Raw genomic sequence first — 129,926 nt, forward strand, 5'->3', positions numbered from 1 at the left:
CAATGTGTCTCTTTTATGACTCAAGAAATCTCTTGCTTACAGGGGTATCAACTCTGTAGAGTCAGTTCACACCACACACACGCAGGGCTCCCTAGGTCCTACTTGTCCTTTCATACTTCATGTCTTGTCTCACATTTTAAGAATTTGAATCTTCTCTCTGGGTGACGCAGGTCAAGGGTTTGTCAGACTTCATCCTTTCAAATCACCAGATCTTGGTTTCTTTCGTCTTTGATTCAAACTCTAAGGAACCACTTATTTCATCTCTAATATTTCTTATGCTTTCTCATAACTGCTTTGGGGTTTGGGTTGGCATTTATTTTCTTTTTAACCTCTGACACAAATATGTATCATAAGGAGGTTTGAGATAGCTAATTTTTTTTTGATGATTTTCATGATGTAGACATTGAGAGCCACAAACTTCTTTTCTAGACCTGGTTTTGTCTTTTACCTTCTAGATTCTTGTGGTGGTCCCATCCCCCACCTGTCAGGGTGGGGGCCATGGAGGAGAAAACAGAAAACCTGTGGCATAAGAGCTGGCCAGGTTTTTCGGCCCCACAGATTTATTCTGAGGAGATGGAGAGTATTTCATCATATGAAACTGTCCTTGACAGTGATTCCGAGGACTATTTCTCCTGCATAGAGGATTTAGATATGGAGGATGACAGCGGAGAGGCTGAGATCCAGGAGAAGGGCAACATCACCATCCAGTCAGGACTCCATCTACTGTGTGCCCTGAGCCCAAGCCAAAGCACAGGCTTTGAATACACCATTGGTGCTCCCGTCAGCCAGAAGACAGTCCCTGATGTCAGCACGGGCACTGGCCCCGGTAGGGATACTGAGTCCACCATAGGCCATGGCCCAGGCCACGACATAGAAATTGATAAAACCTATCATGCTCCCGAGAGCCAGAATAAAGTCGCTGAGGTCAGCACGGGCACTGGCCCCAGCAGGGATACTGAGTCCACCATAGGCCATGGCCCAGGCCACGACATAGAAATTGATGAAGCCTATTGTGCTCCCGAGAGCCAGAATACAGTCGCTGATGTCAGCACGGGCACTGGCCCCAGCAGGAATACTGAGTCCACCATAGGCCATGGCCCAGACCACAACATAGAAATTGATGAAGCCTCCTGTGCTCCCGAGAACCAGAATACGGTCGCTGAGGTCAGCACGGGCACTGGCCCCAGCAGGGATACTGAGTCCACCATAGGCCATGGCCCAGGCCACGACATAGAAATTGATGAAGCCTCCTGTGCTCCCGAGAGCCAGAATAAAGTCTCTGAGGTCAGCACGGGCACTGGCCCCAGCAGGGATACTGAGTCCACCATAGGCCATGGCCCAGGCCACGACATAGAAATTGATGGAGCCTCCTGTGCTCCCGAGAGCCAGAATACGGTCGCTGATGTCAGCACGGGCACTGGCCCCAGCAGGAATACTGAGTCCACCATAAGCCATGGCCCAGGCCACGACATAGAAATTGATGAAGCCTATTGTGCTCCCGAGAGCCAGAATACAGTCGCTGATGTCAGCACGGGCACTGGCCCCAGCAGGAATACTGAGTCCACCATAAGCCATGGCCCAGACCACGACATAGAAATTGATGAAGCCTCCTGTGCTCCCGAGAACCAGAATACGGTCGCTGAGGTCAGCACGGGCACTGGCCCCAGCAGGGATACTGAGTCCACCATAGGCCATGGCCCAGGCCACGACATAGAAATTGATGAAGCCTCCTGTGCTCCCGAGAGCCAGAATAAAGTCTCTGAGGTCAGCACGGGCACTGGCCCCAGCAGGGATACTGAGTCCACCATAGGCCATGGCCCAGGCCACGACATAGAAATTGATAAAACCTATCGTGCTCCCGAGAGCCAGAATACAGTCGCTGATGTCAGCACGGGCACTGGCCCCAGCAGGGATACTGAGTCCACCATAGGCCATGGCCCAGGCCACGACATAGAAATTGATAAAACCTATCGTGCTCCCGAGAGCCAGAATACGATCGCTGATGTCAGCACGGGCACTGGCCCCAGCAGGGATACTGAGTCCACCATAGGCCATGGCCCAGGCCACAACATAGAAATTGATGAAGCCTCCTGTGCTCCCGAGAGCCAGAATAAAGTCTCTGAGGTCAGCACGGGCACTGGCCCCAGCAGGGATACTGAGTCCACCATAGGCCATGGCCCAGGCCACAACATAGAAATTGATAAAACCTATCGTGCTCCCGAGAGCCAGAATACAGTCCCTGATGTTAGCACGGGCACTGGCCTCAGCAGGGAGAGTGACGGCACCATAGGCCATGGACCAGGCCACAACATAGAAATTGATGAACCCTCTTGTGCTTCCGAGAGCCAGAATACAGTCGCTGATGTCAGCACGGGCACTGGCCCCAGCAGGGAGAGTGAGGGCACCAGAGGTGATGGCCCAAGCCAGGACACAGAATGTGATGTAAGCTTTGGTGGTCCTGTGCCTCCTTGTCTGTACCCTGAAGTCATGATTATCCCTGGCCCCCCCTGGGAGAGTGAGGAGTCCCTGAACGTTCTCCCAAGCTGGAGGGAAGAACGTGAAGAATCCGAGGGCGTTCTGCCCCGCCCAAATGAAGACAACTTGCATACTGAGAATAACCAGAACCCTGACAGGAGGAAGAAGAGATGGCGCCTTAAAGGGCTGAGGAGGCAAATCCATCGTCTCTGCTGCTGTTTCCTCTGTTGCCTCCTCCCCCCAATGGAAGAAGCCCCAACCCCCAGGTGAGGGACAGGGAGAGGTGGGAAATGGAGTCCCAGTGAGACCGGGTAGACAAGCCCAGTGACTTCTTATGAATTTCATATTTGCTTTTGCCATGGATACGCGGCACCATTTAGAGGACACGAACCCTAATGTCTGTAACCCTAGAAGGGGCTTTCCCATTCTGCCCCTTTATATGGATTCTGGGAAAGTTGAGCCTGAAGCAGACAAGAAGAGGATGCAATCAGGGGCAGTGGAGGAAAGGAGAGGGGTTTGGGCTTGGGGAAGGGAGATCAGGTTAGGCAAGAGGAATCACGTAGAGCGCTGTGGGACAACAGGCTAGCCCAGTAGTGAGTCCTGCCTATGTCAGAGTCACTAACAGAGTCCTTTGCTTGTGTCTCCTTTCAAGGTCTGAAGAACAGGCCTGGGGCCATGGTTATTAAACCATGGGTCTCGTTCGGCCTGGTGTGGCCTACCAGCCACAAGAGGGGGCCAGGCCAGAACATTTTAGAGCTATGTACCTGAAATCATCACGCCCTGTGACATGCTGTGACACATGAGGACAAGCTCTGTACCCCTCCTCTCCCTGCAGTGGGAGCTATTAGCTCCCGCAAGGTAAGCTGATACTTGTCCCAGCACTATGGCTGGACAGAAAAGTCGGACACACGGCCACCCCATTTTAAAAAGCCAGCCTTCCAACTTCTGCAATCCATGTTATGCAACTTCATGTTCTACACAACATGGGGTCTTCACCAAGTCGTCCCCTAATTTTTGAAGAAACATACAGTCAGGAGGATTTTTATTTATTTATTTATTTATTTATTTATTTATTTATTTATTTATTAAAGATTTCTGTCTCCTCCCCGCCACAGCCTCCCATTTCCCTCCCCCTCCCCCAACCAAGTCCCCCTCCCTCATCAGCCTGAAGAGCAGTCAGGGTTCCCTGCCCTGTGGGAAGTCCAAGGACCACCCACCTAGTCAGGAGGAATCTTAAGAGTGAACAAGAGAAGCCATTCCAGTTAGTACCAAAGACCAACAGAGTGAAGGACTGTAACCTTCTTTCGGTAAACTTCATAAAGACCATAATAAAATCCTTCAATGACCAAAGAAGGTTTTGTCATTACTAACACCAGCATATAAAGAATTGACCATCTTAGTGAAGGCCTGTTGGTGACAGTAAAGGTCATACTGACAAAAACCTGTGGGCCATGGGAAGAGAAAATAAAACAGGACCTGGCTGAATACTATTAAATATGATTTAATAGATATTTATTTAATATATTAAATTTATTTATTTAATATATATAATATATATGAAGGATTTTGGAGAAATTCTACAATATTTTACTTGAAATTTGTAAGCTTTGTGCTTAAGAAAATGGGAACTCGGTTTTCATTCCAATATGTACCTTCAATTATCTCAATAAGTCCTTGATTTTGCTCAGAAGTCCAGAGACAAGAGACCACTCTGGATGTTGAAGTTGGGAAACCAGGTCTGAGGGACTCCCAGCTGACAATCATAGATAAGAGTCCAGCGCCAAGTGGGGCAGCGAAGATGAACAGAGCCAGTCATTCTGGTGTTTCTCCCATAATATAACCTGGATTACCAGCCTATTGTCGGCCCTGTACTTCAAAGCTGAAAGTGTTAAATATGGCGTTATCTCCTAGGAAACACATGAGTAATGTTTAAGGACCCTTGGCGGTGTTCCCAGCAAACAGAACTCTCCAAGCTGGCTACTGGAGAACACGGCATCCTTTCTCAACACAGATCAAGACTGAACTTAAAGGATTTCTCTAAATCTTGACTGTAAGGTGATTCCCTTCAAACTAGAGTTCACGTCCTCCCGTCTCCACTTCACTGAGAACCACTAGAAGCGTTAGGGCATAAGCGCTCCTGGCACGCAAGCATATGCTGTCACATCACGGCCCTCCAGCTGTCTGTGAGGATGGAGGGACGGGCAGCACTGAATCTCCTCTCTTTCCTCGTTTTCTTTTCACTCACTTCCACCCACTGTTATCACGTGACAGATGATTACACGCAAAGAAGAAAGAAGAATGGTAGTGAGGGCCTCTGAATCTCGTATTTCCAGCTTTGATGATCACCTCAGAAAAAACGGTTCATGTATGGAAAATACACCAAGCAGGATAAATAATCTCCATTCTCTTGGCATTCTAGAAGTTATTAAATAGAAGGTGTCGTGTATTCCTTTCATCTGCAGCTTTTTTCCTTAAAGGAAACAGTCAGATAAACAGAGTCCAGGTCTGCTCAAAGCCAGGTCCACTTGTGTCTTACTTTCACATGGTTTGTTTGGGGGCAGATTCCTGTTTGTTTGTTTGTTTGTTTGTTTGTTTGTGTGTTAGCTCTCTCAGTGTTTTCTACTCCTGACAATCCCATTAGTCACTGGAGCCTTGCAGCACACAACCATTCTACCTGAAAACCTGCAGGAAACTGGCAGGTGTGTGATGCCATTGAGCCTGGAAAAAATACAACAGAAGCTCCAGGAGGTGGAAAAATATCTCTCAAATGGCAGAGGGGAGTATCCTATGCTGATGCCCCTACTAGTTTTAAAGACAGTTCCCTATTTGTTCCCTTTGCAAATAAAGATCCCACATGAACGAGCAGGTTTTTAATCTCAACAAGAAACTTGAAGGATTGTCAAGTAGAGACTGCTACTCCTAGATCCCAAGAGGAGGAGAAAAAAAATCATTAAACCATAGCGTTAATAAGCTGACCCTAACCCTGAAGGACTCTGAGCTTGTAAATGAAATATATTGTTTCCTTTATTTTGAACGTCTCCTTTCATGAGAAAAACTCTAAAATACACAGAAAGAGCTCTTGGTGGCTTGAGGCGCTGATACGGCTAATGGTTTTTGACAGTGTGTTACATCTTGTTTAACCCAATTGAATTTGATTATTCATGTCACTAACAAGATAAACAGGTTGACAGAGGGAATTTTTTTCCAGCCACTGGTTCATATTAATGTCTGGAAATTCAGTTGTCCAGAAAAGGAAAATAGGTGGGAGGGAAGCCAGGGAGATGGCATTGTGAGCAGACTATTCTTGTGACTGGAATCTGACCGTGGAGACAGGATTGGTTGTAAGACTATTAACATTGCTCATCCACAAAGCAGGATAAACGTTTTTGGTAAATGGTTTACTTCCCATCAAAATTTAGTCCCAAGCTATATTATCAAGCAGATCTGATCCACTGGTCTACTACACATGTGTACATGTACACACACACACACACACACACACACACACACATGCTATAGCAGCTACAGAACACCTTAATGTTTCCTAGATACAACCATTCCCTCTTTCTCTTTCCATACCATTGCATGTTATAATTTTGTGTTGTTTGAGTAAAATGCATCTGGACTGACTAACCTCTGGTTTCACAAAAATGGTGTCCAATGAAATACTCTAAGACTTCCTCAGTATTGTTCAGAACTCGGTATGTTCTCCTAGTCCACAACTTCAACATTTTCTGGACATCCACACCGCTGGGATCTAACGTGGTCCTGTCAATCATATAACTCAATGGGATTGCATATGGAAAGGGTCGTTGGTAGCAGGGGGAGAGGTTGAATTTTCATCATTTGGATGCAATCTGAAACTTGGGCAGTTCCCTACCACAACACCACCCCATCCTAAATCCTCATATGACCATCCTTGATCCCAGAGTCCACTGCTAGTCTGCATTTTGTTTGTTAGATTTTGTTTAGATGAGGTAGGATTAGGACACTGGCCTTGAACTCACCATCTAGCCCAGGCTGAACTCCAATTCTCAACAATTCTTTGGCTTTGGCCTCACAAGGGCTGTAATTATGGGCCTGAGCCACCACGCCCAAACTTGTGGTTGTAGTTTAATGCCAGCTGGCGCTGCTCAGCACTAGTCATTAATCGCCCTGCCCCTTGCAGTTCTCACACATAGTAGGTGATCAATAAATCAATAAATGTTGAAAGAACCAGAGAGAGGATGGGTGGGCAGACAGACATCCAAATAAAAGATTAGGGGAAGAAGTGAGCATGATCAAGATACACTGTGCAAAACTCTCAAAGAATTGATAGTTTTAAAAAGTGGATGCTGAGATTTGTTTTTAAATTCAACAGATTTTCCATGCGTTTATGCAAGAGATTAAAAAGTGTTCTGAGAGCTCATATCTCAAATTCAAGGACAAAAACAAAGAGTGTGGATGAGAATTTGACACTTCAAAGCCCATACCCAGCGACATACTTCCTCCAAGCCCCCACCTTCTGAGTCTCCTCTAATAATACTACTGATTAGGGATCAAGTATTCAAATATCTGAGCCTGTGCAGGACCTTGTCATTCAAGCCACCACTCTCAGCTTTGAGAAGCCAAGTGCCAAGAGACAGGGAGTTCATCTTAGAAAAGCGCATTTGAACATTCAAGTGACCTGCTCCTTTCCCGTTTACCCAAATCCTTACTTCCTGTGTTTAACAAGCCAACAGAGTGCACCCATTTATCAAAGAACTCAGTCATTCAATCTACAACTCTGAAAAGAATTTGTTTATGCCCTAGGGTGGTAAGAGTGGATGTCAACCTACCCACCAGTGTGAAATACACAAGCACCTATTGATCAAAATGCAAAGATCTGAGAGACAACTGGAACAGCGGCTCAGTTTCTGGCCTCAGAAATATCTAGGTATGTTAGTAGTGTGATAACATTAGCCACTTTTCTTGTTAATAGGACAAAAAATCACTGGCAAGAATAGCTTAAGGAAGGGTTTGCTTCGGCTCCCAGTTTGAGAAGCATTCACCATGCCATCCGTCATGGCAGGGAAAGCGTGTTGGCAAGAGCTGCTCAAGACATCACATCAGGACCCTGAAGTGACTGCTCACATCGTTTCTGAAGCAGGAAACAGGAAGAGAAGAATGCTGGTACTAAACTCACTTTCTCCTTGTCCCTCTTAATTAGTCTATGCCCCCAACCCATGGAATGGTGCCACCCACATTCAAGCTGGGCCTCCCCTCCTTAGTTTTTCCTCTAAGGGACTCCCTCACAGACACACCTAAAGGTGTGTCTCCAAATCTAGTCTGATTGACAATGAAGATTGGTAATCACAATAACCAATTAGACTCTAATTTCTTCCAGACAAGTAGAAATTGTCGGATAAATCCTTTGGATTGTTTTAAGATTTTCTGTAATCATACAAATATTTGACAAAAGTCATACAACTTATAAAATGGAATACAGAAACAGATAGTAAATTGGGGGATGTGCAACACTAAAATCCAAGCTTTGAGAGCAGGGTTTCCAGCTCATCCATGAAAACACCAAGGGTTTTGCTATTGCTATTCCTATTTCTGCTCTGAGTTGTTCAAATACCTATTGAATGGAATGGTGCTGGCATCCCACTTTTATATGAATAAATACGAACCCTCTTGCCTTCTTGTTTGAATCACTGTGAGTGGTGTTGAGAACCATTATGGTTGGGTCTTTAACCAGCTCATAGTCCTCAGGGAATGCTTGAAAGGGGCTGACTCACTGGCCAGTGAGTACAATGGACTCCATGTTCTAATTCACTGAACAAACCTTCTCCAAGTTTCGAATTGTCTTTAGATAAACTTAGAAAATCATAATGAGATATCAGAAATCACTTTTACCACCAACACCAGGGGGATTTTTTTAAAGGCGGGACTGAGGATCCAAGTTAAACCCAAGGCTCTAATTCTTGATTCTATGGCTTTAAGTCTCTTGTAAAAATAACAGATAGCTTGCCTCCTTCTTTATGAGTTTTTAGAACACAGATTTGTACATACATAATTTGCTGACCATCAAACTAAAAGTGGTTAAGACACCATGCCCATTCCCATGGAGTTTACACTATGGAATAAAGGCCTCTAATCAAGGAAGCTGCAGCCAAGGTTAAAGTGGGTTAGCAGAGGAAATTCGGAGTGCTGTGGTGTTGAAAGAAATTAAAGAGAAGATCTAGACTAAGTGACACCTAAGATGTCCCTGGGGCTGGAAAGATAACTCAGCAGGTAAAAATGCTTGCCAATCAAGCCTGACAACCTGAATGGACCTGAACCCCTGAAGCATTATCTAGTTGTCCTTTATCAATAAAAACTCAAGAGTCAGATATCATAAAGAACCTGAATGATCAGAGAAGCAGTAGAGAAGCAACTAGTGACATCCCTCCCCCTCTTTCTCTCTCTTTCTGGTTCCTTGGTCCAAAAGGATCAAGACCCTCTCTAAGCTCCACCCTACTATTTCCTGTGTCTCTCTATCTGTCCTCAGTCCTCCTCCAAAACCCCTAAGGTTAATTTTAATCAACAAGTACTAGATCTGTTTTTTTTCTTTATTTTTATAATAAAACACTGACCAAAGGCAGGTTCTTTTGTTGTTGCTGTTTTATCTTACATCATCGAGGGAAGCCAGGGAAGAAAGTCAGGCAGGAGCTTGAAGCCACAGAGACACAATGCTTACTGGCTTGCTTTCCATGGCTTGCTCAGCTTTCTTATACAATATATGATAACCTGCCCATGGTGGCATCACTTACAATGAGCTGGGCCCTTCTATATCATTCATCATACAAGAAAATGCCGCCCTTGACCTGTCCACAGACCAAACTGATGGAGGGAATACTTTGGCTGTGGTTCCCTTTTCCATGTGACTCCAGCTTGTGTCAAGTTGGCAAAACTAACCAGCATACACACACACACACACACACACACACACACACCACACACACACACTACCACCACCACCACCATCACACATAAACATTACTAATATTTAAAGAAAAAGGTAAAAGTTACCTGAAGGCTGGGGGATGTGATGGCTAATCTTGGTAGTAGACTTGAATCTGAAATCAACTAATACCCAAACAACTGGGCATGCCCATGAAGGATTTTCTTGACTGGAACATTTGAGGTCAGAAGATCCAGTCTAAATCTGGCCAATACCTCCAGGTAACAACCTATAAAAAAAGGACACAGAAGAAGGAAGCTTTTGCTTTTTGTCTCCATGGAAAATTCACCTATCCTGCTAATACAGCACTCCTTCACTGGCATTAAAGTCTACTTCTTTAGGATTCCAACATAGACTGAAGACCCACTGAAACATCCAGCTTCAGGGACTAAAGAACTATGGGATTCTTAGCTTTTCTGTTGGGAGACAGTCATTATTGGATGAGCTGGACCACAGCTACTCTAATAAATCACATATATTCCTGCTATCAATTCTGTTCCTCTAAAAAAAAAATCCAGACTAACACAAAAGAGTTGGGATTTGCCCACACAGGAAGGGGAGGAGGAAGAGATTTAAGGCATTCCAAAAAGCATTCACTTGTTCTTACAAAAAGAACACCGTGAAAATAAGGAGCCTACAAAGAGTCAGATCTTCTCAAGGTTGCGGTAAAACGCGCACTCTAAAAGTCAATCCCTGAATTCATTTGTTGATGATATGAGGAAATGGATTCTTAGCCTGAAGAAGTACACACAATTATGATAGCAGGACCCCAATACTGTCATTAGTGGATGTATCAGGGGGAAAGAGACCAATCTGACTCACCTTTCCATGTCTTCTCCTTTGTCACAGTGCAGCACGACTGCCCTTGACAAGCAGAGATAAATTTGCACTACCTCGCCTCCAGAACAGTGAGCTAGATAAACATTTATTACTCATAATTTACTCACTTCTTGTCATTCGGGTTTAATAACAAAAAACAAACAAAGAATCAGAATTCGAAGAGGTGATGGAAGGTGTCTTGAGCAGAGGGAACCCTGATGGAATGTGTGAGAAGCAGATAACATCTTGAGTGAATGTGTGTTGTTGACATGGGCATGGCCAATGCCAGGGACGCCAGTGCCTTAAACCCACGGGAGTGACAAAACATTCCCTGGGTGAGACTCAGAGTCATGGCAAAGCCTTCCTCTAGTTCAGGGATGAGTGTTTATGTCCAGGATGTGCAAAACCTAGCAACCACAGCTTTCTGCTCTTGGATGATGTCCTCAAACAGCTGAACTACAAAGACCCCCTCCCACAACAAGGTCAATTAAATCTGCAAAATTGTTTAGCTATATACCATGAAGCCGTCTCCTGATTTGGCTGTGTATGATAAATCTGCTTCCACAATTCAGATGTATAAGATAAACAAGCTGAGTTTCTACTTACTGCTGCTGCTGCTGTAGTTAGTGTCCTCTATGAGAGCAAACACAGAACGCCTCCATGCTTGCCTGTATGAGTGTCTGCATGTCTAGCCTGTCTTCATTCCCTTGTCTCCCCAGTTAGGTCAATCCATGAAGCCATGGAGAGCATGATGAAGGTGAAGTACTGTGAGATGAATCACAGGTTAAAGAGGAAATGGTTAGCCATGCTAAAGTGTTTGTAAACTCTGTGCTAATGGAAATATGGAGTCAACTAAACATCATCTTTCCTCTCCCCTCTTCCTCTTCTCTTCCTTCTCTTCTAGAAGAGATGGCACTAGAAGCAATATGACCGTGGAATCAGGGACAAGCTAGGATGTAAGATCTGAAAACAGGCATGAATGTAAGTGGTGACTTACTCTAGGAAGAAAGAGAAAAGGATGGAGCAGGGCTTATTAGAAATTTGGATGCTTTAAAGGAAAAGGGAAATAATGAAGGATGTATTGGAGGCACTAGAGAGAGCGCCGCTGGAGCTTGCTGCACATACATGAGGATCTGCGTTTAGATCCCTTGGACTTGCATAAAAGTCAGCCATAGAGGTGCACGTCTATAACTCCAGTGCTGGTGGAGCAGACATAAATGGATCCCTGAAGCTCACTGGTTGGCCAGCCTAGCATAACATAATAAACTCCAGAATAAGTGAGAGACCCTATCTCACAAAATAAGGTGGAGATCAATGAGGAAAACACCTCACATTGACATCTGGCCTCCATGTACACACATGCACATACACACACACACACACATACACACACACACATACACACACACACACACACACACACACACACACACACACACACACACGCACACACCTGAGCACATACATCATACCTAAAAAGAAAGAAAGAAAAAAAAAGGGAAAAAGAGAGTTGGATACAGAGGTATCAGGATGACTGCTTGAAAGCATGTCTGTTTGCTGAGTTCAAACCTAGGATTCCAGAAAATGAAAACAGAGCTTTAAAACAAACGAACAAAAACACTAAAATATAGCTGTCACTCAAAGCCTTTCTGTTCACTATTTCTGTCTGTTTTTTACAAGTCGTTTGGTGTTGGAGACCATCTAACTTTCAAATTACCTTTAGCTATAAGTGAAACCTACAGTACTATTTGTGAAGCACCAGACAGAAGTTTACAAATCAGCCCTCAAAACGAGGAAATGTCCCGGTGCATAAGGTAGAGCCCATGCAAATTCAGAATTATTGAGCACTGAAGACGGAGGTGGCAGAGTCAGTGTAGACGTGATGTATCAAGGGAACTCCGGAAAGCCTTGGGAGCAGGAAGATGCCAGGAGACCTGCTCCCCAGACTCCGAGAGCCATATGCAGCCCACCAGCACCTTGATTTTAGGTCTACATCAGGCTTCTGAGCTTTAGAACCAAAAGGCAAATCTGTGGTTTCAAGGAAGCTTGTGATTATTGATTGTATACAAGGATGTAGTATTAAAGCCCTTAATTTTATGTACAACATTTTGAGTTTCAATTTAGGAGAGCTAATTGCTTCAACATGCAAATACTTGATCATAGTGAGGTTTTGTAACTTGAATAGAAGAGAGGCAGTAAGATATAATGTTTCTGGTTTCTTTCATTTCTAAAAATAAAATTGATTTATTCCTTCATGTGGCACATGACATGGCTTGGAGATCAGAGGACCGCTTGGGGAGTAATTCTCTCCTTCGCCTTTATGTGGGTCCTAGGGATGGAAACCAGGTCTCTAGGCTTGCACAGCTAATGTCAAAGCTTATTGAGATATCTCAAAGACCCCAGTTTCTGTTTATCTAATGGCTTCCATTTTATCCTCTGTCACCTCCCCAAATAGTTGTATGCCACTGATAAGTTGTACTTATAATCATATAACATAAGACTGTAAAACTAAAAGAAAAAGAACCCCATGTGCATAATAAAGGCATTCTTTGAGACTTCAACTCAGTCATAGGATGGGTCATTTATATACCTGAAGAGGCAGAAGGATCCCTACCAATAACATACAGTTATCTGTGTCAGAAGTTCAAGGACTCGAAGTAAATAAATGGGAGTTAGTACCATGGAAAAATCTACAGATTAAACTAGGAATAACTGCACATCTCTAGGCAAGCCCTGCTAAATCACCCATCTTACTCTCTACTCCACAAAGTTGACTCTCTTAAAATAAACCTCCTCCTCTCGGCATCTTTGTCTTCATGTACCAAAGACTTGTACTGGTGCTGAGATCCTCTGGGTACCAGACACACCATGCCAACGTATTTCATGATAAGCTTCCTATGAGTTTCATTAACTATTATAGTAAATCCCACCTGCAAAACTATGAATAATATATTACTGTGGTAATTCCTTCATCGGGCAATAATCTAGCCTGAGACAAAACCTGCCTTGAGCAGCTTCAGTTTTAATCCTTTGTTCCAGTGACTTTAATCTACAGCTTACTTCATAAACAAAATATAGCAGTATTTCTAATAAAGCCTAAGCCCTATTTAGCTGAAGGTGGCATTCTATGGGGCTATGAAGCGAAATGAGGTTGATTAGTAACATGACAGCTACGTTTAGCAATGCACTAATTTCACTTGTAAGGCTGCAGGGCGGAGAGCCAAGAGAGCCATTGCTTTATCCCTTTGTTCCTTAGCCCATTTCCAGTGACAAGCAGCCTTTGCTTGGCTTCAAGGATGAAGCTTACAAGTCTGGCAGGAGAAGCGCACTCTCCCTGTCAGGGATTTTCTCCACCTTTCACCCTGCAGCAAACCCTGGTCCAACAAGTAAACACAGCAATCATGCTGTCCCTCATGTCCCAGGCCATGAATCCAGGCCCCTTCATTCTGGAAACTTCATTTGTGCCTTTCTCCACTGATTAACTCAGAAAGAAAAAGAAAATAGTTTTCTTCTTCTTGTTCTGCATGTCCAGTAAATTTCAGTACATACCATGTCTATATTGGTGGCTTAGAAGTACAACATTTAACTGTGTTTGTGTGTATACCCTAAATAAATGTGTGTCATTAATTCTTACATATAAGTCTTTAGGTACATAGTTTGGCCAACCTGGAATCTATTTAGGGCTGCAGGTTAGCTGATATTGGCTCCCTGATATAAGTTCATTCTAAATCAGTCCAGGTATATTTATTCTAGGAAACAGTTATTCAGGCCATGTGCTTATTCTGAAATTTGTAGCACAAAAGGACAAGAGGAATGTTCACTCATATTTCTGGTCTTTTCTTTGTTATGAAGATCTTTATGGCCAAAGCGAGTTACATGTTTAAACCCAAAGTCGAGGAGTAGGAAAATGTAGCTCACGAGCATGAGGGCCAGGTAAGAGAGGACATGATACATCTCCACCACAAGCCAAAGAATCACTGCGGCCAACTCGCTGGTCTTGGCGTTCAGGGGATATGCTGCATTTTCTAGTGAGCCAAGTTCAGGGAAGAGCAGAAAGGAGAACGGGGAAGAAAAGCAAAATGCATTTGAAATAGATTCGGGATAGCTGAGTTCACAGCAATAAATCCTAAGGCAGTTCCAAATTCAGGCACATCCATGCCATATCTTCTACTGTAGATGGAGCAGCGGGGCTGTGTCCTGTCACCTGGCTAGCTTTACCTGAAATAATTACACAGAAACTGTATTCTTTTAAACACTGCTTGGCCCATTAGTTCTAGCCTCTTACTGGCTAATTCTCACATCTTGATTAACCCATTTCTAATAATCTGTGTAGCACCACAAGGTGATGGCTTACCAGGGAGATTTTTATTTATTTATTTATTTATTTATTTATTTATTTATTAAAGATTTCTGTCTCTTCCCAGCCACCACCTCCCATTTCCCTCCCCCTCCCCCAATCAAGTCCCCCTCCCTTGTCAGCCCAAGGAGCAATCAGGGTTCCCTGCCCTGTGGGAAGTCCAAGGACCACCCACCTCCTTCCAGGTCTAGTAAGGTGAACATCCAAATTGCCTAGGCTCCCACAAAGACAGTACGTGCAGTAGGATCAAAAACCCATTGCCATTGTTCTTGAGTTCTCAGTAGTCCTCCTTGTCCGCTATGTTCAGCGAGTCCGGTTTTATCCCAGGCTTTTTCAGACCCAGGCCAGCTGGCCTTGGTGAGTTCCCGATAGAACATCCCCATTGTCTCAGTGTGTGGGTGCACCCCTCACGGTCCTGAGTTCCTTGCTCGTGCTCTCTCTCCTTCTGCTCCTGATTTGGACCTTGAGATTTCTGTCCGGTGCTCCACCCCAGCAGCACAAACATTAAGGGCCTCATTGAATAAATGGGACCTCCTGAGACTGAGAAGCTTCTGTAAAGCAAAGGACACTGTCACTAAGACAAAAAGGCAACCCACTGACTGGGAGAAGATCTTCACCAACCCCACAACTGACAAAGGTCTGATCACCAGGGAGATTCTTAACCTGTGTCTGCCTCGGAGAGGAGAATCATGGCGACTGCTTGACTCGGCTTCTTTCTCCCAGCATTCTGTTCTGTCTACTCCACCTACCTAATTTTCTGTCCTATCAAAGACCAAGGCAGTTTCTTTATTTAACCAATGAAATCAGCACAAAACAGAAGATTCCCACATCATTCTACAGTTGCTTTGTCCATGCCCCACACACCTAGATATGCTGTTACTAGCACTGAGATACATGAGAACCGTGCTACATCTGGAGTTTGAAAGCCTTGAGTTTCAACTATCGACCTTTGAGGTAGCTATTAAATAACTTAGAACAAGCACTTCAACTTCATTATTTGGGGCCTACATTCTTGCCCATCTTTAAATTATGATGACATCTGCCGCAAAGTTCTCACCTTAAACACTGTGCATGGCATAGAGGGGATACAATAAATAAAAACCAGTTTTCTTGTAATTAGTATTTAGACCGTGCCCTTCCATCCCATCTTTTACTCAAGACTCTATTGCATAAATGCCAGAATGGCCAAGTGACAAGAGTGATCACCTGAGCTGTGACATTGGGGGGGGGGGCTGTGCATTGAGAGCACACTTGTAATGTAAATTATATTAGTAAGCTGTCATGGGCTCTTTGTGCTTGATGGGAGTTTAAATCTGAGAAGAGTTGGATGCATGTCAGTCTGAGCTGTGCTCTGAGATCCCTTGTCCTGGGTCATGCTAACCCCCTGACTCTACAATAAGGTAGAAAGAAGACAGCAAATGGCTCAGGATATTAAACACTTTATGCCCATCAACAAGATGGCCCAGTTGGCTCGGGGTGCTCGCCAGCAAGGTTGATGATCTGAGCTCAATCCCTGGGACCCATACGGTGCAAGGACAGAACCAGAACTGACTCCGGAAAGTTGTCCCCATCAATCACTAATTAAGAAAGTGCCTTACAAGCTTGCCTCCAGCCCCATCTTATGAAGGCATTTTCTTAATTGAGTTTCCCTGCTTTCAAATGACTTAAGCTTGTATCAAGTTGACATAAAACTAGTCACCACATATGTCACCGTTTTAATTTGCTAATAGATTGTATCATTAATTATTTTTGAAAAGGTCTAGTTCATTCCTTGTTAGGACTTGGTATAGCAGATATTCTAAAAATACTAGGCAGGTAAATTAATTTTTTAAATTATGGATAAATTTGAGTTTTAAACAACCTGGGGGCATTCCTAATTAAATACATACTAAGTCCTGTCATTTTACTTCTCAACTCAAAATGCATTCATTACTGTCTTATATCTCATCTTTAAGCTTCTATTGCAAATGATTATTAGCTGAAGGTGCTAATACTTGAATTATAATAAACTGGCCTCTAAGTGGTTTATTATGCAATTTCTGAATTTCCTACTTTGTATGCATAATGCAGCATTTCTGTTAAGGAAGAGGACACTATAATCTAACCAGGGATAAATTTGAATTTGTAAAATGAAAGAAAACATTCAAATGGAGCTATGAATTTTTTAATAATCATATTTAAAAATGATTTTTAAACAACTGGACTAATTTTTTGAATTCTAACAAAATTGATATAATTGCCCTTAGACTTATTTTCTCTGTTGTACTTTCTTTAGAATAAAAAAAGATATTTGGCAAAAATTTTAAATAGTTATCATAAAGTCAGAATTTAGAATTTGAACTGAATTAGTACTTGAAGGGCTGACAAAAAATTAGATAAACACAGACTGATGCATGCATGCTTAGAGAGAACACATATTAAAAATGTGTACTGTATATAAACTATATTTTATATGTGATTTTATATACCATGCATATAGAGAATGCAAAAATCTAACTTTAAACAATGCATAAAATTTCAGAGTGCCTATTTATAAAAGTTTCTAAATAAAAGAATTTAATGAAAATTATTTATTAATATATTATATACATGTGTATACACAGAGGAAATTAGCAAAACTGAAGTAATACTGCATAAAATAATGATAATATTGTTATTTCTTTTGTCATCCAATAATACGTGTTATAGAGTGATCATTTATTTCAATCTTTATTTGCATCGGTTCAATTACAACAACATCCCTTAGTGTGTATTTACCCTATCCTCTATTGTCATATAATCAAAATGTTTTAAAAATCCTATTGTTATATAAAAGGCAGTAAAGGTGGCAGGAACTGGCAGATGCTCTATTGTCCCAGAAACAGACTTTGAACTAACTAAAGAGCAATTGCTGAATTCTCAAACCAAGCCAGTTGGTCAATAATCAAACTGTAGATTGATTATTACCTCCACCAGGTATGAATGCTTGATTGAAACAGTCAGAATCAGCAAAGATCATTCTAATCATGGGTGCTGTGTGACTTCTGCTGGCTCAGAGAGAAGAAAATTGCTATTCATCTTAGATAGTGTACCTTAGATAGATGAACCTAAGAAATGATCCGCTCAAGTGTAGTTCAGTCAACTATGACTTTATTTGAATGTCCTTACAGAAGCGCGGTTGGGCAGTTACTTACAGAGTTAGCTCACAAAAGCTACATTTCTGAAGCTCCCTACACAAATTGGAGTCAATGCCAGAGGACCATGTCCTCTTCTCCCAGCAATGACTTGTAGAGTCTGTAATTTTTATGTACCTTCCAAGCCTTGGAACTTTATGTTCCTGAGCCTCGAGCCTCTTCCCACCCTCACAAAGCCTCCCCACACAGGGGAATGTTTCAATTTGCTGAAAATAGCTGCACAAGAGGACAGGAATGTTCCACTCAAGGTCCAGCACCTGCAGAAGCAGCCAGAGAATCTCAAGACAACTACAGAGAGAACATGAGTAGCAATGCCTTTTTCATGAACAATAAATTGCTATCAGGCCTGGGCAGATGGCTCAGGAGGTAAATTTTCTTGCTGCAAAAGTCTGAGGATCTGAGCTCCAACCCCCAAAACCAATAAAAAGCCAGGCATGGCTGTGTCTGCCTGTAACTCCTGAAGGTGAATCTCAAGAGCTTGCTGGCCAGACAGTATACCCTAAAGAGTGAAAACTGGGTTAGTGAAAAAGACCTTGTCTTAAGGCAATAAGATAGAAAGACTTAAAGGCAGATATCCTCCATCCTGCTCGGTCCTGCACGTGTGTGCCACACCAATGGATGTACCTGTATGCTCATGTACCACATGCATACACTACACACACGCGCATACACTACACACACACACACACACACCACAAAACAACACACATATACACAGATGTGGGGGAGACTTCTTTAGTGATGTTTTCAAATTCACTTGCTGAATAAATATTGACACTATGTATGCATCAGGGATACTACTGTAAATAGAATTAGACAAACCTTCCAGCCCTGAGAGGCTTATATATTGGCAGGAAAAACAAACAGTGGAGTAAACAAACATTAAAGTTTAAGTAGTGAAGAGAAACGCGGAGGAAATATCAAAAGGTAAAAGAATGAGAAATGGCTAGGCAGACTGAGTTTGTTTGAAAATAATAATGACAGAGGTGGAGATGGTAAGATAGTCACAATCATGATATGATTGATATCCAAGCTGTCAAGATTTATTGATGGAAAAAAATGACCATTTCAAGAAAACAGACAAAAATAGAGGCTGGGGCTCAGGGGCAGCATACTTGTCTAGTATGTACACACCCCTGGTTCATTCCCCAAGGTAGGAAAAAAGAGAAGGTACAGAGGAATGGAGAGGAGGAAACATGAAAGGGAGGAAGGGTGGGCAGACCTAGATGTTTGAATGTTTCGTTGTGTAACTCAGAACATAGTGATGTGTAGTGATGAGGCAAACAGGCCTGCTTTTCTTCCAGCCTGGCTCCCGCACAGCTAGCTTAGCCTGGGAAATAATAACAGGGAAACTGTATTCATTTAAACACTGCCTGGCCCATTAGCTCTAGCCTCTTACTGGCTAACTCTCACATCTTGCTTTAACCCATATCTAGTAATCTGTGTATCACCACAGGGTCGTGGCTTACAGGGAAGATTCTAACCTACGTCCATCTCAAGCTGGAGCTTCATGGCATCTGCCTGACTCTGCTTTCTTTCTCCCAGAATTCTGTTCTGTCTACTCCACCCACCTACGGGCTAGCCTATCAAAAGGCCAAGGCAGTTTCTTTATTTGACAGATGAAAGTAACATATAGACAAAAGACCCTCCTACATCAGTGATGCTGTGTGCTGGGCAGGGTATCTCTGTAAAGAGCAGATGAGAAAAACAAACAAACAAGCAACCTCTGATCGAACATGCAATGTGTTTTATAAAAACCAGTAGGGCATCATATATTCAAACCTGAAGCTCAGCTGAGAGACTGAAGGGAATCTTATCACCATGAAGATACTGTTTGAAGCTGTGTGCTTGGGTAAGATTGCCCAGGGAACAAGACCAGAGGGAATGTAGTACCAAGAGCCTTCAGCTTGGGCACCTAATGCTGAGAGCTTAGAGGGAGGGTGCTGCTGGCAGAGAAAACTGGGAAACAAGAATGTCTACGTGATGTGGAAGCAACAACAGGGCAGTGTGGTTTGGAAAGAAATTGCTTCAGGACAGTGGTTGTGTCAAATGTGATGAGAGGTTACAAAAGTCTCTGAGTCTTCTTCAATTGGAATAAGGGTAGTGTCAAAGAAGGGGTACAGGCCTGTCAACTGTGAACTGCAAGCCACCCGGGAAATCTCTGACTCAACTGTCAAATGGACAGAATCAGGACTTAGGAAATTATGTTGCAATCACCTGTTCAGGTGTCTGCCTGCAACTGCCCCAGAAGAATTCTCTTTCTTTTTACTCAGGGAATCCAACAGTCCAGCAGAGTGCCTGGTATGGATGGGGAGCTGGTGTCTGATACACTGAAGTTAACCGCAGAAGGGAAGGACAATGTTTGGATGTGTTCTAGTGAAGCAAAGACAAAGGCAAATGTTTCTGTTAGCATTTCTGGATTGTAGCTTTACCTGGTTTCAACTATTTTAAGTATGCTAATATTTGTAACCATAAATAGTGCTTTTTTAACTCCTGGAAAGAGTAAAATTAAAATAGCTTTGGTTGGTTGAGACTTGATGCATTAATGTGTATTTAATGTTACAGGAAGAAATCAATAATTCTAGCCTATAGCACATACATTAACCGTCATTTGATTTAAGAACATAAAAGAAAGATATATAAAAGCATGAAAGAAGCCGGGCGATGGTGGCGCACGCCTTTAATCCCAGCACTCGGGAGGCAGAGGCAGGCGGATCTCTGGGAGTTCGAGACCAGCCTGGTCTACAGAGCTAGTTCCAGGATAGGCTCCAAAGCCACAGAAAAACTCTGTCTCGAAAAACAAAACAAACAAAAAAAAAGCATGAAAGAAGAAATATAAATTGCAAGTAAAAAAAATGCAAAAGTTCAAAAATTAGTTTTTACTTATTCAATGGTTATATAAATGCTGCTGAAAAGATGATTAACATACTGACACATTTTCTGAGATATTGTGACTCAGAACAGTCATTTTCGAAAGTTATATTGAAATGTCATTTTGTATAAAGTTCATATTTTATCTTTAGCAATTCTACTTGCTGAGCAAAAAAAATCAATACAATTAATTCAAAATGTTTCAAGATGTTCATGGCAGAATCATTTATAGTTATGAAATAATACTACCACACATTCTAAAAAAGAATCATTGCACCATGAGCCTGTAAAAGATGAGTGACATTTTTAATAGCTGTAATTCAACAACTCCATGCAATTATTAGAGATTATACTTATGAAGTTTAAACAGCTATGTGGAAAGAATACTCATACAGATCAACAAAAAAAAGCTTAAAATTGTGTGTAAACAGAGATTACATCCAGTAAAAATAGACTATCATGAAATGAGCCATGCTTCTAACATGATAGTTTGAAGTCTGGTGATCAGGTAGCTAATATTGACTGAGCACTTACTATGTAACAGACCTTACTCTGAGGCTTTGGAGAGTTAATCCAGCATAATCCTCAAGCAATCTTATTAAATAGCATTGCGCAAATGAGGAAAAAGGATTGAAAATAGGCTTATGACATTTTTCAAGGTCACTTGGCTTCACAAAAACACGGAGAGAAATCAAACTCCGATAACCACCCTCATTATGGTAGAACCGCAGGTTATTTTCCCCTTTGCAGGCTCGCCTATGCATGCTTATGGTGTTGGTTAAACTGCTGGGGCTGGGGGTTGATGTTTTGTTTTTAAGAATTTTCAGGGCAAAGAAAAAAACAAACAGCTCTCATGTTAAGAGCATATGCTGCTCCTGCGAAGTACCTAAGTGCAGTTACTACCACTGTTTTGGGGCTGCTCACAACTCCTAGTGGCTCCGGCTCCAGAGGACTGGATGCTTCTTTACAGAATGTGTTTTCATGTCATGTACACACTCGGACATGCGTGCGTGCACATACACACAAATACCATACACACACAACTCTCTTTCTCTCATACATACACACACATAAAATTAGAAACAAAAATCCCACAAAATAAAATCATGAGAGAATTTTCTGTAACTTTTTCTACACAGAAAAAATACTAAAGTGGTGGGAAACAACATTTTTAAAACTTTATAATTACATCTCTTTTTTATTAAATAAATTTATTTATCTTACAACCTGACCACAGGTTCCCCTCTCTTCTCCTTCCATTCCTTCCCCCACCTCCCCCTGTCCCGCCCCCAATTCACCCCCTCTTTTTCCATTCAGAAAGAGGCAGGCCTCCCATGGATATTAACAAAACATGGCATATAAAGTAAGACTAAGTAACTCTCCTTATATTAAGGCTGGGCAAAGCAATCCAGTACGGTGAATAGGTTCCCAAAAGCCAGCCAAAGTGTTAGGGACAGCCCCCGCTCCCACTGTGAGGAGTCTCGAGAGTAGACCAAGCTACACAACTGTAATGAATGTGCAAAGGGCCTAGGTCAGTCCCGTGCAAGCTCCCTGGTTGTCAGTTCAGACTCTGTGAGCTCCTATGAGTCTAGGTTGGCTGATTTTTTTGGGTTTTCTTGTGTTGTCCTTGGCCCCTCTGGGTCATTCAGTCCTTCTTCCCTGACATCAGCAGGATTCCCCAAGCTCCGCCTAATGTTGGGCTGTGGATCTCTGTGTCTGTTTCCATCAGTTACTGGATGAAACCTCTCTGATGACAATTGGGGTAGTCACCAATCTTTGAGTATAGCACAGTATCATTAAACATCACTTTTTTGACATTTTTTTCTCCATCCATTTTTGGATCTATCCTAGATCTCTGGGCCATCCAGCCTGTGGGTCCTGGCCCTCCAGACAGTGTCAGGGGTGGGCTCACTTGTGGCATGGGTCTCAGGCTGGGCCTGTCATTGGCGAGTCACTTCCACAATCTCTGCACTACCCTTGCCCCGGCACATCTTATAGCCAGGACAGAGGTTATGTGGCTGGGTTGGTTTCCCATTCCCTACACTGGAAGTCTTGCCTGGTCATAGTAGATGGCCAGTTCAGGCTGGTCATCCACTACTGCTAGGAGTCTTAGCTGGGGTCATCCTTGTGGATTCCTGAGAGTTTCTTTCCCTTGCACCAGGTTTATACCTGACCCCTAACTGCCCTCCCTTCCAGTCATCTGTTTCAGTACTGTCCCCTCCATCCACCCCAACCTGATCCCTCAGGTTCCCATCCCCACTGTCCCCAGTCCACCCAGGAGATTTCTTCTATTTCCCCTTCCCAGGGAGATCCGTGTGTTCTCCCTTGGGTCCTCTTTGTTACCTAGCCTCTCTGGACCTGTGGATTGTAGCGTGGTTAGCCTTTGCTTTACATCTAACCACATATGAATGAGTACATATCATGTTTTTCTTTCTGGGTCTGGGTTACCTCACTCAGGATGATTTTTTTTTTCTAGTTCCATCTGTTCACCTTCAAGTTTCCTGATGTCATTGTTTTTACAGCTGAGTAATACTCCATTGTGTAAATATACCACATTTTCTTTATTCATTCTTCAGTTGAGGGGCATCTAGGCTGTTTCCAGGTTCTGTCTATTACAAATAAAGCTGCTATGAACATAGTTGAACAAGCGTCTTTGTGGCATAACTAAGCATCCCTTGGGTATATGCTCAAGAGTGGTACAGCTAGGTCCTGAGGTAGATCAGTTCCCCATACTGATTTCCAAAGTGGCTGTCCAAGTTTGCCCTCCTAACAACAATGGAGGAGCGTTCCCTTGCTGGTGGAAAACATCTCAGTGGGGTATTTGCAAAGCCCCATGATTTCTCTTTGGGAATGATTAAGTTAGAAAAGCACCTGGGAAAATATACATTAGCCCTCCACTACAAACAAAGCTCTCACACTGGACTTCATCTGTAGGTTCACAGGAGGGTTAGTGCAGCTGGCTGTCGGGGAACTATATGTTGCTGACGACATAGTGCCCATCAGGAAAGGACCATGGTGACATGTTTTCATTTACCTGGTAAACACTCTCTGTGCACACTGCTGTGAGAACTCCCACTCCAGAGTAAAAACTACAGTGAAATTATATCAGCCATGACTTTCCCGAGACAGAGGCACAGATTATGGAAACGTTACAATAGCTGGGGTTTTCGCTTTCATAATCAAAAGCGTCCTGGGAATCTCTAGCAAGCCTTTCCTAGATCGCATAACGATCGGTTTTGCTTTCTCTCAGTGCTGCCTGCACAAACACTCACTGAAGGTGTACTTAGGGGACAGTCATCAGCTCTCCTTTCACGGTGAGGAATAAAAGGTTGGGGATAACATTTTGGGGATAACATATTAATCATTAACCATTTCAAACAACTGCTCTTTACCCTATGCCGAACAACAAATCGTTTGTGTTTTTATTTCTTAAGATGTTACGGTTTAAATATTTCAAAGGTCTTGCCTACAAATTTTCAGCCATAATGAGAGATCTAAAATAGGAGAAGGAAGCAGCAATTGCCCAAAGCCTGGTTTGCATTAGAGACTCTTGGCATCCGTGTATCTTAAGAGGAGACACTGCTTTTCCTGTTGAGCATCTGCAACTGCTTGGACTTGGCTGGTTGGTCTCTTAGACTTCATATCCGCGACTCAGAGAGTGTGTAATACCTTCAGCAAGTGGGGAAAGGAAATCATCGGTTCAACCCACTTTCGAATGACCGAGCAAATTCCCTTGCCATGGAAATTCCAGGAATGCTTTCCTCACAGCACCGGAAGTTCATCAGCGAGGCTAAAAGACAGAATAAAAGTGTCCCTGGCCAGTCAGGCCAGCTTTGTTGGGCTGTCACTGCTTGGCAGAAGTCACTTCAACTACTGGTGTTGCTTAGTGTGCACTTGAGAAGCAATCAAAACCTAACAGGTTGCAGTTGCTAACACACAGAAACAATAATATTTGAAGAGATGAGGATGCTATTAATCAGCATGATTACTTTTGTTTCCACTGAAATTTTCATACATCCATATACTGTGTTTCAAGCATTTTCACACACAGTCCTTGCCCTCTCTCATCCATCTCCCTCCCAGACCCCTTCTCCATCTCACAATACCCCTACTCTGGTGTTTGTTTTTGGACCCCCAACCTTAATTAAGACTCCTTGCATAAGCACAATGGGAGTGTGTGTGGGGGGGGTTAATTAGTGAAACATTTTATCAGTAGCTATGTCACTGAGGAAAATGGCAGCCCTTCTATGGCACCCATTATCTTCCCATAAATCCTCAATGAAGGTTAAGGCCTCATGAGCCCCTCCCATATACATATTAAATGGCAATAGGCACAAGATTTTGCAAGAAGTGGTAAGCTCACTGAGTGTGATGTCTGTGTCATATGCACAAGTCGCTGTTTTAAAGCATTCTTCTATAATCTTGGGCCTCTTAATTCTTTCTGCCACTTCTTCTATAAGGTTCCCAAAGATTTGGCGGAGGGTTGATTTAGATGTCCCACACAGGGCCAAGCCCCCCACTCTCAGCACTTTGACCAGTGGTAAGACTCTAAGTCAACCACCAGCCAGTGCAAAAAGAGGTGTCTCTGATGAAGGCTGACAGATCACTTGATGCTCTTGAGACAAGATCTCTATGTAACCCAGGTCGGTTTTGATACTTGGTTATCCTGTCTCATTGCTGAGATTATAGATGCCCACCACTACACCAGCCTAAGTGCCCTGATTTAATAATTACATATTCCATGCCCATATTTAGTTATACTATAATGCATAGCAAATACAAATAGTATGTGGCAACTAAGACATGTGTGAGATACAAAAGCCTGCTCTTGACTTATATTTATAAAGACACCTTGAATGCTCCTAATGGGATTTCTCCTACAAAGTACAAAACAATGAATTACATCAACTATCTTGAATGTTACACTGAGGGGACATTACATATAATTTAGGACAGGCTAAATTTAATATGTATAAAGCTGTATTGCTGCGCTGAACCGAATATTTACATAGAAAACACAAGACATCATATATTACTTGAAGATATATAATCTAGACACCTGGAAGTTGACACTTTCTTCCAGAAAGCCTAGTGCCTTGCATTACAAACTGATAAGACAGATAAGATGCAATGGGATATTTTTTTAAGAAGTTCTACATGCCACTCTGTTCTCTAGTCTGTTCAATACTTTTCTCAGAACTATGACCAAACTACCTGATATGAAGCAACCTTTGGTAAGATTTCCTATGGATCATGGTTTGGGGGTTACAACCCATGGTGGCTAGGAAGGCAAGTTGATGGTAGCACTATGTGTGCAGTCGAGAAAAGAAGAAGAAGAGGAGGAGGAGGAGGAGGAGGACAGGGGGAGGAGGAGGAGGACAGGAGGAGGAGGACAGGGGGAGGAGGAGGAGGACAGGGGGAGGAGGAGGACAGGGGGAGGAGGATGACAGGGGGAGGAAGAGGACAGGGGGAGGAGGAGGTCAGGGGGAGGAGGAGGAGGAGGAGGAAGAGGAGAAGGAGAAGAAGAAGAAGAAGAAGAAGAAGAAGAAGAAGAAGAAGAAGAAGAAGAAGAAGAAGAAGAAGAAGAAGAAGAAGAGGAGGAGGAGGAGGAGGAGGAGGAGGAGGAGGAGGAGGAGGAGGAGGAGGAGGAGGGGAAGGAGGGGAAGGAGAGGAAGGAGAGGAAGGAGAGGAAGGAGAGGAAGGAGAGGAAGGAGAAGAAGGAGAAGAAGAAAGCTGGAGCCTCCAGCCTCTTGCTCCTGTGTTAACCCCAGCTGTGCAGTGGGATGGGACTGCTGGCATTGAGAGTGGGTCTTCCTCTGAGTCCCTCCTCAGTGGAGCCTCTCTGGAAACACCCTCATAGACACACCCAAAAGGGTGTTCCAGATGATTCCAAATCCAGTCATCTTGCAAAGAATTATGAACATCGCTTATAGAAAGTGGTGTGGTTCAGGGAGCTGAATTCTTCAACTGAATCAGATCTCTTGCTTTTCTTGCAAATATTTAGTTTTCCTTCTTCTCGTTCATGATCTTCATGCGACTTTACTACTTTTATCTGAACTGCTTGAGGAATCTGTGGGTTTGCCTTTCTGTTTTGCTTCGCTAGAGTGACAGAGAGGATTTTTAACTTATTCACTCCATGAGCACCTGGAGAGGACTGCTTGTACACTCAAGGCAGCAACAACCTTGAGGGCCAAGAAACATTTCACACTCCAGGCCTTCCCAACCCTCTATCTTCCTGATCTTGCCCACATCTCCTCTGAGTAATGCATTTTGAAGTCTTTATTTCCCACGTATGCAAGGCTGGCATTTATAAAACTTTGGCTTCCTTGAGTAGGCTTCCTCCTGCTGTGTTGGCACAGTTCCCATGAAGTTGGTTTGCCGACTTAATGGGCCAGGAGCTGATTTATGGGAGCTGCACCCAAAGATGTGAGCAGCTGAGCTAACCATGTCTATGACGTGGTGTCTTCATCATCATTGTCCAGTCACAGCCCGCTCTCCTCCGGTCTCATCATCTTCCTCTCTCTGAGGATGAGTGAAAAGCTTGTTGGCATAAATTGGCTTGGTCCACCTTTCCCGAGTCCCATGAAGTTTCCAGTATCAGCCCTCCTGCAGTTGGCTACTCCCAAGAAATGCCAGTTATAGTCCAGGCAGGTAGCACTGAATCTTCAATTTACAATTAAGTTTTTAAAAATGATGGAGGGGCCCACCTGCTACCTCATGGCTCAGGTGAGCAGGTGTGTGGTGGTGAGAAGGGAGAGGCAGAGAAGTGGAACGGTGCATGTGCTATGGAGAAAGAACTGAATATGTGGTGGTGAGGACCAGGCTGATGTAAGTGGCCTATGCTGCCATCTGAGCTCATGGTGATACCCAGATCTGTGTTGCTGCATGGGTGTGGGAGGAGAGTCTGGGGCTGAGGTCCTCCAGCAGCTGGGATCTGTGTTGATGTCAGTGGCCCATGTTACTTCTAAAGGCCACGCAGGTGTCCATGATCTGGGCCGCCGCCTGAAGCCATGTTGATGTCTGTGGGCCATGTTGCTGGGGGCCATACTGATCTGAGTGGCCTGTGCTGCCACCAGAGGCCACAGTGATGTCTAGATCTGCAGCCGAGGGTCATGTCTGAATCTGTGGTCCTGCTGCAACCAGGGTCTGTGTTGAAGCTCGTGGCCTGTGTTGCCACTGAAGGCCATGTGGATGCCAGTGGTCTGGGCTGTTGCTTGAAGCCATGCTGATATCTGTAGACCTTGTTGCCCCCGGGCCCATATTGATGTAAATGGTCTATTTGGTGACCTGAGGCCATGTTGATGTCCAGATCCATGCTGCAGCCTAGGGCCATGTGTGGGTCTGAGGTCCTACCCCACCTAGGGGCTGTGTTCGTGGTCTAGTCTAGAAAACATATGGCAGCCTAGGATCCATGCTCCTATAAAGAGCGGGGAAGTGACTTTTGCAGTGATATGGATGACTGCACATGCACAGTTGAGAGAGGGGGATACAGAAGGTTTCTGTGACAACCCCTACCCCCAGAGCCCCCAAAGTAAAAGTAATGTCCTGGACAGGAAGCCATCGAGAAGAACTCTCAGTGTGATAAAGATGCTGAAGTTGGGGGGGGGATGGGAGGGGCACCACTCAGTTCTGTTTGCGGGGCAGGCTAGCTTGACTATGCTCCAGTGAGTATATGCATAATACAGATTGGATGTTTTTTTCAATTTTTCACTTGTGTTTTTTGGGGGGTCGGGAGCACAAGGGCAGACATGAAAGGACTAGGAAATGCATATGATCTGAATGCATGATGTGAAATTCCCAAAGAATCAATAAAAACATACAAAAACATGATGAAGAATTAGAGAAATGGCTCAGATGTTAAGATCACTTGTTGCTTTTGCAGAGGACCCAGGTTCAATTGCCAGCATCCACATGACACCTCATAACCACCCATAACTCTAGTTCCAGAGTTTCCAGTGCCCTCTAAGAGCACGAAGTACACATGTAGTACACAGACATGACTGAGAACAAGGTACTCTTTCCCATATAATAAAATATATAGGGCTGGAGAGATGGCTCAGAGGTTAAAAGCACTGCCTGCTCTTCCAGAGGTCATGAGTTCAATTCCCAGCAATCACATGGTGGCTCGTGGCCATGTATCATGAGATCTGGTGCCCTCTTCTGGTGTGCAGACATACATGGAGGTAGAATTTATTCATAATAAATAAATAAATTTTTAAAAATAAAATAAATGTTTAGGCCACCTGATATGGGATTCCCTTTATATGTTGTGAATATGTTTTATTATCATTGGATAATAAAGAAGCTGTTTTGGCCTGTGGCAGGGCAGAATAGAGCTAAGTGAGAAAACTAAACTGAATGCTGAGAGAAAGAAGGCAGAATTGGGTAGATGTCATGTAGCTGCTGAAAGAGAAAGACACGAGCTGCCAAACGGGAACCTTACCGGTAAGCCACGAGCCTCATGGTAAAATTTAAAATAATAGAAATGGGTTGATTTAAGATGTAAGAGGTAGCTATAAATATGATTAAACTATTGGCCATGCAGTGTTGTAATTAATACAGTTTCTGTGTGGTTATTTTGAGTCTGGGCAGCCAGGGAATGAACAAGCAGTCTCTGCCTACAACAACCCACCTCTGCCAATGCATTGGGTAGAAGAATCAATTTCACTAAAAGTGGGCTGGTCCTTTGTGTTTCTCATCCTCCCAACAACCCACAACAATGTTAAGCCATTTAACAAGCCATAATATTTTGTTTTACTAGATTTTTGTAACCTAATATAGATATTCTATATATATTATATATCCAGAGAGCGCAATGAGAGTAAGCCCACAAGTTGATATGTAACCTATTACCAAATTATAGCCTGCAACTTTCAGCAAGTGAGCTAAGAGAAATCTGAGTAGCTTTGAGTTTTCTGGGATTTTACAAATATTTCATTTAATATCCATATATTCACACAAAATGTTTTGATCAAATACACCCCCATTCCCTCCGATCCAACCCCTTCCCCACTATTTTTCCCTCCCAACCTTGTGTGTTCTTTTTTATTATTATTTAATGTCCACTGAGTCCATTTAATGTTGCCTTTAAATACAGTCCAAAGAACTGACACAAAGCACACATTTAAATTCCTGCATTTGAGCTTGCCTGATAGAACAGCCTGTTGTAATAGGCATTTGGGATTCTAGCACTGAATGTTAGAATCCAAGAACAATGTTTAAAATTTAAAACCCAGAACAATGAGTGGAGACAATAGAAAAGGTTGAAAAATCGCTTCATAAGTTTACAGTCTTTCTCTTGTGAGTCTAGACTTCAGATGGATGTGAGGCCTCACCTGCACAGAGCTGTCCCATAGTTTGGGGGCCAGGCTGCAGGCCCCACATGTGGCTCTCACACAAGGGACCACAGGCCTTACTCTGCTTCTAGTATCATGGTTTACCAAGCCCCAATTTACAGTAGTGTGAGAGTCGGGATAGTCTTTCCCAGAGAAAAGCACATCAATTGGTTATTCAATACCAATATCCAATACTGGAAAATAAGCATACAAGCATCATTATACGGACTGATTAGGTTGTACTTATGTATTCAGAGATATATGTGCATGTATACATATACTCATAACAACAATTAGTGGGAAAGAAGCTGTGAATTTGCAATAGAGCAAATAGGGATATATGGGAAGATTTGGAGGGAGGAGAGGAAAAGGGAAATGATAAAATTATGTTCTGGTCTCAAAAATAAGAGAAGTAATAAAAATGAAAGCAAAAGACAGTTGTTGGTTACTGAGACTGAATTAGAAAACTTCATTACTGTCCGTTAAACCCTGGGGCAGTTATTGTTTATGTCCATTTACTGTATGGTGAAAACTTGTCCAAATTCACACATCTAAGACAAGGACATTCCTCTCCCCCTTCCAAATTGGGCTGACCACTGCTATGTCTGCCTGGATCTACACTCCTGCTCCGAGTAACTAACACTAGCCACAGACCTTTAAAGCTGGGAGGAAATGACAAAGATCTTGCTCTTGCACAGGCAGGTTCTCTGTGCGTGTTTAGTGGATGATACATATAACTATCGAATTGGAATTTGTTTCTCAGAGAGGGGCTCAGCTCAGGAGCAGAGCCTTCCTCTCCCCACCAACCTGTATCACATAGACAGGTCTGCATCCAGATGTCAACATCATGCATCGTTTGGTTAAGCTCTGCTTCCCAGCTGTACATTGGCACAAGTATGCTATTGTAAAGGGGCATCTCACCTTGTCGTTAATGTAATTTACATGTAATTCAGCAGCTTTTGCGGGAAGCAGACTCATCTTCGTGATGTAGGCAACCTTCATGGAGTCACCTGAAGGGCTTGAAAGAGAAGACCGGCATCCACCAAAAAGTAAGATTTCCAGACTCTTTCGACTTAAGACTGTAGTATCAGCTCTTTTTCTGGCCTCTGAAATGTTGGCCTGAGCCAGGTGAGATGGCTCAGTGGGTAAAGGCACTTGCAGTGCAAGTAGGGCCACTTAAATTCAATCCCAGAGCCCATGTGCACATAGAATGAGAGAATCAGCTATACAAAGTTGTCCTCTAACCTTCCTGTAAGTGCTATGACATGTACACACACATAATAATAATAATTATAGTGATGACAATAAAAATTTTAACATAAATTAATTATATATAAATAAAATTTCGGCCTTCTCTGCAAATTTCAGACAACTCTCACAACCAAAACTAGATAAATGTACATAAATTTATATACACAAATATCATGTGTATCCACGTATACTATAGGTTCTATTGATTCTGATACACATTCTCTGTGCTTGTGTGCACACATGCCTCCTATTGTCTCTTTTTCTTGAAAACCCCAATATGTCTAGCATAACTCTCCCACTACAAACCAACCAGTGTTGTTACAGAATGCCATATCCCCTGGGAATCAACAAGTGCTCCAACCGAAGGCCAGAGATTAAATACAGAATTAGTTCATGGCTTTATCATTACCTTCCTGTCTCCCACTCCCTGGACTAAAGGGAATGGCAGTGAGATGCTTCACCCTGGTCTGCATCGTTCCACAATCTGATCCAAGCACAGCTGCTTCTGTTCTGCCTCTGGGAATTCCCAGGAGACCTAACCACAACTCACGATGGAAGCCCTTGGGTATGTCTATAGTCAATCCAGTTGAAAATAACACCTCTCCTCTACGGAGTCATATATGACCCCCAAATGAGAACTTACCTTTACTATTAAGAGCAAATTTTAGATATAAGGCTCATCCCACATGAAATATTCTACCACCTTTAATAAATGCTGTGTTGTAGCAGCCCCCCTCCCTTCTTAAACACATGAATTTCCTTTCCTCCTTTTCCAGACAGATCCATATCAGTATCTGAATTGTAGTTCTACAGTTTCAACTCCAGCGGAGTCATCTGTTGATGTTTCAAGGATTTGCCAAACTAGAAGAGGACTTCGTCTAAAAGGGCTTACATCCATCGAAAAGTAATAAAAGCACACTTGGCAGAAAACTGGATCACTCTTCCACTACGATATCAGAGGTTACAGTTTCCAAAGAACAGAATCTATTGTCTAAGAAAATTTGGCAGTAAAATATAATGACCCTCAATTGCCCTTACACATAAACAGTCATAGTTTAACATGAAACTTTCATTAAAAGATTATAACAATTTATTATCTCTTCCTTCAATTTATCCTCCAGACAAAACTATAAATCAGAAGACTGTAGGATCTGCTGACTACACAGCACCCATTTCCTGGATGTCCAATGGAATAAAAACAGCACTCATTAGAGAAATATAGAAAAATCAGAGATGCCAAAGCGTGTAGGATTCAGGGTTACACAGACTGCTGAATGGGATGGGAACAGTCTGGGGCCAGAAGGACACTGGGTGTCATACGTGGATACTGTGCTAGATTACACAATGAAAGCACCGGACAGTCCAACTTTCCTGCAAATCCTAAAAGAATGTTTTCCTACTTAAAAGATACCAAGTTTCAAATGTTGACATTTCTTTTGTGAACGGGTGTGTGTGTGTGTATATATATTTGCATTTGTATGAGCACATTTGTGAGCTGGTGCGTATTCACCTTTGCACAGACATGGAGAAGCCTGAAGTGGATGTCTCACATCTTGTTCACTCGTTCTCCACCTCGTATACTGAAGCGGGGTCTCTCAGTTGAACTCAGAGTTCACCGATCATCTAGTCTAGCCGGCCAGTTTTGCCCCAGGCATCCACTGCCTCTGCCTGGGAATGACAGGTAGAACCACATCCACTCAGCTTTTACATGGGTTCTGGTAATCCGAACTCCTGTCCGCAAACTTGCCCAGCAAGGGCTTAATCCACTGAGTCACCTCCCCAGCCCAACATTATTTTTTTAAAAAGCACTGGATAAGCCAAAGAAAACTTTTCTATTTCAAAAACTCTACCCAGGCCCTACCGCAACGCAGCAGTCTAACCTCTGGTCACGTGTCTCAGCAGCCTCTAAATACACAGCGCATGTGCAGATCGCTCCACTAGGGGCAGTTCTGCAAACATAAAATGCTGCACCACGCTGTGGTGTCCTCAGTTTCCCTCCTCTAGCCTGGCTTCAGTCACATGCCTGAAAGTCCTACTTTGCCCCTTTCTTATCTATGAACATGTAGAAAGTCTCTCTCACCTCTAGCTGGGCTAACCTTAACCATCCTTTGTGCTCCTCGGCTGCGATCTCTAGAGCTCCCGAATTCACCCGTACATGATATTTTGTTCTTATTTAACTGACACGTGCTAAAAGCCATGAGCTTCCCCAAAGTAGGGGAAGTGCTTTTTCATCCTCCATATTCACAACTCTCTCTCTCTCTCTCTCTCTCTCTCTCTCTCTCTCTCTCTCTCTCTCTCTCTCTCTCTTCTCTCTCTCTCTCCTTACTTTTTTTAAGACAGGGTTTTCTGTTTAGCCCTAGCTGTCCTGGAACTCACACTATAGATCAAGCTGCCCTGAAACTCAGAGATCCACCTGCTTCTGCCTCCCAAGTGCTGGGATTAAAGGCACGCGCCACCACCGCCAGATCATATTCACAACTCTCTATGCAGCTCCTGCTCTATAGCATTGTCACCACCACCACTGTGACATGTGCTTATAGGATCCAAGTGTCTCACCCTAGCTCTATTACCCTAGTTCTGCAGATGACGAAGCAATAGCTCAATGTGATGAGCTTCAGTAGCACACAGACAGCATCAGAGACCACGGTTCTAGGCCAGGCTTCTACATCACACACACTTCCTCCCACACGAACAGTGAATCCAATCCAATCCAAAGCAAACTCCCTAGTGCCTGGCCATTCTCCAACATGGTTAGTCCCTTTCTTGCACGTCTTTCAGTTGATAATCCAATATAAACCTCAGCAACAGTCTTCGCAGGAGTGATTTCATGACAATAGAGTTCAAAGACTAACCCCAGCTAGCCTTCCTGAATCCACCCTCACCTGACTCAAACTCTGTGGAAACAAGCCCGAGAGGCCTGACCCTCTGCTAACCCCACTAGGCAGTTGCTTTGGAGGCAAACAGCAGTTTAACCAAACACGACCTCTTGTTTGTTCTAGCGCCCTTTGTCATCACAGTGACATTCAAGTCCGGCTACTCAGGAGAAATCAAAGAGTGAAGGCTGAGGGTTTGGGGGTTTGGGGATTTGGGGGTTTGCTTGTTTGTTCTGTTTTTTGTCATACATAAAAATGCAACTGCATGCCTTTCTTCCTTTTCAAGCAGGTATTACTTATCTACATGACTGGTGGAGCTAAAGAGAAACCTGGTGCAGGTCTGGCCTCTGCAGTTTGAAGTTTCAGGTCAAGGGCGGTCACTCTCAGAAACCAGTGAGTCTGCATTTCCCTTTGTGCTACAAGCGTTTGTACTTCAGACATGGTTCTTGTTTTATCTGATTACAAATATCCAACTAAAGCAGTTCAGTGTTTAGAGAAGGTGAAGACCTGAGAATGTCGAGTCCTCGGTTGACACTTGAGTAATGTAGCCAGGGACAAGGAGGAAGTCAGTCCACACTAGAGCATTGTGTCTGTGCACTGTCTCTCTCTCTGGCTTATGCCTGTGAACTAGCTGGTGACAATCTGATACACGATTGTTCTAAACGTTTGTGGCAAAGCATAAACGACTCCCATCAATCACAGGCCATCTTTTATAAGGCTCAAACTTGACTTTTGCCATTTTTGTTGTCACTTGCTTCAAAATGAATTATGTGTTTGTGGTTAAGATTCTACATCTCTTTGTTTTGCCCTTGCAACATAAAATGTTTAATCTTCTGTTTCTCAATTTACTCCTCTAGTTTTTAAACAAAGTTTCATTTCCTAGTCGTGTTTTATTTCTCCCTCAAAATCTGGTTTTATATTCCTGACTCGGGAGCAATGCTGCCACCTGCTGACCACTGATATATAGCGCCTTATGACCTTCGGTCAGGCTGGGTAAAGACCCGTGTACGGGAACATCATCCTACAACTAGCTGAAATACATTACAAAGCTTACATAACATTCACTGCTTTAGAGCCAGCCTTTAGGTTTGGCACTTTTCACACTCTTTCTATCTATCTTCCTCTCTCTTTCACACAGGAAGCCAATATTAATGAAGTGCTAGACTATGTTGAAAGCCCATTACTGAGAGGAGGGGGGGAAAAAAGCACGCTTTACTGCCCCCTGCTGTTCAGGCTCCATAGCATTTCCCGTTTTTTATTTTTGACTGACATGAAGTAATAGCATGTTTGGAGCTACAGTGTGGGATGTGTTGATGCACCAGACAGGGGTAGTGATCATATCAGTATGACTGGCGTGTCTACCATGCCGACATTTGTCAATTCTCTGTTAAGGACATTTAAAGTCCTCTCTCGAAGCAGTTCTGAATTATTTGATTCATTACCCTCTTGTGTTGTAGAACATCAGAGGCCATTTCTCCAAACCATCTGCACCCCTCTACACGTTAAACCAAAACCAAAATAATCAAAGGGTCTTTTCATCTTTTCAATTATTCATTTGGTGAATGAATATAAACTATGCTGAGTCTCTGAACCATTCATGATGACTGAGTTTCAAAATTGGGGTCAATGTGGGAAAAGGAAAAATTCAAGATAGGATTACATGGAGCTAGGTTTCCAGTGTTCCTAGAGTGACCCATTCAGTGCCTGGAGACAGGAAAAAGGACAGGAAGAAATAAGATGGGGAGACGAAAGGAAGGAGGTGGCAGGAAAGAGGAGGAGGGGGGAAGGGTAAGACATCATGTGTCAATCATGGAGAGGACCGCTTGATGCTTCTTTTTAAGTTAAGTGCATTAAACGCGTGAAAGTGATATACTAATTCATGAGCATAAAAGTCTTTCCATCTTCCTCAGTTTCTTGTTTCGGTGTTTTAGTTTTCATCATAGGGAACTTTTGACTTCTTGGTTAGGTTTATTCCTAGGTATTTTATTTTTAAGCCATTATGAACAGAAATTTTTCCTGGTTTTTTTCCCCCTCAGCAAATTCACTACTGGTATATAGTTGACTTCTGTGTGTCTATTTGTATCTTGAACCGTGGCCTGGAAGTATTTATCAAATCTGAGAGCTTTCTAGTACAGTCTTTAAGTGTATTGAGTATGGGATCACACGTTGCTTTCTTCCTTTCCTTCTCTTTCTCGTCTGATTGCTATAGGTAAGACTCTGAGCATTATGCTGAATAAGAGTGGAGAATGACACCCTTCCCTTCCTGATTTTAGAGGAAATGCTCTCACTTGTTCACTATATAGTATAAAGCACCTTGGATGCAGACTCTGCTATGTTGAGATGTTTCTTCTATTCCTAGCTTCTTCAGTGCTTTTGTCGGGAAGGTATTTTGAACTCTGTCAACGGCCTCTCCTGCCCTTATTGAACCATTAGGTGGCTTCTGTCCCATAAGCCTGTTTATACCATGCCTTACAAGTACTGAAGAGATCTGCTCCCGGCAGCCCAGGGCTATTTTTCCACTACTTTTCCATGTGCACTTCACTGGTGGAGCCTGAGGAATATAACATGGGAGGAAACAAAAATTCAGAGAAATCTGAGGTTTCAGTGAGACAGGATTCAGTCTGAAGTTTCCAGAGAGATTCAGCTTGAGGATTTGAAGAGACAGGATCGCCCCTTCGGTCTGAGCATTGGCAGAGAGGGAAGAACTCTCTAGCAGTTGGCTGTTCTCCTCTGATCCTTCAGTTTTCACCCCTGATAGCTGACTCTGAGTTTTTATTATTAAGACCAATTATAATTTGTGTTAAAATTTGGCTTCTTTTCCATTAATCTATGGTCTTTTTCTCTGTACTTCTCAAGTATCCAGTCAATCTAGACAAATTTCTAAGGTTCTTTCTCTCACTGAGAGTCTATTTTTTTTAATTCTGGTTTAATTCTGGTTTTCTTCTTTTTAAGAGTGTATAAAATGACAACATGGTCACTCCATTGTATGGTCAAGAGAAGGCTTTATTGTAGATATGAGAGAGGGGGGAGAGAAAGAAAGAGAGACTAGCCTAGAGGCTTCTGGAAGAGTCCAGAGCAGAGAGAGAAAGTAGACTGAACATGGCCAGCAGATTGTACCTGACCAGGGCATGGAGAAAACATAGTGAAAGAGAGGAACAAGGAGGTGGTGGAGAATAGTAGGGTTATAAGAAGAATTAGTAGCTATGGGAAAGAAAGCCCCTGAGCTGGAGGGAGTTTAGGGTAGAGAGGAGGCAAGAAGGGCTAGGATGCTAGCATGGATTCTGAAATGTGTGCAAGGGACTCATGATACTGAGGGAGCCTGGGGGTCAGCATACACTTTGATATGCTAATAGGCATAACAGAGAGTCATATGTTCTTTCTGCCAGAGATAATGGAAATTAATCCTTTTGGTAGATGGGAAATGGCTTCACACGTTCCTGAGGAATGCTGGATTTTAACTAACCACCAGAAATCCTCCTACAGTCCAGGTTGAGGTCAATTTGGGATATTTGGCCTGCCTATTGGAGCTTAGGGAATTGGAGCTTTCTTTGGACCTGACAAAGAGAGGTACCTTCTAACCTTCCATCTTACCCAGAATTCTATTATTCGTGTGTCAGGGAGAGAGGGGTATATAGTTTTTTGTTTGTTTGGTTGGTTAGTTAGCTGCACTCTGCAACCTGGGATGGCCTGGAACTTACCTGGAATGCAGCTTAAGCTGGCTTTGATCTCCAAAAAGTCCTCCTACCTCAGCCTCCTAAAGGTTGTAATTTCGTGGGGACATTTTCTACTACTCTGCAATACTTAAACATTAACAAATTTCACTACAACTATGTAGGGTTAAGCCCAGCCTTAGGGGGCGTGTCCACCTCGGGCTAATGTTTACCTATAAATTTGCAGGGCATGCGCCCAGCTGCCCCTTCTGCTGCCTGTTCTCCACAGGAACCGTGGTACTGTAAGTCTATTTCCCCATTAAAGCTGTATATATTTTTTACAATCTGTCTGCATTCATTTACGCCGCTACACAACTACTATGGGACAATGGTCTTGTACCCTATAAAGATTTGTCGCTTGTATTGGTTTAATAAAATGCTGACTGGCCAGTAGCCAGGCAGGAATTATAGTCAGGGAAAACAGAGCAGGAGAATTCTGGGAAGAGGAAAGGCTTAGGCTGCAGTCATCACTCAGACACAGAGAAAGCAAGATGAGAATGACTCACTGATAAAAGGTACCAAGCCACATGGCTAACACAGACAAGAATTATGGGTTAATGTAAGATGTAAGAGTTAGCTAAAAATATGCCGAAGCAATTGGCTAAACAGTGTTGTAATTAGTATAGTTTCTGTGTAATTATTTCAGCTCAGATCTGGAAGGAAGGAAATGAACAAGCAGCCTCCACCTACACACAACCTCAACCTTATCCCAGGTTACCCTTTCCACCTTCTTGCCTTTATTTAAGTTGTATCTATCTTCTCTCCAAACAGTTTTCTTGACGTGTATTTTTTTAATTTATTTTATTTTATGTGCATTGTGTTTTGCCTGCATACATGTCTGTGTGAAGATGCCAGATCCTCTGGAGCTGGAGTTACAGGCAATTGTAAACCACCATGTAGGTGCTGGGAATTGAACTCAGGACCTCTGGAAGAGCAGCCAGTGCTCCTAACCGCTGAGCCATCTCTCCTGAAGTGAGTATTACCCCTCTCCTGACTTACCACGGGACAATGGTAAGGACAGCATTCACCTGGTCCCCCTCTGCTCATTCAAGACCAGTGTGCCTCTATAACCTTCATAACTAATAATATTAAGGACAGCTCAGCCTGCAGCATGCTATACCTCTTGCCCCAAATTGAACCAATCACAGCAAGCTAGAGAGGCTATGACTGCGGATAGCGCACACACATAGATATTCTCTTCCCCATCTGATTATCTCACTCAGCTGCCCACTTCCTGTATCATGCTGTAACTTTTCAGTACAGAACTGACTACTCATTAAAAAGCTTGATCTCACTGGCTTCCCTCTGGGACCTCCTTTCTTTCCACGTTCCATATCGAAGCCTAGCCATACTGTTCTTAGATTTCTCTCAGTCCTCCTGTTCCTAGACCCTCACTTCACTTTACCAACCACTCAACTTCCTCCTGGCCTCATTGTTCTCCTGCAAGCCTAGAGTCTTGTGATTGATAACATGAATTTGTACTTCCCCAAACAGCAAAGTGGTATCACTTTAGACTCGTGGTCCCTAATCTGACATGCCATGCATCTACCATTTTTCCCTTACCTAATTATGTATCCCCTATCTCCTATTTTGTTTAGAAAATGGGGCCACCAGAACTGGCCTCCATGATGTTCTCTCCACAACTGTTTTTGAATATTTTAGGGTTTTTACTCTTACCTTCTTTTTTGTAGATTCAAGTCTCTTATATCTTGTAGATTCAAGATATAAGAAAATGATCTCCAAAATTGCTTCTGATTCCATTTTTCTGGGGTCCTGTGGGATCTCAGCTTCCAGGTTGGTTTCATATAATTTTTTCTCCATAGGTTTATTCCTTCCTGCATACAAATATGTTTGAAACTCTGATCATTGAAAGGGGAAAATTCCATCCCACTGACTCCCTGTCTTCTGGTCATACCCTAATATCCTCTCTTTTTTTTTATTTCATGTATATGGTGGGTTATCTGCATGTTCCTCTCTTTTTATTAAAACTATATAGAAAGGAGTCTGGATGCATAAAGCGCTATTTATAAATATCTGGGCTATACATGGAAAGATGTCTCAGTGGTTAAGGGTACTTACTCCTCTTCCAAAGGACCCAGGTTTGGTTCCCTGCACTCACATAGCGACCAACAACTCCCCATAACTCCAGTCCCATGCAGGAAAAACACTTATACATTTAAAATTAAAAAGAATAAAGATGTTTGGGTTTAGTGCCTTCCTATATGCCAAAGATAAAAGGACTGAAAAAGAAATCAGGAAATCAACACCTTTCACAATAGCCTCAAGTAAATAAATAGCTTGGAATATGCCTAGCCAAGGGGGAGGGGGGAACCCTCTAAAATATAAAATTTAAAACAATAAGGAAAGGTAGTAGAGAAAACAGAAAGACAGCCTCCCATGTCCATGGACTGGAAGGATTAATATTTGAAAGTGGTCATTCTACCAAATGCAATCTACAGACTTAACCCTCATCAAATCCTAACACAATTCTTCACAAAAAAAATTTTTTTAAACAATCATAAAATTTGTATAGAAGCAGAAAAGAGCCCAGAGAGGCAAACAAGCCTGAACAATAAAAACTCTGCTGGAGATATCATCATACCTGATTGCAAATGATACTACAGAGGCATGGTAGTAAAAATAGCATTATATTGGCACAAAAACTAGACATGTGGGTCAATGGAATAGAAGTGAGGACCCAGACGTAAGTCCACATGCCTACAGCCACCTGATTTCTTTTTTTCCTTTTATATGGAATGATTTCTTGTATATAAAGATGCCAAAATCATAGTTAAGAGAAAAGATGGCATCTTTAACAAATGGTATTAAGAAAACTATCTACATGTAGAAAAATGAAACTTGATCTTTCTTTCTCAGCCTTACACAGATTGGTTCCATAGGGATTAAAAATCTCAAAGTCAACCCTTGAATTTCTAGAAGAGTAGGGAGTACGGGTTACAATGTACACTAAGGTAAGAACTTTCTGAATAGACTCCAGGTGACCCAGATATAAGATCAACAATCAACAAGTGGAATTTCAGAACACTAAGATGCTTCTGTGTTGCAAAAGGCAGGAAACTGTTAAGGCGGCCTACATAATGGAGGAAGATAACAATCTTTGCCAACTATACACCTGACAGATGGTCAGAGTCTAGAATATACTACGAGCTCCAAAGTTAAACACCATGAAAAAAAAAACAAACAACCCAATTAAATCCTATGGAACTGAACACAGAGTCCTCAAAAGAAAAATATAAATGACTAAAAAATATTTGAAAAGATATCCTCACCCTTAAATTATCAGGGAAATGCAGATAAAACTATTCTGAGATTTTTTTTTTCTTAACCACTGTCAGAATAGCTAAAATTTTAAACCAAACCAACAAAAATGATAGTTAAAAAAAAATGAAGGAAATAAAGAACCCTCATGCACTTTGGCATGAGGAGTTAAAGTTGGTGCAGACAGGATGAAAATCAGGGTGGTGGTTCCTTGGAAAACCAGAAATAGATCTACACCATGACTCAAATATACCACTCCTGGACATATAGCCAGAAGACTATTTCCTACTCCAGAGACACATGCTCATCTGAGTTTGTAGCTGCTCTACTCACAATAGCTAGAATGTGGAAACAGTCAAGATGTCCATCACATGAATAATGGATAATGAGGATATAGTACACATATAAATATTTGTATATAATAACATGGATTTATATATAAAGATCTCCTTATAGGGTCAGAGCAGACCTGAGGCAGCAAACTCCACAAGAACAGGACTGAGCCAGCGACCTGGGCGGGAGCAGGAGCAGATCCAGATCAGGGACATTTTTGTGGAGGCAGGACTGAGCCGGCCACCTGGGCCAAAACAGGTCTGAGACAGAAAACCCCACAGGAGCAGGTTCAGGGGGGCCAGAGATAGAGACCACTGTGGGTCCTGGTGTGAATCTGAGACCTTCGAAGGAGTAGACTTGAGCTAGGACCCTTGCAGGTCTGGGCATGAGTCTGGGACCTCTGAGGGAGTAAGCCTGAGCCAGGTCCTCTGCAGGTCTGGGCGCACCCACGTCTGGAACCTCCGAGGGAAAAGATCAGAGCTAGAGACCTTTTCAGGACCAACCCCCAAGCCAGGGACCTCCTCAGGAACAGATCCAGACCAGGGACATTTAAAGAAACAGGTCTGAGCCAGCAGCCTAGACCAGAGCAGGCCTGAGACAGCAAACTCCACAGGAGTGGAGCAAACCCTGGGAGCACTGAGTGACTCCAGGAACACAGAGTGACCAACAGGATAACCAGAACTGTGGCCCTGACTGTAGATGAGGAAAAAACATCTGAGCCTTGGATGATATGACACAAATCCAGAAATACAAACGTCCCATATTCTCACTCTTGAGTGGATCTTATCATAGAATCCTTAGATTTGTCTGTTGCGTTTGGAGTATATGTAGAATCCAGGAATCAAGAACGAGATCTTTTTTTTTTTTTTTGGTTTTTTTCGAGACAGGGTTTCTCTGTGGTTTTGGAGCCTGTCCTGGAACTAGCTCTTGTAGACCAGGCTGGTCTCGAACTCACAGAGATCCACCTGCCTCTGCCTCCTGATCATTGGTGGGGAAGGAAAAGAAAGATCTTAAGGGAGTGGACAAAGTAGAGCATAGGTGTTGTAACTGGGAAAAGAGGAATACTGGGGAGGGATACTTACGTGGAGGGATGAGAGGGTAGGGCAAAGAAGGGGGCAGAGGAGGGATAATAACACTGGGAATGTTTGGAAAAGTCATGTGTAAGCCTAAACATATATATATATGTATAAACATTCATATATATACATATATGTTCATATAAAGAGTTTAATTAGTTACCTACATAAGGGGTTATGCTCATCCAGGAACCATGGGTTGCCAAATAAAACTCTCGATGCCAGGTGTAGGATACCTCCCCTTGAGTTGTTTCTCAGAGGTGTCCCAGTGACCCCCCCCCCAAACAATATAAACTATGATCATTGCTTTGGATTGCTCACCAGAACTTGATCCTAGGACCCTATTGCTGAAGACTCCACATGAAGGACATGGAGAAATCAAGCTGTTGGTGATCAGGAAACTTTCCCCCTGCCAGCTCGCTTTCATAGGACCAGGTTCCATGTAAGTTGTTGGGGGGGGAGGGGCGGGAGGTCGTCATCAACAGTCTCACTCAGCTGTGAACCCTGTGAAATGTAAGAATGACTGATGACAAAACATGCCCATGAGGGCAATGGTGGCGCAGTGTTATGGTGATAACCAACTACTTTCAGGTAGAATGTAAAGCCCACTCCACAGGAGGAAATACATTAATGAATCTGTAAATACTGCCGAGAACCCATCCCCAGGGGAGAACCAATTACTTTCTGCTACCTGAACATAGATTCAAACTGTCCTCTTAATTGTCCTCTAGTGCTCCTCTAAGACCTGGTAAGGAGTCTTTGTGCAGTGGATGTTGGTGAACATGGAAACTTGCAACTGGTCAAAGCACAGAGACGAGTGTCAGGAGAGCGCTTAGTTACTAATGGGACGCCTATATTAAATCCTCTCCCCAAGGCCCAGGGACTATCACAGAAGAGGGAAAGGAAGGATTAAAACAGCCAGAGGTCAGGAAGGACCAGAGCAAAGCAATGTCTCCTGGACAATGACAGGACCACAGCAGTCATGAGCTCACAGCAGCTGTGGCTGTCTGCATAAGGCCTGCATGGATGTGATCAAGCCAGTCCACAGCTGAGCATGGAGCAGCGAGGGTGTTATGATCCCCCACTGACACCTGAGGATCTAGGGATAGCTAATAGCTTCTGGGGGAGACAGTCAGTTTTCTTTAAGGGTATGGTTCCCGGCAGATTGACTAGGCTACAGTGGGTGGCCTCACGCCCAGGATTATATGGGCAGCACAAGCTGGAGGTGATAGCTAAGGAATAAAAGAGATAGCATGAAGTTGTGGGGTTGGGAGGCGGAAGTAGGCCTGGGAGGAGCTGGGGAGACGTGAACATGATCAAAACACACTGTGTGGAATTATCAAAGAATTAATAAAAATATTTTAGAGATATTCGGATTTTTAAGTATGTTCATTTATTTCTACTGGGAACAAATCAGAGCTGAACCAAACTAGACTGATGGTAATCCCATGATTATCCTAGCATAGAGATTCATTTGTAATGGGAACCAAATTTCCTCAGTCAACGGTTCTCGGTCACTATCTGGTTGTATGGAGAATTTAGCCAGGACACAGCACCTGGGGACTACATGAGTGATTTCATCCATGTCACACATGGAGGCATAGGGTCTTTCCAGAGTTTTATCAGTTAGGGAGCTCTATTTCACATACTTTGTAGTGACTTTGTCATTTACCTCAACTTTGAGACAAATATTCTCTCTCTCGGCCTGATTTGAATACGTGTACTAACCAGCATCACCATCTTGGATTCCTCTTGATGTTTCCACCTGACCATACCTCTAAAGTCATTGTAACGTTATGTCATTTGATTTAGTAGTTTGGTTATCCTGAATGTGTTGTTTTTCGGGCTCCAAACATTTTTTTTTAATCCTAAGAATAAAAGTTCCTGTCCACAGAGAACAGAACTGGACCAAGATGCAAGAGTCTACCGACTTCTTGAACTCTCCAATGCAAGCAGCCCTCTCAGGGCCTCCAGATACCCCCTGTGCTCCCCGCCCCCTCCTTCATGCAGTCAGGTCTCCAAATGTCCCCAGGCTCCACAGTGCACCCAGGCTTCCAATATTACCCATCTCCCTCAGGTGTACCATGCCTCCCATGGCTCCCCAGTCTTTCCATGATCCTCATTGCCCTCCAGCACTCAGACAGCAGTGGCAGGAACACAACCTGTCAGCAAGGAGCAGCATCAGCTCAAAAAGCAATTGAAAAAGTATGAGTACCCAACCCATGATTTCTCCTGCCAGTAGCAGTTAGGATTAGCCAGACCGATCACCAGGTCCAGCGTTGGTCCAAGGATCTACATAGCTTCAGGCAGCATCTGCACTCACAGAAGATGAGATACTCTGAGTGGAATTGCTCTCACCTCAAAGAGTGCATGAGAATTTATTTTAGATTCAAGCATGAATGGCCATGACAGGGAATACAGATTTAGTTTAACCCAAGTATCATGTTCCAGGACAGTAACAGTTTCGCTGAGTTTTTATAGGGGCAGAACAAAGAAAATCATACAGGAAGATACTTTGAATACATTTGTGAGAACAGGTACCTGAGTTGCAAAGCAGAGAAGTCTGCATATGCTAACTGGTGATTCTTAGCTTTGGAGATTATTGGTGGACTAGCTTTGTACATCCCCAGATTTACCCACTAGTCACAGGATGGTAAGACACACAGAGAGTTAGGCAATATATACTACTTAGTGGAGCAAAACAGCCCAGAATAATTTGGCTCCGAACCTGCAACTTTCCAACTCTTCGTAGTCACCGAAGTTCTGAGCCTGGTAGAAGGTAATGTACCGGGTACTTTTTCTCTGGGAACTTCACTTAACACTGGTGAAAGGAAGAAGACGGAATTTCCCTCCTTGACTCACATCCCAACCTCAGGGTAATTTGTAGCATTTCTGTATCTCAGGGACCACCCTTAAGAGATAGCTGTCACCCAGAGCTGGAGAGATGGTTCAGGGGTTTGGAGCACCCATAGCTCTTGCAGAGGTAAATTCGGTTTCCAGCATCCATATCAAGGGGTTCACAGTCGCTTAGAACTCCAGCTGAAAGCTGGATTCTGCAGGCGCGCGCACCACACACACACACACCTGCAGGTATGTGCACACTCATACATACACATAAGTAAATAACAAAATAAATCTTTAAAAAAAATGTCAGCTGCCTCCCAGCACTTTGTTTGGGGCAGTTTACTGCATCAAAGGCTGTATATACTGAATCATCGTAGTGGACAAGGGATGGGCCGCTGAACTGAGTATCCAGGGCAAGGTCGTGGAGATGAGAGTGGTTCCTGCTAGTATTGCGTCATTCTGAATTCTGCTATATTGTGTGCTGTCCTGGCATAGGAAGTTTTGATTGTATTTGTTTGTTTTATTGGACTGAGGGCTGAAGCTTGGGCCTCCTTGGATGCGAAATACCAAGTCCCCCCCCCCCTTTTTTTTCTTTTTGAGATAGGCTCTTAATAAAGCTCAGGGTGGCCTTGAGCTCACTCTGTAGCTAAGCCAGACCTTAAATTTGCCACACTGCTGCTGGGATTACAAATCTGCACCACTAGGCGCTGTAGGAAGTATTAAGAATGCGTCTTGCCTGGTGTTGGGGCAGAGTCGTGCCTCCTTAAAGGCCTCCCGCCAAAGTGAAGATGAATAAACCAGTTTGTATGTAAATCAGAGCGCAGGGGGCGGGAATCTCAGCTAGCACCCTTCAGCTTCCCTTCGCCCACCCAAAAGCCCGACTGGAATGCGGCAGGGCCTGGTTTTACAGCCCAGGTCACCGAGGCAGTCAATTCAGAGCAGAGCTGAAGTACTGCGCCACCTCACGGAGTTCTTATGAAAGAGTTAAAAGACAAAGTGCCACGCACGTCCTAAGTGGCTTCATTTCTACCTTGATCAAGGACCCGCCAACACGCTGCAAGATAAGAGAGAAGCGCCGAGAACCCGAAAAGTCTGCAAAAGGGTCGGGAGGCGGGAACCTGATTTGAGGAGGAGGGTACCAAGAGAGCAGCCAATCCCACGCTCCCCGGGAGGAAGAGGAGGAGCCAGGGTCCCAGGGCCCCCGCTCTGCTCACTCCCGCGCGGCGCCGGGTCTGCAGCCTTCTCCCGGTTCAGCGTTCCCGCTCATAGACAACTCCCCTGGTGCAGACATGGCCTCGGGCGCCGCCTGTGCGCCGGTGAAGGTGAGATCACCCTACGAGCTGCAGATAGGCCCTCCCTGCCGGGTACCCTCTCTCCCCTCCGCAGCGGCCGCGCCTCCCGGCTGTGTCCCCCAACCCGAACACCCCCAACCCCCGCACGGCGGCGGAGAGGCGCGGGGGCACGGCATTCGCCCCCAGCGCACTCCAGTGTCCCCCAGCCTTTAGACTCATCTGCATCCCTGCCCCACGGTGGTAGCCGGTGGTCTGGTGGGGGTCGATGGGTGGGCTGCTCCCCGCTACCACCCTTCCTCAGTACCACTCCCCTCTGGAGATGCTCCAGGCGGGAGCTGACACGTGGCCCGGCTGCGGCTCTTGTCCCTCCTGCCTTGCGGGATTTGCGCTTCCGCTCTCTTGACTCGTCCCACGTGGGAGAGCTGTACACTTGCTCTTTTGCACGCGTCTGGCTCCCCCACCCCCGCTCCAAACTTAGATTTCTCTTCGCTTTGTTTTACTCCGGTAGCGCAGAGCTGTGGGTGCTCCAAGACTTTTCTAAATACTGAAGAGGAGTGCTGACCTCGTGTTAGGGCCGCTCCCCGCCCGGAGGCCTCTGTCTTTAAAACTGCTTTGCCACCACGCGAGTTCGAGCTATTTTCTGTAGCCTCGGGCCTCCAGAGAGCTTTACACAAGGGATTCTTGTATTCAGGGAACCGCTGGCCAGAAGAGAGTTCTGAGAGTTGCTGTGAGCCTCCCCTGGGTCTTTTAAATAAATCCTGACTGAAGAGTAGAGATTGGAAGTGGAACTGCAGAGAACAGGAAAACTAGTGGGAAAGGCTGAGTCCTTCCTAGGCTGTTTATTATTAGCCAATAACTCAGCTAACTTGGTGACTTTAGGAATTTCTGGCCGGTGGCACAGGAAGTGCACTGGTTTCTCCAGGCTTCGCTTGGATTCCCCGCAGCGCTGTTGGATTCTCTTGGAAGAAGCAAATCTCTGCAGTTAGGATGCAGCCAACCTGGGCTTTGTATACTGGGGCCTTGCAGGGCTCTGTGAACCACCCAGGAAGAGAGGAAGGCATTAGGATGCTGCGCTCAGACTTACTGGCCAACCTTTTTTTTTCTTTTTTGCCATTTTGAAAAAGATTATGTACGTTTATAGAAAGCTTCCTGACAGCAGGAACTAAGTAGAAAGGGTCTTGTGCAAGGTACAGTCCACCACGTATTTATGAAGTGGGCATTTTACTGCAGTGGAGGCTGGGAAGGCTGGAATTCTGTCTGTATTGGGCATAGTTGAATTATTAAGAGTGCAGATAATTATTTCCAAAGGTATCATAGGCTTTACCCCTTTCCCTGAACTCCGTATTAGGAGGGGCCAGATGTAATCCTTTGACCTTGACTGAGGAAGGGGTTTCTGGGCACAGAATCCAAGAAACTTCACCGGGGTATGTATCTTTTTTTTATTTTTTATTTTTTTTCATCTCTGACACACAATATGAGTAAAGCCAGAATGGCTGGTGCTTCTCACTCACTGAGCCCAGTCAGGGTGATACTATCCATGCAAGAGCGAGCATATCTCAACAGAAGGAATTCGCTTTAATCTGGTTAGTATTTTGTCTGACACACAGTTTCCCTGTAAAATGAATGTGGTACACTTAAGAGCAGAGAGAGCTATGTAAATATTGAATGATGTGTATTTTTTTTAACTTGGCAAGCTTTTGAAATAAAACTTAAGAGATATAAATGGTGCTAGAAATGCCTGCTGATTGCTCTCCTTGAGACTGGATCAGGTGAGAATTCGTGATGCCCGCAGCATATTCTACAAATAGCTCAAGCAGCGTCTCTTCTAGAAAACATGAGGTGCCTGCATCCAGAGCAAAATAACCTATTAAAAAAGCATATGTTAAGGCCGGCGAGTGAGGTGCTCTGGGGAGCTTGCTACCAAGTGTGAGAGAATGAGTTTGGATCCTCGGCACCCACATGGGGGCGAGGTGAGAAGGCTGGGTGCTGAGGCAAGTGTCTACAGTCCTGGCACTTAGAGAGGCAGATGTGGGCAGTCTCTTGGAACTTGCATACTGGCCGGCCTAGCCAAATTGATGAGATCCCAATTCAGTGAGAATGCCTGCCTCCCTGAAAGACGGATTACTGTTAACTGTGGGAGACACCATGTCAACCTCTGGCCTCCGCACACACATACATGAGTGTGCACCTTCACACCAGACACGCACGAACATGTGCATAACACCCCACGCGAACGATTTTCTCTGCATATCATCTGGTAATAGTGTTCTTACAGATGTGGACCCGAGGCCCTGAAAGGTCAAGTGTCTGCTGGTACAGTGCCTGCACCCGAATCTACTGCAGGTTTAGCCAGGAACTGGGGCTCTGCAGTCACTGGCCTGCCCCAGCAGGACTTTTATGACCCCCCGGATCCGCCTCCTGCTGCTGCCACCAAATGTAGTTTTTAACTAAATCTCTTTCATTCTATTTATCAGTAAGACTGAGGACTCAGAGGCTGGGATGAAAGCCTGCTGGCTCAGGGATGTTGAAAAACGAGCCCTTCCCTCTTTGCCAGTATCTCTGAAATAGTGTCCTTCAGTTCTGCCTCGAAGTCCCTCCCTACTACTTCCTGTGCACCTCTCCATCTTCCGGACTCCCTCTGACTTTCTGTCAGCTAGTTGCTGGCTCTGCCTCCTAACCCAAGGTTGATTTTATTTAATTAATGCAAAGGCAAACCCAGGGTTCACAGTGTGATCAAATATCCCACAACAAAACCAGGCCTAGATAACAACAGACCCAAAATCTGACCTTCTCATCAAGTAGATGTGAGACAGTTCTCAGACTTGAAACTCTGTTGCTCTACTATGTGGGTGAAGAGGGCACTCTACCTTAGGAAACAGAGAGCGTGGGCTGCGTGTCTACAAAGGCCACCTCCGCAAAAACCGCTGAGCATTCTCCAAGTGCGGGTGTAGGAGGCACGTTTGTGCCTGGCTGGCGGCATGCTGCCTGACTCACTGGGCCATTTCGTCTGTTACCGAGAAGCAACAGTTGGATTAGGTACAGCCGTAGGAGTATTCTCACATCTGTGTTGAGGGCCAAAAAAAAAAGAAATGGGAGCTGAAGAGATCCAGCCTCCCATTTCAGTACCTCCCTCTGTCAGTGGTGTGGTCTCTTAGAGCTGATCACACCTACTTTAAGAGTTGCTAGGTTTAAATACAAGAGCGTGTCGCATACCCAGGCAGTTCTTGTATCATTATTGCCAGCCCTGGGACCTTCTTTTGTAAAATGGAAATATTACCCTCGGTTTAAGAGATTAGAGCGTGTAGACGGAAAGCCACTGGTTTTGTATGGACAGTATAATGTTCAATACCTCTGAAACCTAGCTGTCTACTAGTAGAATCCTACCCACAAATACTTCATTGAAAACCTGCCAAGCCCTGAGAAGAAGGCGTATTTGAGTGAAACAATGTTTCTAAGTGTGTCTTGTATTGTGGCTGGGAGATTGATAGGATGGAGCTAGTAAGAGTCATGGAAGAGGACCAAAACGGCCTTTAGGGCGTGGTGTTTAAGCTCTGCCACTATGGTTGTTTGAGGAGATGGGGTGGTTGGAGGCGATTAAGTCATGATCATAGAGCTTCCAGGATAGCAGTAGCATCATTGTGAAAGGCATCAGGCTTTTAGGGCCACATGGTTCTGCAATAGAAGAGACCTGTATGAACTAAAGAGCAGGTTCTCCCAGGCACTGAATTGACCTCAGGGTCTGCAGATGGTGAGATGGAAGTTTCTAAGTCTGATTATTATAATGGCAACTTGAACACACTGAAGACAGGCCCGTAGTTGAAATGGTGATAAAGAACCTGAGGTTGTGGTGGCTAGCCAGGACCTGGGAAGGTCTGGGGAAGAACTCGGCATGGTGGCCTCGAAATAGAAACCCTGCTCTTGTGATTATGAGGATTCTCTGGGTGTGGGCCTTCAGGATCTAAACCATGATAAAGAATTTGGATTTACAATTGCCTTTAAACCCGGCACCCCAAGGCAGAGGCCAGCACAGGCAGATCTCTGAGTTGGAAGTCAGCCTGGTCTGCATACTGAGTTCCCGCCTAACCTTGGCTACATAGTAAGACCCTATTCCAAAATAAAAGACTTCAGATTTGATCCTAAATGCTGTGGAAGCCACTTAAGGACTCTGAGGAGAGTGGTAGCATCTGGTTTATATTTTGAAGTGGTTGCCTGGCTGCTCCGTACAGAATGGCCTGTACTGGACCAGGGACTACATCTGGCCACGAGCCATGGCCCTTCTGCTCCAGTCTCAGCTGGCAGCCATAGAAGTGGTGAGGCTCTGCAGGCAGAATGGAGGTGCAATGTGGGGAGAATAGCAAGAGGGAGAGGGTGGCTTCTGTGTCTGACTTCCAGCCCCAAAGGTGCTGAGGAATCAAACAAAAGCAGGGAGGGTAATTTCAATATTCCTCCTACTGACCTTTCTGATCAGGGTTAAAGCAAGGGCTATGAGGGGCCTCTTTGCCCTGGTGACAGGGTAGCTGCTGGGGCATCCAGGTTTGGGGAGGGTAGAAAATAATGGAGACTGTCTTAATGGTCCCTACATGTCTTAATGCCCCGTGAAGCCGCCCTAGACAATAGCTGCCTTTGTGTAAGACTTTAGGGGAACATTGTCCATCTTCAGCCGTGTGCTGGTGGAATGCTTGACTGTACGGAAGGCAAAGCAGATCTTTGGTATGGGGTGGGGGGAGGCCTGGAGAGCTGCTTTGGTGATCTGTAATGCCTCTGGCTAGCTTCCACTCCTGGAGATTAGGGAATAATGTTAATCACATTAGAGGGGTGGAGAGAGAATATGCCCCCCCCCCTGGAGATCACTAGAGGGCTTCAGACAGTGATACCAAGTCAAGTGTCCTAGGTTGGAAGATGGCCGTTAAACCTCTCCTTTGAGCCTCCCGAGCGTGGGTGGCACAGTTCTGTCCTAAGCTCTGCAGCACACAGAATACATCCTCACCCCCTCCCCACAAAATGCCAACGCTGTGTCCTTGCCGTCACCGTGGCAACCATTGCATGCTCTTCAGATGCCCCCAGGAAAGGTAGTTCATATTTGGTTAAAGCCTCCTGGGCACTGCCTGAGAGTCTGCCTGGTGTACCTGTCTGCAAAGAAAAGCAGGGAAATAGGGAGCCTGAGTTGCCTTGAGGAAGTTACTTCTGGTGTGCTTTGCTGGTCTTGGTAGAGTAGGGAGCAGGAATTGTTAGGATGCCATAGTACATTTGACTTCTATACTGGTTCCATAAGGTAATTATGACCCACATAGGAAGAGCTGAGAAAGCAGACTAGTAGGCATTTGAATGTGATGGTCCCCAGATCCTTAGCTGTGGCTTTAACTGTATTCTAATCTGTACCTCAATAGTTTTCTCTTTTTGTTCCCCCTTTTCTTTTTATTTCTTTTTTGTTTTGTTTTGTTTCGAGACGGGGTTTCTCTGTAGCTTTGGAGCTTGTCCTGGAACTAGCTATTGTAGACCAGGCTGGTCTCAACCTCACGGAGATCCACCTGCCTCTGCCTCCCGAGTGCTGGGATCAAAGGTGTGCGCCACCACCGCACGGCAACCTCAGTGGTTTTCAGAGCCATGCATTGTATCTTCTTCATCTGACACCTTGTCAGAAATGCAGAGTCCTGGGCTTTGGTCCAGTCCTGCTGAACTGTAAATTTGTGGCCCAGCAATCTGGGGCTAACTAGCCCAGGAGATTAGACGTTCCCTGGCTTGACAGCACTGACATCAGGGAACTTTGGAAAGTGTGGAGGTGGTTCCTTCTCATTGTGTTCCTTCTCTGTGGCTGCAAGGAGAATTAGTTCAAGCTGAGTGCCTTCCAACGACAATGAATTGTTCTCATAGTTCTAGGGGCACAAGTCCATAGTGAGTCTTAGATCAAAAAGTCCGTAGGGCTGGCTCCTCTTGCAGGATCTCAGGTAGGAAGGACTCATTGGCTCTGTAGCTTCTAGAGACGCTATCATACTTGTCTACTAGACCTACAGTCACAATTTCCTCATCACGTGACCTCCCTCTTGACTTCCTGTTATTGGAACCCTCTGCCGTCCATTTAGGGCCCATTCAGATAGTCCAGGGTAGTCTCCCCTCTCATCTTGATTTATTTATATGGAATAATGTTTATAGGTTCTGAGGGCTGCGGTGTAAGCATGGGGGGCAAGGCTCTTCGAGTTTGGATCCTAAATATCTCTCTTGAAGCCTCATGATAAAGGTTACAGCCTGTTATGGAGATGGAAGGCGTAGGAGGTCGACCTCGTTCTGGAAGTTAAATCATGGAAAAATGCTGCCACCGCGGGCATTGGAACTACAGACCTTCCCATTTTGCTTCCTTGCTGCCATGGTTTGGGCAGCTCGAATCTGTCCCCTGCACGTAAATACTCCGCCTCACCACGGGCTCAGCTGTGGGGCCAGCTGACCACAGACTAAAACTTAGAGCCAAAGTAAACTTCTCCTCAAGGTTGGGTTTTCTCACATGTTTGTCTCCCACTGACAGAAAGCCAGCCAAGTAGCGAAAGGGTCATTTTAAAGCCGGCCACCCTCAGCTGGCTCACATTTTAGTAATTTGTGCTTTAAGCAGAGCCACACACTAGAAACAACCCGCAAGCTTGAATACAGTGTATGGCTTGCCTATTGATCTGATCCCCCGCAGTTTGGGACCTCACTTTGGACATTTGGGGCTACTGATAACCATCATCTGAGTAGCGGGGAACTTAGGCCATGTCCTGCCCTGGTTCCACAAGCAAAGGAGACTCGGGGTGAGAAGAGTGAGTTTTGAGGAAAAGGCTCCTCAGAAACTAGTAGTTGATTTCAGAGGGAAATGTGTATCGTCAGAGTGTCTAGAGGCTTGGGACATTAAAGCCAAGGCTGTTCTGATGGTCCAGGCCATCCTTGCTTCTCTGACTAAAACCAGGATTAGGTTCCTAGGATGGCCTCAACGGAGCTCGGCAGGCAGGAAAGCCTGAGCCATGGGCACTACCTCAGTACCAAGTACTGGAGGCTACTTGTCGTAGATAATGTGCCAAGAGCGTTGGGTTTTTTCCTGTGGTAACCCTCCATGGATTTTGGATGGCCACGTTTTCCACTTTATTTTGACATAAAAAATCCTTAAAGAAAATATAAGATATTTGAAGTAAGCTGAGATGTGTCCTAAGAACATGGGTTCAAGTTGCCCCAAGGAAAATGTATAAATGGTTTTGTGAAGTTTATTTCAGTATAGAATAAAATGAAGACATAAATCAAGGCATTTTTAGAATCGTTTAGTGGGAGCTCAGATTTGACCGCTCACAGCAGAGTCTGTCTGACGTTTTTAGCTTCGAACTGGTAGAACATAGTGGTCTGCTGAATGAATAGATTCCAGAAGGCCTCTCCTGCTGGTAGCTAGGGTATCGAGTAAGACACAGGTGAGCAAGAGAGCCAAAGGTGTGGGCTGAAATTTAACTCCGGATCTGAAACATTCCAGCTTTTTACAGCTGCGCGGTGTTTTGATTGCATTCTGACGATAAAGTTGGTTTTGAGTCGGAGGGCAGAGCTAGCCACTAGCTGGACAAAATTAACCATAGATGTTCAGGAGGACTGAAGAATGAGGCAGGGCTTAGGGGGTCTGGGCCCTTTTTGGGGGGGGGCACAGAAGAGGTAGCTTCTCCATAGCGTCTTTGATCATTCAGGTTCTTACCCCAGTATCAGACTCCCGATTCTTTATTGGTAAAGAATAATTAGATAAACACTTTACTTTACAATCCAGAAGGTCTATCATTCCATCAGCATTCTGGAATTTTAAGCCTCTTTTTCTGAGCACTCTAGTTCCCAGGCCTCTCCTGGTCTTCCTTCTGGGTGTAACTGACAGTTCTTCTTGTAAGTACATAGTGATTTTTTTTTGTTTGTCTGTCTGTTTTGTTTTATTCGATTTAGATTTCCCCTTTCTCCAAATATAGTCACCAAAGCACTGAGCATCGCAACATCTGCATATAAATTTGGACTGGGGCACAATTTGGCCCAGAGGTAGAGCTACGCATGACATGATCACTTTGGTTCGTTTTGCGGGTTTTGTAGAGACCTTCCAGGCTGAGACATTTGACCTCTTTGTCCCCATGAATCTGGACTTCCTGGGTTCTATGTAGGGTCATACAAGACCACACACATAGCCGGCTTGGCACAGTGGTGAAGGCTTCAGTCAGAAGCACCTGGCATATTTGTTGGTGGTAACCAGAGCTGCGGGACTGAAATCCCAGCTGAGGGATTGTACCAGTGCTTCTCAACCTGTGGGTCATGACCCCTGGGGTTGCATATCAGATATTCATATTACGATTCAGAGTAGTAGCAAAACTACAGTTATGAAGCAGCAAGGAAGTAATCTTATGGTTGAGGGTCACCACAGCATGAGGAACTGTATTAAGGGTCACAGCATCAGGAAGGTTGAGAACCACCGCCTTAGATGCTCAGCTGGCTTTCCAGGGGGTCTGTGTGGTGTGTTTTATAGTGTTCTCTGTCACCTTGGGCCAAAGCTTGACTTGACCAAAGAAACCTGTTTCTTTGTGTCAGAGACAGTGGCTCTTTCTGTAGACTGAGCTCCTGGAAAAACCTAGAGGATATTGGGAGTTAGCACACAGTGCTTACGTTGGAAAGCAGTGGTGCTTCTCTTCCATCAGTTGTAAAGTGGGGCTGATACCATGGGGCCTGTTTGAGAGAGTGGCTGTGAAAACCGGAGGCCCATGAAACAGGGCACTAGCCTGAGTTGTACTTAGGAACATCATCAAGGTGTACTTTGCCTGTACGGCCAGCAGGTGGCGACATTGGCCACATTTGAACCTCAAGGTTCTCATCACAGTTGTATTCAGTTGCCACTCTGGTTCCCTGTGAGGTGTAGGTTTCCATTAACAGTGTGAGCCAGCTGAATGACTGGGCTTGTCTGTAGATTGCTGTCGCTTCTTGGTCGTTTGCTTTTGTTCTGATACTGTCACTCCTTGCTGAGGGCTGAGCTGCCAGCTACCTAGCGCAAGGACATCGTGCAGCCGGGTGGGTTTGGACTGCAGTTCAGGCTGGTCACTAAAGGCGGATGAGTTTCAGGAGGCAGCCTGTTCGGTTGCTGCTTTCCTGCCGTGCTAGCCTGGCTTCATGCTGAGGGCGACTGCTCAACAAAATGAGGTCTATTTTACCTGCAAGCCTGAAGGGTCAGTGTTGCCTCAGAATCTGAGATGCTGTGGCCCACAGAGCATCTTGAAAGGATGGAGCAAAGTGGTCCTAAGTAAAAGGTCTGAAAGTTTTTATTTGTTTGATGGTTTTCGTTTCATGTTGGTAGCTCAGGCTGGCCGCAATCTCCCTATACAGCTGAAGACAACCATCAACTTTGGGTCCTCCTGCCTTCCAGCCTCCTTTGTGCGTCAAGTAGCTAAATTCCTGAAGAGTCGGGTGATGTTCATTTCATATGCTGCTCTTTCTCTTGCCCACTGTGAGGACATGGGATAGACAGTCTGCTGGCCCAGCTATGTAAAGATCAAGTAGAGAGGTCACACCAGCAGACGTGCTAGGGGTTTGTAAAGCATAATGATTTGAGTGTGTGTGTGTGTGTTGAACTGAAGAATTTAAGTAACTTAAGTGTATTGAACAAATAAATGTTGTTGATTTGAAATACCAATGTATCAGTTATTTTTTTACCTATAGTGTTTAGTTGCTGTGAAATACAAAGCCTGTTGTAATTTCAGTAATGTACCACAAGGTGGCACCAATGTCAACTGTCTTAGCTACCAGGAAGTGAAAGTCGGCCTGCTTTTCTATAACAAAATCTCACAAATTCTTTACTTTGGAACTTTCTTTTCTGGAGTTAGAAGGTTCTGTTTTACTTTGTAGAAATTTGACTCGGTGACAATATGTTTGTACCTTCTCATTTCATGAAGTGCTGGGGTTGTTTTCCATGAGGTTTCTCCTAAAGCCCCACATTATACCCAGCCATTGACCTGTTTAAATCCTAGTTCCTATGGGGGTCCACACAGGAAAAACTTCCTAATGATAATGTTTAGGTTTTTTTTAAAAAAAAAAAATGTTTGTGTGTTTATTATGTATGCAGTATTGTGCCTGCACACCAGAAGAGGGCACCAGATCTCATTACAGATGGTTGTGAGCCACATGTTACTGCTTGGAATTGAACTCGGGAAGAGCAGCCGGTGCTCTTAACCTCTGAGCCATCTCTCCAGCCCCATGTTGCTTGATTTTTTTATGTGAAGACTTTACTGTTTGTCTTTGTATTTGTTCCTGTTTGTTTCCCAGACTTCAAATCAAATCAACTCAGTTTTTTTATATTTACCTTTTATGTGCATTGGTGTTTTGCCTGCACGTGTCCTCAGAGGTCAAAAGAAGGTGTCGGATCTCCTGGAGCTGGAGTTGCAGACGTTTGTGAGCCGCCCTGTGGTTGCTGGGGACCCTCTTAATTGCTCTGCCATCTCTCCAACCCTAGATCAACTTTTAATTAACTTTCTCTACTTTTTCCAAGAGCATGGGTTTCTAGCTAATCAGGAAACTGAAATAATGCTTGACCTTAATTATAACTGCTTTGAATCACTTATTTTTATGCACATCTGAATTAGGCAGTATGTGTGTGCATACGAACAGCAGTCTGACTTGGTAAGGACACACACGAGCGAGGGCTTGTCATGTCGCTCACCTCTTGCCCGCATTCCCTCCCAGTTCTGCGACCGTGGTGGCACAGAAAGAAAACTTCTTTTTTTATTTATATGGTGGTGTAGTAAAAAGGAACCATTACCAAATAAGCAGACCTAAGTTTTTGTATCACGCTTTCTTTACACATTAGTAAATGTGGTAAAGAAACAACCTTGGTCAGAAAGAACTTTCTCCAACAACGTTTGGGCTCAATTTCTAACCTAAAAGCAACTTTATTGGTAATTCAGTTGGGAGTAAATACGACGCGGTTGAGAATAGAGGCCTAAGTCTGGCTATTTCTCAAATCTAGAAGACCATCAGGTTTTGTTGTTTTGCTTGAGGTTTTCTGTTTTGATTCTTTATTTCTCTTTAGTAGAGGGCTTTTAAATGTTTACTGTTCGTCAGTCATTTTCAGAACCGCTTTCTTTTGGGCTTTGGTAGGAGGGAAAAGGGCCTGTGAATATGGCTAAATATAGTTCCTTAAAATGAAGCAGATATGACAACCTACTTTTTTTCTCTTTTCTTCCTTAGATTGGAATAATTGGTGGAACAGGCTTGGATGATCCAGAAATTTTAGAAGGAAGGACTGAAAAATATGTTGATACTCCGTTTGGCAAGGTCAGTGTCCAGCCGACCAAGTGTTGGCTTTGGTATGGCTTATTACTCTCTTGGGTTTTTTTGTTTTTTTGTTTTTTGTCAAGAACAGTTGGTTTTGTGTGGACAAACCTAAAGACTGGCCCAGGCAGAATTGCTGCCGCAGGGTTCACTTGCTGAGTTGACCAGAAGGGTGCCCGAGGCTGCTGTTTTGATGACACATCTCGGGTTTGCATTGCTAGAAGTCAAGATGCTCATTTTAAATTCAAATATGTGTGTAATTTAGAGCCCTGGTCACACCATGGTGACTTAGCCCGGGCTGGTGGCTGGTAGCATAAGGACTCTGTATGAGGTGACGTTTTCTGACCCGGATGAGTCCTGGAATCAGGGACACATGTTAGGATTGGGAAAACATGGATTCTAGGGAAGGCTCTTATTTTTCGGCCCGGGCTGGGCGAGTTATCTACATTCGTAACCCCACATTGCCTCTTCCAAACACTGGCTGGCGTTTGTCCCTCTGAGAAGAACTTGCATCCCTGCCCAAGCCTCCTTTTCAGCTAAGTTCTTAGCCTGACCTGGGGTTTTCCAAGTCCTTTCCCACCTCACCCTTAGCCTCTCGGGCTTCCTTAATAATGTTCGCTCTGGGGTTTTCCCTGTGACCTCAGCTCATCCCCGTGGCCATCTTGAAGCCTGGTTACCATAAGCAGGTGGTTCCATCACTCAGCTCTTGGTGCCCCACAGCCCTCTCCTCTCCTTTCAGCTTTTGACTCATAAATTTCCGAAACCTTCCAAATACCCCCTGACATGTGTCAGTTTGATCGGTCCCCCATCAGAGGGTCCCGGAACACTTGCGGAGTCCGTGCTGGCGGAGAGCTCGGTCACTACTTCTGGGTGATCATGGTGATGAGTAAATCCTAAACTCCTTCCCTAAACTGTATCTTCAAACGCTAGATTCCCACCAGTTTGTTGTGGTTTAACGAACTGATTGTACACGGTTTAAAAATACTAAACTGTGGCTGTTTATTTTTTATTGCACGAAGCCGTCCGACGCCTTAATTCTGGGGAAGATAAAGAACGTTGATTGTGTACTTCTCGCAAGGTAATGTTTTTTAAGTTTTGTTGTTGTTGTTTAATATTACTACCGCAGGAGAATATAAACTTAAAGTCCAGAAATAGGTGCTGATGTAGGTGTGAGATAGGTGTCCGTAGAGTCAGAATATAGCAGTCCCTTTATTTACTGAGATGGCTCTGAGCCAAGCTTGGATTATAAATATTTAGGAGATCAAGGATCTCTTTCCTCACTTGTGTGTGGAAAGTGGATCAGTTGTCTGACACAGAAGCCCCAGTATTTTCTTTGTTAATTTTCTTTCTTCCAATTATCAGATAAATCAGATGTTTTGTTCATGACGAAGCCTTGTCCAGTAGCAGTTACGTTTTTCGGGGAGGAGGTCTCGGTCCCTGAACTAACCCGAATACCTCTTGTGCTTATACCCTTGTTCCCTAAACAGGGTTAGTGGCGTCAGCTGCTGCATAGAAAGCAGCATAGTTAGAAAATCCCCTGACCACAAGTGGCTACCACTACAGTTAATGCAACAGCAAGCAGGTTCTCCTGCCAGCAAGGAGCTACCTAGTCACAGGAGGGACTTCTAAAAGCCGTACATAGTCTAGTGTTGGGGAACAAGTCTCAGGCTGACCCACACGAGATATGTGGATTATATAGGACATGAAAGGCGGACCTAACAAAGTTTTGTCCGCCGCCACAGTCATGTGGAAAATTGGTTCTTGGGAGCCAGCAAAACTAAAATGTAGTTTTAAGCAGTCCTTTTTACAAGTCTCCTTCCTTGGCCTGTAGTCATTGCTAGAGAAATGCCTGGTATTTTGGTTGGTTGGTTGGTGTTTGTTTTTTTCAAGCTTGGGGAAAAAACAATTGTTTAAATTACACAGATGTTTAATTTCTTCTGGAAAACCTGCTGAGTGCTTTAGAGGCCAGTCCCAGGAAAATACATGCATCTCTGTATGGTAAGGGCTTCTGCTCTCTCAGAGGCTGTCTGTGAACTCAGGGTGGAAACCTTTAGTGTCTGTGGGTCACAGTTTGCTATCAAGTGAAGACATCACAGATTCTTTTTAAACACAAACAGGATGATAGTGAGGTCGCACTTAACAGCTCTGAGAAGCAGGTCGATACTTCATTAGGTTTTACTCATGAGGGGGAAATCCAAGCTCTCAGTGGGCTGGGTAACTTCAGGGGAGGTATCTAAGAGAGCTTTGAACCCAAACGGCCACACTCCAAAGCCCAAAGTCTTTATTTCAATGCTTGGAGATATTACCACAAAATAAGGCTGTGTGACATAGCTGCCAGCGCGATTCTGTTTTATCGGAGGTCAATAAATAAACTCTCGACCGAGGTAACTCTGTGCTAGAACATCACGTGTCCTAGTTTTTCAGGGGGCCCAGATAGTTGTACGCTGCTCCGTGAAATGTTGCCTATAAGAACATAAGGAAGCCATGTGACCAATGTGAATTTTAAAATTAATTTTAGAAATTAAACACTTTACATCTGTTGACTGGAGTTCCTCCCCACGGGTGTGGATACGCAGGTTCAAGCTTATGTGTTTCAAGTACATAAATAATTTTAGCCAAATGCCCATGTTTTTCCAACAGAGTAAACTCCTTACATGATGGGTGCTCCTGAGGAAGACACACAAGGACTGACTTCATCCTTGGGGCAAATTATAGTTGTAGAGATGGGCACCCAATAGACACAGACAGTTAGAGTAAACATGAGTGTGGTAGTTAGGTATGGCGTAAATGAAGTGACTAAGGTAGATGCTTTTTGACATTGGAGCTAAGACTGGAAGAAGTCAAGGGCTTGAAGGCCAGGGAGGAAGGCCTAAATAAATAGAAAATGGTTTCTTGCAGCTCTGGAAGCTAGATCTCTGAGATCAAGGATTTGGTTCCCTGGGAGTTGTGGGAGATCTCATAGCCCCTTTTGATGTGTTTAGAAATAATTCTTCATGGGGCTTGTCTAGGTGTGGTGTGCAAACCATCTTAATCAAGTAGCATTTAACCTATAAACCCATTGAAAATGTAATGCCTATTTGATTTGTAGCTATAAAAAAGGTGTCAGGTTATTATGTTTGGAAAACTAATGCACTAACTTTAAGGAAATTGAAAGTTGAGGTGAATAGTAGTCTTAACAGAAGAAATGCTTTATGTTATACTATAACTTTGAGTACATCTTTGAGAAACGTGTTTAAAACATTTTTTGCATAAACATATAATCTAGAGAAAGAGTCTAAAGAACATTTGAGTAAAATAATGGTTCCCTTCTCTCCCCCTCCCCTTTTTTTGTTGGTCTTTTTGTTTTGTTGTTTTGCTTGACAGTTTCCCTGTGCATCTCTGGCTGGCCTTGAACTCAGAAATATCTACCTTCTACCTCTAAAGGCATGACTTCCTAGAACTAGGATTAAAAGTGTAGGCCACCACCACCTGTACTTGTTTCTGCATTGATCTTGTGTAGCCCAGGTTAGTCTTGTATTAACAGAGATCCATCTGCTGCTGTCTCCCAAATCCTGGGTTTAAAGGTGTGTGCCATCACTGCCTGACCTCTAGTGGCTTAGCTTTGCCCTTCTGATCTTTAGGCAAGCTTTATTTATTAAAACATAAAAGAAAAACTATACAGTAAGTACAGTAACTATATATATATATATATATATATATATATATATATGCAATACATCTAACCCATTTGCACTTGACAAATTCAGAGAAAGTATTCAGTATCCTATCTTTGCTGAGTCCAAAGTCTTGTACCTAATTACTTTTTATCATAACTTGGTTTCTACATCTGGTAAACAAGGAAAATGATAACTATCTAGTCTTCAATTCCCTCGGAGATCCAAGAAAGAAATAATATTAGCCAAGTAAGCAGGAAGTGTGAGCAAGCAACTTAACAAAAAAATGTGAGTAATGACAGAAACAGCTGGCTGCCTGGATCCAAAGTTCCTCTGCAATGTTGGGGCATCTATCTTCAGCCTACCAGCCTAGAATATCCAACAGACTTTTCTGTGAAACAGGATATTTTGAGGGGGCTATCTCACTTTGTCTTGACAATGCTTGGCAGTTACTTTCTTTTGTGTCCTGCTTGTCCAATTAGGAGAGCATACTGTCCGCAGTTGGGGCAAGGACATTTTCTTGCCCAGTGACTTACTTTTACCACAAAAGAAAGTAAACTCCCGTTGAAGGAGCTGCAGGGCTGCGTTCCTGCCACCCAGCTCCCGGCTGCCTGGCTAGCTTATGCCCCAAAATAACAACACACAAACTGTATTCATATAAACACTGCTTGGCCCATTTCTATTAATGTGTGTAGCACCACGAGGTGTGCTTACCAGGAAGATTCTAGCCTACGTCCATCCTGGGTCGGAGCTTCATGGCGTCTGCCCTGGAGAGGAGCTGTATGGCATCTGAGCTCACTTTCCTCTTCTTCCCAGCATTCTGTTCTGTTTACTCCACCCACCTATGTTCTAACCTATCAAGCCAAGCAGTTTCTTTATTGATTAACCAATGAAATCAACAGATTGATATGACACTCCCACATCAAACTCCAAATGGAGTTTCTTTGGTACCCATTATCTTCTCTGAAGTAGGCTGGTGCTGCCAGGAGCAGATGTCTCATTGTCATAAAAAATAACCTAGGTTATTAAAATATCTTAAATGCCTTATTCTGTAGATCTCTTAAGTGTTTGAAGATAACCTGTCTTGAAAACATACCTAATGTGATTATAAGTTCTATTGTACTAGGTGATTAACTACAAACCTTTATTTCTTTATTATCTCGAACAGTTGGTAATAATAATTTTCAAGGACTAGAAATTTTGCATTGCATCGTTGAATGGGTTATAAACTAGGAGTTTCTTTTTTTAAAGTAGATTCAACAATCTACCTTTTTGTCTTAATCTACCCTTTTATCCAGTCATATCCATATCCCCCTTTTTTCTTTTCAAAACAAGAGCCTTGAATCTAATTTTCTTTGTTTAGCTTTTTTCTGACCATTACCCCAATAATAACTTGTAACTAGCCTCCCTAAACAATGACAAATACCTATAATCCATTGAATGACCAAAAACCACTTACACCACCTCTTGGGAGTATGTGGACATCATGTTCTTAAATTTACTTTTTACTGTCTGGGGGCAATGGTATCTTTAGGGGATCCTGGAAAGAAAAATGTGGGTTAATTGTCAAGTCCTGGGAGAGGTAGCTGTATTATTTTTATGTCCAGTCTTTGCATAATGGGAAAATGTAGGGTGTGTCTCTAGTCCTGGCTAGAGTAGTCTGTTAAGCTGAGTCATCTCAGCTAGCCGCCTCAGATTATTCTGAGCAGTTTGTAGTTCAAAGGCAGTTCTTAGGTGTTTTTAGCTTAGTGGTGTTATCGTCGTCATAGAGGACCCATCGTGGAGCCCCATCCTCCTTCTGGAGACTTCAGAGGTAGTTTAGATAAAGGGTGTGTGTCACCACCGCCCCCCAGTTCCCTTTTCTACAGCTCTTCTTAAAACCCTTTTGTCCACTGTTGTTACAGTGCCTACAGTGCACCATTTGGTGTCCCCAAGTCTTGTTCCTTATTTCTCTTTTCTGTTATCAGCTAAGAAATGTGCCTGCCATGTTCAGTAGAAAAGCTGTGTCTTCTGGACCTGTCATTTATGCTGCCATGCTTCTAGAAAGCTGTGCTTTCCCTTCCTATCTTTACTTCCTGGGCAAAATAGTAGCTCTCTGTAGCATTCCCAAGTGTCAGTGGAACCAAAGGTTTTCCCATTAAAAACTGACATTATATTAAACTATTGTTCAATTGAAAAATCAATTCATTGTTCATTGAAAAATCAATCTAAGTAAATTTTTCTTTAAAAAAAAAAAAGTACAAAGAACCCTGTCTCTAAGAACACAGCAAATCCTGTGGTCCAGGTTGGGGTTAGATCTACAGTTCAAGAACTTTGACTCAGGGCTGGGCCATGGTGCATACCTTTAATCCAGCACTCGGGAGACAGAGGCAGGCAGATCTGCTAAGTTTGAGGCTAGCTTGGTCTGCAGAAGAAGTTCCAAGATGGCCAGTTTTACACAGAATCCCTGTCTCAAAACAAACAAACAAACAACAACAGTTTTGTTCAGCCTATGGCACTAGCCAGGAAAGAGCTGGTCTGCAAAGGCAGCAGGAGCTCCTGTGTTGAACAGTTTTTATAGTTTACTCTGGTAGGCTGAAGGGGTGGGCAGGGTCGCTGTTTCCTTGTGACTGTGAAGATGCCCTGTCCTGATGGCTGATATCCTCCTGCCATCTCCTTCCGTAGACATGGGAGACAGCATACCATCATGCCCTCGAAAGTCAACTACCAGGCCAACATCTGGGCTTTGAAGGAAGAGGGTTGTACACATGTCATAGTGACCACAGCTTGCGGGTCCTTGAGAGAGGAGATCCAGCCTGGTGACATGGTCATCGTTGATCAGTTCATTGACAGGTAAGGGGTAAGTGGCCTTGTAGTTCTCCGTTTCCAGCTGTGTGGGATGATGTGGGGGCAACATGGGGAGTGGGGCGAGCAGGACGTAGAATCGCTGTAAGCTTTCCATTGTAGGCTTGTATTTTTTTTAACTGAACTGACAAATAGTAATTATGAACATAGTTGATATATGTGGGCATTGCATGGTGATTTATATGTATATGTTCACCTATCGCCTCACAGATCAGTTTGGATGCAAACTGAAGGGGCGTGGTCGATCGGTATTTAGAATTAACCAGACCAGTTTAATATAATAGATTCAGCTTTTAATAAACAGAAGAAAGGAAACTTACAAACCCAGCGATCCAGGAGCGCAGGGAACAAAAGAGAGGAAGAGGCAAGCGCACCTGGATATTTTACCTGTTTTTCTGTGGCCCCAGGGGGACACACCCTAAACAGAATGCGATTGGCTGAAGTTCCCCATCAACAAACATTGATTTTCAGTATATAATAGATACACAACATCACCAAGCCATACAGGAGAGCTCAGAAACTTACTCTTTCTACTTAACCGAAATTTGATATCCTTTGGCCAGTTGTCTCCCAAGCGCCTGGTAAATGCACTTCCTCCGCTTCTGGGTCTGTGGTTTAGATTGCACTGGGAGGCCGGGCATTGTCTTTCAGTGTCTTGCTTATTTTGCCACACAAAACCCCTCCAGGGTCACTCATCTTGCTGCAAATGTTCATTGTCTTCTTTATGGTTGGCAATTGTCGGTGGCTGTACATCACATTTTCCCTATCTGTGGGTAGGCATCAGGGTAGGTTCTGTGACTTGGCTATAGCCAGTAGTAAAACTAGGTGTGAACGAGTCTCTGTAATACGCTGATGGAGACACGAGGTGTACGCCAAAGGCCAGGTAGGACTAATGAGTCCTCCTGACCTTCAGCTGCTCTCGCCTCCTAGAACCTTCTAATTAAAGTTACCAGAAGTTGTGCCTAGCTTAGAGGATCAGAGGATGGGATTTTCACCTGTTGGCCATTGACTGCAGTGTATTTAAGCCTACATGGTGCTAATAAAGGGGGGCTTTTGGTATCAGTGTTCAAAGGTCTGCGTGTCTGTCGGTCTGTCTCTGCATGAGTATTCTCAACCTCCAGCCCCTTGCCCGAAGCTCGCGAACTGGGGTCTAGTGCTTAGAGCGCAGACCGGGCCGCGGTGCGCGGCAGGGTAGGTCTTGCTGCAGTCACTTTCTTTGAGGAACCTCCAGGCCGATTTTCTTACGGGCTGGACTGATTTACAGTCTCACCAACAGCTAGCGAGGGCTTATTGTCTTCCTTCTGTGTTGCTGCCGACCTTGTTGCCTGTTTTCTTGAAGAGAGCCATTCTGATTAAGGTAAGATGGAATCTCACCGTGCTTTTGATTGACGTTTCCCTAATGGCTAAAGATGTTGAACGTGTGTTTATTAGTTGTTTCTACTTCAGAGAAGACTCCAAGCAGTTTGCTTTCCCATTTATGGATTGGATTGTTTATGATTTTGATTTCTTTTTTTAGTTCTTTATATATTTTAAGTTTCAATTCCTTCCATGATTCCTGGTTGTTGAAAAGTACGTTCCATCTCTGTATATATTGTTTCTGCATTTTCTCTTCTTGGTTTATAGTATTATTTTCCCGTTATAAGCCGATAAGATACAAAGAATTAGTTCACTTTCTTGGTACTTGGGGAACAGTTGCTCTGTGGTTTGAAATGTGGTTCTTGGGGTGACAATTCCGGGAAGAATTCCTCAGCTCTTGGGTCAGATGTCCTGCAGTTTCTTATAAAGTCTGTTTGAGCCCTAGCATAATCAATCCTGAAGTTTCTTTGTAGATTTTTTTTTTCAGGGTCGGGGGCCTGGACGATGTCTGTTGATGAAACTGTTCACTGTTTAAGTATCTGGATTGACCTGTTGTTAATGTCCAGTATGAGGTTGGCTGTACCCACACTCAATGCTTACTTAACCTATTCATGGTCATTCAAGTTTTCTTCTTGGGTTGTGTCCTTCGTCAGTATGTGGTGAGCTTCTGGTAGACATTTCACCCTCTGCCTCCGAGTCTGCATCATAGACTTCGTGTGACTTCCTGCCACCATCTTTCTGTGTCTAACTTATTTTACATCACAGACTTCCTCCGGGGTCATTCATTTTGTCACAGTGATGTTTGTCTTTGTCATCTATTTCATGTTTATTGCCTGTTGGCAAAGACACGTCTGCTTGTTCGAGTTCTCCGTGGGCTGCCCTCTGCAGTGCTCAGTGTCTAGTTTGAGTCACATACACGCCTTTGTTTTTCTATCCTTGACATGGATTTTTTTTTTTTTTTTTTTTGCCCCTGACTCAAACTAGACACTGAACACTGCATAGGACTGCAGACCAAAGAAGTCATACTGTTCCTTGCTGAGGAGGTGAGGTCTTTCTAGGTTTGGGGCAGAAGGGGAAGATTTAGATTGTGTGGGAGATGTGGAGGCTGAGTTTACTCCACCTTTGTCTATCAAAACTGAGGAGTTCTGTTCATGCCAGCAGCCTTGGTGTGTGGACCCTGGGAGGTAGACTGCAGGCCACTGCTCGCCACAAGTGTGGGCCGCTCAGTTCACCCTTCACATTCAAGGCCTAACCCTTTCTAGTGTACCTGTGTGTGAGAGAAACCAGTGCCAGCAAGGCATTGAATGCTTTGCCAACCCTGGGCACACCAGTCTCAACCCTAATGCATGTGTGAGTCTTTACACGGTTCATCTCAGGCCTCCAAGATCCAGCACTGCTTTTGAATAGAATTGCTTCCTGCTTTCCTGTGCAATGCAAATCGTCGTGTTAGGGAGTGTTATTTTACCATGGAGTCTCATTTTATATTGCTTATATATTGGTGGTTAAAATTATAGATATTGAACTTGTACATCTTCAAATTTATGCAAGTCACAGCTGGTTTCCCGGACCTATACACTTTCAGAGGCTGGACATCTGCTGAATCAATAAAAGAAAGCATAGGAACTTGAGGTATAAAATGAAGGCGCTTTTGGTGTGCCCAGCCATGAAGACAGGAGCCTCCTCTTAGGGTGTCTCCCCATTGTGACAACTCTGACTATGCTGGGAAGAGCTGACAACCCTCCAGTTCCTCCTTGCAGTGCAGAGCACAGGTGGCCTGCCTAACACTGTATTGTGGCCAGGTTCTAGAATCCACACCTTTCAGCTTCCTCCATCTTCCCTTCTGAAGACCCACCGCTCTTCCTACCATGCAGCCACACTCTGATACCAGGCTCCTGGTTTCTCTTATAGTTTTAAAATCCAGTATTTTGGGGTTGCATGTGGTCCCCAACTCTACTGCTGTATTGCTGTGCCTCTCTATAACACCATACTTCTTGGAGTTTTCATGTCAACCCAGTGAAAGTGCTGGGAAATACTTAAAGTCTTTAATAACTGCTCTCCAGTCTCTGCAACCATTTGTTAAGGAAGTGGAATACTGGAAAAAAAAAGAGTCTAGTGAACATCAGACTGATTTACAGTGAAATTTCATGTGGTTAAAATTTTAGGTATATAAAGTTTGATAAGGCTTTCTTTTCTTTTTATGTGGCCACGGAAATTTCAGAATTAATATGAGACTCACATCTGACTTCTAGGAACCATTCACACCCATATCCTCAATTTGTCAGAACTACCTGGTGGGTATGGGCCAGAGCTTGCTCAGGGCAAGGGAAGAATCAGGAACTTGACTTGGACTTCACTGTCCAGCATGGGAAATAAGGAGGTAGTAGGTTTCTTTGATATTAAAGTTCTAGACAAACGTTTTGCTTTCTATGATCACCTTAGTGACAACTGAAGGATGCTTGTCCTCCCTATAAATGCCTGAAGCACCTCTCGGATCTGATAGGAGCCTGGACTGACCGCCCAACCCAGGCACAGTCCAGCTCTCCTGCTCTCACGACTCCCCTTCTCTCCTCCCAGATTTTCAACTCTGTTGGTTAAAATGTTGTCTGTGAGGGTGAGAAAGGAGTTTTGGAAAAGAATGACCTCTTCTTCTGACAAGGGCTCCTAACCTGTCCGTGTCTGCCAAGGATGTATGTTTTCTTATTAGAGCAGAAATCTAATGCTTTTAACAGGGACTCACGGTGAGTCCACCTCACATCCTCGCGTCCAAGTCCTCTGATGCGTACATGGCGCGAGTCTTGTGAAATGTTCCTCATAAACCAAAGCCTGGAAACAGGACTCATAGTGTTCATATTAAGAACCCATACAAGTCTTTTTCCCGGTAGGTCGCCATGGTGACAGCTTCCTGCTGTCTTCAGTTTGATGAATCCATTTCTTCTGCCAACAAGTGTCAGAACCATAAGTGATTAGACCATTGAAAACAGTACAGTTCAAGCAGGGATTTGCTCTGCTTCTTCTTCTTCTTCTTCTTCTTCTTCTTCTTCTTCTTCTTCTTCTTCTTCTTCTTCTTCTTCTCTCTCTCTCTCTCTCTCTCTCTCTCTCTCTCTCTCTCTCTCTCTTTCTTTCTCAGAACATTTAACTGTATCTGGTTCCCTTCAGGTCATCAAAGACATTTGACTATATTGGCCAGTACCAAAAGTTGAGGTTGGGCTTTTCTACTCATGGCTCCCATGATTTCTATTGTAAGTTTTTCTTGCCAGGCCTCTTCTTGTTTAGCCATCTTCACACTGGTGGTCTTGGTTTTTAACATCTGGTTCTGCCCTGAGCGTGCCTAGCTTATAATCTGTTCTAGATGGTAGATTTTTAGGGAGTTGATCAAGAACATCAGAGGTATTGTGTGCACTATTGGTGGCCTATCTCGTGGAATGGTGCATGTAGCCAGTCCCACCGTGGTCTTTGGCATACCCACTGTGCTGTTTTCTTTTTCTTGATGGTCACTAAACTGTCCATTTGAAAGGGAAAGAACTGGACCTTTTACTTGGTCTAAGAGAATCTTGTCAGGTGTTTCTCTTTTAGAAGGACCTTACAGGGCTTCCACCATTTGTAATTTCAGACTTGTCTCCTATAGTGCACGCCTTTGTGTGGGGGTGGGTACACCTTTGTGTGTGGGTGGGTACACCTTTGTGTGGGGGTGGGTACCTTTGGCTTTCATCTTGCCACCTGTGGTAAACCAAAGCAGCTGTGTAAGTGGGAGTGGGTAGCTGTCACACAGGAGCCCTCCAGCTTTGCCATGTGGATAAAGATGGCTCAGCTTCTCTCAGGGCTCCAGTTGAGCTTTATGGTTTTCTTCCTTGAATTTAATGTGTGCTTTCATCCCAGTATCCTCTGATCTTCAATATCACTCTGCTACAAGGAGCAGTTGTATGAACCCCACTTACTTACGGATGGGTTCTGTAGTTACTTCCTCACTACGTGGTAGCCATTCTAATTTTTTTTTACTATTATTATATGTGCATTGGTGTTTTGCCTGCATGTATGTCTGTGTGAGGGTGTCAGATCTTGGAGTTACAGACAGTTGTTAGCTGCCACCTGGGTTCCGGGAATTGAACCTGGGTCCTCTGGAAGAGCAATCAGTGCTCTTAACCGCAGAGCCATCTCTCCAGCCCCTGCTAACAGTTCTTTTTACAGATGTCTTTGGAGATGCAGTGTCTTAAGCCTCTCAGGAAGCCCAGCATATGTAGAGTCCCCCTCCCTACTTGTGGCTTGGCCAGGGCCTTGTGTAAACAAAGCACATTTCTTAGAAGAAACTTAGACAAATGTAGAAGCATCATTATGCAGTTATTTAGTCTTTGTCCTAAGGTTGCTTATCAGCTTTATAGCTGATACTTCTTAAGGCCGTAAAGTGTTGCACAGGGATGGCTTCTCCTGAGGACTCTGCCGGCCCCTCCCCAGTGTCCTCAAAGCCTGCGACATTCTATTGTCTCTTCCTCTGTTACTTGTGACACATGTTCTCTCCACTTTCTAAACTAATCACTGTTAGATACTATTACAGGTCCTGTTGTCTGGCTAGAAGAAATATAATACAGTTGGGCCATTCAGGATTTGGAGGGGCCCAGGAATGGGGACTTCAGCGATTTCTACACATACCCTTTCTTCCCTGTGCCATCAACTTTTGTGACTCAAAATACCAGGTGAAACAAGGTTGCCAGTGAGGAGGAAGATGAGGTGGGGTTTTTTTGGGGGGAGGTTTTTTTTTTTTTTTGGTTGTTTTGTTTTTTTAATGACAACCTTTATCAGGAACATTTTGTTTTACAATGAAAAATGGTGCAGCCCCAAGTCCCAAAGATTGAAGAAAATAAAGCGTGATTTGGAGTGTCATGTGGCTTTTCAGGACTTCTGGACCCTGATTAGGCACTGCTTAAAGAATGCAGAGAGCTGCCCGGCGAGCAGTGGAGACGCCCAGCTTTTGGCTGGCTCTTCCCTCGGATGCCTTTGTCCTTCAGTATCCTCATCTGCTTCAGAGTTCTAAGGGTGTTGGATTCTGCTGTGCTCTCAAGAATTTTTTCTTTTCCAGTTTATCCTCTCTCAGGAAGAATGGGAGAGGCTTGGGTTTGCCATTGCATCCTGACTCATAGGAAAGTCCCGCCGTAGACAAATGGGCCGATAGATTATGCCTGTTCGTTTCCCCCTCCCAGAGATACAGCCCTTCCCTGGGCTTCCCCCATGATGTCATTGGTGATGGCTGTGCTCTTGAGGGGGTATGCTCTCATCGTAAGTGTAGGTAGGGTCTGTGATTAGACACAGAGACTCCTGAGTTGAGCCTGGCAGCTCGCAGGTGTGACCTCAATCCTCAGGAGGCCACAGCTGAAAGAGTGTGAATCTGAGGACTGTCTGGGTACCTGGATTACATCACGAGACAGACCCTGTCTGAAACAGAAAAGGAAGGAATGGAGATTCGTGATGAAGAGTTTCTCGGGGAGCCTTGGCATTGCGCGGTGCCCCTCCTCTCAGAGGCAAGGGCAGACAGGACCGTCCTGTCCCCATCCTTTCTCGTGCATCTCCCTCGCTCTGTGCTGAGAGTGTCACTTTCGATTTTGTAGGGAAGCAGATACTACTGGACATACACTCCCTCCCTCCCTGTCTTTACACTTCCTTTCATCCCTAACATGTGTCCCGAGTTCTCCTTTACCTAGATGTGTTTCGAGTGAGGTCAGCGCGCCCTCCCCCCAGAAGTAGTTTGTCTTTATATTCTGCTCCGGAACCTAGTTTAGTTCTAGCTCTTCACAGCAGTACCACATGTCCTGTGGTAAACACAGCTGCTGGCGAGTTGGGTGCCTTCGTCTGTTAATTGCAGGCACGCGGTGATCCTTCATGACGTTATGCATGAGGAGACCTAGCTAAAAGAGATGGCTGTTAGCCTGCTAGCAAGGAAGCCCTGGGGGATTTGTGCTCAGGCCACTCTTAAGACTCTCCAAGCCTGTCACCTCAGCTGCCCCTCATCCTCGTGCTTCCGCCTCTCCCCACTCCTCCTACACCCAAACACCTCCGATGTTGTCATTGTCTTCTGCCAGTGCCATCCTCGATCCTTGCTGGGACCCTCTGTCACATCATTGAGTCTGCATCGGCTGCATCTTGTTGTCTCTGCGCGCTTGAGCCCTCCCGCTCCCCTGCACGGTGCTCCCCCTTCTCCCGCCAACTAGCCCTTTAGCTACTTTTTATGCATCTTCCTGTAAGAGACATTAACCAAGAAGAGTCCCTGGGCCTGGGGACTCCTCAGGGCACTGAGCAGCAGGTTTTCAACCAGGGGAAAGGAAGTTCTGGTGAGCTATGGTCGTAGACCTCGGCCCTTCTGGTCATTTGATGTCACTCGTTCCAACTAGTGGGTCTGTGCTGTGTGATCTCTGGCACATTGGGAGGAATGATTTCCTCTCTAAGTTTCTAGTTAGAGAGCCCTGAGCCTCCACTTGTCCCCTCTCTCCAGAGGAACAGCAACGATTATGATGTGGTCGCCTCTTGTCTTGTGAACGTTTGTCAGGTCACCTGTAATTCCTTGTGAAAGAAAGTGTTCGCGTCCTGCTCATAGGATGACAGTTCCTGAAATATAATCATTGCTATTGAGGTGGACCTTTTAAAAGGGTAATCTGACCCGTTAGTGGAGTTTAAAATGCCAAAGCCTTTCCAGCCAGCTTTTTCCCACTTTTCACAGCCTGGCATCCTAAGGGGAAGAGTGGAACTTTTCTCTGCCAGTCTATCTAGGTGTGGCTATTGTTTCTGGGTCAACAGCCTGGAGCAGTGATTACACAACCTGATAAAATACTCACTTTGACCTGAGCCAAGGCTGGTACGTCTGGGAAACACTAACAGTATTAGCAAATACATTCCTCTTTCCTTGTTCTCCTTCCTGTGTGCAGATAGAGATTAAATGGCTGTCTATCAGCCTTGAGCAAAATCCTTGCTGTAGTCTGTCTTTTTACGACCCTCAGAGTCTTGCGTTGAAATCCTAACCCTTAAGGAGATGGTAACAGATTTCTTTTGCTACCTTGATCGGAGTTAAGATTTTGTTGCTGTTGTTTTGTTTGTTTGTTTGTTTTAAGATTTTATGTGTATGGATGTTTTGCCTGTGTGTCCGTGTGCATGTCTGGTGCCATCATCAGTCAGAAGGTGTGGATCTCCTGGAACTAGAGTTGTAGATGGTTGCAAGCCTCCATGTTGGCGCCGGAAACCAAACTGAGTCTTCTGAAGAGCAACAAGTGTTCTTAACTGCTGAGCCAACTGTTCAGCTCCCACGGTTAGAATTTTTGTTCTTACACTGTTGCTCCGTGTACTGCAGCCAGATCTCAGGATCTAACACAGAATGATGAAGCCCCTTTATTGAAAAGTCTCTCTTAGTGAGGTATAAGCATATGTTGGTTGTTCTTTTCTTCCTTTCTTTTGTTGTTGTTATTAATATAATCCATTAGGAGTACTCCTGATTGGAGCTGAGCTGGGAGAATCCCTTCCCAAGAAACCATCCTTGTGAGCAAAGCCGTGTTGCTTTGCACCAAGTCTGCTGACTCATATCTCATGCACTCACGCCGGGGCTTGCTAGGCACAGAGGTTTCATTCAGAGACATTTATTTCCTAAGAAGTTTTACCTCTGTGCCCCCCACTGCCCCCACTGCCTCTGAGTGCTGCCACCACCACCCAGGTCATTATCTAACAAATGAGCCTTCCAACTAACTCAAGGGTATCCTACTTAACCAACAACCTTGCGGTCAGTTTTTCTCTGGGTTTTTCTCCTGGTCTGTGTCTGAAAGAGTGCCATTAACTCATATCTCTTGGCAGTGCAAGCTTATTTGTCTCCTTCACTCTTTCCAATTGATGTTTTGTTTGGGCTTTTTTTTTTTTTTTGGTTGTTGTTTGGTTGGATGGTTAGTTGTTGGTTGGTTTTGGCTTTGGGCTTTTTTTTTTTTTTTTTTTTTTTTTGCACCTATGATGGTTAGTTTAGTTTTACTGTCAACTTAACACAACTTAGAGCCTTATCCGGGAAGAGAGTCTCAGCCCTGTATCATCAAGGTTAGGTTGGTCTTTGGGTGGTTGTCCTGATTGTTAATTTATGTAGGGAGAGCTAGTCTCTTGTGGGCAACACCATTCCCTAGGCAGGGGTCCTGAATAACATGAGAGGGGAGAGCCGCCTGGGAGCAAGCTAGTAGTCATGTATTCTCTCTCTGCATTATTCCATGGCTACAATATGACCAGATTTCTCAAGCCTCTGTTACTTTGACGTCCCCACAGTGATAGACTGCAACCTGGGGTTGTCACTAACACCCCGTCTCTCCTAAGTTGGTCTTAGTCAGGGTATTTTGACAGCAACAGAAATGAAGCTAGCATAGCTTCTGCATTCCTGCTCGGCAGCGTCAAGTAGTTTTAGAGGTTTCCTTGAAAATCCCAGCTCCCATGTTGAGAGAAGAGAGCGCAGAACCGGATGTCCATGTGCAGCAGGGGCCAGTGCCAGGCCCTTGTCTTGTAGCATCTCATTCTACCCTCACATGGCCCATTTGGGATGAGTGGCTTTGTCCCCCCCCCTTTAAATACAGGAGGATCTAAGGTGCGGAGATCAGAGTGACTTTCGTAGCAGCCCATTAGTCATTTCCTGAAATCTGTGTTTAGTTAGGAGGCACAACGAGCCTCTTTACTTTGGTAGAGGGAGCAGGCCTTCGACAGTACTTCTTTACTGCTATAGAAGCCGTAACTGGGTTGATCATGTGTCAAACTACAGAAATATTTTTATCGCTGCTATAACAGTAATTACAAATGTTAATTACAAACGTAGGTGCTTACCACAAATTTATTGTCTTGTTATTATTTGGTTCGTAGTTTAATATCTCACTGAACCTTTTCTTTTTTTTTAAAAAAAAAAAGGGTTTTGGCAAGGGCCTGTTACTTTCTGGGGTGCAGTTAAGGTAGAGTCTATTTCCTGACCTTTGTCCCCCACACTCTGGTTTATGGCCCACGTCCATCCAGTGCCAGCAATGATGGATGAAGTTCTTGTCAGTCTCTCTGACATCTACACGTCTGCTGCCCGCTTGCCGCGTGTAAGGACTCTTCTAATGATGCCATTGTTCCCGCAAAATTAATCCAGAATAATCTATTTTAAAGTCAGCTTCATGCTGGCCATCTGCTGCCTTTATTTCCCTTTGCATAAGGTAGCGGAATCATAGCTTCTAGGGATGAGCGTGGTGTGGGGTAGGCATTACCCGAATGTGACATTGAGGTGTGATTGCATCTGAGTGTATTGAGAGGTAGCCACTGAAGTTTTTGCTGTTCTTTCCATTTTTAAGTAAGGGTGCAAGTGGGTATTTTAGTCTGTTTCAGCTGATATAAGAAAATATTGTAGGCTAATTAGCTTCTAAACAGAAATTTCTCAGTTTTGGACAGGAGGAAAGGTGTCAAGAAATCTGGTGTCTGAGAACATTTGGCTTTCTTGGCATCTTCTTGCTGTGTCCTGTGTAGTAAAAAGGGAACTACTTAGTTCCCTGGATCCTCTTTTGTAAGGGCCCTAGTACCAGTCAGACTGGGTACTTGCTCCTCATGACTTGGTCTTAAATTCCTGTTAGGCATCTAAGGGGTAGCTTAAGGGGTAGGATTTCAACATAGAAATTTAAAAGTTATACAAACCTTTAAATGTACAAAGAAAGAAACTGAGGTGTTATGGAGCTTGTACAACACATGTTGGTTTTGTTTTGTTTTTTAAAAAAAAAATGAAACCAAAGGATATATTACACCTCCTGCCCATATCACTCACCGGTGATTGAACCACACACTGTAATTGTGAATCTAGATGAGCTGGTTTTCTTGGAAACCGGAAGTGACCTTTCAGCTTTGGTAACAGTCTCTCTTCAGCATTGGCTCAGTCCCAGAAGATGCAGTTTCTCTGACAGGGTCTCAGAAGAAGTCACGTGTTCCACGGATGACACACATGTTGGTAAATGTTTTCGGGGGTTGCCCTGCACCTTTCTCGACTGTGGTTCAAGGCTGTGGTCTTGCTCTGTCAACTCATTTAGTGTAAAGAATTGTATTTATCACAGTTGAGGTTGTGATCATTCGCCATCTCGCTAAACACAGTGACGTTGAACTTAGTGGTGCAGATGCCACAAGCAGGTGTATCCTCATTGGGGGATGAAATGGTGGCTTTAATACTGCTTTTTCTCTCTTTTGTGGGGTCCCTTGCAGGGCCGAGTTCTCTGTGTCCTCGGCCTGCAGCTAACTCTAAGATATCTCTACTCTGGGGTATCAGAGCATCTTGATTGTCTTATTTCTCCTCGTGCCTTTATATATGAAGGGGTGAGCACTCCGGGTTTGGTGGGTTTGGTTTGGTTTGTTCTTTGAAATAGAGTCTCACTATGTAGCTCTGGCTTTCCTGGAACTTACTATGTAGACCAGGCTGGGCTGGAACTCACAGAGACCCACCTACCTCTGCCTCCTGAATGCAGGGATCAAAGGCATGTGACACCAGGCCTGGCGAATACTATGTTTTATTAGGAAATAGGAGGCTTAAAAAAAGTATACAGAATTAGCTATAACCATGTAACTTATAATTAGATACCTTCGCATTTAGTGAGAAAAATATAAACTGTTCGCATTTGAAAATGGTAATTAAGACTGGTCGACCAATATCAAGTAACAGCATGATGTGGTGCGCATTCTTTTGTGTGTTTGCCGCAAGGCAGAGATGTGGGGAGACAGAGAGCCCTGCAGGGATACCTGTTACCACGGGAAATTTTCCTGTGTCTCTGCTTCATAATCCCAGTTGCAAGTGAAGATATGGAGACAGCATGGAGCATCAGAGACTGAGACCAGGCAGATCTGGACGTTGATGACATGGCAGACGTAGGCCAGAGCTGTCACTTGACCCGTTCTTCAGCCTCGGCTGGATTTGCTGAGGGCTTAACTGGCTCCTCCAGGTGCTTGGGAAAGACTCAGGAATTGTAGAGATGAGGTGTGCATTCTTCCATGCTTCTTCATCTCCAAGAGAGGTGACTTTGATGCCCTCTGGAGTCACTGAGTATGACATAGCCCGAGGAGCCAGCTGTGTAAATGGAACCAGAAAAAAAAATTCATTCTACTCCATTCCCACCCCTGGAAAAAGATACCAGATTTCTGGCTTCAGCTTTCCTGTGTCTCTTCCCTCCCTCACCTTCCCTTCTGTAGGAAAGCGCCAGGTGGGGAGGGGTACGATTTCCCTGAGTTACTCAGTAGTTAAGTTTAGAAATCAATGCACATAAAAGGTAGCTTGTGTTTTTTTATTTTCTGAAAACTTCAGGAAGAAGTAGAATAAGCTGGCAGTGAATTCGATTTCACCTGTCTTTTGTGAATTCCAAAACAGATTTTAGCGGAACCCTTGGAAACACTTGAGATCTGGGGAAAACAGGTGGAGAAGCAAGGAGACAGATTCCCTTTGGAGCAGGACAATCCCGCTGCTTTCTTCAGTGGGTCAATGGCCTGGAAAATGTAACGAGGGTTGAAACAGGAATTATTTTTATTTTAAGATAGGACAGTCGAATGTGGGTAAGGACATTATATGGGCTGATCAAAGCAATGGTTTAAAAAGTATTTTAAGATTTTGGGGAGATCTGGTTTGATGGTTTAGGGAGACCATGGTTTGAGTCAATGCATACAATTTACATTTATTCAGAATCTAACAAATAGAACTGGCGGCATCTGTGTTGTGATGAATGTTTTAGATTGTCCTGGGGCATCACCCGCCCTCCCCCAGGTCCTGGTAGGGTGTAATTAACCTTCTCAAATTGGTACACTTTTGTTCCTGGTTAGGAGCATGGTTGCAACCAACCCAGAGCTAGAAGAGCCCTGTTCAAACCTGCAGATGATCTGTGACAATTCCCTTCATTTATCTACAGCTGTTGGGTATGGAGTGGTCCAGATACAGTGGATTCATTGACCCTCAGAGGACAGAGATGATGCTGTAACAGAAGTCAAAACCTTCCCGCTTTCTCTTTCTAGGACATCCCTAAGGCCTCAGACCTTCTATGATGGAAGTCACGGCAGCGCCAGAGGAGTGTGCCATATCCCAATGGCTGAACCGTTTTGCCCCAAAACAAGAGAGGTTTGTAGTGTGTCTGACAGACTTACTAGACTAGAGTATACGGTCTTGGGCTGATATCTGCAGGTAGATCAGTTTGCAGAGTAGGTATCAATCACTTTTCCTCCCCTAGCTTTCGTTTTGAAGTGTTGTGGTTTCACCGGGAATCTTTCCCCTTGATAATAACAACTCCATTCTCAGATATTTTTAGCACAAACATTTAACCTACTGAGCTATCTCTTCAGCCCCAGAACTGTTTCTGATAAAACTTTAATGTTTCCTTTTTTAAAAAGAAAGAAAAGAAACAAAAACCTACACATGGCGCTGTAGAAATGAATAATGAATGCCCAGATAAGTTGGTCTCTGAACAGAATAAACCAGGACAGCCGTTCTCATTTCCCCATCTGCCCTTAGAGGACCAGCAAGCTAACGAAAAGTACTTTCTACAAGGCTTTCCACAAGGCCACGGAGTCCGTGACTGAACAGCCCTTTGGAAAATGGCACTTGGCTGGCACTTTGATCTGGGCGTGGCAAGTGATGCCTTAGCTGAGCAAGTGCCGTGGGTCAAGACCTATGACACAAGTCCAGATAAAAACTGAATGAGATTCAGATCCATAAATCTGTTTTCTCTAAAAGCTGTGAGCTATGAGTGCAGGGGACCTGGACAGCAGGGATGTGTGGTGAGTACGTAGCCAGACGCTGTCTTTCAGGAAGCTAGGCTTCCTCTAAGGGCTTTGTAGTACAAGTCTGCTCTAGTACTTTGCTAAAACAAAATCTTGTGCTGCACATAGGTTTATGTGATTTGAGACTGGGTCTTCCTTTTTACAGGTCCTCATAGAAACAGCTAAGAAGCTTGGTCTTCGATGCCATTCAAAGGGGACAATAGTCACAATTGAGGGGCCTCGTTTCAGCTCTCGGGCAGAAAGTTTTGTATTCCGTACTTGGGGTGCAGATGTTATCAATATGACCACAGTTCCAGAGGTGGTGCTTGCTAAGGAGGCTGGCATTTGCTATGCAAGCATTGCCATGGCAACCGATTATGATTGTTGGAAGGAGCATGAAGAAGCGGTAAGTGGGAATCTCCTGATCATGTGAGGTATGGGCTGGGCTTCTGAGTATCACAAGCTGCTGAGAACGTCTTGTTGATTGTCTTTGGCTTCATCTTGGAAAGGGCCTTTCTACAGCATTTTTAAGCTTTCATTGGGCTTTATAAGATTTCCTGTAGTTCCTATTGGAAGATAAGATCTTCCGTGGAGGGTAAGGGGTGCTTATCTGAGAATCCATAATGATTGGCATTGTAGGCATGTAGATGTGTTGAGAATCACTGAGACTTGGACCTTACTCTAAAGGTAAGGGTGTGTATTGAGTGTGCTTTCCTTGGACTGTAGAAGGAGCTGCGGGCAGCGTTCCTGCCACCCAGCTCCTGGCTGCCTGGCTAGCTTCTGCCTCGAAATAACAACACACAAATTGTATTCATTTAAACATTGCTTGGCCCATTAATTCTAGCCTCTTACTGGCTAATTCTCATCTCATGTTTCTAATAATCTGTGTGGCTTACCGGGAAGGATTCTAGCCTACATCCATCTTGGGCTGGAGCTTCATTGTGTCTGCCCTGGAGAGGAGCGGCATGGCGTCTGCCTCACTTCCTCCCAGCATTCTGTTCTGTTTACTCCACCCACCTATGTTCTAACCTGTCAGGCCAAGCAGTTTCTTTATTAATTAACCAACGACCTTCCCACATCATTGTACCAGTGTTTATTATGTTTATTTTCATGGAGAAAGAAACCCCAGTAAGAAAACCCTGAGTCCCTGTCCTGTTCAGCGAACTGTGACTGGATGCTGTACACAGCTTAAGAATGGAAAGACGTGCTCCTTAAGGAGCCAGCCTTCTGTTTGAGGAAGATGGAGGCTATCTTAGTCTGTTGCTATGAAAAGACCATGACCAAAACAACTCTTAGAAAAGAAAGCATTTACTTGGGGGGATTATCTACAGTTTGAGGGGTTTTGTCCATTGTCATTGAGGTAGGGAGAATGGCGGCACACAGGCAGATACGTTGCTGGCAGATACACGTTGATCCCTAAGCAACAGGAAGGGAGAGCCACTGGGCCAAAGCCACCTCTAGTGGTACACATCTTCTAGCAAAGCCATACCTCCTAATTCCTCTCAAATTCCACTCCCTGATGACCAACCATTCAATAGCCTGGGGGGGAGGGGATTTTTACTCAAAATTCCACAGAGGCTAAGCAAAGGGTTATAAAGGAATAGCACTGAGTTTTATGAGTTACCTATTTGGAAGTGTGATGAGAAAGATGGGCAGGATTGAGAGACACACAGAGGAGAAGAGGGGAGAGGGCAGGATGAGCTGTGACCAGGCTGTAGACTGTGATAAAGATTGCAGACAGGTCAGTGAGGGTACTAGACAGGGAGCCCAGCAAGGCCTAGCTAGGACTTGAAGATCCTAGAACACTGAAGCCTCCCAAGGCTGCGTTTTCATCATGGGAAGCTTGACCTTCTGTGAATTGGTCACCCAGGATCTGCAGTTACCAGCCCTGGTCACACAGGGCTCTATCTATCCCACCCTCCTCACCCTCTTTTGAAGGTAAGGTAAACATTTCCTAAAAGGCCTCTCTCTTAATTCAAAAGCAAAAAAATGTAACTCGTACCACAATTTGTACAAAGAAATGATATTTCTTACTAAATCTCTAGACTATTGTTGTTTGTCTTTGATTAAATAATTTTTTAGCAGTTTGATCAAATCAAGCCCCTTATAAACCTGTGTTGTATGTTAATGATAGGCCTGTAAAATCCTTTGTTTATGTATCTTTTCCTCAGTACTGATTTGAATTTGGCAGTCCCCCTGCCTCCACCTCCCAAGTAGTTGGGATTATAGGCTCAAGTCACCAGGCCCTGCTGGGCTCTTTTATCCTAAGCTCTGCACTTTTCTTAAAATTGTTTTGTTTTAACTGAGAGACACAAGCTCGTTTGCCCGTCTCTTATCTAATCTTAGAGTGGAGAAGGAAAGGAAAATATGAAAGAGTGTTGGAAGAGGTATAGAGGTGCGTGAGCACATAGAGGGCCGCTGTCTCAGAGAGCGCCTGTTTCTCCACCTAGTTACACACAACAGAGCTTCACGTGGTCTTCTCATCTCTCTGCCCATGTGTACTTGTTGGATAACATAAATGAATCCCTATTCTTTGGTTTTATCGCTGTGTATTTATAGGAGATTTTTGAGGCTCTTAATAATAAAATCTCAGAGTCAGCTATCCGAGAAGCAGAACAGTCAAGCCACTAGGGTTCTCACCTCTACCAATGCTCAGACAGGGTGACCCTGTCTCTAAGAATCTTCAGACTGCATGCTTAGACTGCATCTGAGCTCCTGTCTCCTCCCACCTTATAATCCTCTCTCCGCCCAGCCATATCACTCCTGTCTCCTCCCACCTTATAATCCTCTCCGCCCAGCCATATCACTCCTGTCTCCATCTCCCTAGTGCTGCGATTAAAGGTGTGAGCCAACACTGCCCTGGCTGTTTCTCTTTGAGACTGGCTCAATCCCGGGTAGCCCAGGGTGCCCTTGAACTCACAGAGATCCCTCTACCCCTGTTTTGCAAGTGCTGGGATTAAAGGTGTGTGGCACCGTACTGCCTGACCTCTATGGCTACCTAGTGGCCTAGCTCTGTACTCTGATCTCCAGGCACGCTTTACTTGCTAAATGACTGTATCTGGTTTGGCAGCTCCGTGAGCTACTCCCAGCTTCCTGATGTAAAGAAGCTGCTTTCAATTAGTGGGAAACATTAGCTCACCTCACTACATCACTTCCTGACTGCAGTTTGCTTCCTGCCAGAAATGCCCTGCTCAGTCTCAAGCCTCCTCTAAGGTGCTTTATGCCAGATGAGGGCCGCAAAGCAGAGGGCAAATGCAGAAAGGCAAGTCATGTCAAGCACCACAAGAAAGACATGCATAAACATGACATCCACTCAAACAGCCATTCGTGTCATTGTGCTTTAAACAGATGACAAGGTTCTGAAGTGGGCTGAACTCTGATGCTCAACAAGTAACTGAACTTGTTTTCTCTGAAACGAAGCCAGGGCATGGAGTAGGGTGGTGACCTTTGGAGGCTCACTGGGAGAACTGACCAAAACATCTGATAGAACAGCTTATGAAAAGAAAGATCCCAGCTAGTTCATGTGGCAGGCAAGACTGCCATAGCAGTTTGCATGAAGCGGAGACCTAGACTGAACAAGGATGGAGCAGTACCTCTCCAAGGCCGGCATCCCAGGTACCTACAGTAGCCCATCAGGCCCAACCTTCCAAAGCACTGGTTTACAACCTCTTTGGGGGTTGAACCATCTTTTCACCAGGGTTTCCTAAGACCAGGTATTTGCATGGTGATTCATAATGGTAGCAAATTACAGTTGCGAAGTAGCACAAAACTAGCTTTATGATTGGAGGCCACCACAACTCATCACTTAAAGAACCCATGGTCTCCCAAAACGTGAGTCTGTGGGCATGCCGTTCAGATCAGAAGTGGGGTAGTGCTGACTCAAGGGAGTGTAACCGATGACTACGTGGAGTGAGTGCAAAAAAGTACCTTGTTTGTTATTACCAGTAACTGCATGGAGTGAGTGCAAAGAAAGTACTATAATAACCTTTTAGGTTTGAGCTCCGCCTTTTAGGCTGTTTCTGTGAGTCACCACTGGGTCAGTAGTAGGAAGAGTATTTTTGAATAAAAGTTAACAACGGGAACAAAGAAAAGAGGTCAGAGTTTGGAAATTTCGTGGAAATAAAGGGTCAGTGTCCAGCAGCCCTAAGCCCCTGCTTTTAAAGACTCAGCTTAAATGCATGTTTGTGTGTGCCATGCTGTAGCAGGGCTTCCGCTGTCGGGCCCCTCATCTTCTCCCATGTTCATAGAAGCCATCTGGATGGGGAGACAAAGGTGGAGTCATGTGTCCCTGGATCTTGGCTTTCTTGTAAGTGGAAGAAAGCAAGGCAGGGACTCTAGGCCTGAGGGTCAGCTTCCCATGTGAGTCAGTCATTCATACACAGAGGTAGAGATATTAGCATGGGCACTCTCCAGTCGTCATGCCAGCTTATGCCCAGTAATGTTCGTCTGTACTTCCATAATTGTAATCCAGAAACATTGCAGGAAGTGGCTACTTAAATTATAGTTATGTTATTTAATATGCTCAAGCAGAATTGTGGTTCCTAGTTAAATATCATAAGCAGCATGCTCATACATATACAACACACACACACACACTTTTCTGAAATCCAGTTCAGGATCCAATTTATTCTGGGTTAGCATTCTACCACTGAGATACATCCCTAGAACCCAAAGTAATTCTTTTTTCTTGTAAAGAGACTAAGATGCCAAGCATAGTTGGTCCATGTGAATAGCAGCACCTGGTGGGACAGAAGCAGGAGAATCCTGAGTTTGAAACCGGTGTGGGCTACACGGTGAGGGCCCACCTCAAAAAATAAAAATTTAAAATTTAAACGACTAAACAGAACAGGGAGAAAGAAGACAGAGGCCAAGGCCTCATCCTCTTTGGTCTTCCACACTCTGGGTTTCTAAGACTTAATTTGATAGTAGATGTGTCTGTCTTCCATATTGGAAGCTGGGTCTATGTATATAGAAGGGAAAATGAACATCGTGGTGGTGTTTTGTTACAGGAAACAATTTTCCAAGGTGGTTTGTCCTGGTTTGTTTGGTTCTTTGACCTCTTGGGTTTAGGTGGTAGTGTTAACTTCCAGTCCACTAACTAGGAGTCATGACAGTGATGGTACTTTGATTCTTTTTTTTTCCCCTCCTTTGTTAAAAAGTGCTTTTAGAATACTTAGCTCCTATTTGGTTATCCAGTATAGCAAGTGTTAGGCTGGAATTTATTTTTCTATGGGCCGGGAAGGGTGGTGTTGGTGGCTCCTGCTTGACATTTATGATATATTCTCAGGCTTTCCAGGAATGGAGTTGAGCAGCTGGAAGGCCTTTTCCGTAAGGTGGAGAGTGGTATTTGGGCCAGGGGGCGAGGGGAGTAGCATTTGGAGTAAGCAGACTTTACAACACAGGTTCTTTCGTCTGTTCAGGCAGCTATAAGAAAATCCCATTAAAAGTAGACGCATGGCACGTCTTAGATACTTTCACAGGCTGCATAGTAAACAAGTTTATACAGCTCAGAGGGTGAGTCCCTGTCCATCCTGACAGGGAGTACAGGAGCAGGCAGGCAGGCACTGGAAGAGGGGCTGAGAACATCCATCCTGGTCAGCAAGAGGGAGGCAGAGAGCTGCAGTGCTCCCTATGTCGGCCCCGCCTTCTCCAGCAAGGCCACACCTATTCTAACCCAAATATTTCCAACTGGGAACCAAACATTCCAAAATATGGGCCTGTGGGGCTTACTGGGGTACCAGACCCCATTCCTCAGAGCACTGCCTGACCTAAAGCCCCCAAATCCTCCTTCCTGACACTCTCACAGAGAGGACTAAGTTCCTAAAGATGAATTCGAAAGGGATATAAACATTGATACCATACAGCAAAACAGGGTAAGTTATTCTGCGAGAAGCAGTTCGTGCCAGTTAAATCCTGTGTTCTTCTTCCTCAAGGTGTCAGTGGATGGGGTTTTAAAGACCATGAAAGAAAATGCCAACAAAGCCAAAAGCTTACTGCTTACTACGATTCCACAGATAGGGTCTATGGAGTGGTCAGAAACGCTTCGAAATCTGAAGGTGAGTGGCCTTGCCCCTGTAAGCAGACACGTCTGTGGCTCTAACCATCTTTCCCCTGGCTTTCACTTAGAATTTGGTCCATCTTTTCGTGTAGTTTACACAAGACAGCTTGTTTTGTTTTTGGCAAACTTTCACGCCTTCAGTTAGTACTGTTCCCTCTCCTTCACCTGGGGTGAGAGTTTTTTTACCTAGTGTCCCGGGTTCTCTACACGGTCCTGGAGTTATCTTTATGTCTTGGTTCAGAAGGCTAGTGTGCTCGCTGTATACGGTTTCCAGTGTTTTTCAGCTATTTACTCTTAGGTAGGTTTGTACCGAGTGTAAGCAGGCCTTTGCAGCCAGTACTTCTATATCAATAACAATGATGTTACAACTAAGACAGTTAATTGTGATAAGCAGGTGACAAGTGGTAGATTCCGAGCTCCAGTGCCCATCCTAAGGGTGTCATTTAAACTGACCGGGAAGCTTAGAAAGTGACATTTTTATTTGACCATTTTGTAGCTTTTGATTAACCAGAGTAGTGAGGAACCTCAAGTCATTCCCTGGCAGCTTCCTCTTGTATCTAAAGGGGAAGTACCTCTGAGTGTTCTCAAACTTATCTCTACTCTCAGATACCTTGACAGTCACCGAGAGGGCGTGGGGCAGGGTGATAGAAGCTGTCCCTGACTGAGTTACCACCTAGGAGCTCAGGAATAAGCCACAGTTTTAGTGTGGTGGAGGCATTTTGCTGTGGTAAACGATTAATAGTGTTTTCTGTCTTGCATGGAAGGCGTCAGGGCAGCCAACATGAAGCCACCCTGCAGCTGGAAAGTGGCATCTGTGAACGGATACAAACAGGTTGCAGCATGCCACTATGACCTGCTGTGACCGTAGGGTCTCAGACGTTAGGGCTAGGAAAGCCACAATGTTCTAATTCATAGTGTCTTCCCTGAGAGGAGACGCCCCCGCTAGTTTCAACACTGGATACCTGGGAGATAAATGTTTATCTAATGAGTACATAAATTTTCCTCCCAGGAAGTGTTCTCTCACAGTTGAGGTGAAAAAAAGACTATTCTAACTAGGGGGAGGGGAGGCACAAGATAAAAAACAATCTACCAGTTATAAGCTCGTGCTTTGAACTAAACAGGTTCTAGCAGACCAACCTGGTTCTAGCCACCTGACTGGGTTCCCCTGTGTCCAGTTCTGAGTCAATGTTGGACTCACACGATATCCAGTCGTGAACCTTCCTTAAAAAGAAACCTGAGGCAGGCTCGGACAGTGATCGGAAAAATCAGTGATCTTTCGAAGATGAAGGTGTGTGGTTTTGTGAATACGCACTTAAAGTGGGTTAATATGGCATTGATTAGGTGTCGAACAAGAGCTGAAGAAATGAAGAATTGCCCTGTAGACAAAATCAAGCGCTGTGGTCTCCGTTCTGGAATAGTGAGGAACCCAGTGCTAGTGATTCTTATCATATCTGAAATGTGTACCTTTCCCTCACTAGTTCATTTCAGAAACATTAGTCAGTTTACTCACTGTGTGTCCAAGCTCCAGATTAGAATAAAACTCAGCTGTAGGGCGTGGCAGCACTTGGGAGGCAGAGGCAGGCAAAGCTCTGTGAGTTCAGGGCCAACCTGGTCTACATAGTGAGTTTCAGGCCACCCAGAGTCACAGTGAAATCCTATCTGCAAAAGAAACAAACAAACTCAGAAAAATACCCAGAGACTCCCAGTGATGCTGAAGGTCCCATCGTGTTGCCAGCTTAGACACATTAAAGCTTCACTGACTTCGCAGTGGCATAAGGATAAGGAGTGGGCTCTCCTGAATAACGGCTGAAGCTGGGAGAGGGTATATACAGTGTCCTGACGCCCGAAGCAGTGGAGGGACATGTGTGATTCTCAGAGCCGTCCCCTGAGATGTGCGGTACTGACCTCACCTGTCGGCAAGAAAAGGAACAGCCAAGAATTGAGAGTCACTGCTAAAGTCCCATATCTGGTTAGTGTTGTTGCTGTTTTAGTAACGACATTTCTAAAAATTTATTTATGCGTGTCTGTAAACAGAGGTACACTTGCCACGGTGAGCGCGTGAAGGCTCAAGGCCATCTTGTAGGAGCTGATTCTCATTCCACCATGTGGGTCCCAGTGACTGAACTCAAGCTTCCAGGCTTGGTGGCAAAGACCTTTACCCCCTCAACCATTTCGCCCTCCCCAGTTAGTGGTTTTTAAATTTTGGTGAGCATGGGAATTATCTGGAGAGTTAAAGAAGTGTGTGTCCCTGTGAATCCTTAGTAAACTCCGAATCTCAAGGCTCCTTCTCGTTGTTGTTTTCACCTGGAGAACCTCAATGCTTTTTCTTCTTCTTGTTTTGACTTGTTAGGAAGTCTTGGGGGAAGTCTTGGGGTAATTGGCATGCTCTCTACTGCCTGTAGCTCATCTCTGCTGACTTTCTTCCTTTCAGAACATGGTCCAGTGTTCTGTTTTACCACCAAGACATTGAAATGGCATGGCCACCACGAGGAGACTTACTACTTCTAGTCTTTGGGAGATTTTGCTTAAACAAAAAATGGGAACAATACGTAGCCTTCGCTCCTTTTCCGGGAAAAGAGCATGTGGTAAGGAAGAGACAGTGCACTCCACTGAGATACGGACTCTTCCAGAACCTGGAAGGAAAACAACAGCTTGCAGAAATGTAAGAGAACAAAGCCAAAAACCTTGTCAATCATTTCTCCTACTACACTGGCAACCATGAAGACTGGTGAGGATGTCTGTCCATTTCCCCACACTGCTGATGACCGTGAGCTTCAAATGGGACTGTGGTTGTAAATTGGCACCATCCTGCTGGGAGGCAGTTTGGTACGTTGCATCTCTGGCTTAAAAATACTGAATGCACTTTGGTACGCTGGAATTTCTCTTTAAGAAGTTATGGGAGATTCATTCAAAGAATCATGTAAAGAAGGCAAAATATCCTAAACAATATGGAAAAATTAGATGTACCATGTTCCTGTTATACTTAAGCTATGAAGCAATCAAGTAGAAATCGTATTTTCTCATAAAGAAATGGTCACTTCATACTGTGAAATGAGGGGGAAAGGTGTAAGCATTTATGATATTGGTTTTTTGTGTAAATGTACAAAAAAAGACTAGAAGGGAATATATATAATCCTGCTACTGTATTTGTGAAGAGATGCTGGATAATTCTTACTTTCTTTTGATCTTTTTCTCTACTTTTTTTAAAAGTGAGTATAATCAAATAATAAAGTTGTAACGCTTAAAATGGACTTAGAGAAATCAAACTCTTTGAAACTCTTGGTGGGGAAACAAAGATGTTTATAAAAGAAGCGCCGTGTGATGCAGGATCTACAATCCAGATAGCACGCACACCCCTACATGCCTGCACTCAAAAAAAGACAAACAAACCAAAGTGTGCTATGTGAAAAACAGATCTTTGTTTAAGATCACCACAGATGGGCTGGAGAGATAGCTCGGAGGTTAAGAGCATTGACTGCTCTTCCAGAGGTCATGAGTTCAATTCCCAGCAACCACATGGTGGCTCACAGCCATCTATAATGAGATCTGGTGCCCCCTTCTGGCATGCAAGCATACATGGAAGGAATGTTGTATACATAATAAATAAATAAACGTTTAAAAAAAAGATCACCACAGATGCAGCCACTCGGGACTGTGACTGAGAAGGCTGGTGTTCACTGCTACGGTGTGTCAGAGGCGAACTGCTTCAAGGACTGCTGGTGTGCCTCATTGCCGTATATCAGATCATTTTTACACTACCATTTCTTTCTACTCTGTCTTAAGAGTTGACCCTTTCTCTTTTGGCAGTGTTGTATTTGAAAACAAGAAAGGAAGGAAGGAACCGGAAGCCTAGTGTTTTGTCGTAGGATACTTTTTGTTACCGCTATGGGCTATCTTCTTGTAAAGTGAGTGTGCTCGTGTCTGAAGCTGATTTCAGGAAAGTAAGCAACTGATTGTAAGGGTAAATGAACCAGTTGCTTCAGCCGTCATGTTGAGCCCCTGGTGTCTTTGTAACTTTGGGCCCATGTTGCGGAGCTTCCTGCTCTGGTTATTAACAATGTGTAGAGACTTCGTGGGTCCTGACCAGGGTCTTGGTAGGTTTTACTTCCCTGGGGTATGCCTGGTTCATTCCTCCACTCTTAGAATGTCGAGTTGGGGAGTGGGCGTTTGTCTTGTCGCCTCCAGTATGGAAGAGTGCTTTTCCTCAGTGGCCTTTTCCAGCATCATCATAAGCAGGCTTCTTCTTCCTGAATCCTTCCTTCACTGCGATTGGAATTGCATATAAACTTACACTATCTACCTTCTTAGCTATTTAAATGTCGCTGAAAATACATTTGTATTGTCTTTTCCTTCGTGTGTATTCAATACAAAACAATGGGTTTTATTCTGTCATTTTTATATACATATCATATGCATCATTTATCCCACGTTATATTCTCTTGTGCTACCCCTCCCCCTCCCAAATAATGCTCCCCGTACTTTAATGTCATCTAATCCATATTCTGTATATGAGAGAAATGTGTTTGCCTTTCTAAGTCTGTCTGTCTTAGCATGATGCTCTCCAGCTCCATCCATTCTCCTACAGGTGAGATAATTCTTCTCTTCTGACTAAGTAAAATCCCAATGTGTATGCATACCAATTCCTCTATCCATTCATAGTTCATGCACGTGTAGGCTGATTCCTGATTTTGGCCGTTCTGAATAGTGTTTCAATAAACATGTGTTTGCAGACTTCTCAAATGACCCAAGTATGCTCTTGCTCTTGGGTTGAGTCTTGGCTATTGCTGTTAGTATAGAAACTCCACTTGGAGAACCTCTACCTGAACCATTTCTGTCTGGTTGTCCTTTAGACAGATTCTAGCCCTCGGACTTCATCAAGGACTTTTATTACTTGATCCATTGTGCTTTTATCTCAACCATTCCTTGCTCTTTGTTACGTCATTCCAGCACACAGTTCCATCTACAATGAAGAGTGGGGAATCTGCTCACTTTATCATTTTTACACAGTCCGGGATCCTAGTATAAGGATGCCCCCCCCCAGTGGGTGTGTCTTCCCGCTTCAGTAAACCCAATCAGTATAATCTTTAACGTGCCCAGAGTTCATCTCCTGGGCGACTCTAGATCCCATCAATTGACAACTAATGTTAAGCATCACAACTATACCTGTTCTCCATTCTTTAGCTTCTATTCTTAGATTCTATTCAGGTTTTGACGCCATCCCCCCCCCCTCCTCTGTTCCACCTTCCCCTTTATCTAATCTGCTCACTCTCTGACAGCCCATCCTGTCCTTCCCAAACACTTCGTTCTCTTGTCACACTGTTACAATTTCCTGTTTCATTGTCCTTTGGTGTGGCTATCTTCACTTTTGTATCCACAGATTCTTGACACAGTGACTAACGCAGAAGCGGTACTTTTTGTACTTCATAAATAATTGTGCAAGTCTATGAAATTTCAGCCCGATCATATTTCAGCCGTCTTTCTATTTCCAGCTGGAGTCACTGGTTCTAGAACCCTGATCAGATGTGCCCAAGGTAAATAGTTCATCCTGTGTGTTTTCAGGCCACCTAGAGTCTGTGTTACCCAAGGACCATTTGTCATCATGTACAACATAAAGCTATGTACATATTCTGTCTTCCAAGTAGATAATGAAAAATTGGAAAAACAGGAATTCTGAAAAAAGAAAATGGCTTAAGTGTTAAGTAATAAAAACCCAATGAGTTATTTAATATACTCCCTGATTTGAATTTTGTGCCTACTAATATTGTCCTGCAATAAATGAATGAAACATTTTCTTTTCAAACTATGATGTTTAAAACTGTTAATCCTTTGGTTATAGGTTTTGTTCATTTTTAAAAAAAGTAAAACCCTCTTTCTTGAAGGCCTTGTTTGCCTCTTGTGCCCATAGTGGATCATCAGAATGTCATTTGTGTGTCTATACATTCGCCGCCACGCACATGCATGTATGGACTTTAGTGTGTGTGCAGGTGTGCACATGCCACAGCAAGTGTGTAGAAGTCAGAGAAGAGCTGCGAGTCGGTTCTCCTATCATGTGGATTCCGGGGATCAGACTCAGGCGGTCAGACATGACCCTTCACATGTATCTTAAGCTTCATTTAGTTGGTTATCTCTCCCTTTGATACAGGGAAAGTCTATCCTCAACTTTCACCAAATGTTAATCACAGGCCTCACTTCTGTCATTTTTATGTATGAGCCAGATCTTGAGTAATTATTAAGAAAAACGCTTGGATTTTGGCGTGTTTTGTTTGGCCTCTTTTGTTGTTAAGCTAAAGAAGAAAAGGGTAAACTGCTTTCAAGAGCTGCCCTGTGCAGTATGCAGTGAGCATTAACCGCTTTCTCCTATCACTCTTACATATTTTGAAGACAATGACTGAATAGGAACCGGAGTCTCAACAATAGGCTTGGAGGCAGTCCAGGATGTGCCTGCTCTCGGTAACAATTCAAGTCGTGACAAGAGATTATGGTGGATACTTCAGTGGAGAGGCCTAGAGATCTCTCACCAATCCATGGCTGACTGTTGATGGGCCCAGTCTTGTGTTGGTCCATCGCAGGCAGCCACACTGCTGGACCATGCCTGCCTTGGCTGTTCTATGCACAGAGGACAGCATTTCAGAGACCCTCTCCCTGTCTTCCAACCTTACATTTATTTCCCCACCCCTCTAACACAATGATCCCTGAGCCTTAGAGATAGTGATGTGTGATGTAAGTGTTCTCGTTGGGACTGAACATTCAACTGTCACTTCTCCTCAGTACCTTGAGCCTGACTCAGTTGAATAGCTCAAAGCTCATCATCATATTGATGATTCTGATCAAATCCTGGCTCTCAGACCAAAAAGGAGGCCATAGTTTTATAGGAGTGGAACGAAAGGTGAAGAGAGGCAGATTGGAGAAGTTGGGGGTACAGTGATCAGAACGTACTTTACGTGTATGAAATTGTCAACAAATTCAATAAAGGTTATAATGGTGCCCTGGTGTGACAAACCAAAAATTCAACTTTTAGAGTATGTTCAGTCTCTTCACATTAGCCAATTGGTCATGTTGGTATCTTACTGCTTGCCAGAACCCTATTCTTTTTTTTTCAATTTGTATCTTGTTACTTTGGTAGAGTTAGAGTAAAAAATAATATTTGTGTTCATAAAGTACCCAGAAGAGAACAAACTGGGGTTTCCAGTTATTAGATTTTGAGTTGTTCAACATATGCGTTAGTCTTAAGAACAACTGTTAAATTTTGAAAATAGGTCCTCCCAAAATGCACATGTAGAAAATTAATTCATTGTGCAGTGGTGTCAGGGAGTGAAGAGATGTTAGGTCATGAAGGTCCTTAGACACCCCAAAGGGCTCTAAATGCCCCCTTCAACCCTGTGAGAACATGGCTAGAAGACTCCCATTTTATGAAGCAGCAAGAACCTTGATATTGGTCTTCACCTCTCCCAAAACTATGAGCAATACATTTTTATTTGTTTTCTCATGTGCAGTATTTTGTTATAACAGCCCAAATGGATGAATCCAGCAGCCAACAAAAAAGTTGCACATCAGTCAGTTTAATCTGAATAGTCATGGAAATAAATAGAGCTGTGGTTACATTCCTGTTTCACAGAATTCATCAGGTGTTGGCCTCGTGAGGCACAGTGTAACTTCCTGAGCCTAACTCGAGTTTGGCTACCAGTCTCTGGCCAGAACTTCCACATATGGGTGACTCAGCACAGCCCTACCTAAACCCGCCTCTGCCCAATCACCACTAACGTGGCAGGACATTATTGGCCCTTATTCCTTTCTCCACCTCACCCCATCCCAAGACTCCCACCTCCAATCTCAGCCCTTTATAAATTCCTGCCTGAAGCAATGAAACAAGATCCTGACTCTCCGCTTAGTGTGTTTCTGGAGGGGGTGGAGAATATGGGTCCTCCACATTCACTATCCCACTCAGCCCTATCTGCTGGAGAACCCTGCAAACAGGGAACTGAAAAAGAACTTAAGAAACTAGACATCAAAATACCAAGCAATCCAATTAAAAAATGGGTATAGATCTAAACAAAATTCTCAACGGAAAGATCTCAAATGGCTAAAAGACATTGAAGGAATTCCCCCAACATCCTTAGTCATCAGGGAAATGCAAGCCAAAATGACACTGAGTCTTAACACCAGTCTTAATTGCTAAGATCAAAAACACAGGTGGCAGCTTATGTTAGACAGGATGTGGAGTGAGCAGAACACTCCTCCACTGCTGGTGGGAGTGCAAACTTGTACAGCCACTTTGCAAATCAGTGCGGCAGCTTTTCAGAAAATTGGGAATTAATTTACCTCAAGACCCAGCTATACTATTCTTGAGCATATACCCAAAGGATGCTCAATCATACCACAAGGACACCTATTCAACGATGTTCCTAGCAGCATTATTCATAATAGCCAGAACCTAGATGTTCCAAGACCGAAAAATGGATAAAGAAAGTGTAATACATTTACACAATGGAGTACTTCCTATTCAGATGTATAAAAACAATAGCATCATGAGGTTTACAGGCAAATGGATGGAACTAGAAAAAAAAATCATCCGAAGTGAGGTAACCCAGACTGGGAAAGACAAACGCAGTATTACTCATAAGTGGATACTAGATGTAAAGCAAAGGATAACCAGACTACAACCCACAGCTCCAGAGACCCTAGGTAACAAGGGGGACGCATTGATGAGATCTCCTGGGTAAACTGGGGGTGGGGAAGGTTGAGGGGAGGCAATGGGGATGAGAACACGAGGGAATGGGATTGTTGAGCTGGGGGAAGGACAGAATAGGAGAGCAATGAGAGAGCTGGATAAAGGGAGCCTTTAAGGGGTTAGGGGGAAACCTGGGGCTAGGAAAATTCCTAGGAATCCACAAGGATGACCCAAGCTAAGACTTGTAGCAGTAGCGAAGAAGGTGCCTGAACTGGTCTTTCCCTGTAATCAGATTGATGGCTACCCCAACTGTCATCATAGAGCCTTCATCCAGTAGCTGATCGAAGCAAATGCACAGATCCACAGCCAAACACTAGGGCAAGCTCCAGGAGTCCAGTTGAAGAGGGATTATATGAGCAAGGTGGGTTAAGACCATGATGGGGAAATCTACAAAGACAGTTGAACCAAGGTCTTGGGAATTCACAAACTCTAGACCCACAGCTGTGGAGCCTGCAAGAGACCAAACTAGGCCCTTTGTGGGAAACAGTTGTATAGCTTGCTCTGTTTGAGAAGCCCCTGGCTGTGGGACCAGGAGCTATCCCTGGTTTATGAGCTGGCTTTTTGGAGCCCATTCGCTATGGTAGGATGTTTTACTCCGCCTTGATGCAGGGAGGAGGGGCTTGATCCTGCATCAACCTAATCTGCCTGGCTTGCTTGTTTACTCTCCATGAGAGGCCTTACCCTTTTAGAGGAGTAGTTGGGAGAGGTGGGAAGGGAAACTGGTTGGTATGTAAAATGAATAAAAAATTAAAGAAATAAATAAAAAATCAACAATAAAAAAATGCCTTACAGGCTTGCCTACAGCCAGATCTGTATATACGCACACATATAAATGTGTGTATGTGTATATATATATATATGTATATATGTACATATATATGGATATATATAATTTATTGATTCTATGGAAATTTCACATTACACCCCAATCCCACTCTCCTCCCAGTTCCTCCATATCCCCCCTCACCCCAGCAGCATCTCCCCCAAAAGAATGTCCCCAAATTTAATTAAAAACAAAACAAAATAAACAAAAAAAAACTACCTTACACCATCTATCCAACACCTCTTTATTCATTCTGTGTCATTGGGAGCTGCAGAGTGTCACACAGGATAAATTCTCTTTTGTCCAATCGGCCCACCCACAAATATTCATTGCTATGAATCATTAATCTGGTTCAAGGCCTCTGGCCTCTGGCACACCGTCATCACCGGGGACCCTCACTGAAACTCCTCTCGGATATCCTGCTGTTGCCCTGAGTCATGGGGATCATGCGGCTATCAGCTGTTGTTCCACAGGGCCGCTCCCCTCACAAGCTACAGCAGGTCATCGATGAGGGAGACGTTAGGGTGGGCCCTCACCTGAGGCCCAGATGGTAGCTGAGCTGGTCATTCTGGGGTACTAAAACTGCCCCCCTCAGGTAAGGGGTGTAGCCAGCTCTCCTAGGCCCCTGTCATAAGGGGTCAGCTCTCCCATGCCCATGGTAAGGGGTGAGGCCAACGCCCCCCCAAGTGCTGAGGTGAAGAGGAAACTTCCCCATGAAAGGCAGGACCAGCCTCCTTCTGTAGTGTCCAGTGAGGAGAAGGGCCAGGTGTCCCAGGGCCAGTGAAGGGTGGGGCAGGATCAGCATGGTCCTCCAATTTCAACATGCACGATTCCGATGACGCCCTATGCTAACAGAGGCCATGGGCATCAACACAGACCACAGCTGCAGTGGAACCATGGACCTAGGTACAGGTACAGCCCAGGCCCAGATGTCACCATGACCCCCGTAGCAGTGCAGGACACTTAGATCAGTAAGTATGGCCTCAGCAACAGCATGTCTTTTGAACACCAAAATGATTTCAGGTGACTGGCCAAAACCCTAGCATTGGCATGGCCTTCGATGGTATCAGGAACCACAGACATCAACACAGATCCTGGCTATGATAAGGCCACAGACTTGACCTTTGGCAGTAGCCCAGGCCCAGACAGCACTGTAGCCCCTGGTGGCAGTACAAGCCACTCAGATCAGCATGGCTGTGGTGGTGGCATGGTCCTTGGACACCAACATGGCCACAGGTTATGGCCTAGATCCTGGCCTTTGGTAGCAGCATGAATTATAGACATCAACACAGACCTTGGCTGTGGTAGGGGCCGTGGACCCAGACATGGCCCTCAGTTGCAGTCCAGGCCTGGATGTCACCGTGGCATCTTGCAGCAGCCCAGGCCTCTAAAATGTGTATGGCCCTGGCTGCAACGTGATCCTCAGACACCCACCTGGCCTCAGGTGATTGCCCAGACCCCAGGTATTTGCACAGCCTTTGGTTATAATAGGAGGCACATACATCAATACAGACCTTGCCTGCAATAGAGCCATGGACCCAGACATGGCCATTGGCAGCAGCTTGGGTCTTGATATCATCAAGGCCCTAGGTGGCAGCACAAGCCACTCATATCAGCCTGGCCCTGGTAGCAGCACAGCCCTTAGATGCCAACATGGCCGCGGGTGGCACCAGGCCCCAGGCATCCTTGCGGCCTTTGGTGTGTCAGCAGAGACTCTGGCTGCTGTAGGACCAGGGACCCAGACATGGCCCTTGGCTGGAGCTCAAGACCCAATATCACCCTCACTTCTTCAGTTCTGCCTCTTACAACAGCACAGGAACTATTCTGCTTCTCTCTTCCCTCCTGTTTCTCCACTGCTCATTATGCCGGCACCTTCCCACCCCCATGTCACGAGGCTCTATGTGGAGCCTGTGCAGGCCTTCAGCCAGCCCAGACTGCAAGGGCCCAGACTGGATCATGACTCTTGCACTTGCCTGAGCCAAATGGCACCAGGAAGACCCCTATAGCCAGATCTTACAGAAGCATCTTCCCACCTGAGGTTCCTCTCAGATGACTATAGGTTGTGTCAAGTTGACAATGAACTAGCAAGCACAGGTGGGAAAATTATAAGAGCCAGAATGGCAGAAAGTCTGCTGTGAAACAGTCTCTCCTAAAACAAAACAAAACAGAGAACAAAGAAAACAGCAATGGCAACATCAACAGACGTATTAATGTGGAAGGGAGAAAATCTGTGGATGAGTACCAGCCCGAGACAAAGAATCACAGGCAGCTAATGACTGCTAAGGGAGGAAGAATTAGCCCCACACAGGGATGAGACTCCTTGTTGTCAGTACAGAGTAGAGAGAGTGGTGAGTCCTGAAACTACCCACAAACAACACAGATGAACTCAACAGGCTGTGTTTATATATACTTGTACATATACATACCTACATGCATATAAATGTATACAGCAACAATGAAAGGAGGCTTGAGAATTGGGGGGAAACAGAGAGAGGTTGGAGGGACAGCACCTAAAGGGAGCTGGAGGAGGAAAAGAGATGTAATCCTATTCCTTTTTCTTTTTTTTATATTTTAATTAAAAACACTTTAAATGGGGGGGGTGATATAATGGGGATGGAGAAATGCCTCAGTACTTAAGAGTCTGATTCCCAGCATGCACTTCAGGTGACTTACAGCCTCCTGTAACCCTACTTCCAGGAAATCTGACACCCTCTTGTGAGTGCTACATATGGTGCACACTCACACAGACACATAAAGGATACATCTTAGATGGTGTGATGGTTAAACTTGGCTTGATTTTTTTTTTAAAAAAAGAATTCTAGGATATTAGTTGTCTTAGGATTCCTATTGCTGTGAAGAAACAGCATGACCATAAAGGAAGTTAAGGAGAAAAGGGTTTCTTTAGGTTACACTTCCACATTGCTGTTTACTACTGAAGGAAGTCAGGACAGGATCTCAAACAGGGTAGGATGCTGTGGGACAGTGGTCTTGTATCCTGTCACCTGTATTGTTTCAATAAAACACTGATTGGCCAGTAGCTAGGCAGGAAGTATAGGCAGGGGAACCAGGCAGTAAGTAGAGGTGGGGTGACCAGAACAGGAGAATTCTGGGAAGAGGGAAGACTCAGTCTGCAGTCATCACCCAGACACAGAGGAAGCAAGATGAGAATGCCTCACTGGTAAAAGGTACCAAATTACATGGCTGACAAAGACAAGAATTACAGGTTAATGCAGGATGTAAGAGTTAAGAAGCCTGAGCTAATAGGCCAACCAGTTTATAATTAATGTAGACCTCGGTGTGTTTCTTTGGGGCTGAACAGCTGCAGGATTGGGAAGGATAGAGACCTCTGTCAACAGCAGGAACCTGAGGCAGGAACTGATGCAGAGGCCATGATGGGATGCTGCTTACTGGCTCACTTCCCGTGACCTGCTCAGCCTGCTTTCTTCTAGAACCCAGGACCATCAACCCAGGGGTAGCACCACTTACAATGAATTAGGTCCTCCCCCACTGATCACTAATTAAAAAAATGCCCTATAGACTTGCCTTACAGCTGGATGTCATGGAGGCACTGGAGAGGAATATAAGATTGAAGAAGACACCTCACAGACTCAGCCTCATTCTGAGATTCCTGGAGGCAGGATCACCATTTAGACTGAGGCAGAGGTAAGAACCAGTGGCCGGCTGTTTTGCTTTTCTGGCCCTTCAGGTTGAACCCCAATATCTGTCTCTGGATTTTTACTAATGCTGCTACAGTTGTGAGTCGCCATGTGGTTGCTGGGAATCTAACCAAGATGCCTGGCAGAGCTGGCAGAGCAGCGCCACTCTTACCTGCCGAGTCATCTCTCAGGCGCCAAGACATAAAAATGTAAGTGATACAAATGCATATGGACAAATAATTAAAATGGTAAACTGCAAGCATGATAGAAGATGAACTCACTATGCTGAAGATGAACTCACTAAAGCGCAAATATCCTCAGATAGGATTCTGCTGCTTTCTCCCCAAGTACAGTGACCGAAAGAGAGGACGGTGAATTTGGGTGCTGCCTGCTGTCTTAGATTTCTATCATACACCATTTTAGAAGGTGTTAGTATAGGGAAACAGGCCTGCTTCTGGCCTGCCCCTGGCCTGCCCCTGGCCTGCCCCTGATCTGGAGACTTAAGAATCCTTGCACCTCTGACTCAGCATTAATGGCCAAGTATTACTTCCAGCCACGTTGTACTTTTCCAGTAGCTCCCTGCTCATGTTCCAAAGACCCTGTAAAAGCCTGTCCCTCTGCCCATCCCATTGCCATCTCTCTTCTGTCTCAGTGGTAGCTGTCACTCTGTGACGTTTGCTGTGTGGTGTGACTTTCTGGTATCCCTTGGCTCCAAACTGCCAAGATGCTGGAAAAACCCTTTCAACTGTGTTTCAAGTGCTATTGCCAGGTATCACAGGTAAGGAAGGCATGTGTAGACTTGCTTCAGAATGGTAATGTTTGGATGTTATGGTTGTTATTCTGAAACATGTAAGTCAGAGAGAGAATGAATATATCTCAGCCCCCAATTTTGCACCAGTATCTAGAATATTCTTGATGATAATATGAGACATGGAATTTAAAAACTGACCCGAGGTGAGTAAATGGACAGGGACGAGGAGAAGAGCCCTGAACAGAACCACCAGGCAAGGAAAGTCCTTACAGCTGTACTCACTGCTGCCACCTCCCCGGGGCACTCCGGACTCCTCTCTGCACCTTTCTCCATTGCTCTCGCCCCAGGAGCCACGGGCACTGTACATGAGTCACTGTCTAGCATGAAAACAAGGGAGTTATCCCATGCATGAGATTGCTCAGTCGTTAGTTGTGTAGCTTGTTTCTCCACATTACAACATTCTCTCCAACTTGAAACATCTCCTCCAGGAGGGGAGAGGAGGTCCAGGAGGTCCCCTGGTAAACAGGAGGTAAACAAAAGGTCACATGTTTGGAAGAACAAAATCTAGGAAGAGTCTTGATCTTGAGGACACTGGTGCAATTATTACTTCTTTGGTGTCATAAGCTCCCTTTCTGGATGAATACAGTTGTGTGTGTGTGTGTGTGTGTGTGTGTGTGTGTGTGTGTGTGTGTGTGTGTATGTATGTGTGTGTGTGTTGTATAACCCTGGGAAAAGTCTGTCACACAACACTAATGCTCAGTAATAATTTTTTAAAGAATAATGTTTCATTGAATTTTATGCAATATATTTTTTTAGTTTTTTTTTTAACAGACTTAATTCACTTTTATTTTTCTTGTTTAAAAACCCTATGTGGTGGCCACAGCTGGAGCTAGGTCCTCTGAACAGAGACTCTGGTGTGGGTTTTCACAAGATGGTCAGTGAATTCCTGATAAGGAGACTTGGTGAACACAGTCTCTTTCCAGAGGTGGGGGGGGGGGGTGCGGGAGGACCTTCCACTCCTTCAGCCAATAGCCGCTGAAGTAGGAGCCCACTGTGCTGCAGGAGCGCCTTCCACTCCTTCAGCCAATAGCTGCTAAAATACCAGCCCACTGGGGCGTGGTCTATTTATCTTTAAAAAACAGCGACAAGTCTCGCTCTCTTGGTTCCGGTGCTTGGTTCCCGCTCCTTCTCCAGCGACTAGGCTCCTTTCCTGATGGTTGGTGTTTCGTGAGTTTTACCCCCCAAAATAAATACCCTTTTAAATCCTAACTGCTGTGGAATTATTTCATGCATTACGGGGGGTTAGGTAGCTGTAGGTTTTAGAGATGGCATCAAAGGTGGCCTTGGCAAAGTTGCCCAGGGTGGCAGTGCAGCCCCTGGCTGATGTGTAGCAGTCATCAATGCCAGCCATCATCAGTAGCTTCTTGGGCACAGGAGCGGAAACTATGCCAGTGCCTCTGGGGGCAGGGATGAGACGCCCAGCACAGAACCACAGTGGCCTGTCGCTTTGCAAGGAACAGCGTGGGGGCTTGCCAATCTTGTTACCCCAGTAGCCTCTCCACACAGGGACAATGGAAAGCTTGGCAAAAATGATGGCCCCTCGGATGGCAGCGGCTACCTCTTTGGAGCACTTAACACTAAGCCCTATGTGACCATAGTAGTCCCCAATAGTGACGAAAGCTTTGAACCTGGTCCACTGGCCTGCCCTAGTCTGTTTCTGCATGGACATGATCTTCAGAACCTCATCCTTTAGGGAAGCTCCCAGGAAAAAGTCAATAATCTCAGACTCCTCAATGGGCAGGAAGAACAGGTAGATCTCCTTTAGGGATTTGATTTTCAGGTCCTTAACCAGGCAGCCTATCTTGGTGATGGGAATCCACTCCTTGTCTTCAGCTTTACCTCCGCGAGCCCAGCGGCCTCTGCCACGGCCTCGACCACGGCTGCGGCCCCTCAGATGGCTGCCAAATCCTCAGCGGAAGCCACCACGGCCTCCTAATCTTGCCCCCCCCCCCCCCGGTCCTCCGGGCCCCTCTGGCTGCACTGGCGTCATCCGCCATTTGGTGTTTTCCAGAAGAAGCAGCTATTTTTTTTAATTTATGAGATTATAACTACAATATTTTCCTCTTCCCTTTCCTTCCTTCAAACCTACCATATACTCTTCTGTGCTCACCTTCAAACTTATGACCTCTTATTTTTTTTTGTTGTTGTTAATCGTTATGGCATAAATATATGTATATGCATGTATTTCTGAATATAACCTGTTCAGTCCATACAATGTTATTTGTATGTGTGTTTTCAGGACTGACTATTTAACAGTGGATAGTCAATTGGTATGCTTTTCCTAGTGAAGACCACCTCTCCACCTTCTTGCTTTATCCAGTTTTTTATAGTTCTTTGTGTATGGTTGAGACCTCGTGGACTTTTCCTTGTCTACTTTGGCGTGTCCACTGGTGTTGTCATTGTTCAGTTCATTTGGGGGCAGTCATATTGATAAGGATTTATGGTTGTAGATTCTGACATTGCCTTAAATAAGGGAGTGTTTTGTAGATGTTTTCATGGGGACTGGACTCCACATCTTTGCATTGGGTTATGGTTTTTTGTAATGGTCCCCATCTGTTTCCTTAATTAGGGGTGAAGACTGTACTTACCTGTAGATATAAAGACAAATGTTTATGTATTGTTAGGTATTATGCTAGCTGAGAAGTTAGTGCTTGTAAATTCTTCAATAACCATGACTTTACTTGAACTGAGTAGTTAGTTACTATCCAGTACCAGGCATGGTCTACTTCTTACTGAGCAGTTCGTAAGTTCAATTAGAGAGCTATTGGTTACCACCTAGGTATGTGTGCCACTACTGCACCCTTTGGGTTATTGTGCCATGATGGTCATTGATGTGGTTCTAAGGCATCATGTCTGGGTAGGACTGTTGGTTGCTTCCCTCCTTCAGAGGCTTGCATGGTGCCTTCTGGTATCAATAACAGGGAGGAGGCAGCTCAAGGAGTTCCAGTTCTAGGATTCCCTGTGTCCTGTCTCTGATGTGCATAGTGTCTTCAGCAATAGCAAATTACCATCTACCTCTAGGGACAACCAAGGGCAATAGCAATAGGCTATATGTTTTGGGCATCTTTGGATAGCTCTGGCCAACAACTCAAAAGTTGGATTCTCATGTCTGGTATTAGGGATTTTTTAAGGTGGTCTTTGGCTCTTGGGATGAGCACTGTCAGCCCAGATGAGAGAAGTTCATTGGAACTATATATTTATATACAGAATTATGTGTGTTGTGGGCTTGTTTTTAGGTTTGGGTTTTTTTTTAGATACTTCCTGTGGCTTTTTCTTTAGACATCCTCATTGTTATTTTTTAACTTCTTACCTCCTTCTTCTGCATTTACCTCATTTTTCCACTTCCTAAGGCAACCCCCTTTCTGTTTCCCCTATATGATCACTCATTCTACAGTGTATTTTGAGCATATTCATTATCTTCTTCCAACTCTTCCCAGAACATCCCCCACCTTCCTTCCTACTTAACTTCTCTCTGTGTGTCTATCTCCTTCTGTCACTGTCTCTTTGTCTCTTTATCTCTCTTTTCTTCTACTCCCCCATCCAGTCCTGGTGTAGGAGGCCCTTCTGTCTACATGTTGCTTTCAATGGTTAATAAAGAACTGCTTTGAGCTATGGCAGGACAGAACAGAACTAGGCAGGGAAAGCTAGGCTGTATGCTGGGAAGAAAAAGGGTGGAGTGAGAGAGACACCATGGATCCACCGCCTGAGGTCGATATGCCAAATCTTTGCTGATAAGCCACTGCCACGTGGCGATATACAGATTAATAGAAATGGCTTAAATTAAGATGTAAGAGTTAGCCAATTAGAAGCTAGAGCTAATGGGCCAAGCAGTGATTTAATTAATACAGTTTCTGTGTGATTATTTCAGTTCTGGGTGGCCAGGACAAACAAGCGACTGCCCCCTGCAACACAACCCCAGTTCAGTTTGTGTTGGTCAACTACTCCTAAGTATGAGTCCTGCCCTGGAGTATGGCCAATATATCAAGTGTCACACTATTAAAGAAAACTAACTTTCCCTTTTCCAGCAGCAATCAAAAACCAATAGTTGTTAAGCTATAGGGGTACTTAATGGCCGTCATCCCTTCTAAATGATGGAATTTTGTTTGGTTTAATCTTGGGCAGATCTTGGGCATGCTATCACAACAGATGTACGTTCATATGTACATCAGCCCTGTTGTGTGTCTATTTCCTTGAAGTCATCCACCACCTTTGGCTCTTCCATTCTTTCTGGCCCCTCTTCTATACAGTTTCCTGAGCCTTGTGAGGAGGAACATCTCATTTAGAGCTGAGTATTCTGAATTATTGTATGGTCTGCCTGCTGCTCAATTGTGGGTCCGTGTTAATCACCATCTACAGCAAGAAGAAGCTTCTCTGATAAGAGTTGAGTGGTGTACTGATCATGTTACTTGTTTACCCTAAGGTGGTGTCTGTCATTGATGGTTAGATGTGTTACTTGGAGGCAGCAAAATAATTGAGCCTTTTAAATTTTAATTTCATATATGTGTACTGCCTTTGCATTATTTCTCCCTTTCCTCCCCTCCCTACAACCTTTTTCTCCCCATGTCCTCTTTTTTCTTTGGTTATTATTGTTATATATTCTTATATATGTAAATGTATATTTACATATATAAGTACAACCTCCTGAGTTTATTTAGTGTTGTTCATATGTTTATGTTTTTAGGGCTGACTACTTAGTATTGAATAATCATCAAGCTATAGGGGTACTTAATGTCCATCATCCCTCCTAAATGATGGAATTTTGTTTGGTTTAATCTTGGGCAGATCTTGGGCATGCTGTCACAACAGATGTACGTTCATATATACATCAGCCCTGTTGTGTGTCTATTTCCTTGAAGTCATCCACCACCTTTGGCTCTTCCATTCTTTCTGGCCCCTCTTCTATACACTTAGAGCTGAGTATTCTGAATTATTGTATGGTCTGCCTGCTGCTCAATTGTGGGTCTGAGGAATTGTCTATGATTGTCATACTTTCAGTTTTGAAGGAGTGAGTTTATTATATATGTACCTATACCAAAGTTAAAAAAAAAACAAACATAACAAGAGAGATGGGGAGCACAGGAATACAAAATATTAAATTAGGCACTCAAAATATTCTTCAGAAATGAGCTGGCGAAGCCTCTTTAAGGTAATCAGCTACAGTTTCCTGATAATGAGAATTCCAGACAGAGTGTCCCCCTAGGGTGAGGCTTCAGGTAAAAGTGTAAATTACAGTAAGATGGTGATGACCTTAATTCCAGAGCTTGTAGATAGAAACCAAAGAATAGATATGCCAGGGGAAAGTCCCATACCCATGCACATGTGGGCAGCACTGGTTGGACTTAATGGGTTATTAATAAAAAAAAAAAGACATGAAGTTGGGAGGAGCCATGTTAGGAGTATGTGGGGGAGCTGGAAGGAGAAACTAGTGATATATATGTTCATATTTCATTATATAAATGTATGGGATTCTCAAGAATTAAACAAATTTTTAAAGAGTAAGGTTTAAAATGGCGAAGAAAAAAGAAAGTAAGTGAATGAGGAAGCCCCTTTTTAAATTAATTACTTTTAAAGAACTATCTTTTAATAGTTTGCATACCAATCCAAGTTCCCACTCCCTGCCCTCCTCCTGTTCCCTTCATTTTCCCTCTCCCACACCCTCTCTTCAGAGAGGGTAAGGCTTCCCATGGGACATCAACAAAGTCTAGCACATTGCTTTGAGGCCGGACCAAGGCCCTCGCCACTATATCTAGGCTGAGCAAAGTATCCCTCCAAAGAGAATGGGTTCCAAAATGCCAGTGCAAACAGTAGGGATAGATCTTGGTCTCACTACCAGTGGCCCCACAGGTTGCCCTGGCCATACAATTGTCACCCACATTCAGAGGACCTAGTTTGGCCTTACACTGGTTCCTCTGTTATCAGGCAGGAGTTGGTGACCTCCCATTAGCTCAGGTAATCTGTTTCAGTGGTCTTGACCCCTTTGCTCATATTATCGCTCCTCCTTCTCTTCCACTGGACTTTGGGAGCTCAGCCCAGTACTCCACTGCGGGTCTCTGCCTTTGCTTCCAACAGTTGCTAGATGAAGGTTCTATAGTGACATTTAAGATATTCATCAATATGACTACTGGGCAAGGCCAGTTCAGGTGTCCTCTCCACAACCGCTTAGGGTCTTAGCTGGGCTCATCCTTATGAACTCCTGGGAATTTCTCTAGTGCCAGATTTCTTGCTAGCCCCATAATGGCTCCCTCAATCAAGATAATCTCTTTTCTTGCTCTCCCTCTTTGTCCTTTCCCCATTTCAAACATCCCCTTTCCTCAAGTTCTCCTCCCCCTTCCCTTCTCCTCTCTTCCTCCCTTCTGCCCTTCCTTCTTCTCCCACCATCCCCATGTTCCCAATTTTCTCAGGAGATCTTCTCTATTTACACTTCCCAACGGGGATCCATGTATGTTTCTCTTGGGGTTCTTGTTACCTAGCTGAGAAAGCCCCTTTAAGGAAGCCATCTGGAGTTCCCAAGAGAGGGAGACCCTGAGCAGAGCAAAGTTCCATTGGGTGAGGTTCCTACGTAAAAGAATAAATAGCTGCAGATAGAGATGATGTCATCAAATTAGTTGCTCACAACATCCTGTGGGAACTGACTGGGGAAGTGAAGGCAGCTACCTAGTATAGGTGAGCCTCCCATGGCTGAGCTTCTGGCCTCTCTTTCCCACCATATGCCGTGGGACAGACAGCGGTGGCTGCTGTTGGAAATGATTTGCCTTCTAGCTATTCTCAAGGGCACAATGCTGTACTCTTGGGCTGTGAAGATGGATGCTTAAAAGAAATCCCACACTAGCTCAGAATTGAGAATAATAGATGGTTATTTATTTAGGGGTAGACTCACAAATCAATATCCTCTGCTGGAATGGAGAATAACAACTGAATCTCACAGCCAGAAAAGAGGCCAGATGCATGCTTTACATCAGCATAAATAGTATAAGAGGCCACACCCCAGTGGGCAGTTAACTTAAAGGCTATTGGCTGTAAGATTTCCTACAACACCTCCCCCTTTGCTTAAATAAGAGAGTTCTAAGCCTAATACAAAATTATATACAATAAGAACAAATATATTCAATAATTATCCCATCCTAATGAGTTTAAGTTTTATATAATAAATAACTTGGTCAAGTCATGAGAGGAAAGTAACTACAACTATCTAGTCTTCAACCCCATTGAAAATCCAAAAAGGAAAATAATATTACTTGAGTAAGCAGGAAATGCAATCAAGCAACTCCCAAAATGTGCAAAAAATGACAGAGACAACTGGCTACCTGGGCAATCACCCAAAGTCTCATTTGTAACATTGAAGCAGCCAACTTTGGCTAAGGCCTAGAGTAACAGACAGACCATTTTCAAAGGCAGGAAATTTTTCAAAACCGTCTTACCCTATCTTGGCAAGATTTGACAGTCTTTTTCCTTGTGTCCTGCTTGTCCATTTCTGGAGACCATGTGCCTTGTCAGTGGTTGAGGCATGGGCAGTTCCTTACTCACAGGCCAGTTTTACCAAGAAGAAAACAAGCTCCAAGTGGAGTGTCTTCAGCGCTCAACATTCTCTCAGGAATAGATTGGTGATGCCAGGAGCAATTGTGTCTCACTTTAAACATTATTTATATAGACATATACAAACATATATATTCAATGAAAGATACGATAGAGACAAAAATAGTTATGAAGAAAAGTAATTTTTTTTCTAATTTTTTTTTTCTTTCTGTCCCATATCATGGCTCCTGACATGAGACAGAAACTCTGAATTTTTATTTTAACAACATGCTTAGATTTAGAGAGGGGCAGAGTCAGTGCCCAACTCCAAAGCCAGCTCTATATATTCATGTGTGTGTGTGTGTGTGTGTGTGTGTGTGTGTGTGTGTGTATAAATGTATGTATCAGTTACCTGATTTCATAAATAGTATTCCTTTTTCTCAGTGATCCTTAGTGTATAGTTATTTTTCTATCTGTTAGCATTCAAACATCCAGGGTCTCTTGAATTTTTGAAGTATTTTCTTACAAAGACAAGAACAGAACCCTGCCCCAACTCTTACCATCTGTATGGTTATCACCAGTGTGGATGAGCTGTCATTTCTCTTTTTCAAGAGGTTTCTTCTTTTCAAACCAAATCTTTATTAATTTTGATGGTATCCATAGTTTTTCTTCTCCTGTGGAAACAAGGGCAAATCCCCTTCCCCAACATAGCACATCTCCTGGCTTCCATTGTGAGGTCAACACATCCTTGAAATAAACTGGCTGATTTAATTCAGAAGAGTTTTCTATTATCCAATGTCTCTCTGCTGCTGTTGTCCCTTTCTCATTAGCGTTAAAAAAATTTCCAACTTAATAAAGCATTATGTAATCTATTTCTGGGGGTATTTTCCACCCCTTTCTCTTTGTTTAACATATCCTTTATAGTTCAATTTGGTCTTTCTATAACTTCCTGACCTGTAGCATTGTGTGCTATACCTGTAATATGCTTAATATTATAATAAGCAAAAAAAACTGTTTCATTTTCTTAGAGATATATGCTGGACCATTATCTGTGTTTATTTGTGCAGGTATATCCATGATGGCCATAACTTCTAATAAATGTGTGATTATTGAATCAGCCTTTTCTGAGCTTAAAGCAGTTGCCCACTGAAAACCTGATAAGTGTCAATGGTGTGATGTACATATTTTAGTTTTCCAAATTCTGCAAAGTAGAACACATCCATCTGCCCGATTTCATTCCTTTGAGTACCCTTTGGGTTAGTCCCTGCAGGTAGCGGTTTTGGTTATAGAAAGAGCAAGTAGGACATCTTTGTATAATCACCTTAGCCTTGTTGTCATGTAATAGAAAACTCTTTCTTTAAATCTTTGCTATTGACATGATGTTTTTTTATGTTTGTTATGTCCCTCCCTCCTTATCACAGTACAAGAGAGGGATCCCATTCCCAGCTAAGCACTCTAGGGGAACACTTTGAAACAAGCATACTTAGGTCCGGAATCAGGAGCAGAGATGTTAACCCTGTCTCCATTGCCAGTTTCTCAAACAACATATAACAATTTAGCGATATAACATACATTATCCCAGTTGACAGTTTGTGGTGGTTTGAAAGAAAATGGCCCCCGAAGGGAGTGGTTCTATTAGGGGGTGTGGCCTTGTTGGAGTAGGAGTGGCTTTGTTGAAGTGTTGTGTCACTGTGGAGGTAGGCTTTGACATCTCATAGATGCTCAAGCTAAGCCCAATGAGACAGATCACTTCCTGTTGCTTATACAAAATACAGAATTCTCAGCAACCTCTCCAGCACCATGTCTGCCTGCATGCCGCCGTGATCCCTGCTGTGATGATAATGGACTCAACCTCTGAAACTGCCAGCTGCCAGCTCAATTAGATGTTTTCCTTTATAAGAGCTGCTGTGGTCATGGTGTCTTTTCACAACCATAGGAACTCTAACTGAGACACAGTTTTTCACATTATCATTAAAAACATGATTCAGTTGAACTGAATTAATATATAAAGTATAAGACTTGGTCCATGCTCATTTTCTTCCTGTCTATGGATAGCCAATTTCGTTAGCACCATTTGCTGAAAAACTATCTTGCCTTCTGAAAATTTTGTACTCAATGTAAATATTGAGAATATTTACATGTAGGTTTATTTCTGGGCTCGCTGTCCTCCTCCACTCACGTATGTGTCAGTCTTTCTTACACCACCACCATCTGTCCTTTAGTAGCAAAGTGGTATTAGGTAGACAAAGCCATGCCACTTAACTTTTATTTTTCAATTTTTTAAGATTTAATTATTTTATTTTATGTGTATTTAGTGCTTTGCCTGCATTATGTATGTGTACCATCTGTTTGCCTTGTGCCTACAGAGGTCAGAGAGCATTAGGCTTCCTAGAACTGAAATTACAGATGGTTGTGAGCCACCATATGGGTGCTGGGAATCAAACCCAGGTCCTTAGCAAGAGCAGCAAGGGCTCTTAATCACTAAGCCATCTTGTCAGTTCATGGTAGCGAAAAGGGAGTGAGCCAGCATAGGCAGTCAGAAGGTAAAATGAATGGAATAGAGACCTTGATACTTGTGATTGTATGTCATGGTGATCTGGGGTGTAAGAATACAAGTGACGTAGAGTAGGGGAGAGAGTACGCAGAGGAGAGACCCTTGAGACAGAGGAAAAGCAAGGGGTGTCATCTACTGAGACCTGAGAATGGGACAGGAAGAGGCTCCCAGAGACACTGAGATCAAGAGTAAAGTTAGTCGCCTGGCTTACAGATCCCACTATCTACCCTCCTTGAGGTCTTGAAAAAAACCATTGGGAATGATTTTCATGCATGGATATGGATTCATATGTTCCACCTTTCTGAGAATTTGTTCTAGAAAATTTGACTAAAAGATTTTTAAGGGACTGGAGAGATAACCCAGGATGTAAGAGTGCTTGCTACTCTTGCAGAGGATCTGGGTTCAGTTTCCAGCACCCACACAGTGGTTCATAACCATCTGTAATTCCACTTCCAGGGAGTTCAGTGCCCTCTTCTGATCTCCTCAGGCACTAAACACTCATGTGGTGTACATATATACATACATTCAGGCAAAACAATCCTAAGCATAAAACAAAATAAATCTTAAAAAGATTATTAAATAGTATGTATACCTTCGAAGCTAGAAAGGGTGGCATCATTTCAAGACTCATCTTCCTGGAAACATTGTGCTTACATTCTTAGCAGTAAAGAAGAACATTTTATCATATTTTACCCTTGAAGATTTATTTATGTTCTATAGAAAGTACCCAAAGGCTATAAGCCATGAGTCTCAGGATTGCCAGATTCGTATCCTGTGTTGCAATATCTGAACGCACAAATGACCTCATTGCATCATCCCTGGGGCTGGAAACTGGGGTGTGGGGTAAGCACCCTATAATGCTTGGTGAGTAATAAGTAGCTGTCCTCTGGGAGATTTGTCTCCTGACAGAACATATATCTGTCACAAACCTTAATGGTGAGCGATCTGAAGCTGTAGGTTCAGAAGCCTTGTGATAAATCACTGTCTCTTGAAGTTGCTGTAGAAAATGGCAGTTTGTCAGTGTCTAGATGTCTTTCCTCAAACCCAATCTATTTTCCCTCTCAGCTGTGACTTGTCTGTGATTATAACTGCAGTCCTGTGTTTATTATGCTCTTTAGGAGGAGTCATCCGGAACTAGGAACTGGTGTTCCTGGTGTTGATAATGATGACTCACTATTACTGTCTTGGTTTGCACTGCTCCCTCAGAGCCTGCACTTTATGTAGAGGGGAGGTCAGAATAGCAGAATAGTAGCACAAGTCTGTCTACTCTCGATGGACTCGGGACAAAATACTCTGAGAAAACTCCTCTTGTGTGTCCTCCTCCTCCTCCTCCTCCTCCTCCTCCTCCTCCTCCTCCTCCTCCTCCTCATTCTTTGTTGTCTCCATCGTCACCGTTTTTTTTCTTCAGATTTAATTATATGATAACTCTTTTCCTGATTTCACATTTTTCAAATCATATAAAACGTCTCCAGTGTCTCAGTGAATGCCAAGAGCCCCAGCCAATGTTACTTAAGCAGGAAGTAAATGAAAGGTCAGATAATAGATGTGAACTTCCTTGGGGTGTTTCATGAAAGATCGTGTCTCTTGGCTAGAAAGTCAAATCTGGCCTATTTATAAGCTAGTAGAGAGCCAGGTTAAGACCACATTTCTATCAAAGGAAAGGAAACTATTTTTTCTAAATTTGAAAATTCTGCCTGGGGAGACGGTTTGGCGAGTAATAGCAACATGAGAACCTGAGATTAAATTCCCAGTACTCATATAAAAACCAAGACATGTTTGTGCCTATAGCCCTCATGTTGTTGTGGGTTAAGATGTGTGTCACCAGTGTTTGCTGGCTACCAGCCTAGATCCTAGTTCAATGAGAGACCTTGTCTTAAGGGAATAAAGTGATGGCTAATAAAGCCGAGCTTTTGACCGTCTCCTGTCTGCACCTAGATGCATGCACTTGTGCATACTTTTGCATACACCACACACTTGTATCACACACAAACATACACACAAAATTTCAAAAGCGTTTAGTTGTCTCAATTTTGGAAGAGTTAATGAGAATTTAAAAGGAAGACAATTGACAGGATTTATCACAGTTGATGGTAATTTGGTGTATGGAAGGTCATGATGTCTGAGTTGTATCCAGAATAAGAGCAAAATAAATTAACAAATGATGTGTTTTGATAACTATCTGAATATTATGTAGTTGAAATTAATATTAGTGTAGATTCAGTCTGGGCACAAATATCTTTTTCAGGAAAATAACAAAAAGCAAAATTATCTTTTTTTTTCTGATATTGTGAAGACCAAACTGTCATCACAATTACAATCTTAAAAAAAGAACCAGAGGAAACTTCTACAAATTACCGGAAGCAGGAATAGGTAACAGCAACAGTTGGGGAGATGTCTCATCTTAATTCACAGGAGGAAGATTTAGTAGCTCTATTTCCAATGTTTGGAGGAGCCTCCATATTGTATTCCATACTGGTTGTATTAAGTTTCATTTATGAAGGCACCTTTGTCTCCAGATCTTCACTGACATTTCTTTAAATTATACATTCCAACTGTATATTATATGGAATCTTATTGTGTTCTTAACTTGACTGATGAATGAATGAGTATGATTTTTTTTTCTTAAAGTGATTGGCAATTTGCATTTCTTCTTTGGTAAGAGTTAATCAGAATTTCACATCATTTGAAATACTTGTTTTCTTAACCTGAGTTCTTTATACAGTCTGAACCCCTTCTGGGTAAATAGATGGCAAAGACTGCTTCATTCTGTAGGTGGCTTCCCTCTGCTTTGGTGATTAGAACTTTTGGGTGTAGTTCCAGTTGTCAACTGTTGTTTATTTTCTCTCCTTTTGAAGTCTTATCCAGGAAATCTGTCTGTGCCAACATCTTCAGTGTTTCTTTTCTGCCTTATTCTAGTAGTTTAAAATGAAGTTTAATTAAACCTTAAAACCTCCTGCCTACTTTTTAATAAAGTGAGATAATATTCTAGCTTCAATCTCCTACATCCAGTTTTCCCATCAGCAGCTAATGAAGAAGCTGTCCTTTGTCCACTCTATATTTTAACATCTCTTACTAAGAATCAGTTGGCTGAAGAGATATTGATATGAGTTTACTTGTGTTTCTTGGTTCATGTCTGCTTTTATGCCAATAGCAATTCCTTTGGTTGCAATGTTCTGGCAATGTTTTTAATTGAATTTCCTTGGCTACTAGTGTCTTTTATGCTTTGACATGATTTGGGCCAGTTTTTCCTAGTTCCACAAAGTTATTCTTGGTATTCACCATCCACTCTTATATCGGCACCTCAATCACTTTTTCATGTCTAGTAGTACGTTGTTTTGTTTTAATAAAGTGGAGAGCTGCTTCAACATTTGGGGCATGTGAATTTATTATATTTAATTCTCATTTTCTTTGAGGATTTTTGGATGTATTTTGCTCATTCCTTTTTTTTTGTATTCGCATCTGTTCACTCTGATAATATTCACAGTGCAAAGGTTTTAATTAGCACAGGTGCCAGTCAACAGATAATAAAAAATATGTGTATCAATCAGGGTACTCTAGAGTAATAGAAGATATAGAATGAATATGATATATAATCCCATATATATATATATATATATATATATATATATATATATATATGCATATAAAGGGGATTTGTTAGAATTACTTTAGGCTGTCGTCCAGCTAATCCAACAATGGCTGCCTATGAATGAAATGTCAAAGAATCTGGTAGTTGTTCAGTTGAAGAGGCTGGATGTCTCAGCTGGTCTTCAGTATACGATGGAATTCCAAAGAAGAAGAAGTAGGCTATAACGTCAGTGACTTGCTGACAAGACAAGAACAAGCCAGCAAAGAGCAAAAACTTCCTTCTTTCATGTTTTTATAGAGGCTTCCACCAGAAAGTGTGCCCCAGAGTAGAGATGGGGCACCTCAAATGGTCTTCCCATTCAAATATCTGGTTTAGAAGTGTATCTTCCCAATTAAGCAGAATTTGAAATTTATCAAAAGTCCCTAACAGGTGTGTAGTGATATTTTATTTGTGATATAACAAATAAAGTTTGCCTGAAGATCAGAGTACAGAGCTAAACCGCTAGTTAGCCATAGAGGTCACACAGTGGTGGTACACACCTTTAATCCCAGCACCTAAGAGACAGAGGCAGACAGATCTCTGTGAGTTCAGGGTCACCCTGGGCTGCACAAGATTGAATCTGTCTAAAAGAGAAACAGCTCACACAAAGGTAATCCCAGTTCTTGGGATCACATGCCTTTAATACCAGCACAAGAGGTGTGTAGACAGGAGTGAAATGGCTGGGTGGAAAGAGGAATATAAGGTAGGAAGACACAGGAACTCAGAGAAGTCCGAGGATTCATAGAGATAGATGCAGAATGAGGATTCAGTTTGAGGATTCATAGGGACAGGATCACTCCTTTGATCTGAGCATTGATAAAGGTAAGAACTCTAGTGGCTGACAGCTGTACTTCTCTGATTTTTCAGCTTTCACCCCCAATAGCTGACTCCGAGTTTTTATTAAGAGCAATTACAATTTGCATTACATCTGGTGCCCTACTTTTGGGGTACAAATTCATGAAAAAGCTGTTTGCCTGTTGCTTTCCAGCCACTGGCATAGGCTGGAGCTACATGCAGCAGGAATCACTGCCCTACTGGTTGGGTTTTCTTTCCTGGTGGGCTTCCCATGAACCCCCTTCTTGGGCTGCTGCCAAACTAGGTAGCTGCCTTGAAATCCAGTCAGGCTTCTACTGTTCTACGCAATAGTAGTCAGCCTCACATCTTCATCATCATTGTCAGCAGATTTGGTGAGAAAATTAGGAATTCTTAAAGGGAAAAATTAGTTAAAAAGAGAGTTTTTCGAGAAAGTTAGGTCTCTGTATGATTATTTAATGCATGATTTAAAAATGAAACAATTAAATGAAGGGATATCAACTTAATCAGGATTGATATAATGTTAATTGTCATCTTGGTAATTCTTGGTTTATCTCTAAAAAAAATTGTTTGATTTGAGTGTCAAGATACAAGCCTTAGAAAATACTTAATAAAATAGATCATAAAGATATTCAAATCCAGACAGGGGAATTTAAAGGAGAACTAATTTCAGCATTGCTTTATAAGGTTAGAAAGGAACAACCTAAGGTTTTCAAACAACCAATGTAATATATCCAGTAATCTTATAGGAATTGTCAAATGATAGATATCCCCAAGATTCTATAAGAGCTGATTGGACTACTGTGGCAGTGTTAGATTCAAGGAGATTCAAGGAAGCATAGTCTCATATGGCATCATTCACCATTTGTAAAGCAGATGTTAAACTCATGGTCAACTTGTAATAGAATTATGCCTCAACACTGGAGAGACTTGGTTACAGCAGTCTTGGATTTTGGTCTACAATAACAATAGAGGACCTGGTAGAAAGAAAATGTGAAGATCATTGAGCAATGGAGTGGAGATAGAGGTATGGAAATCTTCCAAGATCAACTTCTTGGAGAAGGAGATTATATTAACATAGAAAGACAATCCCTACATAATAGTCATGCCCTGACTTTATGCCATGCAGCAGCTTTGAATGCTTGGGACAGAATGGAAGAAGAGAGAAAATTGAGCCATTTACTAAAGTCATACACAGTCCAAAAGACACCATCACTGATTTCTTACAAGGGTTGATTTCAGCAGTAAGTAGAATGATACCAAATTCAGAAATGAGACAAATAATTACTGAATTCCTGGCTTTTGAAAATGCTAATTCTCAATGCAAAAGGATAATTGGGCCTTTAAAGGCAAGATCAGCACTCCTGGAGGATCTGAAAGACAATCACTATTGAATCTCATGACCATGATGATGTTTGGATAGAAGAGGTGATTTCCAGACGTTTGAAGAAAAATCAAAATGTTAAGTGTTTCAATTGTGGCAAACAAAGTTACTTTAGAAGGGATTGTAAACAGGGGAATTCCTAGAAATAATGTTTTTCTAAGCATTATCCAAACAGAATGTCCCTCCCTTCTGGATTATGCAGAAGGTGTGGCAAAGGCAAGCATTGGACTAATGAATGTAGATCAACAAGGACAGTCAAGGCAACCCTTTGCCATTGGGAAACTCCTTGAGGGGCCTCTCAAAGGCCTCCATGCCAAATTTGGTTCAGTCATTTCTTCTAGCCGTGGATGAAACTTTTTCCCAGAGCAATTAAAGATCCCAGTTCTTATTGTAAAAAAAAACATACTCTCTGGGTGATAGAAAGGCTATTAGAAATAAAACAAAAATTTCAGGAGAAATCATAAAGCAAATATTATAAAGATTAGATTTGAACAGGAGAAGCCTCTTAATTAGAAGAGGCAATAGTTCCTCAAACAGAATGACCATTCAATCTAAACTAATTTATATGACTAACAAATGCTTCTCATTTTATCAGATATAACTTGTCAAAAATAAACTCCCCAAATTAGAGTTGATAGAGGGTTTTGTTTCTGTCTTTTCAGGAGAATTAAAGGCATCCAGCTAAGGAATCCTGAGGAATCCAAAGACCACTGGACAAATGAGACATCTAAAGAAAAAGGACAAGTCATTCAGAAAAAAAAAATTGCAAGGAAAAGAGTCAATTGGCCTATTGGTATATCGCATTTCAATAAAATTTCTTAAATCTTCCCAAATGTTTGTTTCTGCCATTTTCTACAGATATATAGTGCAAATGGTTTTTTTTTTGTAGTCCCAATCCAACTAAAAATTAAAGCTGGCTTTTTTGTTGGAATGTGGCTCTCTCCTTCTCTAAACATAAGCTTGTTTGCTAAAGTAAAATCCAAAATCTCAGTCTTATGTCAGAAGAGCCACCTGATATGAGACATAAGAGAAACCAAAATTAAGGGACTATTTCATTGCCACTAATCTCATAATCCTTTGGCTTTATTTCAACTCTTTAACATCTTTTCTTAAGGTATAAATACTATCTCAAAATTGTAAGATTTGTATATATATATAAAAAAACATTTATATATTAAATATATATATAAAACATTTATATATTAAATATATATATATATATTAAACATTTTGTCATGATGTTAATGGTCAAATAGGGTACTAACTAATTCTAGGACTCTTGTTGCCTGCCTCTACTTTCTGTCTGGTTTCCCCACCTATACTTCCTGCCTAGCTACTGGCAGATCAGTGTTTATTTAAAATGAAAGTGACAGGGTATATACTATACCATTGTCCCACAGCATTTCCCCCCTTTTTCTTTTTTAAACAATAACTCTGTATCGAATCTCCTTTGTTTAGCTTTTCTACTGATCATTATCCATAACAACTTTTTAACCAACATTTTAAACAAAGGCAAACATCCATAATTCTTTTTTTGGGAATGTGGGCATAGTTTTCTAAGCTATTTCTTGCTGATTGAGGGCACTGATAATTTTATGGGACCCTAAAGAAAATTTAGAATTATGATCAAGTCCTGACTGGAGTATCCTGTGAGGCTGGATCATCTCAGGCAGCAGTCTTTGAACTGTTCTGGATGCAGAACTCAGACATCTGGGCCATTCACTCCTCTCAGAGATTTCTCAGGGGTCTTCCTTGGTCAAACTTGATTTTTTTTCTTAATGTAGAATGAATCCACAGTCCCTCATTTCCTGTGGAAGCAAAAGCAAAACCTCTTCTCCAGAGTAACATATCTTTTGACTTAAATTTTAAAGTCAAGGAATTTCCAAAATATATATGTTGGATTAATTCAGCAGCATTTATAATCAAATGTCTTTTAGCAACTGTTGCTCCTTTCTCAGCAGTCATACAATCCAAAGACAAAACAATAATATACAATATCTAGACTCTCTGTGTATTTTTCATCTTCATATGGCTTTGTTTTAAACTCTAGTTCTTTTCTTTTTCTTTTTAATTTTTGGCTTTTTGAGATAGCCTTTCTCTGTGTATCTCTGGCTGTCCTGGAATTCTCTCTGACCAGGCAGGCTGTCCTTGAACTCACAGAGATCTGCCTGGCTCTGCCTCCCAAGTGTTGGGATTAAAGGTGTGTACCACCACACCCAACTACTCTCTTTTTTCTTTTAAGGACTTTATCCTTTTATTCCCCAAGCCTACATATATTTTTAAACATATAGTAAACCATTTAGAGGTTTTCTTCATCTTTAAATTTATCTTTACTGTATATCTCTCTTTTTCTGACCATATGAGTCTTTAATTTGCTAAGCTATATGGCTAGGATTAAAGCTGTAGTTTTGATGACTGAATCCAGCCCATTCCTTAGCATTTTTCTGAGAGTCTGGCCTTATGGCAGAGGTACTGGCCGGAGCCATGTTTATTGCCACAACTCTATGGCAATTCAAGGTCCCTGCCACCACCAAAAAGTATGCAGTCAGATTTTCATCAACACCATTTAAGTGTTTTGTGGCAGGACCTCTTAAAAGAGCTGCAAGATTTTGCAGATAAAGCTGAGTCCGGAAGTCTCTCTTAAATGAGAGTGCTTACCTCTAGCAAGCAGAGCTCACCTCAGAAAGTGCTGCTATCAAGATGCCGTGCTTAACTCTATTTTTTTTCTATCTAGAATAACTTCACAAACTCTCTCAGGCTTTTAAGTGGACTTGGTCAGCCCCACATTGGGCACCATTCTGTTGACTGAGGTTTCTGTCCTACCCGGTTCTCACAGTCGTTAAGTCCCAAAGAAATCACACAGAGGTCTACATTAATTATAAACTGATTGGCCTAGTATCTTAGGCATCTTATTAACTCTTATAACTTATATTAGCCCATAATACTTGTCTGTGTTAGCCATGTGGCTTGGTACCTTTTTTGGCAAGGCAGTCACATCTTGCTTGCTCTGTGTCTGGTTTCCTTTGTGTCCGGGTGATGACTGCAGACTGAAACTTCCTTCTTCCCAGAATTCTTGTTGCCCTGCCTCTACTTTCTGCCTGGTTGTCCCACCTATACTTCCTGCCTGGCCACTGGCCAATCAATGTTTATTTAAAATACAAGTGAAAGGGTACAGACCATTATCCCACAGCAGATGTTCAAGGCTCTGCTTGGATGTTTCGAAGAGTACAGGTTTCTTGACCTGCTTCTGTGAAGTATCACAGCCTGCTCTTTAGGAAGAGTGATGAGTGTAAAGTCAAGCAGAGTTGGTGTTGTCATTTGGGTGTTGGATTATATGCTGAGGGATTGGTCACCAATCCACAGGGGTGAAAAAGAAGGCTACTGAGGTGTACCCTAGAAGGGGACAGTGGGAACCCCAGTGGCTGCCTGGCCACTACAAGGCAGCATCTCTTTGTCATGTGCTCGTGCCACAAGGTACCTTGATGTTACAGGCCCAAAGCAACAGAGCATATTGCCACAGACTGAAAACTACACCGTGAATTTGACATATAGAATAAAATAAAATTTTAAGAGAAAATAAAATTTTCCTTCTTTTAAATTGCTTCTCTTAGGTCCTTTGTAACAGTAACTGAAAGCTGGCTAACATACCTGGGCTTAGTTTTTTGAATCCCCTTAAGAATGTTGTGAATGAAATGATAAATCTTATGAAAATTTTAATGCCAGAAAGTCTACGTAGTTGTACATAATGTACATACAATACTTATGACCAAGAAGGACTTACTGAACATTAAAAATCTAGGACTCGGGAGATGCTCAGTATTTAGGCACTTGTTACAGAAACAGTGAACTCACGGAAATGCCCAGTGGCATGGTGACCAGCCTGTAATCCCAGCCTCAGACAGTGAACATGTGAGATCCCCAGAGCCCAGGGGCATGAGGACCAGCCTGTAATCTTAGCCTCAGACAGTGGACATATGAGATCCCCAGAGTCCAGTGTGGCATGGTGACCAGCCGGTAATCCCAGCCTCAGACAGTGGAGACAGGGGATCCCCAGATCCCATTGGGCATGGTGACCATCTTGTAATCCCAGTCTCAGTAAATGGAGACATTGGATCTCCTGAGCAAGCTGAATAGCGAGACTTGCTATATTGGCAAGCTCTAAGTTTGACTGACAAATCCTGCCTCATTGAATGAAGCAGAAGAACTGTTAAGGAAGGATGCTTTTGACGTAAACTTTGGGCCTCCACATGCATACACACTCATTAACGCATAAATATATGCAAACATGAGCACACATACACACCACATACATGTACAGACAGGAAAATGGGAAAAGAAATGAACAAAAAACTACATTACCTATAATTATCACAGACACAGAGCAAGTAGTTCACAAAATTTAACCCCCATTCACAAAGAAAAAGAAATATGCCTTTCAACAACCTAGGAGAGGAAATCCCTGTACTTTCTTAAGTAATATCAATAGAAACTCTAATAGACAATTTACTTTTTAATAAAATATATTATGCATCTCTAACCCATGTGTAAGCAGCAAAACATAGATGTCTGCTTTCATCTCTTTGGTCAACTTTGCATCTGATACTTCTCCTCTGAATCAGCAAGACAAATGTATCAGTGTATAAATATTAAGAACAGAAGACTGACTCTTCAACATGAAAATCTCTCTCTCTCTCTCTCTCTCTCTCTCTCTCTCTCTCACACACACACACACACACACACACAGAGAGAGAGAGAGAGAGAGAGAGAGAGACAGAGAGACAGAGAGACAGAGAGACAGAGAGAGAGAGGAAGAGAAAGATAAATAAAAGTTTTAAAACTATCAAAGAGAGGGCTGGAGAGATGGCTCAGTTGTTAAGAGCATTGCCTGCTCTTCCAAAGGTCCTGAGTTTGATTCCCAGCAACCACATGGTGGCTAACAACCAACTGCAATGAGGTCTGGTGCCCTCTTCTGGTTTACAGGCATACACACAGACAGAATATTGTATCCGTAATAAATAAATAAATATTTTAAAAAACTATCAAAGAGATATAAACTGAGAATATTCCATGTTCATTTTACGCTTCAGAAAACTTGATTACATATACAAAAAATAACAAAGAAAATACAAGTGGAATGCTTTGTTATATTTGCAAGTAAGTCTCAAAGTTTTTATATCAAGAGATAAAAGATTCATGCTGGCCAACAGCAGTACAGTCATTTCCTCTGAAGTGAAACAGTCCCTTCTGGTGGGAGGAAGAAGGCTCCGGAGACTGAGTAAATAAACCCATGAAAGTCCCGGAAAACTGAAACTTACAGCATCCATGAGACCTCACCCCAAGATTATAGATGTCAACAGTTGTTGAGGGGAGGAGACCCATGGACTGGCTAAGCTTTTCAGGAGACCCGTGGGCCTGTTGAGCCGCCTGCAAGTTCCAGGAAGCTTCAGGGTGGTAGCTTTCCTGAGTCACCATTACCCGTGCTGAGGTAGGCTTTCTGGGGATGCAGCTGCCTTTGAGTCATCCGTCCCCTCTCCTGCTTGCAGACCCTTCAGCTGCGGGAGAACCAGCAAGATCTGTGCTCAGAAATGTCCTTCCTGGATCTGAATACTCAAAACCTGTGAAGTGACACACATTGAGAAGAAAGAGAGCAAGCTGGAAGAGATCCAAGATACCCCTCAGGTCCAACCTTTAATTCAGAAGAAGGGAAAACCCTTGATCACCATTACAGACAGGCCTTTAAAACTGACTCTATACACAAGACCACAGAACTCATTGAGTATTCAGTACTTGAACGCTTTGAATTGGGAAAAACTTAAAGAGCAATGAAAGAGCACGTGCTGCAATGTGGAGAAATGATCAATAACCGTCCATCAAGACAGGCTGCATAACGTGTGGCCAATCTGAAAGAAATCAGTCCCTGGAGGGCTAGCTGTGTTATCACAGGATGAAGGTCAGACCCTAGAAAACAACAGAGAAAGAGCATACCTACAGAAGCGATGGGACGTGAGACTGGTATGCTTTGTGCCCACTTCGCTGGGCCACATCAGACTGCTTTTACAGAAGCATCGGGAAAAAAACGAATTCATCAGAGACTGTATTTATAACAGGACTAGTAGGAGGCCTACGTGGCATTGTTGAGTCCCGTGGTATGGCAAGATCCTTATGAGTTATGAGAGGCTTTGACAGACCTGAGTTATCCATATGCAAATAGACATTGGATTCATAAAGTATTAAAGCACACCAGAGAGGTGGAGAGAAAAAGAAAGCAGACAATGGATCTGTGTTGTTTAGAAAAAAAAATGCAGCAGGATTTGTGCTGAGCTGGAGTATCCAGGGAAAGAAGTGATGGAAAGACTAAGTCTGTGCCTGTGGTGCCTGTGAGCATCTAGAAGGTTTTACAGCCAGACCAGCTGTAAAGAGGTAAAGGGAGCAGAAGACCAGGGGGGAAGGGTAAGGCTGTACAAGAGATGCCCACAGCAGCTACTGCTACAGAGAAAGAAGGTCTTCTGGGGAATAAGAACCAATTCAGCTGCACCTCTGGTGGGGTGACCAACATTGCCTACAAATAAAGATCATACATAGTGACCAGAGATCCCATGTCAAATTGTAGATTTATTAGTCCCCTGCTAATGTGCAGAATACTTGGGCTTTGGTGAATACTGAAGTCATGGGTAACTGGATTCACGGTTTCCCTGAAGCACCAGGGAATATGGGTATCGAAGGATGGAATAGGGATAGAAGAGTACGTGTAAAATATATTAAACTTCTCTGGTGGGCAATTACATTCCCTTCCTCCAACAATATATGGCGAGCGTCTCTCTACTGCAAGAGAACATTCTGGGAGTGCATGCATTGTTGAGGCGCATCCTGCACACCACTGTTGGTGAGTTTTGCCCGAGGACACAAACTGTGAAGGCAGTCAGTCATACTTGGTTGGGCAACATGGGAACGTGTAGGGCTGCCTAGCCTTATTAGGACACAGTATGGACTGCCTAGGGGGGTGAAACAAAAATACAGAAACTGTGAAGGAGATAGAAAGGGTGGAGATTATTTGCCCAGCCCAAAGTCCTTTCAACAGCCTAGAAAACTACAACACAGGCATTCACTGCACAACTTGAAATCCACTGGGGAGTCTCTCCCAGCACTGATGTTATTTACTGTTTGTATGACCTTGTATGACCTTGGGGGCACTCAACGGTCTTGTAAAGGTGGTAAAGTTCCTGGGTCTTCGGAGAGTCTCTTCTCCTTCCACAGAGAGGATGTTTTGATATAGAGAGACTAGCCACACAAGTCTGCTGGAACAAACAGACCAGACAGTGAGATCCAAATGTTCAATGTAAGGAGTGTTTCAAGCCAGTAGTTAAACACATATATTATTTTAAAACTTGTTTTGTTTTGTTTTGTTTTTGTTTTTCTAGACAGGGCTTCTCTGTGTAGCTCTGTTTGTTCTGGAATTTGCTTCGTAGACCAGGCTGGTCTTGAACTCAGAGATCCCATTTGCCTCTGCCTCCCAAGTGCTGGAATTAAAGACATACATAACTGCAAGAAACTGGAAACATCCTAGATGTCTCTGGACAGAATAATGGATAAAGAATGTGGTATATTTACACAATGGAGTGTAACTCAGCTGTTAAAAAAATAACGTCATGAAATTTGCAAGCAAATGAATGGAACTAGAAAAAAAATCATGAGCGAGATAATCCAGACCCAGAAAGACAAACATGATATGTACTCACTCATAAGTGAGTATTGGTTATAAAGTAAAGGATAACCATGCTCCAACCCACAGACCCAGAACGATTAAGTAACAAGGAGAGCTCAGGGGAGCTTGAATTAAGTAACAAGGGAGCTCAGGTGCATGAATCTTCCTGGCAAGCAGAAATGAGAATAGATTTCAGGGGTGCTCTGGGGGAGGGTGTGATGGGAAAAAAAGACATACACAACCATGCCCAGTTAAATAATTTAATTAAATCATAAGCAATCAAAGTAGCAAATACTGGACACATTATTTCCCAATTATTTTACTATTTTATATCCTTTTGATCTTTTGTCTATCTTATATATAAGGCAGAAATGGTATGCTGCTTTGCAAGTCTATTTGATGATGTCACTCAACTGATATACTAAAATAAGCCATGACTGCGGTATGTATGTCATGGGATTAAAAGAACACAAATCAGTAGATGTTGGGTGGGGAACAGAGCTCAGTGGTCCAGTGACTGCCTACTGTGGCTGAGACCCTGCATTTGAATCCCAGCAACTCACACACAGACACCCAGACACACACATTTCCCTCCGTATTCCGTACTAATATTAGGACAAATTCTGTTGAAAACAGAACCTTTTTATTATGGGCTTCTACAAACACAATGTGTTACTAGTGTTTCTTCATCCAGCCAGGTATAAAAATGTTGAAAGCAGTAAGAGGCAGGTCGGTTAGATATATTAGTTGAAGTCTGTTATGGACTACACTGTATTCCCCTACAATTCTCATGTGAAAGTCAGATTTCCCTATGTAGCTGTATTTGGTACAGGATGTTCAAAGATGTCACTATGGCCAAATAAGATAAAGTTGTGGGCTCTTGGTCTGAAAGGCGGTGCAGCAGTTAGGAGTACTTTCTGTTCTTCTAGGGGACCAGGTTTGGTTCCCAGAACTCACATCAGGTGGCTCACGACTGTCTCTAACTCCAGTTCCAGGGGAGACAGTGCTTTATGTACAGATACTCGCATGCAGACACTCACAAGCACAGAATTAAAAACAGTTTAATTTCCTTCTTATTTATTCTTTGTGTCTTTCGCATCATGCATCTCGATTCCATTTATTTCCAGTCCTTTCATAGCCACCCTCTGCCCTTGCCACCCCTCCCCGTCAAATAAAATAAAATTTTTAAGAGGAAAAAAATATAATCTCATCATGGAAGCTGTGGTGTGACATAGCAAGTCACGCTGTAAACCCTTTTATCAGTATATCTGTACTTGCAAGTGCTCATTGCAAAGAGTCATTGGTCTGGTTTGAGGCATCTGGTTTCTGCTACATTATCGATGCTGGGACTTCATTGGGACTCCTCTTGGATATCCTGTTGTTACCCTCTGTTGTGCAGATCCTGCAGCTTTGTGTCTGCAGGACCAACTCCTTCATATGCTCCAGCAGCAGATCATACATGGGCGGGGCCAACGCATAACGCTGGTTCTGGGCCTGGGACATTGCAAGATTGGCCAGCCTGCCAGCTGTCTCTTGTCTTTACCACTAGCGTGAGGTCTCCAGCACCATCCTCACTACTTTACCCCCTGCAGCTAAGATCAAGGGGCGGGGCCAGTTCTCTTGCTTTTGCATCCTCAAGGTTGGGTTAACTCTCCCACGCCAACATCTTCAGGGCTAACTCCACTGTGTTGCCCATGTGAGGTGTAGGAACGACTCTCCTAAATGCTGCAACTGGTGAGTGACAGGGACAGTTCTCCCACCTGCTACAGGCAGCAAGGGGGTATCTCCTCCACATCACCATATGGCAGATGAGGGGCGGGGCCAGATCTCCCATGCTCACATTCTCAGGACAGTTTACCTGCACCCACCCCATCAATAGGGTCAGCTCTATTCTGCTGCCCAGGTGAGATACAGGGTCCAATTTCCCAAAGGTTGCAGCTGGTAAGGGGGAAAGTGTAGATGGAGCTGTGGGCAGGCCTGCTTTTCATCCTGCCCGGCTCCCGCACAGCTAGCTTAACACCTGAAATAACAACACACAAATTGTATTCTTTTAAGCACTGCTTGGCCTATTATATCTAGCCTCTTCTTGGCTAACTCTCACATCTTGACTAACCCATTTCTAATAATGTGTGTAGCACCACGAAGTGGTGGCTTACCGGGAAAGATTCAGCATGTCTGACCTGGTGGCTGGCTCCATTGCGTCTGACCTCACTTCCTTTTACCCAGCATTCTGTTCTGTCTACTCCACCCACCTAATTTTCTGCCCTATCAAAAGCCAAGGCAGTTTCTTTATTAACCAATGAAATTAACACATAACAGAAGACTCTCCCACATCAGGAAGGTCAGTTCTCACCCCCCACCACAGGTGGCAGGGGCTAGGGGAGAGGGCATCTTTCCCTCGCCCTAACAATATTCTTAAAAACATTTTTAATTAAGAGTCCGGAACCTAATCAAATCGTATGCAGGTCCTTCAATGACAAGAAGTAACAAGGGTGTTAGTCATCTGCAAGCCAAGGAGAGGGGCCGCAGGAGAATGATGCTACTACAGCCTTGATCTTCCAGCCTCCAGAACGGTGAGGAACTAAACACTGCCTCTGAAGGAACTTGTTTGGGTAGCCCTAGGAATCCATTGCAGTATTTTTGGTTGTGAGTAATAGAAATCAGTTTTAGAGAGGCCACAGCCTTAAGAGCACAAGAATGCTTATAAATTAACAGCTGGGAAGTGGAGGACTATGGGAAATCCAACTCTCTCTTTTTCTAATTTCCTTTCTGCTATATCCTATCTGTTCTTCACATCTTTACTGTATAATACACTGCACCGGAGACTGTCTTAGTTTAATTTAAATAGACGCTTGGTTCATTGGTCAACTAAAAGCCATCTGCAGGACTCTCCCTGGATGGTTTACTCATCTCTGAGAGGACACCAAGAGGCCAAAGAAAGAATTCAGTCCAAGTCAAGCTTGGTGAGCCAATGAGGCTACTGATGCTGCTTATCTGAGTGTAGGAGACTGGAAGGCTGCTGTGTCGCTGAGAGCGTCTCTGAACAACTTGTGAGAAGCTGCCCCACAAGCAGGGATTATTCCGCACTTCCATAACTTCCAGGAAGGGCCTGAGTCTCCTAAGCCTCCATCTCCCAAGGCTCTCTTGTGAGGGATCAACTATTGTGATTCAGATGACAGCGCCATATCCAAACCAGACAAAAATACTGCAAAACACTTTCTCATGCCAAATAGCCGCACACGGCTGGGAGTGCAGTATTTCACAGATGGCATAGTATGTTCCCATCATCACAGACAGCAGTGAACTAGACATTATCAGAGACTCATTTAGCTCCCTGGATTCCTCACCTTTATAGCTTCTTTGTAAAGGCTCACATATGGTTTTGTTTTGTTTTTCAGGCTCTATTTTTTTTGTTGTCTCTTCCCCTGTTTTTAATTGAAAACAGATTGCAGTTTCCCTTCCCTCTACTCCTCCCAGTTCCTCCCTACTCTTCTTCCATCTGGGTCTACCCTTTTGATGTCTGTCATTCGAAAACAAACAGGGTTCTATTGCTTAGCAATATAATAATAATAATAGAATAAATTTAATGTAATGATAAAAAATAACACGTTGTGATTGGGCAGGAAAAAAAGGAGAAGATCCTAAGAGAAGGCGAGAGACAGAAACAGAGAAGACTTGTTTGCACACAGCTATCCCATCCATAAAAACACTAAACTGGAAGCCGTAATAAATACACAAAGAACCTGTAGGGTAAAAAGAGAAAAATAAATAAATAAAAATAAGATAAAATTTGAAAAACAAACAAATGAGCAACAGTGGGGAAAAAAAAGAAGAGCCCTGACATGACATTATGAGAGAAGAAACTTCCCAAGATGTCACTGAGGTCATTTTCTGGGGCCATCTACTGATGGGCATGCAGTCAACCCTTAAGAGTAGTTTGCTTCCCCAATGAGACTCCCTCAGAGGAAACTCTGGGTTAGGAATAGGGGCATGTGTCCAATGTGTCCACCCCTGTAGAAGGAGCTGCAGGCTGCTTCCTGCCACCCAGCTCCCGGCCGCCCAGCTAGTTCAGTCAGTAGAACATGAGACTCTTAATCTCAGGGTCATGGGTTCGAGTACCACGTTGGGCACCATTTTATAGTAGGAGCTGCGGGCTGCATTCCTGCCACCCAGCTCCTGGCCACCTGGCTAGCTTATGCCCCAAACTAACGACACACAAACTGTATTCATATAAACACTGCTTGGCCCATTTCTATTAATGTGTGTAGCACCATGAGGTGTGCCTACCAGGAAGATTCTAGCCTACATCCATCCTGGGTCGGAGCTTCATCGCATCTGCCCCAGAGAGGAGAGGAAATGGCGTCTGTCTGAGGCATCTTACCTCACTTCCTCTTCCTCCCAGCATTCTGTTCTGTTTACTCCACCCACCTAAGGGCTGGCCTATCAAATGGGCCAAGGCAGTTTCTTTATTAACCAATGACCTTCCTCCATCACACCCCTCCTTTCAGTTCTGACACAAATCTGGGCAGGCCCTGTGCTTGCTGCCTCAGTCTCTGGAGTTCATGTGAGCTTTGCTCATCCTGATTTAGAGGGCCTTGTTTTCTTGGTGTCCTCCATCTGATCTGGTTTTTACACTCCCTGTCTCCTCTTCCACAGGGTTCCCTGAACTCTGAGAAGAGGGATTTGATGGAGATATCCCATTTATGGCAGAGTGTTCCAAGGTCTCTCACTCTCTGCATAGTGTCTGTCTGTGGGTCTCTGTATCTGTTCCCATCTGCCGCAGGAGGAAGTTTGTCTGATGATGGCTGAGCAAGGCACTGATCTATGAGTATCATTAGGAGTCATTTTATTGCTACACGGAATTCTCTCTCTCTCTCTCTCTCTCTCTCTCTCTCTCTCTCTCTCTCTCTCACACACACACACACACACACACACACACAGTAGTATTTGGTTTTACTCCAGGTTCCTGAGCTATCTTGTCTCTGGTTCTTGGGCATCCGAACAGTGTCAAGTATGGGTTGTATTTTGTGGAATGGGATTTCAATCAAATCAGATATCAGTTGGTTACTCCCACAAACTTTTGTTTGCTTGTTTTTCAAGACAGGGTTTCTCTGTGTAACAGCCTTGGCTGTTATAGAACTTACTCTGTAGAACACGCTGGCCTGGAACTCACAGAGATCTGCCTGCCTCTGCCTCCCAAGTGCTGGAATTAAAGGTGCCACCACTGTCCGACTGTTCCCATAAACTATATGCTACCCTTGCACTAACATATCTTTCAGGCTGGACACCATTGTAAATCAAAAAGGAATTTGTGGCTGGATTGGTTTTTATGTTTCTCCTTTGTTAGTCTGAAGAGTACCTTCCTGTACCAAAGATGCTAGCAAGTGTAGGTGAAGGTTCTATGTGGGTACCAACTTGACTTCTCTATGTTCAGTGGTGCTGTCTTCAGCAATGTGTAAACAGGGATTACATGTTCATTTCCAGGCCTCCGAGACCAGAATAATCACACAGAAACTATATTAATTAATTAATACTGTTTATCCAATAGCTTAGGCACATTTCTAGCTAGCTCTTACATCTTAAATTAACCCATTTCTATTAATCTATGTATCACCACAAGGCTGTGGCCTACTAGTAGGGTTCCAGCATTTTTCTCCTTCAGCAGGTACATGGCATCTCTTTTACTCTGCCTTCTTTCCTCCTCTATCTCTGCTTGGATTTGCCACCTTACTATGTTCTGCTCTGCCATAGGCCAAAGCAGCTTCTTTATTAACCAATGGTAATAAAACATATTTACAGCATACAGAGACATCCCACATCAGCAATGGGATCTTGTTTCAGTTTGTGGAGATCAATCTATACTCTTGACAACTGCCTGGGTTGCTTGGTTTCTCATGGGACTTCTTTGGTCAACAACTCAATTAGATGTAGCCCAAACTACCCCTCAAATGGCCCTTAATTAGATCTCTCTCTCTCTCTCTCTCTCTCTCTCTCTCTCTCTCTCTCTCTCTCTCTCTGTATTCCCTCCTTCATCCCCCTTCTTCCCTCCCGCTCTCCACTTGATCCTCCAAATCCAGTTACCACCCCCATCCATCCATAACTCTCTATTCTACTTCCCTTTCCTTAGAGATATGACACCACCACCACCCCCAGTCCCATACTCTATACCTAACCTCTGGGGTTCTGTGGATTTTAGTTTGATTATTGTGTATTTGTCACAAACTAGGGTCACCTAAGAGGAGGGAACCTCAATTAAGAAAATGCCTCCATAAGATAGGGTTGTGGTCAAGCCTGCAAAGCATTTTCTTAATTAGTGACTGATGTGGGGGAGGGTCATTTTGGGTGGTGCCATCCCTGGATCAGTAGTACTGGATTTTACAAGAAAGTAGCCTGAGCCTGATGAGAGGCCAAGGACAATGGCACTGGGTTTTGATCCTGCTGCATGTACTGGCTTTGTGGGAGCCTAGCCTGTTTGGGTGCTCACCTTCCTAGACCTGGATGGAGTGGGGAGGACCTTGGACTGCCCACAGGGTGGGGAACACTGACTGCTCTTTGGACTGGAGATGGAGGGGGAAGGGAGTGGGGGGAGGAAGAGGGAGGTGGGAGGCGGGGTGGAGGCAGAAATTTTTTCAATTAAAAAAATAAAAATAAATAAATAAAAAGAAAGCAGCCTGAGCAAGTCATGGAGAGCAAGTCAGTTAAGTAGCTCACCTCCATGCCTCTGCATCAACTTCTGCCGCTAGGTTCCTGCCCTGTTTGAGTTCCTGCCATGGTTTCTCTCAATAAACTGTGATATGTAAGCCAAATAAATTCTTTTTTCTCCAACTTGCTGTTTGGTAACGGTGTTTAGTCATAGCAATAGAAACCCTAACTACAACAGTTATCATTGACCTAACAGCTAATATACACATATAAATGAATATATACTGTATTTGTCTTTCTGGGTCCGGTTATCTAATTCAGGATTCATGGAATTAAAAAAAATCACATGTGTTTTTCAATTTTGATATTTGTCTTAGAGAACCCCAAAATTGTTGGTACTAAAGTACTTGTAAAACCTGTACACAAGTCTGATCATTATGTACATATTTTCTGTGTTCTGAACTTGCCAGACTAATTGGCAGATCCAGAAATTTCAGTTACACATTCAAACTCCTAGAGATAGGGAAGTTTGCCTTGCTCGAATTCTTCCAAATAATTACAGGAATATGAACTGGACTGTAGGGATGACCTATCCAAATTTTTGAAACTGTTGCCATATTGTGTATTTAGACATATAGATCACTCCTTCGGGCAGAAGTAAGTAGGGGATACTAGATTAAGGGGATGAAGGAAGCTGGGCAAACAGCCCTACCTGTTTCTGCTACACAATAAAAACTGCCCAGTAATTGGTAACAGACCATATTGACCTCCTTCTAGAATTTTTCAAAAATGATTAAATATGTTAAGTTTTAAGAAAATTAAGAGAAAGCAAAGTTCTCCATATGCAGACCTAAGAATGAGGAATTGTTTTAATTTATTTATTTATTAAGGATTTCTGCCTCCTCCCCGCCACCGCCTCCCATTTCCCTCCCCCTCCCCTGATCAAGTCACCCTCCCTCATCTGCTCAAAGAGCAATCAGGGTTCCTTGACCTGTGGGAAGCCCAAGGACCGCCCACCTTTATCCAGGTCTCATAAAGTGAGCATCCAAACTGCCTAGGCTCCCCCAAAGCCAGTACGTGCAG

General features: G+C 43.6%; 1 protein-coding gene, 1 long non-coding RNA gene and 1 pseudogene across 2 annotated transcripts; 1 reads left to right on the plus strand and 2 right to left on the minus strand.

Moving 5' to 3' along the window:
* Window positions 1-29,701: 29,701 nt before the first annotated feature.
* On the minus strand, window positions 29,702-46,568 carry LOC142833457 (uncharacterized). Its single transcript, XR_012907414.1, has 5 exons — window positions 46,391-46,568; window positions 42,838-43,020; window positions 39,506-39,663; window positions 32,756-32,913; window positions 29,702-31,012 (listed from the first exon to the last, which is right to left on the minus strand). It is a non-coding gene; the product is annotated as an uncharacterized LOC142833457 (long non-coding RNA).
* Mtap (methylthioadenosine phosphorylase) lies at window positions 46,528-90,316 on the plus strand. Its single transcript, XM_075944880.1, has 8 exons — window positions 46,528-46,682; window positions 57,858-57,944; window positions 58,961-59,019; window positions 64,259-64,426; window positions 77,792-77,894; window positions 78,699-78,938; window positions 84,466-84,588; window positions 87,022-90,316. The coding sequence occupies exons 1-8, from the start codon at window positions 46,650-46,652 to the stop codon at window positions 87,058-87,060; spliced, it is 852 nt and encodes a 283-aa protein (XP_075800995.1). The 5' UTR covers window positions 46,528-46,649; the 3' UTR covers window positions 87,061-90,316.
* Window positions 90,317-99,414: 9,098 nt separating this feature from the next.
* LOC142833809 (small ribosomal subunit protein uS5-like) lies at window positions 99,415-100,605 on the minus strand (annotated as a pseudogene).
* Between the last annotated feature and the right edge of the window lie 29,321 nt (window positions 100,606-129,926).

This window comes from Microtus pennsylvanicus, chromosome 13 (assembly GCF_037038515.1).
Source record: "Microtus pennsylvanicus isolate mMicPen1 chromosome 13, mMicPen1.hap1, whole genome shotgun sequence".
Classification (NCBI taxonomy): Eukaryota; Metazoa; Chordata; class Mammalia; order Rodentia; family Cricetidae; genus Microtus; species Microtus pennsylvanicus.

Bases quoted from the DNA above. Each gene is read 5' to 3' on its own strand.
- Mtap (XM_075944880.1), top strand. From the start codon at position 46,650: ATGGCCTCGGGCGCCGCCTGTGCGCCGGTGAAG. The intron at 77,895-78,698 runs GTTTGTAGTGTG...TCCTTTTTACAG, and splicing joins TTTGCCCCAAAACAAGAGAG to GTCCTCATAGAAACAGCTAA. The intron at 84,589-87,021 runs GTGAGTGGCCTT...TCTTCCTTTCAG, and splicing joins AAACGCTTCGAAATCTGAAG to AACATGGTCCAGTGTTCTGT.